A 144179-nucleotide genomic window follows, 5' to 3' on the forward strand; every position below is an offset into this window, starting at 1 on the left:
TGTTGGGTTATGTGGTGCACCCCTGCAGGGAAGTTAATCTATTCGAATAGCCGTGATCTTCGGTAACAGGACGACTTGGAGTTGTACCTTGACCTTATGACAACTAGAACCGGATACTTAATAAAACACACCCTTCCAAGTGCCAGATACAACCGGTGGTCGCTCTCTCACAGGGCGACGAGGGGAGGATCATCGGTTAGGATTATGCTATGCGATGCTACTTGGAGGACTTCAGTCTACTCTCTTCTACATGCTGCAAGACGGAGGCTGCCAGAAGCGTAGTCTTCGACAGGATTAGTTATCCCCCTCTTATTCTGGCATTCTGCAGTTCAGTCCACATATGATACCCTTATTCCATTTGATACCCATGCATATGTAGTGTAGCTTCTTGCTTGCGAGTACTTTGGATGAGTACTCACGGTTGCTTTCTCCCTCTTTTCCCCCTATCCCTTCTACCTGGTTGTCGCAACCAGATGTTGGAGCCCAGGAGCCAGACGCCACCTTCGACGACGACTCCTACTACACCGGAGGTGCCTACTACTACGTGTTGCCCGCTGACGACGACCATGAGTAGTTAGGAGGATCCCAGGCAGGAGGCCTGCGCCTCTTTCGATCTGTATCCCAGTTTGTGCTAGCCTTCTTAAGGCAAACTTGTTTAACTTATGTCTGTACTCAGATATTGTTGCTTCCGCTGACTCGTCTATGATCGAGCTCTTGTATTCGAGCCCTCGAGGCCCCTGGCTTGTAATATGATGCTTGTATGATTTTTTTATTTGTAGAGTTGTGTTGTGATATCTTCCCGTGAGTCCCTGATCTTGATCGTACACGTTTGCGTGTATGATTACTGTACGATTAAATCGGGGGCGTCACAAGTTGGTATCAGAGCCGACTGCCTGTAGGAATCCCCCTTCCATACTCCTCGGCCGAAGTCGAGTCTAGACATTGCAAAACTTTTACTAACATGGCTGTGCGGCCCATGGGCCCACGTCGCCATTGGGTGGTATTAGGATCTTTTACTCCTCGATCTTTACTCCGGGATTCTGAACTCTCTTCTATTCGGGTTAAACGATTTTTACTAAAATCTAACTTTAGGTTCTCGAAAATACTTTCTCCTGGAGAGCCCCTTCAGTCCAGATGATCGCTGGCTGCACCGGAAGATTTCGAGGATACTCTCCGATATTCTCTCGAGACCTTGTGCCCGTTGCTTTTGCAATTCCCTTCCACCGAAATATCCCTATGGAAAAATACTTACACCTGTCGTGCTTACTTTTATTCCCAGTCGATCTTGTTATTACAAGGTACCCCGAGAATATTTTGTGCCTACTGCCTTGCAGTTCTTGCCTAATGAATACCCCCCTACGGATAATTCCTCGCACTAATCGAGTATCCGCTCATCCCCAGTTGTTCAGTTGTTTCACAAAAGTCTTCGAAGTGCCATTCGACCTTCCGAAAACCCTGAGTAGCCTGTTGCTCTTGAAATTCTTGCTTGCTTGCATTCTGATTAATACCATAAGTCTAGTAATCTTATTGGCTTCTTTTGTCACTATCATTTTGCGTCCCTTGATTCAATATGTTGAGGATGCTCGCATCCCTCAATCGAATCCTAGAATTCATCCTTCCGGCTGAGTGTCAGTTTGAACATGAGCTGGTTCTCAACCAATCAGATTGCCATCGATTGTACCCCTAAGTCTATTCAACTTGTCCGTCCTTGATCAGAGCGTTTGCTACTGATCCCTTGATTTGAAAATCATAATTCCTTTGTTATTTAAACGTTGAATTATTCAGATGTTATGTAAAAAGATGCATTTGCATTCTTTCTTCCTCTGATTGGGTATCGATACTCACATCAGCTCCATTGTGGATCACCATATCCACTGTTGGATTATTATCCGACAATGTCCTTCATAATTAATCACCTTGTGAGTTCTTTCTCCGATACATAATGCCTTTGGTAATTTGTATCCTCTCCTTTTGCCAACCATGCTCTGCTTTCGAGCTGGTAATATTTACTCTCAAAGCTTGTGGTATATGTTTCCATGATACCCTGACAGGTTGAACCTATGCCTTCCTTAATTTGTGTGACCTTGAAATTTATGCGGGTTATACCCTGCTGACGCTTCGTCAGATAACTTTTCAACACTACAACTTCGAAAAGGGGAGGTAAATGTAAGGTTATGCATTGAAGAAGTGGGAGTCGACCTTGAACTTTGTGTTCATGCCCATGGACACGTTGTAGATCTTATCATTAAAGCTTCTCTTAAATTAATTACTCCCTTGGTATAAGTTCATATTATATCTGGGATCTGGCCTTTTGCAATCGTGGTTTCGACCATGTTCTCTTTTAGGTACCGTTTCTCGTGCAAGTTTAAGCACTTGTCTTCTGCAGAGAAATACCCCAGTCCAACCTCTACTTTGATTTGCCGTCGAGTATTACCCCCTGGTATCTCAAGATTATCACGGAACTGCATAACTTCTTATGAGTTCTTCATCAAGTGCTACATTCTCATTGATTCCAATTTTTCATGGGCTCTAAGTTATTAAACACTCAAAGACACCGATAACTGAACCGAGTCCACACTACGGTTCAACAACTCTTAGTAATCTTCTTTAAGTACGAGTTTGAACTCAATCACGTCATTCCGAGCCTACTCGACTATATCATTATCGTGCCAAATTTTAACTGTGCTACCTGGTCCTTTCCGGAGCACAATTTCGAAGATGGGCTAAGCTTACGTCGATCTTCCTTGTCTTATCGTTTCACCTCAAACAACAAACTTGATTTCAAGTTTGTGACGTACCCATGGTTCCAATAACCTTCGCTTCATCATTCGTTTGACTTGATGTCATCGCCGACCGATTACATCTCCATGAAACCTCTCGACAGAAATTGTCATGATCATCATAAACATTTCGAGCTCCTCAAGGATATCAATTGAATTCATGATGAGAAATACCATCCTTGCCCTCGATGATTTGTGTTATCATCGACCACTCGATTGCCTTCCGTTCAACACAAACTTGTTCGTGTTTTGTGTTATACCTTGAGATCCTTGCTATCCAGCATTTGTTCTCCTTTACCTTGGAGTATTGCCATCCTTTATGTCAAGAATGTTGTGAGAATTTCACCACCTCTTAAGAATTCTTGGTATCGTGATACTTCTCACCATCACCATTCTTTATTGGTCCTCGTGTTGATTCCAACCAGGGTACCAACAAGTGAACGGTGTTGTTTGGATTCTGCACTTCTAGCAACCCTATTGCTTTGAAGTTAATGGTCGGCCGTTCGTTCTTAGACTATTGATTATTGAATCACCATTCTGACATTGGTCGTGCAACCCAATCCATATTTTGGGCGCACCTTTCAACCAATGTTTAATTGTGTATGATTTCCGTGAGCATACTTCCTTATATCATTTGATCTGACAAATGTTATCTCCTTGTTCACTTAATTGTGGAAATCCATCTTTTGGAAATCTCGATGAATTGCCGTTGAGTTCACCAGACACCTCTTTGTCCTCTCCTTGGATTAATGATGAACTCTTGTTAACAGAAATCACTTCATAGTTCATTTCCCGAGAATCTTACATTGTCATCTCGTCAATTGTGTTGCACCTTTTCTTCTCAGGCTTACTAAGTCGGAGGTATCCTGACACTAATCAGATCTGAATCTTGGTCAGATATGATGGTTGGAACATTTTTCAAGAGACATATCATTGGTCCTTATATGACCCGGTAAGGTGATGTCATGCCTAGCCCACCTGACCGGAGGACCTAATGTTTTAGTTTCCTTTTTAGCAAGGTTAACCATTCTTCCATGAGGAAATGGAATGACTTTCTTTATAAATTGTCCCTGATGAATCCTTTGTATATCCAAAGCCCGACCTTTGTTTGAAGACCATGTCAGTGCTATCTCGAAGCATGTATGTGGTACTCCTATCATCGATAAGAACACTTGAAGCACAGAGCTAAATTTTCTTAATCAAATTATCCAAACATCGTTGTATGGATAATGTCATGAAATTTCTCTCCCCTACCTAAAAGGTTTTCTACATTATATCCTGTCATGGATATCATGCTCTGCTTGTCCTCGGGAAGGGTATACCCCTGGTATATGTGTCAAACACATTATCCTTTCCACTGTTCTGTTTGATTTGATGATCACATTTTCCTTCCATTGGTTTGTTTAAACCTCCTTGTGATCTATAATATATAAGCAGTAATATTTCCCTGCTTATGTAAACACCTCGTTGTACCACTCTGTCCACAAGACCCTATTGCGATTGTTGATGACATTCGGTAACCACCGATGGACGAGAACTTTGCCTATTGGTCCGCCTCGTTTCAACGAGCAGGAGAATGGTTCTCTTCGTCCCTCGCCCTTGGTACCGATGTTGTTACCGACTTAACCGACGGACTATCCTCTGACATGCCTTGCTCACATGATCGTGCAAGATGTCCTCGCCCTTCATACTTTTAACCATATGGTGGGCCCATAACCCACAGTTACACAGGATCGAAACCTGACTCTCCTGTATACCCTGTTGTCAAAGTTATTCCTCGCGCTTGACTTCTTATGTAATTCATGGGCCACCTGCCAAGTGATCTATTCTGGTATCAGACACAATACTTTTCACATTGCTCTAAACCCCTTCAACACTTCGTTTCAAGCATCGAACGATTGCCTGCCCGCTCGAAACTTCCCATGATACCTCCTTACTTTGCTCTCGGTATTTTCTTAAGTTTCGATTCGAGAGTTACTTTCCGCCACCTTCCTCAATGTTGTCGACCCGATAGTCAACCTTGACGAGGTTCGTTCTCCCAGAATGCCCGCCCTTTTATTCTTTCATAAATACGATGGAGTTCCTGAAGAAAGGACGTCGATTTCATCATGATGACCGAAGCCGAGAAATGAAGACATCAATGTATTGGACCGGCCTCTTCGAGAAGAGCACGCCAGGATGAGAAGACCCGCTAGATTCGTTACCAAACCTTCCCCCTTTCACTACCTCTTAAATCTCGGGACGAGATTTCTTATAGTGGAGGAGAATTGTGACGCCCGGATATTTGAACTACCGTAAACCTCTGTTAATGATGCCACGTCATGATGGTTACCATTGCTAATCTCGTGTTAATTCGAAACCGATTCAAATTCAAATTCAAAATCAAGTCAAACGGTAAATTCTTCAAACGTTAAAACTAAAATGTTCAAAATGGGACAAATAAATCCTAAGTCCAAATGGTGGAGGAACCACATTTTAGTAAAAAGATTTAAAGCACTAAAATGATTTAAACAGTAGCTAGACAACTATTTAAACGACTTTGGTATTTTTTAAAATACGAGTCTATTTTTATCAGGGTAAAACTTTTTATTGTAGTGGATTGTTCTGAAACATTATTTTAGGGGCTGTAGATATATTTGTCTAAAATTAAAATTTATGTGTAACTAAAATAAAACAAAAAAAAAGAAAAAATATGAAAAGGGAAAAAAAGGGAAAAGACAAATCTAACAAAAAAAAAGAGGCAGACCCTCCCCCCACTGGGCCATCTGTGGCCCAGCTAGCCAGCTCAACTGGGCAAAGGCCCAGCCGACTGGCCCAGCAGGCCGGCCCGCTACCTCCCCTCCATAACCCCCACCAGGGGGAAACCCTAACGGGCCACCACCCCCACTCCTCTCGATCCCCACTCCTCTCCCCCTCTCCCGATCCGATCTGGGGGCGGGATCGAACCCCCCCAGCGCCCGAGGCCGCTGCCCCTGACGCCGCCCCGACGGCCGCGCCCCGCCACCCGGTGCTGCCCGACGCCGCTTGCCGTTGCCCGCCGACGTCGTTGCTCGTCGCCTCCCCGACCCCGTCGCTGGTGCCGTCCCAGGCCGCTGTCGCCGCTCGCCGGAACCACCGCGCGCCACGACTCCGTCGCCGCCCGTCATCCCCGACTCCTCCTCGACCCCCACTGCCCCAGACCCTGCTCCGCGCCGTGAGCCCCCCCTTCTCCTTCCCTCCCTGCTCGACGCGCCACCGCGCGAGCTCGTGCGCCCAGCACCCACGCTCACCATGGCCCCCGCGCCCGCTGGCCGCGTCAGGCGCCCCCCCAGCGCCTCGCGCCCCGGTCCTCCTCCTCCCCGTGCACACGCGCCGCGCTCGCCCGCGGCCCTGCTGCATCTTCTCTGCCGCCGCATGAGCTCCCGCTCACGGCCACCATGGCCCTTGCCGCCCCCAGCCGCGCCTGTACCCCTCCTCGACGCCGTTCAAGCCGCCCCGGTCGCCGCCGTCAACCGCCCCGTCCGGCCGCGCCTGGCCCTAGGCCGCGCCGCGCCCGTGCCCCCTGCTGGCCTCTCCGAGGCCACGGCCTTGCACCACCGTGCCGGGCTACGGCCTCGCCGACACCCCATGTTGCCCCGTGCCCTCGCACGGGCACACGCCCGTTAACCGCGCCCGATAGGCCCCCTGGGCCTATGACAAGGGGGCCACCGCCCCAGAACGTTTTAATTAAAAAGAAGAAAAGAATTAAAAAATATAATAATAATAAAAATAATTAATTATTAATTAATTAAGGAATTAATTAAGTTAATTAATTATAATTAGATTAACCTAATCACTAATTAACCTAATTAACTGTTAGTTAATTAAAACAGAGTATGACGAACGGGACCCACCTGTCAGGTTGACCAAGTCAACTACTGACGTCATGCTGACGTCATGATGACGTCAGCAGACACTATTCTGGATAATGTTGATTAAATTAAATAAATAAATCCTAAAAATGATTTAAATCTTTTAAAATTAATATAAAATAAACCGTAGCTCGGATGGAAAAACTTTGTACATGAAAGTTGCTCAGAACGACGAGACGAATTTGAATACGCAGCCCGTTTATCCGCCACGCATCCCTAGCATAGCGAACACGCAACTTTCCCCCTCTGTTTCATCTGTCGAAAACGCGAAACACCGGGGATACTTTCCCGGATGTTATCCCCCTTCACCGGTATCACCTAATACCGCGTTAGGGCACCTCTAACGTCGTTACTTGTCATGTCATGCATCACTATGCATATGCTTGCTTATATATTTATTGTTTCTTCCCCCCTCTTCTCTCGATAGACACCGAGACCGACGCCGCTGCTACCCAGTACGACTACGTGACGATCCCTCTCTCTTGCCAGAGCAACCAGGCAGCCCCCCCTTGATCACCAGATATCGCCTACTCTCCTCTATACTGCTTGCATTAGAGTAGTGTAGCATGTTACTGTTTCCGTTATTCCTATCCTGATGCATAGCCTGTCCTTGTTACTACTGTTGCTACCATTACATGCTATCCTACTGCTTAGTATAGAATGCTAGTGTTCCATCAGTGGCCCTACATTCTTGTCCGTCTGCTGTGCTATACTATCGGGCCGTGATCACTCAGGAGGTGATCACGGGTATATACTATTTACTTTATACATGCTACATGTGGTGATTAAAGACGGGTCGGCTTGAGGAGCACCCGCGAGTGGATCTTTGAGGCGGAGCGACAGGGCAGGTTCCGACCACCTAGGAGAGAGGTGGGCCTGGCCCTGGTCGGCGTTCGCGGATACTTAACGCGCTTAACGAGATCTGGGTATTTGATCTGAGTTTGGCCATTTGGTCTATACGCACTAACCATCTACGCGGGAGTAGTTATGGGTATCCCGGCGTCGTGGTATCAGCCGAAGCCTTTGTGACGTCAGCGACGGAGCGGCGCGCGCTGGATTGGACTGGAACGCCACTAGGCTAGGTCTGCTTCCGGCCGCCCACGCAACGTGCAGGTGTGCTAAGGGCGATGGGCCCAGACCCCTGTGCGCTTAGGTTTAGACCGGCGTGCTGACCTCTCTGTTGGGCTAGGTGGGGCTGCGACGTGTTGATCTTCCGAGGCCGGGCATGACCCAGGAAAGTGTGTCCGGCCAAATGGGATCGAGCGTGTTGGGTATGTGGTGCACCCCTGCAGGGAAGTTAATCTATTCGAATAGCCGTGATCTTCGGTAACAGGACGACTTGGAGTTGTACCTTGACCTTATGACAACTAGAACCGGATAACTAATAAAACACAACCCTTCCAAGTGCCAGATACAACCGGTTTCGCTCTCTCACAGGCGACGAGGGGAGGATCATCGGTTAGGATTATGCTATGCGTGCTACTTTGGAGACTTCAAGTCTACTCTCTTCTACATGCTGCAAAGACGGAGGCTGCCAGAAGCGTAGTCTTCGAAAGATAGTTATCCCCCTCTTATTCTGGCTCTCCTGCAGTTCAGTCCACATATAACAGCCTTATTCTAGTTGATACCAATGTATACATATGTAGTGTAGCTCCTTGCTTGCGAGTACTTTGGATGAGTACTCACGGTTGCTTTCTCCCTCTTTCCCCCCTATCCCTTCTACCTGGTTGTCGCAACCAGATGTTGGAGCCCAGGAGCCAGACGCCACCTTCGACGACGACTCCTACTACACCGGAGGTGCCTACTACTACGTGCTGCCCGCTGACGACGACCAGGAGTAGTTAGGAGGATCCCAGGCAGGAGGCCTGCGCCTCTTTCGATCTGTATCCCAGTTTGTGCTAGCCTTCTTAAGGCAAACTTGTTTAACTTATGTCTGTACTCAGATATTGTTGCTTCCGCTGACTCGTCTATGATCGAGCTCTTGTATTCGAGCCCTCGAGGCCCCTGGCTTGTAATATGATGCTTGTATGATTTTTTTATTTGTAGAGTTGTGTTGTGATATCTTCCCGTGAGTCCCTGATCTTGATCGTACACGTTTGCGTGTATGATTAGTGTACGATTAAATCGGGGGCGTCACATAGGGGGCGGTGAGGCCTCTGCGGCATCACAGCCGGCCACGGGAAGCAGGAGCACGCGACACAACCGGCGCTGGTTTGGGCGGCTGGAGCAACAAGACCAAATGTTCTCGGAATGGGTTGAAAGTTGGCATACGATGTTTTTATATTGTCATTAGGCCGCCCGCCAAGTTTCATCGCATTCGGAGTTCGTTTGATGCCCAAACGGATAACTATAGCGGCATTATAGCCGGTCAAAACGTCGGACGTTTTCGGTCTCCGAAAACCTTGCCGGGTCGCATTCCGTCTCTCTCTTCTCAGCCAAGGCCTCTCTTCACAGCCCACCTGCAGCCCACCTAGTTCCTCTTCTGTCCGGAGCCGCATGATTGCGATCGTACGGTCCGAAAACCCCCCTAACCCTAGACCCCTACTCTATTTAAACAACCCCCTGCCATTTTGGGCATCCCTAACCTACCCCTAGCCTCCCCTGACCTCCAGCCGCCGCATCCTCCTCGAAATCGTGCTGCCAGCCACCTCCAGCCGCTGCCTCCTGATACGTCTCCAACGTATCTATAATTTTTGATTGTTCCATGCTATTATATTATCAACCTTGGATGTTTTATATGCATTTATATGCTATTTTATATAATTTTTGGGACTAACCTATTAACCCAGAGCCCAGTGCCAGTTTCTGTTTTCCCTTGTTTTAGAGTATCGCAGAAAAGGAAAATCAAATAGAGTCCAATTGACCTGAAACTTCACGGAACTTATTTCTGGAAGGAAAGCAACCTGGGAGACTTGGGGTCCACGTAAGGGAAGCAATGAGGAAGCCACGAGCCAGGGGCTGCGCCCACCCCCCTGGGCGCGCCCTCCACCCTCGTGGGCCCCTTGTGGCTCCCCTGACGTACTTCTTTCGCCTATATATCTCCATATACCCTAAAACGATCGGGGAGCACAATAGATCAGGAGTTCCGCCGCCAGAAGCCTCTGTAGCCACCAAAAACCAATCTAGACCCGTTCCGGCACCCTGCCGGAGGGGGCAATCCCTCTCCGGTGGCCATCTTCATCATTCCGGTGCTCTCCATGACGAGGAGGGATTAGTTCTCCCTCGGGGCTGAGGGTATGTACCAGTAGCTATGTGTTTGATCTCTCTCTCTCTTTCTCGTGTTCTTGAGGTGATACGATCTTGATGTATCGCGAGATTTGATATTATAGTTGGATCTTATGATGTTTTCTCCCCCCTCTACTCTCTTGTAATGGATTGAGTTTTCCCTTTGAAGTTATCTTATCGGGTTGAGTCTTTAAAGATTTGAGAACACTTGATGTATGTCTTGCCGTGCGTATCAGTGGTGACAATGGGATACCACGTGATTCACTTGATGTATGTTTTGGTTATCAACTTGCAGGTTCCGCCCATGAACCTATGCATAGGGGTTGTCACATGTTTTCGTAATGATTCTCCGGTAGAAACTTTGGGGCACTCTTTGAGGTTCTATGTGTTGGTTGAATAGATGAATCTGAGATTGTGTGATGCATATCGTATAATCATACCCACGGATACTTGAGGTGACATTGGAGTATTGATACGTCTCCGTCGTATCTACTTTTCCAAACACTTTTGCCCTTGTTTTGGACTCTAACTTGTATGATTTGAATGGAACTAACCCAGACTGACGCTGTTTTCAGCAGAATTGCCATGGTGTTGTTTTATGTGCAGAAAACAAATATTCTCGGAATGACCTGAAACTCCACGGAACATCTTAGAAAAAATAATAAAAAATCCTCGCCAAAGATGAAGACCAGGGGGCCCACACCCTGTCCATGAGGGTGGGGGGCACCCCCCCTAGGGCGCGCCCCCTACCTCGTGGGCCCCCTGGATGCCCTCCGACGCCAACTCCAACTCTATATATTTGCTTTCGGGGAGAAAAATAAAGGAGAAGAAATCATTGCGTTTTACGATACGGAGCCGCCGCCAAGCCCTAAAACCTCTCAGGAGGGCTGATCTGGAGTCCGTTCGGGGCTCCGGCGAGGGGGATTCGTCGACGTCATCATCAACCATCCTCCATCACCAATTTCATGATGCTCACCACCGTGCGTGAGTAATTCCATCGTAGGCTTGCTGAACGGTGATGGGTTGGATGAGATTTATCATGTAATCGAGTTAGTTTTGTTAGGGTTTGATCCCTAGTATCCACTATGTTCTGAGATTGATGTTGCTATGACTTTGCTATGCTTAATGCTTGTCACTAGGGCCCGAGTGCCATGATTTCAGATCTGAACCTACTATGTTTTCATGAATATATGTGAGTTCTTGATCCTATCTTGCAAGTCTATAGTCACCTACTATGTGTTATGATCCGGCAACCCCGAAGTGACAATAATCGGGACCACTCCCGGTGATGACCATATTTTGAGGAGTTCATGTATTCACTATGTGCTAATGTTTTGTTCTGGTTCTCTATTAAAAGGAGGCCTTAATATCCCTTAGTTTCCAATAGGACCTCACTACCACAAGAGGGTAGGACAAAAGATGTCATGCAAGTTCTTTTCCATAAGCACGTATGACTATATACGGAATACATGCCTACATTACATTGATGAATTGGAGCTAGTTCTGTGTCACCCTATGTTATGACTGTTACATGATGAACCACATCTGGCATAATTATCCATCACTGATCCGGTGCCTAGGAGTTTTCCATATACTGGTTCTCGCTTATTTACTTTCCCGCTGCTACTGTTACAATCACTACAAAATACCAAAAACATTACTTTTGTTGTCTTTACTTTTGTTGCCGCTACCACCACTATCATATTACTTTGCTACTAAACACTTTGCTGCAGATACTAAGTTTCCAGGTGTGGTTGAATTGACAACTCAGCTGCTAATACTTGAGAATATTCTTTGGCTCCCCTTGTATCGAATCAATAAATTTTGGTTGAATACTCTACCCTCGAAAGCTGTTGCGATCCCCTGTACTTGTGGGTTATCAAGACAAATTTCTGGCCCCGTTGCCGGGGAGCATAGCTCTATTCTTTGAGTCGCTTGGGATTTATATCTGCTAGATACTATGAAGAACTTGAGAGATCCAAAAACCAAGATCTATCCCCCAACTACGAGGGGAGGTAAGGAACTGCCATCTAGCTCTGCACTTGATTCACCTTCTGTTATGAGTAAGTTTGCGACACCTACACCTGCTTCAGTTATTCGTTCTGATATGTCGCATGTTATTGATGATGCCACTTCTGCTATGCATGATACTTATGATAGAACTGCTTCTATGCCTGATACTACTGTGCCCCTTGGTGAATTTATTGATGAACAAATTGCTAGGGCTAGAGAAAAAGACATTATTGAATCTGAGTACGATGATGATAGTGATGATGAAAATATGCCTGTTATTCCTGAGGGTTATCTTTTTGATATGGAATCTTCTGCCGCTATTTTAGCTTGCAGAGATAGATATGAGCTTAAGAGGTTATTAGTTAAATGGAACAAAGAATCACTTAGAGATAAAATGAAACCCGACCCTGCTTTTGCTACTTCACCTATTTGTGTTCCTGATAAGGATTATGAATTCTCTGTTGATCCTGATATAATTACTTTGGTTGAATCTGATCCGTTTTATGGCTATGAATCTGAAACTGTTGTGGCGCATCTTACTAAGTTAAATGATATAGTTGCCCTGTTCACTAATGATGAGAGATCGCGTTACTTTTATATACTCAAAATATTTCTGTTCTCATTAAAGGGTGATGCTAAGATATGGTTTAATTCTCTTGATCCTGGTTGTGTGCATAGTCCCCAGGATATGATTTATTACTTCTCTGCTAAATATTTGCCTGCTCATAAGAAACAAGCCGCTTTGAGGGAAACATACAACTTTGTGCAAATTAAAGAAGAGAGTCTCCCACAAGCTTGGGGGAGGCTTCTCAAGTTACTTAATGCTTTGCCTGATCATCCTCTTAAGAAACCTGAAATACTTGATATCTTTTATAATGGACTAATCGATGCTTCCAGAGATTACCTGGATAGTTGTGCTGGTTCTCTTTTCAGCGAAAGAACACCGGATGAAGCTGAAATTCTATTGAATAATATGTTGACAAATCAAAATAATTGGGCACCTCCTGAGCCAGCTCCTGCTCCAATTACTGAGTCTATTCCTAAACCAACTCCGAAGAAGAGAGGTGTTCTATTCCTTAGTCCCGAAGATATGCAAGAGGCAAAGAAATCTATGAAAGAAAAAGGTATTAAAGCTAAAGATGTTAAGAATTTACCTCCTATTGAAGAAATACATGGTCTTAATATACCGCCTGTTGAAGAAACATATGATCTCAATTCTTTATTTACTGAAGAACCTCCTGATCCCGATATCCCGACACAGGTAGTAAAGGTAAATTCTCTCTATAGATATGATAAAGCTGAAGTCCCTCCTACTAAAATTGCTAGTCAGTGCTTGGATGAGTTTGATAACTTTATGTTTAAGCAAGACGACTTCAATGCTTATTTTGGTAGACAATTAAAAGAAAATGCTTATATGATTAGACGCTTGGGTGATTATATGGCTAATATTAAAGGTGAACTTAAACTTTTTAGCAAACATGCTTCTATGGTTACCACTCAAATAGAACAAGTACTTAAGGCTCAAAAATAAGTGCTTGATGAAATGAATAGTAAGAAAAATGATTATGCTGTTAGAGTGGCTACTAGAACTGGTAGAATGACTCAGGAACCTTTGTATCCTGAAGGCCACCCTAAGAGAATCGAGCAAGATTCTCAAAGAAATAATATTGATGTTCCTAGTTCTAAAAAGAAGAAGAAAAAAATGATAGAACTGTGCAAACTTCTAGTGAACCTATTGCTGAACCACCTGATAATCCAAATGATATATCTATGTCTGATGCTGAAACACAATCTGGTAATGAACAACAACCTAGTGAAAATATTAATGATGATGTTCATGATGATGCTCAACCTAGTAATGACAATGATGTAGAAATTGAACCTGCTGTTGATCTTGATAACCCACAACCAAAGAATCAACGTTATGATAAAAGAGACTTTGTTGCTAGGAAACATGGTAAAGAGAGGGAACCTTGGGTTCAGAAACCCATGCCTTTTCCTCCAAAACCATCCAAGAAAAAGGATGATGAGGATTTTGAGCGCTTTGCTGAAATGATTAGGCCGATCTTTTTGCGTATGCGATTAACTAATGTGCTCAAAACAAATCCTTATGCTAAATATATGAAGGATATCATTACTAATAAAATAAAGATACCGGTAGCTGAGATTTCCACCATGCTTGCTAATTATACTTTTAAGGGTGGAATACCAAAGAAACTTGGAGACCCCGGAGTACCTACTATACCTTGCTCCATCAAAAGAAATTATATTAAAACTGCTTTATATGATCTTGGAGCCGGTGTTAGTGTTATGCCTCTCTCTTTATATCGTAGACTTGACTTGAATAAGCTGACACCTACTGAAATATCTTTGCAAATGGCTGATAAATCAACTGCTATACCTGTCGGTATTTGTGAGGATGTGCCTATTGTGGTTGCAAACGTTACTATTTTAACGGACTTTGTTATACTTGATATTCCCGAGGATGATAGTATGTCTATTATTCTTGGAAGACCTTTTCTTAATACTGCAGGGGCTGTTATTGATTGCAACAAAGGCAATGTCACTTTTCATGTTAATGGTAATGAGCATACGGTACACTTTTAGAGGAAATAACCTCAAGTTCATAGTATCAACTCCATTGGAAAAATTCCATCGATTATAATTGGAGGTTTTGAATTTCCTCTTCCTACTGTCAAAAAGAGATATGATATACTTATTATAGGGGATGTGCATATCCCCGTTGAGGTAACTTAGTGTTATTCGAAATTTCTCCGGTTTCATGATTGTCGGAATGAGTTTGTTAACAAGACTTGATCAACCTTGTTAGTGGATTCTTTTTGATGAGCATGAGATGGATGAAACTAGAAGCACAAACTTCTGTACCCTCTCTATACTTCCTGTTAATTAGTAGAAATAAAGTAAAATAGTATTTTTCTGTCTGTTCCTGACTTATCCGTGCAATATAAAAATATCCCAAAAATAAAAGTCCTTAGAATGCCATGCCAATTTAATATGATTTTTTCGGGAATATTTGAGGATTTACTGTGCAAAAATTACCGCGGGAGGAGCTGCCACCTGGCCACGAGGGTGGTGGGCGCGCCCCCCCTCTAGGGCGCGCCCCCTGCCTTGTGGGCCCACGGTGGCCCTCCTCCACTTATCCCAGCACCCATCTTCTTCCTCTGTCTCACACAAACCCGAAAAACCAACTCAAGCACGAGTTCCAGCCACTTTTGCTGTGATTTTCGATCTCCTTGCTCAAAGCACCTCTCGCAAAACTGCTTGGGGAGATTGTTCCTTGGTATGTGACTCCTCCATTGGTCCAATTAGTTTTTGTTCTAGTGCTTTATTCTTTGAAAATTTGTGCTGCATAGGTGACCATGTTCTTGAGCTTGCATGTCAAATTTATATGGTTCTAAGTAGTTCTAATGCTTGATATAGGCTCTAGGCACTTGTAGGAGTAGTTGCTATCAGTTTTATTGAAGTTGGTTCACTTTTGTTTGAAGTTACTAAAAATTTCAGAATTTTTCAGAGAAATACATTATGCTTAGGAAGATGTTCCAAGGTGGTTCCTTTAAGAAGCAAGGACCCAGGATTGCTATGCGCGATGCTGACGAGGATCCACCAAGAGACGCTCCAGTACGGCCTTGCGAATGGCCGTCGGAAAATTTTATGGACCGTGCGGGAATTAAAGAAGAATTCAAAGCATATTTGTGCAATGCCGGTCTTGAGGATTTTGAGGCTAACAAATGCCCCCAGTATCATGATCTCACAAGTTCATTTGTGAGGAGGTTTGAGTATTCATCTTCACGTAATTCTCCTTCAGTCATGTTTGATCTTTATGTCAAATCTTATACTATGGACCTAGAGGACTTCACTCTTGCATGCAAACTTCCATCATGGGGCAGTATTAGGGATCCCCCTAAATCTGAATTTAGAAACTTTCTTGCTAGTATAACTGTAGGGGAATCTAGAGATATAACGCAGGCTACCATAGGGAGCATTCACTTTCCTGCTATACATTATTTTGCTCTCTTCATCGGTAGATGCATAAATGCTAAGGATGAAGCATGTCACATGTGTGTCCCTGATCTTAGCATTCTTAGGAGTGTTGTGTTAGGAGACCAATCTTATCATATGGGAGCCATTGTAGCTCGTAGGTTGCATCATAATAGACATAATGGAGATTTCTTTGGAAGAATTTATGCAACCCGCTTAGCTCATTTTCTTGAGATAGACATTCGTGAGGGTGATACGGAGTTGCCTCCTGCATATTTAGATTATAACTCTATGGCTTCGCACCAGTTTGTCGAGAGGCCTGAATCACCTCTCTTATATCGTTTAATTTTTGATAAACGACGTGTTTTCCGTATTACTCTCCCTGCTCCTGCCTTCTTTGATTCACAGACAAAAAGAATATATGTTATTACCAGAGAGGAGGCAGAAGAGTACGAGAGGAGAGCGAAGGAAGCTTGACTCCATGCTGCAGCTCAGCAGGCAATAACCGCTGCACATCAGTATGATCCCAACTATTCTTCGTCGCAGTACAACCCCAGCTACACCTACGGGTACCCGCCAGGCTATCCCTGGCAATAGACCAACTTAGGCCAAAAGCCTAAGCTTGGGGGAGTACGTATTTCTCACTGACATTACATTTATGTTCACACACACTTATTGCTAGATGTCGGTGCTCATACTCTTTCACTGTAATATCCATGCTAGTTTATTTTCTTTTTCCTGCTTTCTTCTTGTGTGTTTGTTAAACCTTAAGAAAAACCAAAAAATTAGTAGTAGTTTATTTTTCTGCTGTAGTAGTAATAATTAAAAAGAAAACCCAAAAACATTTCCCGTTCTTCTTTTGCTTGTTGGGAGCTTTCCCGTGTAAATAATTTTATTTCTTTTCTTTTCTTTGGGGGTCAGTAGGAGAAGACCATAATTAAATTATTGAAGTGGCTCTTATATGCATTATTGTTGATTTAACCAAGAGCCCATATTGCCTTGTTTTCTCCTATTTATTGAATGCTCGCAGATTCCAGCTTAGTCCAATGCACGTGCACTCTTATTATTATTCACACCGTTCGGTCGTGCAAGTGAAAGGCAATTATGATAATATATGATGGACTAACTGAGATGAGAAAAGCTGGTATGAACTCGACCTCTTTTGTTTTTGTAAATATGATGAGTCCCTCGTTCTTGATTCAGCTTATTATGAATAAACATGTTTGCAATGACAATTAGAGATCGTAGTTGCTTGTGCCATGCTTGATTAGCTATGACTTATAATGGTTTACCTTGTGTGCCAACATGCTATTGAGATGATTATGATGTGGTATGATGGGGTGGTATCCTCCTTTGAATGATCTAAGTGACTTGACTTGGCACATGTTCACGCATGTAGTTGAAACAAAATCAACATAGCCTTCACGATATTTATGTTCATGGTGGATTATATCCTACTCATGCTTGCATCCGATGTTTATTAATTTTAATGCATGTACATGGTTGTTGTCGCTCTCTAGTTGGTCGCTTCCTAGTCTTTTGCTAGCCTTCACTTGTACTAAGCGGGAATACTGCTTGTGCATCCAATCCCTTAAACCCCAAAGTTATTCCAGATGAGTCCACCATACCTTCCTATATGCGGTATCTACCTGCCGTTCCAAGTAAATTTGTATGTGCCAAACTCTAAACCTTCAAATAAACATTCTATTTTGTATGCTCGAATAGCTCATGTATCAACCAAGGTTGTCCTTATCTTCCGTGTTAGGCGGGTTATTCTTAAGAGGAGTGGACTCCGCTCCTCACTCACGAGAAAATGGCTGGTCACCGGGATGCCCAGTCCCATGCTTTATGCAAACTAAATCAAAATTAATTGCAAACAAAACTCCCCCTGGGACCTGATGTATGTTGGAGGCACTCGTTGTTTCGAGCAAGCCATGGATTGATGTTTGTTGGTGGAGGGGGAGTATAAACTTTACCATTCTGTTTGGGAACCGCCTATAATGTGTGTAGCATGGAAGATATTGCCATCTCTTAGTTGTTACGTTGACAATGAAAGTATATCGCTCAAAATACAATTTATCTCTATTTCAAAACCGAGCTCTGGCACCTCTACAAATCCCTACTTCCCTCTGCGAAGGGCCTATCCATTTACTTTTATGTTGAGTCATCACCCTCTTATTAAAAAGCACTAGCTGGAGAGCACAACTGTCATTTGCATTCATCACTATTAATCTATGTTGGGTGTGACTATGATTGGATCTCTTTTACCATGAATTACAATGTCTAGTCAGTCCTTGATCTTTAAAGGTGCTCTGCATTTATGTTTTGCAGTCTCAGAAAGGGCTAGCGAGATACCATCTTGTTATATCATATTATGATTGTTTTGAGAAAGTGTTGTCATCCGAGATTTATTATTATGACTTGCTAGTTGATTATGCTATTGATATGAGTAATTATGAGACCTAATAATTATTGCAAATGTGGTTAGTTATGATCTATGCTGAAAACTTGAATGCTGGGCTTGACATAGTTACAACAGCAAGAGCAAACAGAGTTTGTAAATTTTTTTCTTTCTTTCAGTTTGTCAACTGAATTGCTTGAGGACAAGCAAGGGTTTAAGCTTGGGGGAGTTGATACGTCTCCGTCGTATCTACTTTTCCAAACACTTTTACCCTTGTTTTGGACTCTAACTTGTATGAATTGAATGGAACTAACCCGGACTGACGTTGTTTTCAGCAGAATTGCCATGGTGTTGTTTTATGTGCAGAAAACAAATATTCTCGGAATGACCTGAAACTCCACGGAACATCTTAGAAAAAATAATAAAAAATCCTCGCCAAAGATGAAGACCAGGGGGACCACACGCTGTCCATGAGGGTAGGGGGCGCCCCCCTAGGGCGCGCCCCCTACCTCGTGGGCCCCCTAGATGCCCTCCGACGCCAACTCCAACTCTATATATTTGCTTTCGGAGAGAAAAAATAAATGAGAAGAAATCATCGTGTTTTACGATACGGAGCCGCCGCCAAGCCCTAAAACCTCTTGGGAGGGCTGATCTTGAGTCCGTTCGGGGCTTCGGAGAGGGGGATTCGTCGTCGTCATCATCAACCATCCTCCATCACCAATTTCATGATGCTCACCGCCGTGCGTGAGTAATTCCATCGTAGGCTTGCTGGACGGTGATGGGTTGGATGAGATTTATCATGTAATCGAGTTAGTTTTGTTAGGGTTTGATCCCTAGTATCCACTATGTTCTGAGATTGATGTTGCTATGAAAAGCGTAGTCATCCCACCCTAAAATGTTGCGTCTGGCCCCGTTGATTAGTGGATTCCCGCGCAAGGTGGCTGTACGACGACGTAGACAAGCCCGACAATTCTTGCGGACACGCCGGTGGGTGCGGGAAGTCAGTGGCGCGGCTGCGACGGGCCATTGCGGCGGCAGCGGAGAGCGGGCTCGAGGAGGGCGATGCAGAACGAGGGGGTAGGGGGGAAAAGATCTGAGGGTGAGCTAGGGTTTGACCGGGGTCGTGGGGAGGCGATCTTATCCCTCAGGGAGGGCCATGGGATGGCCGACGTGTGGCCAATCCCCGCCATGGACAATGCTCGGGCGGCCAGCACGCCTCCTGTGATTAGGAGGATGAGGAGGGAGGGGAAGTTGGGCCTCAGGCACCATGCACTAGTGGCCCAAGTGCACAGTGGCCTTTTCTTATTCTTTTTTTGTCTCCGTTTTGCATTTTCTTTCTGTACCAAAAGAGTTTTGTTTGGAACAAAACTTGGCACATAAATGTAACACAAAACGTTGAGATGGGACAAAAAGTTTGGGGTCAAAAGGAGTTGTCTAACCAATTTTAGAAATTGAAAAGGCCAAATTTAAATGCTGCTAGACTAGTAAATGAATTTCCAGGTGCACCTGGGAATCCAAAAGAGGTTGGTTTCAAGATGAAAAATAACCAGAGATTATTTGCCACACTTTGAACATTTTAGATGTTATGTTCGAAAACTTTTATTTTTGTCTTTAATTTAAATTTGAATTTGGACCGGATTCGAACCAACACGAGTTTAACAACAGTAATCATGGTGACGTGGCGTTATTAGTGGAGGGTTACTATAGCTTAATTATCCGGGCGTCACAATTCTCCTCCACTAGAAGAAATCTCGTCCCGAGATTTAAGAGGCGTAAGCGGGGAGGTTCTAGTTACGAAATTCTAGTGAGTGTTTTCGATCTTAGTTGCTCTCCTCGAAGTGGTCGATCCATAACGTTGATGTTTTCATACTTCAGCCTAAGGTCATCATGATGAAGTCGACATCCTTTCTTTGGGAACTCCATTGTACTTACGAAAAGGATAAGGGGTAGCTTCAGAAGAATGAAACTCTACATGGTTGCTATCCGACGTATAACTCTGGGAATGTGGCAGAAAGTAACTCTTGAGTTGAAACTTAAGAAAATATCGAGAACAAGTAAGCAGGTACAATAAGAAGTTTCAAGTAGGTGGGCCATCGTTCGATGCCTAATCAGAAGGTGAAAGGGACTCAGACCAATGGGAATAAGTATTGCGTCTGATACCAGATTAGATCACTAGGCAGGTGGCCCGTGAACTACATACGAAGTCAAGCTCTAGGAATAACGTTGGCAACAGGGTGTACAGGAGAGTCAGGTTTCGATCCTAGGACCTGTGGGTTATGGGCCCACCATGTGGGTTGAAGGTAAAAGGGGTGTTGACATCTTGCACGATCATGTAAGCAAGGCAAGTCAGAGGTTAGCCTGTCAGTTATGTCGGCACAAACATCGGTACCAAGGGTGAGGGACGAAGAGAACCATTTCCTGCTCGTTGAACGAGGTGGACCAATAGGCAAAGTTCTTATCCATCGGTGGTTACTAGAATGTCATCAACAGTAGTAACAAGTTCTTACTGACAGAGTTGTACACCGAGGTGCTTACAAAAGCTGTGACTTATTACTGCTCAGATCATATAAACCTCAAGAAGGTTTAGACAAACCAATGGAAAGGAATATGTGATTATCAGATTAAATGGAACAATGGAAAGGAAAAATGTGTTTAAACACATAATTCAGGGGGTATATCCTTCCGAAGGACAAGCAAAGCATGATGTCCATGACATGATATAATGTAGAAAACTCTTTAGGTAAGGGGAGAGAAATTTCATGACATTACCCATACAACGGTGTTTGGGTAATAGAGCAGGAAACATTTAGTATTGGGCTTCAAATGTTCATATGGAAGATCAGAGTACCACAGACATGCTTCGAGATAGCATTGACATGGTCTTCAAGCAAAGGTCGGACTTTGGATACATAAAGGATCCATCAGGAACAATTTGTAGAATAAGTCTTACAATTTCTTCAGGGGAGAATGGATAACCTTGTTAAAAAGGAAACTATAACAATAGGTCCTCCGGCCAGGTGTGCTAGGAATGACACCACCTTACCATTCATATAAAGACCAATGTTATAACTCATGGAAATATATTCCAACCATCATATCTGACTGAGATTCAGATCTGATTGGTGCCGGGATACCTCAGGCTCAGGATGCCTGAGAAGAAAAGGTGCAAAACAAATTGACGAGACGACATTGTAAGATTCTCGAGAAATGTACTATGGAAGCGAGTTCCGAAACAAGAGCTCATCATTGAACCAATGAAGGGGTAAGGAGGTAGCTGATGAACTCAGCGACAATTCATCTAGACTTCCAAAAGATGGGTTTCCACAATTATGTGAACAAGGAGATAACATTAGTCACATCAAATGATATAATGATGTATGCTCGAGGAAATCATACACAATTAAACAATGGTTGAAAGGTGCACCCGACATATGGGCTTAGGTAGCACAATCAATGTTAGAATGGTGATTCATTATCCAATAGTCTAAGAATGAACTGTTGACCATTAAGTCCAAAGCAATATGCTAGGAGTATAGAATCCAAGCAACACCATTCACTTGTAGGTATTCCAGTTAGAATCAACATTGTGACCAAGAAAGAATGGTGATGGTGACAAGTATCACTTATATCAAGAAATGATGGGTGGAGCAATTCTCACAACATCCTTGACATCAAAGATGGTAATACTCCAAGGTAGAACACAACATAAGCTGGATAGGAAGGAACTCAAGGTACAACACAAAACAAGAACAAGTTTTGTGTTGGAGGGAATGTAAGAATGTTGTTGATATTAATACAAATCATCGAGGGGAAACGATGGTAATCCCCATAAAAATTTGATTGATATTCTGGAAGAGCTCAAATTGTTGATGATGATCACGACACAATTGTTGGGAGATTTCATGAAGATGTAATCTATCAGCGATGACATCAAGTCAAAGGAATGAAGAAGCCAAAGGTTATTGGAACCACAGATATGACACAAACTCAAAATCAAGCTTGTTGTTTGAGGTGAAATGATTAGACAAGGAAAATTGTCGTAAGCTTAGCTCATCATCGAAAGTTGTGCTCTGGGAATAAGGACCAGGTAGAACAGTTTAAGCTTTAACATGGCTATGATGATGTAGCCAATCGGCTGGGAATGACATCAGCGAGTACAACTCGCGGGTAATAAGGATTACAAAGAGTAGTTGATCTGTAGAGCGGACTCAATTCAGTTATCGGTGTTTCGGGGAACAAACAACTCAAAACTGGGAGAAAATTGGAATCAGCGAGCTGAGGGAGTCCCGGGTTAGGGGTCTCCAGACAGCCGGACTATATCCTTTGGCCGGACTATTGGACTATGAAGATACAAGATTGAAGACTTCGTCTGATGTCCGGATGGGACTCTACTTGGCATGGAAGGCAAGCTAGGCAGTACGGATATGGATATCTCCTCCTTTGTAACCAACCTTGTGTAACCCTAACCGTCTCCGGTGTCTATATAAACCGGAGGGTTTTAGTCCGTAGGACACAACAATCATACCATAGGCTAGCTTCTAGGGTTTAGCCTCTCCGATATCGTGGTAGATCAACTCTTGTAATACTCATATCATCAAGAATAAATCAAGCAGGACGTAGGGTTTTACCTCCATCAAGAGGGCCCGAACCTGGGTAAAACATCGTGTCCCCTGCCTCCTATTACCATCCGCCTTAGATGCACAGTTCGGGACCCCCTACCCGAGATCCGCCGGTTTTGACACCGACATTGGTGCCTTCATTGAGAGTTCCTCTGTGTCGTCGCCGTTAGGCTTGATGGCTCCTTCTATCATCGATAGCGATGCAGTTCAGGGTGAGGCTTTTCTTCCCAGACAGATCTTTGTGTTCGGCGGCTTCACACTGCGGGCCAACTCGCTTGGCCATCTGGAGCAGATTGAAAGTCACGCCCCTGGCCACCAGGTCAGGTTTGGAAGCTTAAACTACATGGCTGATATCCGCGGAGACTTGATCTCCGACGGATTCGAGCCTCTGCCTTGTGTGTCACACGGTCACGATGAGTATGATTTAGCTCTACCATCAGACAGTGTTCAGGAGATCGCACCGGCAGCCGCTCCGACCCTCAATTCGGAGCCAGTTGCGCCATCCATGGGCGGGTGGATGGACCCCGCCACGGAGGCCTTACCCTCTATGGCGATCGAGCCGAACATCGACCTTACCATGCACGGACTCCGAACCGCCTACGCCCGTTCCTGGCAAATCCGATTGGGCGCCGATCATGGAGTTTACCTCCGCGGATATTTTTCAGCACTCGCCCTTTGGCGACATACTGAACTCATTAAGGTCTCTCTCCTTGTCAGGAGGATCCTGGCCGAACTATGTCCGGCAGGATTGGGCTGCGGATGACGAAGAAATTCACTGCCCACCCACCACCCACTTAGTAGCCACTGTCGACGACTTAACCGACATGCTCGACTTTGACTCCGAAGACATCGACGGTATGGATGACGATGCGGGAGACGAAGAGGAACAACTGCCCACAGGTCACTAGACAGCCACCTCATCATACGATATATACATGGTGGACACACCCAAAGAAGGCAATGGCGACGAGACAGCGGAGGATGGCCCCTCCAAGAAGCAACCCAAGCGCCGACGTCAGCGGCGCCGCTCTAAGTCCCGCCAAAGCAAAAGTGGTGATACCAGAACATGAGATAATAACACTCCGGATAGTGCCGAAGATGGCAACAATCCCCTCCAACACAATTTAGGACAGGAGGATGGAGAGGCCAGCCCTCCAGAGAGAGCAGCAGATGGAGAGGCGAAGGATGATAATTACATGCCCCCCTCCGAAGACGAGGCAAGCCTCGACGATGACGAATTCGTCGTGCTAGAGGATCCCGTCGAACAAGAGCGCTTCAAGGGTCGGCTTATAGCCACAGCAAATAGCCTTAAGAAAAAGCAGCAGCAGCTTCAAGCTGATCAAGATCTGCTAGCTGACAGATGGACTGAAGTCCTCGTAGCTGAGGAATATAAACTCGAACGCCCCTCCAAGAGTTACCGAAAATGCAGGTTGCTACCCCAACTGGAGGAAGAAGCGTATGACGCGGCTGATCGGCCACCTCGTGGCCGCGATAGAGAGGCATTCCAGCCAAAAGCTCAGCCTGCACCCCGACGCCATTCAAATAAACAGGCATGGGGAAATATGCCAGACCTGCGAGACGTATTGGAGGACAAAGCAAAACATGCAAGATCGATCTACGGATCACGAGGGTGCGCTACTATGCGAGACGATAAACGTCACGCCGGATACAGTAAAAGTAAATCCGGCCGGGCCGAACACACTGGGCAAGACTCATTGGAGTTGCGTCGCGATATAGCCCAATACAGAGGTGCCGCACACCCCTTATGCTTGACAGATGAAGTAATGGATCATCAAATCCCAGAGGGTTTCAAACCCGTAAACATAGAATCATACGAAGGCACAACAGATCCTGCGGTATGGATCAAGGATTTCCTCCTGCACATCCACATGGCCCGCGGTGATGACCTACACGCAATCAAATACCTCCCACTCAAACTTAAAGGACCAGCTCGGCATTGGCTCAACAGCTTGCCAGCAGAGTCCATTGGCTGTTGGGAAGATCTGGAAGCCGCATTCCTCGACAACTTTCAAGGCACTTATGTACGACCACCAGACGCCAATGACCTGAGCCATATAATTCAGCAGCCAGAGGAATCGGCCAGGAAATTTTGGACACGGTTCCTAACAAAGAAAAATCAAATCGTCGACTGTCCGGATGCAGAGGCCCTAGCAGCTTTTAAACACAACATCCGTGACGAGTGGCTAGCCAGGCACCTTGGTTAGGAAAAGCCGAAATCTATGGCAGCCCTCACGACACTCATGACCTGCTTTTGTGCGGGAGAAGACAGCTGGCTGGCTCGCAGTAATAGCATATCAAAGAACCGTGGCACTTTGGATACCAAGGACGGCAATGGCAGGTCACGTCGCAACAAACATAAGCGCCGCATTAACAGCGACAATACCGAGGATACGGCAGTCAATGTCGGATTCAAATGCTCTAATCCTGGTCAGCGGAAAAAACCATTTAAAAGAAGCACTCCTGGCCCGCCCAGTTTGGGCCGCATACTCGATCGCTCGTGTCAAATACACGGCACCCCCGACAAGCCAGCCAACCACACCAATAGGGATTGTTGTGTATTCAAGCAGGCCGACAAGTTAAATGCCGAAAACAAAGACAAGGGGCCACATAGCAATGACGAGGAAGAGCCCCGGCAGCCGAACACCGGAGGACAGAAGAGCCCCCCCCCCCCACAAGTGCGGACGGTGAACATGATATACACAACCCACATCCCCAAGAGTGAGCGGAAGCGTGCACTCAGGGACGTATATGCATTGGAGCCAGTCGCCCCAAAGTTCAACCCATGGTCCTCCAGTCCGATCACCTTCGATCGCAGGGACCACCCCACTAGTATCCGTCATGGCGGATTCGCCGCACTGGTCCTAGACCCAATCATTGATGGATTTCAACTCACTCGAGTCCTTATGGACGGTGGCAGCAGCCTGAACCTGCTTTACCAGGACACAGTGCGCAAAATGGGTATAGACCCCTCAAGGATCAAACACACAAAAACGACCTTTAAAGGCGTCATACCAGGTGTAGAGGCCCACTGCACAGGCTCAGTCACACTAGAAGTGGTCTTCGGATCCCCAGATAACTTCCGAAGCAAAGAGTTAATCATCGATATAGTCCCATTCCGCAGTGGCTATCATGCACTGCTTGGGCGAACCGCATTTGCGAGATTCAATGCGGTATCGCATTATGCATACCTCAAGCTCAAGATGCCAGGACCTCGGGGGGTCATTACAGTTAACGAAAACACAGAGCACTCTTAGGTGGATTACAATAACGAGTGAAATACTTGCTTTAATATTATTCCTCAGCTTGCCCTTGGAGGGGACATAGCCCTACTTTTTGCTTATCGCACTAACTGTATCATTCTGCTCTAACACATGTTTTTTTAAAAATAATGCATTGCATTAAGGCTTTTATTGCATTCTTCCTTTTATATATATATATATGTTCATTGGTGACATCCATCACCCGTACACTCTGGTACGGCCAATACGCTAGGGGCTTCAACATACCCACAATACGGCGTGAGAAGTCCAAACACTTTCGACAGTGCGGCACCCCGAACTTATAGCATTATATGCATCAGCTCCGAATCATGTCTTGGGTCAATAGTTGGGTTTGCCCGGCTCCCATGTTTTGGTACCTTACGTTCCGCTATATCGGCTAAGGTAGCACTGGGAGAACTACTGCGATTGTGCCCCGGTTCTGCTGGGCTAAGCACCTCAGTAGATAAAGCTAAAACTGATTGTCATGATAAGGCGATAGACTGGTCGCTGTTTGAGAGGTTTTCGAGTCCTTAAAGACTTATGCCGCTTAGAGCGAGGAGTCGGCCCTGTCCGGCTTAAGGCGTGTATCGCGCCCCAGATTCGGCCTTTCGAATACTAGGGGCTTCGCCAAAATTTAAAATTATAGAATTCTATGGCTAAGTGAGAGTGATAACGCATTACAGTCCGATTGCCTTGTTCGTTGTGCTGAGCACCTCCCTCGAAGGACCCAAAAAGGGAACAGGAGTGCTCAGGTTTATCCCGAACACCCCAGCACTCGTGGCATGGGGGCAGAAGCCGATGACTAGCCATCTCTCAGATTTGATAAACAGCCGAACAGAAGGTAATATTTTAAATTCAAACAAGCGTTGCATAGCGCATATGAACAAGTTTTCATGAATACAGGATTACACGAGCGGGTTTACTCAAATATTGTATCTTTGGTACACTCGTCCGCTATGAGACGGGCACCCTTCAGGACACCCTCATAGTACATCTCGGGGTGGCGATGCTCCTTGCCCTCCAGCGGCCCTTCCTTGATCAGCTTCACGGGGTCTAGCTTGGCCCATTGCACCTTCACACGGGCGAAAGCCCGGCGTGCACCTTCGATGCAGATGGACCGCTTGACGACTTCCAGCCATGGGCGGGCATCCACAAGCCGCCTCACCAGGCCGGAGTAGCTGTTCAGAAGGGCGTCGCCATGCCATAGCCAGACTATAAAGCCCTTCATGTCCTGTTCGGCCGCCTTGTGTAGCTCGACCAGCTGCTTTAGCTGGTCGCTCATAGGCACCGGGTGTTCGGTCCCAGTATATTGGGCCCAGAACAACTTCTCTGTTGAGCTTCCCTCCTCGGCCTGGTAAAACGTTGCGGCATCCGACATGCTGCGAGGCAAATCTGCGAATGCTCCTGGAGAGCTCCAGATTCGGGTAAGTAACAAGTAATTTACTTTCACATGCTTGCTTTGCATATAGAATGCCTTACCCGCCGCTATCTTCTTCATCGCATCAATCTCCTGGAGGGCCTTTTGGGCTTCGGCCTTGGCATTCTTTGCGCTCTCAAGGGCCGCGGCAAGCTCGGACTCTCGCGTCTTCAAGTCAAGCTCCAACGTCTCGTGCTTTGTCACGAGAACGTGGAGCTCTTGCTGCACCTCGCCCACCCGAGCCTCATGCCTTTCCCGCTCGGTGCGCTCCTTGGCCGCTTTGTTTTCGGCCTCGGATAGTGCTTGCTTCAGGGTCGCCACCTCGGTCGTGGCCCCTGGCAAATTTACGATAATCCTGTCATTTTGCAATCGCTTTCCTTTTATATAGATCCATAGACTAGGTACTACTTACCTTTGTTCTCCTCGAGCTGCCTCTTGGCAAGGCCGAGCTCTTCCTTGGACCCTTTAAGGTCCTGCTTTAGTGCGGCGACCTCCGCAGTCAGTGCGGCAGAGGCCAGCAGCGAAGCCTGCATACGCATATAGACATACTTATATTAGACTCCTGCGATATTGTTTGATCCTCTGTTCGGCTTTTCTTTGTGAACACCGAACAGAGCATCAGGGGCTACTGTCTATGCGGTAATATTTCTCTTATATTTCAAAAACTTACCTCAAAGCCTATTAGAAGGCTGGCACATGCTTTAGTCAGTCCGCTCTTAGTGGACCGAACCTTCTGGACCACCGCACTCATAATAGTGCGGTGCTCTTCGTTAATGGAAGCGTTGTGAAGCGCTCCCAAAAGATTGTCCGGTGCCTCTGGATGGGCAGAGGTCACCGGCACAGGCGTCTTGCCCCTCTTGGAAGGAGGCCGCCTGCCTGAGTCTGGAACCACTAGAGGTTCCGGCGCGGTGTTCGGCTAAGGGCCGAACTCGGAGCCCTCGGGGGCTTTGCCCCCCTGCTCCCGGAGTCCGGAAGGTCGCTTTGAGGCGCCTCCGGGACTGTCTCCCCTCGACCTAGTGCCTCTTGAGGTAACACCTCGGCGTTGTCCATAGGGCAAGGGGAGGTGGTGGTCGGAAGTGGATCGCTATCCATATCCGATGAGCCCAGGGAGCCGTCCGACGAGGATACATCGATACGGGTTCGGGGCGGTCTGCACAATCATAATTCGACGTTAGGAGAAGCAGTGCGACAAAGGAATACTATGAGTTACTCTGGTATCCGAATACTTATGACTTCGCCAGGGGCTTGGCCCTGAGCAGCCACTCGCCTTCGCCTTCGGCGGTGGTGGTGGAGTAGTCCGGAAGGAGGGTCCTTCCCTTCTTGGACCCTTCGCCCCCCAGTAGGGGTGGCCTTCCTTTTCTTGTCTCCCCTGACTGGAGGGGGAACATATTCATCTTCCTCCTCGTCTTTGGGTGAGGAGTGCGTCGCGGAGTTATCGGACGATGAGTCCGATAACACCTGGCGCCGGGAGCTCTTTCGGGTTCCCTTGGCCTTCTTGGTCTTCTCCGACACCTTGTAAGGAGCCGAAGTCAGCATCTCCGTCAGGAGAGCGTCCGCAGTGTCTTCTGGCAGAGGGGCCGGATAGTTAATCTGCCCCGACGTCTTCACCCAGTCCTGTCAAAGGCATGGAGATCAGACCCCGCACATGGTTAATCTAGGCGAAATAAATATCCTACTGGATGTATAAAACTCATCGAATACGCTCGGCGCTTCGCGCTTAGCCCGCGGTCCTCGGTGAGAGAGGGAGGGACCTCGGTGCCCTTGAACATCACCTTCCAGACGTCCTTGTGCATCGTGTCGAAGAGCTCGCTCAGAGTCTGGTGCTGGGCCGGGCCAAACTCCCACAAGTTGAAGCCCGTTGTTGGCACGGGAGGATCCGGTGGATGAGCATGACCTGGACTATGTTGACAAGCTTGAAACTCGGGGGCCGCTGCCCATTTGGTGTCGCGCGGCTCGGTGATGTAGAACTAGGTCGATTGCCACCCCTTTATGGTCTCCACGAAGGAGCCCTCAAGACATGTGACATTGGGCATCTTGCCCACCATGGCTCCGCCGCATTCTGCTTGTTGGCCTCCCACCACCTTTGGCTTGATGTTAAAGGTCTTCAGCCACAGGCCGGAATGGGGCCGGATGCGTAGGAAAGCCTCACAGACGATGATGAACGCCGAAATGTTGAGGGTGAAGTTCGGGGCCAGATCATGAAAGTCCGGCCCGTAGTAGAACATGAGACCACGGACGAATGGATGAAGGGGAAACCCCAGTCCACGGAGGAAGTGGTGGAGGAAAACTACCCTCTCATGAGGTTCCAGGGTAGGAACGATCTGCCCCGCAGCGGGCAGCCAATGCGCGATATTCGCGGCTAAGTATCCGGTGCCGCGCAGCTTTTTGATGTGCCCCTCCGTAACGGAGGAAGCCATCCATTTGCCCCCCGCTCCAGACATGTTTGGAGAAGGTTTGAGGGGAAGGATGTGGACTTGGGCGTTGGAGCTCGAGTGCGCAAGAACAGATAGCCAAGGAGGAAGAAGGCGTGGGTAGAAAAAGGTTAAACCTTATCCCTTTATAAGGGCGGCTGAAGCCATGCGCCCCCACTAGCCTGGTAAAACTCGCTTATTCCCCAAGCGCCGTAATCAATGGCGCGGTTGGGTTACCCACGCCCGTATTGATGAGAATCCCGTAATAAGGGGGACACGATCCCTACTTTGACAAGACGTGTCAGGAAACTGCCTCGCGTTACGTGTGGAGTTAGTTAAAGGAAACGGTTCGAATAATCACCGGGCCATGACATAACGTCATGTTGCCGAAACGTGTCAGCAGATTAGATTTGCGGAAATATTATTCTCTCTACGGTGGTATGTGGAACTTATTTTGCAGGGTCGTACACTATCCTTGTATTCAAATTCTTCCGGGGTGTATTCGAAGGAGGAACCCGCCTTGCAATGCCGAAGACAATACTGCGCGCCGGACTCGACGTCATTGAAGCCTGGTTCAGGGGCTACTGAGGGAGTCCCGGATTAGGGGGTCTCCGGACGGCCGGACTATATCCTTTGGCCGGACTGTTGGACTATGAAGATACAAGATTGAAGACTTCGTCTCGTGTCCGGATGGAACTCTACTTGGCATGGAAGGCAAGCTAGGCAGTACGGATATGGATATCTCCTCCTTTGTAACCGACCTTGTGTGACCCTAACCCTCTCCGGTGTCTATATAAACCGGAGGGTTTTAGTCCGTAGGACACAACAATCATAGCATAGGCTAGCTTCTAGGGTTTAGCCTCTCCGACCTCGTGGTAGATCAACTCTTGTAATACTCATATCATCAAGAATAAATCAAGCAGGACGTAGGGTTTTACCTCCATCAAGAGGGCCCAAACCTAGGTAAAACATCATGTCCCCTGCCTCCTGTTACCATCCGCCTTAGATGCACAGTTCGGGACCCCCTACCCGAGATCCGCCGGTTTTGACACCAACAATGACTCTCAGGTCGGGCTCTCAAAAGATCCTGAAAAAAAAGGCTGGGCTCTCCAAAAAAGAATGAATAAGGGCTCTTAGGCCGACATGTGGGCGCCACCGGTGTTTTCGTGCGCTTGCACACCGAGAGCATATTGGCGTGTGCTCGAAATTTATGCTACCTTTTCATCCGCAGTCTCCCGCCCCTCCCCCACCTCTGGAATCTCAATTCCTACTCCAGTTCCCCCAAATCCCCCTCCTGTACTCCCTGTACTCAAGCGCACTATCATGTCGCCGGTCAACACGGATCTCCGAGCCGGAGATCCTGAGGTCCGTCCTACCTTCGGTCGCTGCGTGCTGTCGCTCAACAGTGGCATGGCGGCGCTTGACGACCAGTTTGCCGGCAAAGTGCTGATGGTAACCATCAACGGCGACCAGCCTCCCATCTCGCGGGATGACCTTGTCAAAGCTCTTGGCATTGCACAGGGCATCCAAATAAGTGACTTGCTCGTCGAAGTCTGTCTGCCACCGACTGATTTCTTCGTCAGGTTCCGGACAACTTTCGACTGCAGTCGTGTGTTCGAATCTTCCCAGCGTTTGTTCTGCGATGGCGCGCTGGTGAGCTTTGATTGGTGGCACCCAGGATGGGGCTCAGTGCCCTCTGAGCTTGAGTTTTTAACAAAGCTTACCTTCCACGGCATGCCTCGACGTGCTTGGAACAGCGAGTCCATGAACGAGCTTATCAACGACCTTGGAGGTGAGCTTGTAAGTATGTTTGTTCCTCCAGACAGCTGGGCTCTGACGGTTATGGCATGGATGAAGAAGCCATCCACCATACGAAGGTGATTGGTGTTGAGATGCCGGTGCAGGAACCGGGGTTGTACTATTCATCGCCACCAAGGCCGCCGCGGACCACGTTAGGGATGTACCTGTATCGAGTGTTCGTGCATGTTGAAGAAGTGGTCAATCCATCAATCGAAGTCCTGCCGCCGTCGCTGGTACCAGGGTCCGTCGACGACGTCCATTACAAGAGTCAACGTCAGACTTTCCCCGTGTTGCTCGGAACGATGGATGGCACAGGGCCTACTCCATCGTGCGGCGGATGCCACTGCTTCTTTGGGAGAAGAGGCAAGGCTGGCTGCCTGGATGTGCTCTAATTTGAGGTAACAACTGAATCTTGTGAGATACTAGTTAAATCCGAGCTATGTGTGTGAAGCACTGATATGCCAGTACATTTGATTGTGACATGTTCTAATTTTTTACCTGAACTTTTTTTAGAAAGGGTTGTACGTCAACTTAATGTGCTAGGAGAACTTATTGTGTTGTCTGTCTATTTTCTTTGCACAACATTCAAGATATTTCCCCGTCATTGATAAAGACTATGAACCGTTATGTACGACTTCGTTGGTTTCAACATAGACCTTCCCGTAGCGATCCACTGCTTCCATCCTGATTGTGCCGCCTGCGTGAAATTTTTGTATGCAAGTTCAGTGTGCTATGATGTTCTATATGATTGTGTCAACTATATAAGCTTTTACTGAGCATCAGCAATGCATATGGTTGAAAGATGTATTTACGAGTATCGGCCGATGGGTCTCTCTCTATCTCTATCTCTATCTCTCTCTCTCTCACACACACACACGCACGAGTGGGACCCGTTGAATTATTTATTTGCTCGTGACAACTTTTAATTAGGTTCCACTATAATCTAACTTTTTTCTTAAGTTATTAATTGAGCTCAGTGACTTCAAAAAGTTGTACAGAAGCCTTGTTTGGGCCTTTCCAGCGTCGCTGAATGTGGGCTGAGTAACCATGTTAAGTTGTACTGTACTACACAGGCCTTTTTCGCTATTTTTTCTTAAATAATACATCTTTTTATTAATTTTCATAAATATTACGCTGGGTAAATTTTTTTCAAAAATAATACACCGTCCGCCCGCTGCAGGCCGACTGGGCCTAGTCGGCCCACAGCAGGCCGATTGGATTCCAGTCGGCCTACAACTGGCCGACTAGCCCCTGTCGGCCCACTGTGGGCTGGCTGGAGCTAATTGGCTCGCTGTGGGCTAATTGTTTTTGCAAAAGTGTTAATCATGTATTTAAAAAATGTGTGTATTGTGGCCTCCTCCGCTCGCTGTGGGCCCACTGTTGACTAAAAAATATGTTTTAAAAGTGTTAATCATGTATTTAAAAATTGTTAAATGTGTGTATAAAAAATGTTCCTTATCTATACAATTTTTTTATTATGTGTATAAAAAAATAGCTTTTTTTCAACATCAGCAATGCAACTGGGCCGACGGTTGTACACAATATCCGGGTCAACTTGTTATTCTCCGGCCCGCTGGGCTGCAAACTTTCCTAGGAGGTATGCATTAGGCTTAACAAGAAAATGGACTTTAAGAAATAACAAATGGGATGTAATTATAATAACTGGACAGTTACTATGCACCAAACACGTAATTAGTTTGAAAAATATATTATTTTTGGAATTTAAAAATTTTAATTTCATTACTTGTTGAGCGCGCAATATTTCGTTGGATTTTAACGTAATACAACTTTATTTTGAAATTATATTTAACCTGGCTAGAAATTTCGGATACAAATATTTCGGATCCCATCAAAATGTGGGAATTTTTTTTGAATTCTGTTTTGAGCGGTTGTTTGAAATTATTAATCGTTGTCCTAGCTAGAAGTTGGGCTGTACTTTTAACAAACTGTAAATGGGCTGTAGTAAATTTCATTAGAATTAAAAAATGGGCTGTACATTCTTACAAATCGCAAATGGGCTATATGTTCTCTGCCAAATCCGAGTTGTGGGCCTACTAAGTTAACGCATACCAAGGGCTTTGTCAACTTAGTCAGTATAAACGATTCTAGCTGCAGTGATCGTACGATGTCCATCCAACGGCCGTAGTGCTTCTTCAACCTCTGGTCTTCTTGCTCCAGCCGCCCAAAGCAGCGCCGGTCGTGTCGCGTGCTCCTGCCTCCCATGGCCGACTGTGATGCCGCGGAGGCATCACCTCCCCGTACTACTCCCACCGCTGGCCAGGCCATCCCTCTACTCACCCACACCCCCTGTTATTCTGCGGCGACGGCAGCCTCACACCGCAGCCGAACCAGTGAACCCTCGTACTCCTCTCCACGTGGGCTTCCACTGTTGCGTCTTCCCCGGCTCCGCGCCGTCCCCTTCCTAGGCCTCGCCGTCGTCCAGACCACCGCCCTGGTGCTCTCGGCGCGGCGTGGTGAACGTGGTCAACGACCGACTTCCATCAGAGAGTACTGTGCGTGGAGAGGCTGATAGTTGGGTCCACGGTAGCCGCAAGGAAGTGCCACCTTATTACGCGCAAAATAATTATTCCTCCACCTGACAGCGGGGACCCACCGGACGGGCCACCGTATTTCGCAAAAAAATGATTCGCCCCCTGACTGCTGGGACCCACGAGCTACATCTTCGCACGCAAGGAAGTGCGTCTGAAAAAAAAAATGATTCGCCCCCTGACTGCTGGGACCCACCAGGACCCCGACTACTGGGACCCACCAGCTACATCTTTGCACGCAAGGAAGTGCGCCCAGGCAAAAAAAATGATTCACCCCTTGACTGCTGGGACCCACCAGCTACATCTTCGCAGGCAAGGAAGTGCCTGACAGTCGGGACCCACCTAGTCTAAGCGTACGTAGCGTTGTCATTCTGGTCGCGAACATGTACATACATACTGGTCGATGTAGAGGCGTGCACGTGTCGTAGTAGAGGCGTGCACGTGTCGTAGTAGAGGCGCGCACATAGCATGTACACATACGTACAGTGGCCAGGGTGCAAGAAAGAAAATACGGCCGCACATGTGTACATACGGGCGGGGTCTCGAACGCCTACTCGCGCATACGTACGGCCAGGGCTCGTGTACATGGCTGGGTCGGAACGGAGAAACAACGTCGTCGTCGTGTTCATGGGGAGGCAACGGAATGCGTCGTGTTCATGGGGAGGCAACGGAATGCATCGTGTTCATCGGGAGGGCTTGGACGGAACAGGCGATGGAAACGAGGCCTGGCGTACCGCAGAACGGAGGAAATGGCCTTGTGTTTGACCGGCCACGTTCGAAACGGGATCCTTTCATCGGGAGGGGTCTGGCGTACCGCAAAATGGAGGAAACGGACCTCCTACGGTCGAAACGGGGGTCCTGTTGATCGGGAGGGGTGTGGCGTGCCGCAAAACGGAGGAAACAGACTTGTGTTGGAGCGCTACGGTCGAAATGGGGGTCCTCTTCATCGGGAGGGGTGTGGCGTACTGCAAAACGGGACTCCACGGGATACTGTTCATCTCCACTGTCGACCTCCTCCAGCCTCCACGGGCTCCTGTTCATCCAGCCTCCACCGCGCGCTACTCCACCGGCTACTGTTCAACCACCCCTCCATCGTCTACTATTCATCCAGCCCTCCTCACCACGGGGTCCTGTTCAACTGCCCCTCCACGGGCACCCCTCCACCATCTACTGTTCATCCAGCCCTCCACACCACGGGGTCCTGTTCAACCACGCCTCCACCATCTATTGTTCATCCAGCCCTCCACACCACGGGGTCCTGTTCATCCACCCCTCCATGGGCACCCCTCCACCGTCTACTATTCATCCAGCCCTCCACCACACCACGGGGTCATGTTCATCTAGAGGCAATGCCACCGCTCACTGTTCATCCAAACCCCCCCCCCCACAATGCTCACTGTTCATCCCATCGATCGGCTTCAGTTAGCAGCAGTAGCGAAGGAATTGCTCGATCGGGTTCAGTTAACAGCCATCGATCGATCGCTCGGATTCAGTAACACGTAGCCTGCAGTGCAATCGCTTGGGTTCAGTTAGAGCCCAACGCCTCGCTCGGGTTCAGTTAGAGCCAACGCCTCGCACACACGCGCGCACGTGTACGAGAGAAACACGTATCGCTCGGCCCCCGACCTCCCACCGTAACCGGGAACTCCCCGAAATTTTCCTCCCCCTCGCTTCTACCACGGTTTTTTCCGTCATGGACGGCCCAAAGAATGTCATGCAGCTGCGTCTCCGGCCCGCCCAGGACAAAAAGCCCATTTTTCTGTCATGATTTTTTGTCATAGAAGTAGGAGCCCACCACATCTATGATGATACCGGGTTTTGTCACAATTATCGTCATAAAAGTGCCGTATGTATGACAGAATATTTTTTCGTTCGGCCCAAAATGTCACGGATGTGTCTTTTTTTTGTAGTGACTTTTTCTTGAAACTAGTGGGTTTGTTAACCATCAACAGTTGATGCTATTTCTTGAATTCTAGCTTCGATGATTTCAACATCGTGAAGAGCTTGGGAATTACTTTCCTTATCCCTTGCGTATTATAGTTCATCACTAAGTTCTATTAACTTGGTGATAGTGACTAGAGAACTTTGTCAACTACTATCTTATCTGGAATATTAACTCCCACTTGATTCAAGCAATTGTAGGATCCAGACAATCTGAGCACATGCTCACTAGGTGAGCTATTCTCCTCCATCTTGTAGGCAAAGTATTGTCAGAGGTCTTGTACCTCTCGACATGGGCATGAGTATGAAATACCAATTTCAACTCTTAGAACATCTTATATTCTCTGTGGCGTTCAAAACATTTTTTAAGTCCTGTTTCTAAGCCGTAAAGCATGATGCACTAAACTATCAAGTAGTCATCATACCGAGCTTTACCAAACGTTCATAACATCTGTATCTGCTCCTGCAATAGGTCTGTCACCTAGCGGTGCATCGAGGACATAATTCTTCTGTGCAGCAATGAGGATAATCCTCAGATCATGGACCTAGTCCGCATCATTGCTGTTATCATCTTTCAACATAGTTTTTCTATAGGAACATATCAAAAATTAATGGGGAGCTACATCGCGAGCTATTGATCTACAACATAGTTATGCAAATACTATAAGGACTAAGTTCATGATAAATTAAAGTTCAATTGATCATATTACTTAAGAACTCCCACTTAGGTAGACATCCCTCTAGTCATCTAAATGATCACGTGATCCAAATCAACTAAACCATGTCCGATCATCACGTGAGATGGAGTAGTTTTCAATGGTGAACATCACTATGTTGATCATATCTACTATATGATTCAAGCTCGACCTTTCGGTCTCTAGTATTCCAAGGCCATATCTGCATATGCTAGGCTCGTCAAGCCTAACCCGAGTATTCTGCGTGTGCAAAACTGGCTTGTACCCGTTGTATGTGAACGTAGAGCTTATCACACCCGATCATCACGTGGTGTCTCGGCACGACGAACTGTCGCAACGGTGCATACTCAGGCAGAACACTTATACCTTGAAATTTAGTGAGAGATCATCTTATAATGCTACCGTCGAACTAAGAAAAATAAGATACATAAAGGATAAACATCACATGAAATCAAAATATGTGACAAGATATGGCCATCATCATCTTGTGCCATTGATCTCCATCTCCAAAACACCGTCATGATCTCTATCGTTACCGGCATGACACCATGATCTCCATCATCTTGATCTCTATCAATGTGTCGTCACATGCTCGTCTCACCAACTATTGCTTTTGCAACTATTGTTATCACATAGCGATAAAGTAAAGAAATTATATGATACTTGCATCTTATGCAATAAAGAGACAACCATAAGGCTCCTGCCAGTTGCCGACAACTTTAACAAAACATGATCATCTCATACAACAATTTATATCTCATCACATCTTGACCATATCACATCACAACATGCCCTGCAAAAACAAGTTAGACGTCCTCTACTTTGTTGTTGCAAGTTTTACGTGGCTGCTACGGGCTGAGCAAGAACCGTTCTTACCTACGCAACAAAAAAAACATAACGCGGTATAGTGATTGCTTTTTGATCTTCAAAAAGAACGTTGTTCATTGAATCCGATTCAACTAAAGTTGGAGAAACAGACACCCACTAGCCACCTGTGTGCGAAGCACGTTGGTAGAACCGGTCTCGCGTAAGCGTACGCGTAATGTCGGTCTGGGCCGCTTCATCCAACAATGCCGCTGAATCAAGAATCAACTAGTGATGGCAAGCAATATGTATGTACCCACGCCCACAACTCCTTTGTGTACTACTCGTGCATATAACATCTACGCATAAACCCGGCTCGGATGCAACTATTGGGGAACACAGTAATTTCAAAAAAATTCCTATGCACACGCAAGATCATGGTGATGCATAGCAACGAGAGGGGAGAGCATCGTCTACGTACCCTCGTAGACCGTAAGCGGAAGTGTTATGACAACGCGGTTGATGTAGTCGTACGTCTTCACGATCGACCGATCTAGTACCGAAGATACGACACCTCCGCGATCTGCACACTTTCGGCTCGGTGACGTCCTGCAAACTCATGATCCAGTAGAGCTTCGAGAGAGAGCTTCGTCAGCATGACGGCGTGATGATGGTGATGATGTTGCTACCGGAATAGGGCTTCGCTTAAGCACCGCTACGATATTACCGAGGTGGATTATGGTGGAGGGGGGCAACGCACACGGCTAAAGATCAATGATCAACTTGTGTGTCTATGGGGTGCCCCTGAGGGAGTCCTGGACTAAGGGTGTTGGGGAACGTAGTAATTTCAAAAAAATCCTACACACACAGGATTATGGTGATGCATAGCAACGAGAGGGGAGAGTGTGTCTACGTACCCTCATAGACCGAATGCGGAAGCGTTAGCACAACGCGGTTGATGTAGTCGTACGTCTTCACGATCCGATCGATCCAAGTACCGAACGCACGTCACCTCCGAGTTCTGCACACATTCAACTCGATGACGTCCCGCGAGCTCCGATCCAGCAAAGCTTCACAGGAGAGTTTCATCAGCACGACAGCATGGTGATGGTGATGATGATGCTACTGTCGCAGGGCTTCGCCTAAGCACTACTACAATATGATCGAGGTGGATTATAGTGGAGGGGGGCACCGCACATGGCTAAGAGATCAATGATCAATTGTTGTTTATATGGGGTGCCCCTACCCCCATATATAAAGGAGCAAGGGGAGGAGGCGGCCGGCCAGGTAGGCGCGCTAAGAGGGGGAGTCCTACTCCCACTAGGAGTAGGACTCCTCCTTTTCCTAGTAGGAGTAGGAGAGGGGGAAGGAAAGGGAGAGGAGGAGAAGGAAAGAGGGGTCCGTCCCCCATTACCCTAAACCAATTCGGGGTGGGCCTTGGGGGCGCGCGCACCACACTCCCCTTGCTGCCCTCTATTTCCACTAAGGCCCATGTTGGCCCATTAAGCCCCCCGGGGGGTTCTGGTAACCCCCTGGTACTCCGGTATATGTCCGAAACCTTCCGGAACCTTTCCGATGTTCGAACATGGTCGTCCAATATATCGATCTTTACGTCTTGACCATTTTGAGACTCCTCGTCATGTCGGTGATCATATCCGGGACTCCGAACTACCTTCGGTACATCAAAAACACAAAAACTCATAATACCGATCGTCACCGAACTTTAAGCGTGCGGACCCTATGGGTTCGAGAACTATGTAGACATGACCGAGACACGTCTCCGGTCAATAACCAATAGCGGAACCTAGATGCTCATATTGGCTCCCACATATTCTACGAAGATCTTTATCGGTCAAACCGCATAACAACATACGTTGTTCCCTTTGTCATCGGTATGTTACTTGCCTGAGATTCGATCGTCGGTATCTGAATACCTAGTTAAATCTCGTTACTGGCAAGTCTCTTTACTCGTTCCATAATACATCATCCCGCAACTAACTCATTAGTTACAATGCTTGCAAGGCTTATAGTGATGTGCATTACCGAGTGGGCCCAGAGATACCTCTCCGACAATCGGAGTGACAAATCCTAATCTCGAAATACGCCAACTCAACAAGTACCTTCGGAGACACCTTTAGAGCACCTTTATAATCACCCAGTTACATTGTGACATTTGGTAGCACACAAAGTGTTCCTCCGGTAAACGGGAGTTGCATAATCTCATAGTCATATGAACATATATAAGTCATGAAGAAAGCAATAACAACAAACTAAAACGATCAAGTGCTAAGCTAACGGAATGGGTCAAGTCAATCACATCATTCTCCTAATGATGTGATCCCGTTTATGAAATGACAACTCATGTTCATGGTTAGGAAACATAACCATCTTTGATCAACGAGCTAGTCAAGTAGAGGCATACTAGTGACACTTTGTTTGTCTATGTGTTCACACATGTATTATGTTTCCGGTTAATACAATTCTAGCATGAATAATAAACATCTTCATGTGACTAACACCCAAATGGTTTACTAGTGTCAATAATCTAGTTCACATCGCTATGTGATTAACACCCAAAGAGTGATCGTGTTTTTCTTGTGAGAGAAATTTAGTCAATGGGTCTATCACATTCAGACACACATGTATTTCGCAAATTTCTATGTCTACAATGCTCTGCACGGAGCTACTCTAGCTAATTTCTCCCACTTTTAATATGTGTCCAGATCGAGACCTAGAGTCATCTAGATTGATGTAAAAGGCTTGCATCGACGTAACTCTTTACGACGAACTCTTTTATCACCTCCATAACCGAGAAATATTCCCTTAGTCCTCTAAGGATAATTTTGACCGCTGTCCAGTGATCTACTCCTAGATCACTATTGTACTCCTTTGTCAAACTCAGGGAAGGGTATACAATACGTCTGGTACATAGCATGGCATACATTATAGAACCTATGACTGAGATATAGGGAATGACTTTTCATTCTCTTTCTATTTACTGCCGTGGTTGGGTTTTGTGTCTTTACTCAACTTCACACCTTGCAACACAGGCAAGAACTCTTTCTCTGACTGTTCCATTTTGAACTACTTCAAAATCTTTTCAAGGTATGTACTCATTGAAAATATATCAAGCGTCTTGATCTATCTCTATAGATCTTGATGCTCAATATGTAAGCAGCTTCACCAAGGTCTTCCTTTGAAAAACTATTTTCAAACACTCTTTTATGCTTTCCAGAAAATTCTACATTATTTCCGATCAACAATATGTCATTCACATATCCTTATCAGAAATGTTGTAGTGCTCCCACTCACTTTCTTGTAAATACAGGCTTCACCGCAAGTTTGTATAAAACCATATGCTTTGATCAACTCATCAAAGCTTATATTCCAACTCCGAGATGCTTGCACGAGTCCATAGATGGATCGCTGGAGCTTGCACATTTTGTTAGCACCTTTAGGATCGACAAAACCTTCTGGTTGCATCATATACAACTCTTCTTTAAGAAATCCATTAAGGAATGCAGTTTTGACATCCATTTGCCGGATTTCATAAAATGCGGCAACTGCTAACATGATTCGGACAGACTTAAGCATCTCTACGAGTGAGAAAGTCTCATCGTAGTCAACCCCTTGAACTTGTCGAAAACCTTTTGAAACAAGTCGAGCTTTGTAGACAGCAACACTACTATCAGCGTCCGTCTTGAAGATCCATTTATTCTTAATGACTCACCGATCATCGGGCAAGTCAATCAAAGTCCACACTTTGTTCTCATACATGGATCCCATCTCGGATTTCATGGTCTCAAGCCATTTTGCAGAATCTGGGCTCATCATCGCTTCCTCATAGTTCGTAGGTTCGTCATGGTGAAGTAACATGACTTCCAGAAATGATTACCATACCACTGTGGTACGGACCATACTCTGGTTATCCTACGAGGTTCGGTAGTAACTTGATCTAAAGTTTCATGATCATCATCATTAGCTTCCTCACTAATTGGTGTAGAGATCACTAGAACTGATTTCTGTGATGAACAACTTTCCAATTCGGGAGAAGGTACAATTACCTCATCAAGTTCTACATTCCTCCCACTCACTTCTTTCGAGAGAAACTCCTTCTCTAGAATGGATCCACTTTTAGTAACAAAGATCTTGCCTTTGGATCTGTGATAGAAGGTGTACCCAATAGTTTCCTTTGGGTATTCTATGAAGAAACATTTCTCCGATTTGGGTTCGAGCTTATCAGGTTGAAACTTTTTCACATAATCATCACAGCCCCAAACTTTAAGAAACGACAACTTTGGTTTCTTGCCAAACCACAGTTCATACGGTGTCATCTCAACGGATTTAGATGGTGCCCTATTTAATGTGAATGCAGCTGTCTCTAATGCATAACCCCAAAACGATAGTGGTAAATCGGTAAGAAACATCATAGATTGCACTATATCCAATAAAGTACGGTTATGACGTTCGGACACACCATTATGTTGTGGTGTTCCAGGTGGCATGAATTTGTGAAACTATTCCACATTGTTTTAGTTGAAGACCAAACTCGTAACTCAAATATTCTCCTCCACGATCAGATCGCAGAAACTTTATTTTCTTGTTACGATGATTTTCCACTTCACTCTGAAATTCTTTGAACTTTTCAAATGTTTCAGACATATGTTTCATCAAGTAGATATACCCATATCTTCTCAAATCATCCGTGAAGGTCAGAAAATAACGATACCCGCCGCGAGCCTCAACACTCATCGGACTGCATACATCAGTATGTATTATTTCCAACAAGTCTGTTGATCGCTCCATTGTTCCGGGGAACGGAGTCTTAGTCATCTTGCTTATGGGGCATGGTTCGCAAGCATCAACTGATTCATAATAAAGTGATTCCAAATGCCCATCGGCATGGATTTTCTTCATGCGCTTTACACCAATATGACCTAAACGGCAGTGCCACAAATAAGATGCACTATCATTATTAACTTTGCATCTTTTGGCTTCAATATTATGAATATGTGTATCACTACGATCGAGAATCAACAAACCATTCATCTTGGGTGTATGACCATTGAAGGTTTTATTCATGCAGACAGAACAACAATTATTCTCTGACTTTAAATGAATAACCGTATTGCAATAAACATGATCAAATCATATTCATGCTTAACACAAACACCAAATAACATTTATTTAGGTTCAACACTAATCCCGAAAGTATAGGGAGTGTGCGATGATGATCATATCAATCTTGGAACCTCTTCCAACACACATCGTCACTTCACCCTTAACTAGTCTATGTTCATGCTGCAACTCCCGTTTCGAGTTACTACTCTTTAGTGACTGAACTAGTATCAAAATACAGAGGGGTTGCTATGAACACTAGTAAAGTACACATCAATAACATGTATATCAAATATACCTTTGTTCACTTTGCCATCCTTCTTATCCGCCAAGTATCTAGGGCAGTTCCACTTCCAGTGACCATTTCCTTTGCAGTAGAAGCACTCAGTTTCAGGATTAGGTCTAGACTTGGGCTTCTTCATTTGAGCAGCAACTTGCTTCCCGTTCTTCTTGAAGTTCCCCTTCTTCCCTTTGCCCTTTTCTTGAAACTAGTGGTCTTGTCAACCATCAACACTTGATGCTTTTATTGATTTCTACCTTCGTCAATTTTCGTATCACGAAGATCTTGGGAATCGTTTCCGTCATCCCTTGCATATTATAGTTCATCACGAAGTTCTAGTAACTTGGTGATAGTGACTAGAGAATTCTGCTAATCACTATCTTATCTGGAAGATTAACTCCCACTTGATTCAAGTGATTGTAGCACTCAGACATTCTGAGCACATGCTCACTAGCTGAGCTATTCTCCTCCATTTTTGTAGGCAAAGTACTGTCAGAGGTCTCCTACCTCTCGACATGGGCGTGAGTATGAAATACCAATTTCAACTCTTAGAACATCTTATATGTTCCATGACATTTCAAAACATTTTTGAAGTCCCGGTTCTAAGCCGTAAAGCATGGTGCACTAAACTATCAAGTAGTCATCATACCGAGCTATGCCAAACATTCATAACATCTACATCTGCTCCTGCAATAGGTCTGTCACCTAGCAGTGCATCAAGGACATAATTCTTCTGTGCAGCAATGAGGATAATCCTCAGATCACGGATCCAATCCGCATCATTGCTACTAACATCATTCAACTTAGTTTTTCTCTAGGAACATATCAAAATAAATGGGGAGCTACATCGCGAGCTATTGATCTATAACATAGTTATGCAAATACTATCAGGACTAAGTTCATGATAAACTAAAGTTCAATTAATAATATTACTTAAGAACTCCCACTTAGATAGACATCCCTCTAGTCATCTAAATGATCACGTGATCCAAATCAACTAAACCATGTCCGATCATCACGTGAGATGGAGTAGTTTACAATGGTGAACATCACTATGTTGATCATATCTACTATATGATTCAAGCTCGACCTTACGGTCTCAGTGTTCCGAGGCCATATCTGCATATGCTAGGCTCGTCAAGTTTAACCCGAGTATTCTGTGTGTGCAAAACTGTTTTACACCCGTTGTAGATGAACGTTGAGCTTATCACACCCGATCATCACGTGGTGTCTCGGCACAATGAACTTTGGCAATGGTACATACTCAGGGAGAACACTTGTACCTTGAAATTTAGTGAGAGATCATCTTATAATGCTACCGCTGAACTAAGCAAAAATAAGATGTATAAAAGATAAACATCACATGCAATCCAAATATGTGACATGATATGGCCATCATTATCTTGTGTTTTTTATCTCCATCTGCAAAGTACTGTCATGATCTCCATTGTTTACCGGCATGACACCATGGTCTCCATCATCTTGATCTTTTATCAACATGGCATTACATGGTCGTCTCACCAGCTATTGCTTTTGCAACTATTGCTATTGCATAGCGATAAAGTACATCAATTACATGGCACTTGCATCTTATGCAATAAAGAGACAACCATAAGGCTTATGCCAGTTGCCGATAACTTCAACAAAACATGATCATCTCATACAACAACTTATATTATGTTTTGACCATATCACATCACAACAAGCCCTGTAAAAACAAGTTAGACGTCCTCTACTTTGTTGTTGCAAGTTTTACGTGGCTGCTACGGGCTGATCAAGAAACGTTCTTACCTACGCATCAAAACCACAACGATAGTTCATCAAGTTAGTGATGTTTTAACCTTCGCAAGGACCGGGCGTAGCCACACTTGGTTCAACTAAAGTTGGAGAAACTGACACCCGCCAGCCGCCCGTGTGCAAAGCACGTCGGCAGAACCAGTATCGCGTAAGCGTACGCGTAATGTCGGTCCAGGCCGCTTCATCCAACAATACCGCCGAACCAAAGTATGACATGCCGGTAAGCAGTATGACTTGTATCGCCCACAACTCACTTGTGTTCTACTCGTGCATATAACATCTACGCAATAACCTGGCTCGGATGCCACTGTTGGGGAACGTAGTAATTTCAAAAAAATTCCTACGCACACACAGGATTATGGTGATGCATAGCAAAGAGAGGGGAGAGTGTGTCCACGTACCCTCATAGACCGAATGCGGAAGCGTTAGCACAACGCGGTTGATGTAGTCGTATGTCTTCACGATCCGACCGATCCAAGTACCGAACGCACGGCACCTTCGAGTTCTGCACACGTTCAACTCGATGATGTCCCACAAGCTCCGATCCAGCAAAGCTTCACAGGAGAGTTTCATCAGCATGACGGCGTGGTAACGGTGATGATGATGCTACCGACGTAGGGCTTAGCCTAAGCACCGCTACGATATGATCGAGGTGGATTATGGTGGAGGGGGCACCGCACACGGCTAAGAGATCAATGATCAATTGTTGTGTATATGGGGTGCTCCCTGCCCCATATATAAAGGAGCAAGGGGAGGAGGTGGCCGGCCAGGGAGAGGCGCGCCAAGAGGGGGAGTCCTACTCCCACTAGGATTAGGACTCCTCCTTTTCCTAGTAGGAGTAGGAGAAGGGGAAGGAAAGGGAGAGGAGGAGAAGGAAAGAGGGGGTCGGCCCCCATTACCCTAAACCAATTCGTTTGGGCCTTGGGGGGGCGCGCCCCACACTCCCCTTGCTGCCCTCTATTTCCACTAAGGCCCATGTAGGCCCATTAAGCCCCCCGGGGGGTTCCGGTAACCCCCCGGTACTCCGGTATATGTCTGAAACCTTATGGAACCTTTCCGGTGTCCGAACACAGTCATCCAATATATCGATCTTTACATCTCGACCATTTCGAGACTCCTTGTCATGTCCGTGATCATATCCGGGACTCCGAACTACCTTCGGTACATCAAAAACACAAAAACTCGTAATACCGATCGTCACCGAACTTTAAGTGTGCGGACCCTACGAGTTCGAGAACTATGTAGACATGACTGAGACACGTCTCCGGTCAATAACCAATAGCGGAACCTAGATGCTCATATTGGCTCCCACGTATTCTACGAAGATCTTTATCGGTCAAACCGCATAACAACATACGTTGTTCCCTTTGTCATCGGTATGTTACTTGCCCGAGATTCGATCGTCGGTATCTGAATACCTAGTTCAATCTCGTTACCGACAAGTCTCTTTACTCGTTCTGTAATACATCATCCTGCAATTAACTCATTAGTTACAATGCTTGCAAGGCTTCTAGTGATGTACATTACCGAGTGGACCCAGAGATACCTCTCCGACAATCGGAGTGACAAATCCTAATCTTGAAATACGCCAACTCAACAAGTACCTTCGGAGACACCTGTAGAGCACCTTTATAATCACCCAGTTACATTGTGATGTTTGGTAGCACACAAAGTGTTCCTCCGTTAAACAGGAGTTGCATAATCTCATAGTCATAGGAACATATATAAGTCATGAAGAAAGCAATAGCAACAAACTAAAATGATCAAGTGCTAAGCTAACGGAATGGGTCAAGTCAATCACATCATTCTCCTAATGATGTGATCCCATTTATCAAATGACAACTGATGTCCATGGTTAGGAAACATAACCATCTTTGATCAACGAGCTAGTCAAGTAAAGGCATACTAGTGACACTTTGTTTATCTATCTATTCACACATGTATTATGTTTCCGGTTAATACATTTCTAGCATGAATAATAAACATTTATCATGATATAAGGAAAAACAATAAATTTATTATTGCCTCTAGGGCATATTTCCTTCAAGGGGTCGTCGGGCGTCCGACCTATTGGACATGGGCCGGACTGATGGGCTGTAAAGATACAAAGACCGAAGACTCTACCCGTGTCCGGAATGGACTCTCCTTGGCGTGGAAGGCAAGCTTGGCGACCAAATATGAAGATTCCTTTCTCTGTAACCGACCTTATGTAACCCTAGATCCCTCTTGTGTCTATATAAACTGGAGGGCTAGGTCCGTAGATATATCCTCATAATCATAGTCAGACAGGCTAGACTCTTAGGGTTTAGCCATTACGATCTCGTGGTAGATCAACTCTTGTAATACTCATATTCATCAAGATCAATCAAGAAGGAAGTATGGTATTACCTCCATAGAGAGGGCCTGAACCTGGGTAAACATTGTGTCCCCGTCTCCTGTTACCATCGACCTTAGACGCATAGTTCGAGACTCCCTACCCGAGATACACCCGTTTTGACACCGACATTGGTGCTTTCGTTGAGAGTCCCACTGTGCCATCGTCAAAAGGTTTGATGGATCCTTCAATCATCTACAACGACGCTGTCCAAGGGGAAGTCTTCCTCCCCGGACAGATCTTCATGTTCGGCAGCTTCACACTGCGGGCCAACTCGCTTGGCCACCTGGAGCAGATCGAAAGCTACGCCCCTGGCCACCAGGTCAGATTTGGAAGCTTGAACTACGTCGCGGATATCCGTGAAGACTTGATCTTTGATGGATTCGAGACCACGGCAGCCGCTCCCTGCCACCACGATGAATATGACGTAAATATGTCATCAGAACATACCTAGGAGATAGTACCTATAGCTGCTCCGGCTTTTGATCCGGAGCAGATCGCGCCATCCGAGGACGGGAAGCTCAAACCTGTGGCGAAAGCCGCAGACTCAGCGGCGTTGGAGCCGCACACAGACTTAATTTCAAGGGACATCTGTGTCACCGGAACCATGGAATCGTCTCCGGCTACAGGTTCCGAACCTTGCGTATCCACATACGTTGAGCTTGATCGATCATCAATCGTCGAATTTAGCTCTGCGGATATCTTCCGGCACTCGCCCTTGGGGCGACGTGTTAAAGTCGTTATGAGCTCTATCCTTTGCAGGGGGCTCACAGACGAATTGTATCCGGTTCGAACTGGAGGCTGACGACGAAGAATTTTTCTTCCCACCCACCGCCCACTTCATACACACTGTCGAAGACTTAACCGACACGCTTGATTATGGCTCCGAAGACATCGACAGTATGGACGACGATGCCGGTGAGGGGCCGGGCCAAGACCCACCGTTTATCGGACTCTGGACGGCCACCTCTCCTTACGACGTGTACATGGTGGATACACCTAAAAGAACTAACGACGATGATAAAGAAGATCCAGTTGAGGACGAACCTCCTGTGATACAACCAAAACACCAGCGTCAACGGCGCCGCTCTAAGTTGCGTCATGGAAAAGACGGTGATACTGGCAAAGGGGAAAATAATATTCCGGACGATGCCAAAGATAACGAAGACCCCGTTGAGATAACCTCCGAACAGGAGGAACAGGAATACGGGCAAGTTGGCCCTGACAAACAGGTCATAAACGACGACTCGGAGGATAGTAATTATCTGCCACTCTCCGAGGATGAGGTGAGCCTCGGCAATGAGGATTTTAACGTGCCTGAGGAACCTCAGGAGCAGGAGCGCTTTAAGCGACGGCTAATAGCCACTGCAAGGAACCTGAAAAAGAAGCAGCAGCGGCTTCAAGCTGACCAAGATCTGCTCAACGACAGATGGACTGATGTCCTAGTAGCCAAAGAACACGGCCTCAAACGCCCAGCCAAAAGCTACACGAAGCACAAATTGCTACCTCAGTTCGACGACGAGGCGTCGGAGCACATACTATCATCGTGCAATGCGGCTGACCGACCACCACGTGGTCGGGATAAAGCGACAACTCAAGCCGAACACCATCCCGCCCCGCCTCATCGTAAAAGCAGAGGTAAAATAGCTCGCGGTCATACATATGACCTTCAGCAGGACCTGGACAATAGAGCAGGACATACCAGATCGATCTACGGATCGCAAGGGCGTGCCCCGACACATGACGACGACTATCTATTCGGACGTGACAAGCCTAGTCACACCCGGGCCGAAAACCGTAGACTGACTCCATCGGAGCTACATCGCAATGTGGCCCAACATAGAGCCGCCGCACACCCTCTTTGCTTCACAGACGAAGTAATGGAGCACGAATTCCCTAAAGGGTTTAAACCCGTAAATATCGAATCATATGATGGAACAATTGATCCCATGGTATGGATCGAGGATTTCCTTCTCCATATCCACATAGCCTGCGGAGATGACCTTCATGCCATCAAATACCTCTCGTTAAAACTCAAAGGTCTAGCTCGACACTGGTTAAACAGTCTGCTCGAAAACTCTATTGGCAGCTGGGAGGATTTGGAGGACGCCTTCCATGACAACTTCCAAGGTACATATGTCCAGCCACCAGACGCCGATGACTTAAGTCATATAGTTCAACATCCCGGAGAATCGGCCAGGAAGCTCTGGACTAGATTCTTAGTTCAAAAGAACCAAATCGTCGACTGTCCGGACGCGGAAGCCCTTGCGGCCTTCAAACATAGCATACGGGACGAGTGGCTCGCCCGCCACATCGGTCAAGAAAAACCAAAATCCATGCCAGCCCTTACCGCTCTAATGACCCGCTTTTGCACGGGAGAAGACAGCTGGCTCGCTCATAGAAGCAACAACACCAACGATTCGGGCACTTCTGAAGTCCGAAACAGCAATGGCAAACCTCGATGTAGCAAACACAAACGTCGCAATGATAATGAAAGAACGCGCGACACAGCGGTCTACGCCGGATTCAGCAGCCCCAAACCCGGTCAACGGAAAAAGCCATTCAAGGCAAACAGAGACGAACCATCCAATTTAGACAAGATATTGGATCGACCCTGCCAGATTCATGGCAACCCCGATAAACCAGCTAATCACACCAACAGAAGCTGTTGGGTCTTCAAGCATGCCGGCAAGCTCAACGCCGAACACAAGGGGAAAAAGCCGCCCAGTGATAACGATGACGAAGAGACTCACCAACCAAATACCGGGGGTGAGAAGCAATTTCCCCCTGAGGTAAGAACAGTGAACATGGTATACGTGACACACGCCCCTACAGAGGAGCATGATACACACTCCCTCTGGACTGAGGATCATACTATGTTCCCTCCAGCCGGAGTACAAATCGGTCTTATTAAACCGCACACCTTGTCGGCCATTAAGCCGCCGGTCTCCTTTCAGCAAGATCGACCAATTATGGAGCTAAACTAGCAGTTCGGCTTCCGCCGTCCGCCTCATACACCCGAGAAATCTGTACCGCGCATACATAACTATGCACTTAAAATATCATGGGCATCGGCGGAGGCACAATACGGACGGACCTACAAGTACCCCCAGAACCTCCTTCTTTTCTTTGCTAACCACTCTTTCTTTTTCATTGTTCTTTACCACAGGTGACTCGCAGGCTGGTCATCTCACCGACTCCATCGGAGTTCTGGTTTGTACATTCATCCAAAAGCTACTCCCTTTAAGGGGCCCCTTCATCGAGGAAAGGCGGCGCAGACGTGCGACAGGAGGTCCAAAACAACTTTTTGTAGACCGCACTCTCTATTTTGTGAGACTGTACAATGCCTTCTACCTCAGCCGTCGACCCTTAGCATGTCAAATAGCTGGGGTCGTGGCGTTATTATATACAAAACAACGATTGGCATATCACTCAAGTTCTAGTGAATATAATCTGTATCAGGTATTCAGTTTTCTCTAAAAAACTGTATTTTGCTCCTTGTGTTATTCCACACGCCCCGACATAACTCGCCAGGAGCTCGATATGGGAACAAAATAAATTGCCAACAAGTCCGAACAGCTTTATAGCATACTTCGGCTTCGCGAGTTTGGCCTTATATGCATCAGCTCCGAATCATGTCTTGGGTCAATAGTTGGGTTGCCCGGCTCCTGTGCTTGCTACCTTATGTTCCGCTCTATCGGCTTAGGTAGTAAAGGGAGAAATACTGCGATTGTGTTTCCGGTTCATCTGGTCAAACACCTTGGTAGAGAAAGCCGAAAACTAACTGTCATGATGCGGTGAGAGCTGGTCAACCACTCGACGACTTATCAGAATCTTTCGCGATTCCCCCCATATTACACGAAGGACCTTTCTTTAGGTCATACATGTAAACGCGCCACATTGGGATAACCGCATACATACCATGGTTTATATCGTAGACCCACCATAAGACTCCTATGGCTAAGTGAAAGTGTTAACGCCCTATAGTCCGATTGCCTCGTTCACTGCATTAACACCTCCTTCATGGACCAAGACATTGGGTTAAGAGTGATCAAGTGCTTTTGCGAACACCCCCGTCTTTTCTACGAGGAGGCTGAAGTCGACGACTGGAAAACTTTCAGATTATATAGAAACGGACGCACAGGAGGAACCAAAAGCTTTTAAGCAAATATCATAATATTGTGTTTTACAAATTCAATACATTTCATCCAAATATCATATCTTTTGAGCACTGACCCTCTATCAAGCAGGCAACCTCTAAGACGTCCTCGAAATAATGTTTGGGTGCGTGATGGTCTTTACCCTTGGGGGGACTCCTCGCTGCAATATCGGTGGCCTTCATCTTCGCCCAGTATGTTTTGACACGGGCAAAGGCCATCCGCGCACCTTCAATGCACGTTGAACGCTTAACGGCGTCGATACGCGGCACCTCATGCACAAGCCGCTGCACCAAACCGAAGTAACTATTCGGAATTGGCTCAGTAGGCCATAGCCGGACTATGACGTCCTTCATGGCAGAACCGGATATCCTTTGGAGCTCGGCCCACTGGGCCATCTGTTCATTTAGTAACAACGGGCGCTTTGGCGCGCCGAACTGTGACCAAAAAAGCTTCTCTGTGGCACACCCTTCCTGCGCTTGGTAAAATCACGCTGCATCGGAGGTACTCTTCGGCAGGTCCAAGAATGCATCTGGCAAGCTCCACATCTGATTAAGCGAGGAATACTTCGGATCGCCGAATTTAGTATGTAACAAGAAAGGCTTATCAGCCGCTATCTCCCCAGCTTTCCGGATCTCCTCCCGAGCCGCTCTAGACTCGGACCGCGCTTCTCTTGCCTCTTGTAAGGCCTTGTCGAGATCGGTCGCTTTGGCTTTATTATCCTTCTCGAGGAATTCGCACTGGACAGTGGTTTCCTCTAGCTCGCGCGCCATGACAGAAATTCTCACCTCACACTGGCGTCGAGTAGCCTGCTCGGTTTTTAATTCATCAACTACCTTATTGGCAGCCAAATTGCTCATCCGGGCTTGCTCCTTGGCTAGAGCAAGTTCAGCCCGAAGGGCCTCCACCGCGGCAGCACCATCTGCAGTTATGCGTGTCTTAGTATACAATTCTAGCTTCATGCATATATTATCATACATACATATACTGACTACCCCAAAAACATACCTTGCGCCTCGTCAAGCCGCCTGTTGATAAGCGTGATGTCATCATCCGCCTCGTCAATCTTCCGCTGCAGATCTGCCACCTCTGTGGATCGGACAGTAGCTGGGGAGGTAACAGCCTGTGTTCCAAGTATTTAGATTATTTCTTGGACATATCTTTTTGATCCTCTGATCGCCTCCCTTGGAAATCCAATCAGAGTCTTAGGGGCTACTATATATACACAGGAGTACTTTGTGAATAAAACACAATTGAAAGCATTACAACACAAACCTCGAAGTCTCTTAGCAGGCTCGTGAAGGCCTCATTCAATCCGCTTTTTGCGGACAGGACCTTTTCAACCACCATACCCATCAAGGTATGATGGTCCTCGGAGATGGACGCCTGTCGCAACATGCTCGTCAATATATCCGGCGCTTCTGGATCTCTAGAAGCTGCTGTAGTAGCACGGCCTCCCTTCGAAGGGACATGTTCATTCGCCCCTAGAGTTGTCTCCGGCTGAAAGCCGGACAGTCCGGGGCCTTTATTGTTGGCCCCTGGACCTTGGGCTACCGAAGTATCACCTTCGGTTAGTGTTTTCATCATCCCTCGCTTCACTTGTGGATCAGGAGAGACCCTCCGGGACGACACCTCGAAGTCGTCCACCCTATTGGGCGAGGATACTGGTGGAGGCGACTTGCTTTCCATCATCTCCGGGAGAAGATCCCCCGAGGAAGAGGATTGTTGAGGAAGACTGTGCGCCGAGCTGCAAAAACATATATTCTAGATGTTACCCTGGTCACAGGAGAGGAACGGGGTATGTGTAAAACACCCTTGTTTGCTTACGACTTAGGCTTGTCCTCGCCGAGGGACTGCGTGATAACGTCGTCCTCCAAGCCCGAGCCGCCCGACAGGGGCATCTTGCCTCGCTTGGGAGCCTTTTCCTCCCAATCTTTGGAGATGGCCCTTTTCTTACCATGGGGAGAATGAATGTTGGCCTCTCCTTTACTTTTGTCTTTGGGCGATGGGATTTCTGTCTCCCCGGACACAGTATCTAATATATCTTCAGGATGGAGGCCACCTTCGGTCCTCCTGCTCTCCATCTTGTCCTCCTTCACAGGCATCTGGTACGGTGTCGGGGCCAGCATCCTTGTTAATACGGAATCAGCTGAGTCTTCGGGAAGGAGGGCCGAACACCTGATCTGCTCTACTTGCTTTGTCCAGCCCTAGAAGCGGATAGCGTGATCAGTGTCACGCTACGACATACATTGCTGAAAAATTGTTCGGAAATAGAGCGCTTACCGAGGTATCCGGACATCGATCACGAAGGGCTTCTACATCAACACCATAGCCCCTCCGATGAAGTGTGAGTAGTTTACCTCAGACCTACGGGTCCATAGTTAGTAGCTAGATGGCTTCTTCTCTCTTTTTGGATCTCAATACAATGTTCTCCCCCTCTCTTGTGGAGAACTATTCGATGTAATCTTCTTTTTGCGGTGTGTTTGTTGAGACCGATGAATTGTGGGTTTATGATCAAGTCTATCTATGAACAATATTTGAATCTTCTCTGAATTCTTTTATGTATGATTGGTTATCTTTGCAAGTCTCTTCGAATTATCAGTTTGGTTTGGCCTACTAGATTGATCTTTCTTGCAATGGGAGAAGTGCTTAGCTTTGGGTTTGCGGTGTCCTTTCCCAGTGACAGTAGGGGCAGCAAGGCACGTATTGTATTGTTGCCATCGAGGATAACAAGATGGGGTTTTCTTCATATTGCATGAGTCTATCCCTCTACATCATGTCATCTTGCTTAAGGCGTTACTCTATTTTTAACTTAATACTCTAGATGCATGCTGGATAGCAGTCGATGAGTGGAGTAATAGTAGTAGATGCAGGTAGGAGTCAGTCTACTTGTCTCGGACGTGATGCCTATATACATGATCATACCTAGATATTCTCATAACTATGCTCAATTCTGTCAATTGCTCAACAGTAGTTTGTTCACCCACCGTAGAATACTTATGCTCTCGAGAGAAGCCACTAGTGAAACCTATGGCTCCCGGGTCTATCTTTATCATATTGATCTCCTACTACTTAGTTATTTCCTTTTCCTTTATTTTACTTTGCATCTTTTATCATAAAAATACCAAAAATATTATCTTATCATATCTATCAGATATCACTCTCGTAAGTGGCCTTATAGGGATTGACAACCCCTATTTGCGTTGGTTGTGAGGATTTATTTGTTTTGTGCAGGTACGGGGTACTCGCGCGTAGCCTCCTACTGGATTGATACCTTGGTTCTCAAAAACTGAGGGAAATACCTACGCTACTTTGCTGCATCATCCCTTCCTCTTCGGAGAAAACCAACTCAGTGATCAAGAGGTAGCAAGAAGGATTTCTGGCGCCGTTGCCGGGGAGGTCTATGCAAAAGTCAACATACCAAGTACCCATCACATACCCTTATCTCCCGCATTACATTATTTGCCATTTGCCTCTCGTTTTCCTCTCCCCCACTTCACCCTTGCCGTTTTATTCGCCCTCTCTCTCTATCCTCCCTCTCTTTCTCTATTTGCCTATTTTTGCCCGCTTGCTTTCTGTTTGCTTGTGTGTTAGTTTGCTTGCTTGTCACGATGGTTCAAGATAATACTAAATTGTGTGACTTCACCAATACCAACAATAATGATTTCATTAGCACTCCGATTTCTCCTCTTATCGATGTTGAATCTTGTGAAATTAATACTGCTTTGCTGAATCTTGCCATGAAAGATCCGTTTTCCGGCCTTCCTAGTGAATATGCCGCTACCCATCTAAATAGCTTTGTTGATTTGTGTGACATGCAAAATAAGAAAGATGTGGATAATGATATTGTTAAATTGAAGCTATTTCCTTTTTCGCTTAGAGATCATGCTAAAGCTTGGTTTTCGACTTTGACTAAAAATAGTATTGATTCATGGAATAAGTGCAAAGATTCTTTTATCTCTAAGTATTTTCCTCCCACTAAGATCATCTGTCTTAGAAACGATATTATGAATTTTAAGCAACTTGATCATGAACATGTTGCAGAAGCTTGGGAGATAATGAAATTAATGATACGTAATTGCCCTACTCATGGTTTAAATTTGTGGATGATTATACAAAATTTTAATGCCGGATTGAATTTTGCTTCTAGAAATCTTTTAGATTCGGCCGCGGGAGGCACTTTTATGGAAATCACTTTAGGAGAAGCTACTAAGCTCCTAGATAATATTATGGTTAATTATTCTCAATGGCATACTGAAAGATCTACTAATAAAAAGGTGCATGCGATAGAAGAAATTAATGTTTTGAGTGGAAATATGGATGAACTTATGAAATTATTTGCTAGTAAGAGTGTTTCTTCTGATCCTAATGATATGCCCTTGTCTACTTTGATTGAGAATAATAATGAATCTATGGATGTGAATTTTGTTGGTAGGAACAATTTTGGTAACAACGCGTATAGAGGAAATTTTAATCCTAGGCCTTATCCTAGTAATCCCTCTAATAATTATGGTAATTCCTACAACAATTCTTATGGAAATTATAATAAGATGCCCTCTGATTTTGAATCTAATATTAAAGAATTTATTACTTCGCAAAAGAATTTTAATGCTATGATTGAGGAAAAATTTCTTAAGATTGATGATTTGGCTAGGAACGTTGATAGAATTTCTCTTGATGTTGATTCTTTGAAACTTAGATCTATTCCACCTAAGAATGATATCAATGAGTCTCTCAAAGCCACGAGAATTTCCATTGATGAGTGCAAAGAAAGAACCGCTAGGATGTGTGCTAAGAAAGATGCATTTATAAGAGCGTGTTCTTCTAGTTCCTATGAAAATAAAGATGAAGATCTAAAAGTTATTGATGTGTCCCCTATTAAATATTTGTTTTGCAATATGAATCTTGATAATGATGGGACTGAATATGATCCACCTTTACCTAGAAGGCGTTCCAAGAATTCGGAATTTGTTGATCTTGATGCTAAAATTGATAAAAGTGGGATTGAAGAAATTAAAACCCTAGATGTTGCTAAACCCACTATTATGGATTTCAAGGAATTTAACTATGAAAATTGCTCTTTGATTGATTGTATTTCCTTTTTGCAATCCGTGCTAAATTCTCCTCACGCTTATAGTCAAAATAAAGCGTTTACTAAACATATCGTTGATGCCTTGATGCAATCTTATGAAGAAAAACTTGACTTGGAAGTTTCTATCCCTAGAAAACTTTATGATGAGTGGGAACCAACTATTAAAATTAAAATTAAATATCATGAATGCTATGCTTTATGTGATTTGGGTGCTAGTGTTTCCACGATTCCAAAGACTTTGTGTGATTTGTTAGGTTTCCGTGATTTTGATGATTGCTCTCTAAACTTGCACCTTGCGAATTCCACTATTAAGAAACCTATGGGAAGAATTAATGGTGTTCTTATTGTTGCAAATAGGAATTATGTGCCTGTAGATTTTATTGTTCTTGACATAGATTGCAATCCTTCATGTCCTATTATTCTTGGTAGACCTTTCCTTAAAACGATTGGTGCAATTATTGATATGAAGGAAGGAAATATTAGATTCCAATTTACATTAAGGAAAGGCATGGAACACTTTCCTAGAAATAAAATTAAATTACCTTATGAATATATTGTGAGAGCCACTTATGGATTGCCTACCAAAGATGGCAATACCTAGATCTATTCTTGCTTGTTATGCCTAGCTAGGGGCGTTAAACGATAGCGCTTGTTGGGAGGCAACCAAATTTTATTTTTATTCCTTGCTTTTTGCTCCTGTTTAGTAATAAATAATTTATCTAGCCTCTGTTTTTATTGTGTTTTTTTGTGTTTAATTAGTGTTTGTGCCAAGTAGAACCGTTGGGAAGACTTGGGGAAAGTCTTGTTGAACTTGCTGTAAAAAACAGAAACTTTAGCGCTCGCGAGAACTGCTGTAATGTTTATTTGGAAAGTGATATTTAGTTAATTATTTTTGCAGATGATTAATAGATAAATTCCTCACGTCCAGAAATTTATTTTAGAATTTTTGGGGCTCCAGATCTTGCGCTAGCTACAGATTACTACAGACTGTTCTGTTTTTGACAGATTCTGTTTTTCGTGTGTTGTTTGCTTATTTTGATGAATCTATGGCTAGTAAAATAGTTTATAAACCATAGAGAAGTTGGAATACAGTAGGTATAACACCAATATAAATAAAGACTGAGTTCATTACAGTACCTTGAAGTGGTCTTTTATTTTCTTTCGCTAACGGAGCTCACGAGATTTTCTACTTTAAGTTTTGTGTTGTGAAGTTTTCAAGTTTTGGGTAAAGATTTGATGGATTATGGAACAAGGAGTGGAAGGAGCCTAAGCTTGGGGATGCCCATGGCACCCCCAAGATAATCTAAGGACACCTAAAAGCCAAATCTTGGGGATGCCCTGGAAGGCATCCCCTCTTTCGTCTACTTCTATCGGTAACATTACTTGGAGCTATATTTTTATTCGCCACATGATATGTGTTTTTCTTGGAGTGTCTTGTATTATTTGAGTCTTTGCTTTTTAGTTTACCACAATTATCCTTGATGTACAAACCTTTTGAGAGAGCCATACATGATTTAGAATTTGTTAGAATACTTTATGTGCTTCGCTTATATCTTTTGAGTTATATAGTTTTGCTCTAGTACTTCACTTATATATTTTAGAGCACGGTGGTGGATTTATTTTATAGAAACAATTGATCTCTCATGCTTCACTTAGATTATTTTTAGAGTCTTAATAGCATGGTAATTTTCTTAAAATCCTAATATGCTAGGTATTCAAAGTTAGTAAAATTTCCTTAAGAGTGGTTTGAATACTAAGAGAAGTTTGATGCTTGATGATTGTTTTGAGATATGGAGGTAATAATATCAAAGTCGTGCTAGTTGAGTAGTTGTGAAATTGAGAAATACTTGTGTTGAAGTTTGCAAGTCCCGTAGCATGCACGTATGGTAAACGTTATGCTACAAATTTGAAACATGAGGTGTTATTTGATTATCTTCCTTATGAGTGGCGGTCGGGGACGAGCGATGGTCTTTTCCTACCAATCTATCCCCCTAGGAGCATGTGCGTAGTACCGAGGTTTTTGATGACTTGTAGATTTTTGCAATAAGTATGTGAGTTCTTTATGACTAATGTTGAGTCCATGGATTATACGCACTCTCACCCTTCCATCCTTGCTAGCCTCTTCGGTGCCGTGCATTGCCCTTTCTCACATTGAGAGTTGGCACAAACTTCGCCGGTGCATCCAAACCCCGTGATATGATACACTCTTTCACACATAAACCTCCATATCTTCCTCAAAAAGCCACCATACCTACCTATTATGGCATTTCCATAGCCATTCCGAGATATATTGCCATGCAACTTTCCATCATTCCGTTCATCATGACACATTCATCATTGTCATATTGCTTACCATGATCATGTAGTTGACATAGTATTCGTGGCAAAGCCACCATTCATAATTCTTTCATACATGTCACTCTTGGTCCATTGCATATCCCGGTACACAGCCGGAGGCATTCATATAGAGTCATCTTTTGGTCTAGTATCGAGTTGTAATCATTGAGTTGTAAATAAATAGAAGTGTGATGATCATAATTTTCTAGAGCATTGTCCCAAGTGAGGAATTAAAAAAAAAAGAGAAAGGCCATAAAAAAGAGAAAGGCCATAAAAAGAGAAAGGCCATAAAAAAGAGAAGGCCCAAAAAAATGAGAGAAAAAGAGAGAAGGGAGAATGTTACTGTCCTTTGCCACACTTGTGCTTTAAAGTAGCACCGTAATCTTCATGATAGAGAGTCTCTTGTTTTGTCACTTTCATATACTAGTGGGAATTTTTCATTATAGAACTTGGCTTGTATATTCCAACAATGGGCCTCCTCGAGTGCCCTAGGTCTTCATGAGCAAGCAAGTTGGATGCACACCCACTAGTTTCTTTTGTTGAGCTTTCATACATTTATAGCTCTAGTGCATCCGTTGCATGGCAATCCCTACTCCTTGCATTAACATCAATTTGTGGGCATCTCCATAGCCCATTAATTAGCCTCATTGATGTGAGACTTTCTCCTTTTTTGTCTTCTCCACATAACCCCCCTCATTATATTCTATTCCACCCATAGTGCTATGTCCATGGCTCACGCTCATATATTGCGTGAAAGTTTATAGGTTTGAGATTACTAAAGTATGAAATAATTGCTTGGCTTGTCATCGGGGTTGTGCATGATGAGAGCATTCTTGTGTCACGAAAATGAAACATGACTAAACTATAAGATTTTGTAGGGATGAACATTCTTTGGCCATGTTATTTTGAGAAGACATAATTGCTTAGTTAGTATGCTTGAAGTATTATTATTTTTATATCAATATGAACTTTTGTCTTGAATCTTTCGGATCTGAATATTCATACCACAATTAAGAAGAATTACATTAAAATTATGCCAAGTAGCACTCCGCATCAAAAATTCTGTTTTTATCATTTACCTACTCGAGGACGAGCAGGAATTAAGCTTGGGGATGCTTGATACGTCTCCAACGTATCTATAATTTTTGATTGCTCCATGCTATATTATCTACTGTTTTGGACATTATTGCGCTTTATTATCCACTTTTATATTATTTTTGGGACTAACCTATTAACCGGAGGCCCAACCCAGAATTGCTGCTTTTTTTGCCTATTTTAGGGTTTTGAAGAAAAGGAATATCAAAACGGAATGAAACCTTCGGGGACGTGATTTTCTCAACGAACAAGACCCGGGAGACTTGGACCCTATGCCAAGAAAGGAAACAGGAGGCCACGAGGTAGGGGGCGCGCCCACCCCCACCAGGCGCGCCCTCCACCCTCGTGGGCCCCCTGTTGCTCCACCGACGTACTCCTTCCTCCTATATATATCCACGTACCCCCAAACAATCAGATACATACTCCTTCCTCCTGTATGATTGGTTATCTTTGCAAGTCTCTTCGAATTATCAGTTTGGTTTGGCCTACTAGATTGATCTTTCTTGCAATGGGAGAAGTGCTTAGCTTTGGGTTCAATCTTGCGGTGTCCTTTCCCAGTGACAGTAGGGGCAGCAAGGCACATATTGTATTGTTGCCATCGAGGATAACAAGATGGGGTTTTCTTCATATTGCATGAGTCTATCCCTCTACATCATGTCATCTTGCTTAAGGCGTTACTCTATTTTTAACTTAATACTCTAGATGCATGCTGGATAGCAGTCGATGAGTGGAGTAATAGTAGTAGATGCAGGTAGGAGTCGGTCTACTTGTCTCGGACGTGATGCCTATATACATGATCATACCTAGATATTCTCATAACTATGCTCAATTCTGTCAATTGCTCAACAGTAATTTGTTCACCCACCGTAGAATACTTATGCTCTCGAGAGAAGCCACTAGTGAAACCTATGGCCCCCGGGTCTATGTTTATCATATTGATATCCTACTACTTAGTTATTTCCTTTGCTATTTACTTTGCCTTTATTTTACTTTGCATCTTTTATCATAAAAATACCAAAAATATTATCTTATCATATCTATTAGATCTCACTCTCGTAAGTGGCCTTATAGGGATTGACAACCCCTATTTGCGTTGGTTGCGAGGGTTTATTTGTTTTGTGCAGGTACGAGGGACTCGCCCATAGCCTCCTACTGGATTGATACCTTGGTTCTCAAAAACTGAGGGAAATACTTACGCTACTTTGCTGCATCATCCCTTCCTCTTGGGGGAAAACCAACGCAGTGCTCAAGAGGTAGCAACATGACCGAGAAATGTCTCCGGTCAATAACCAATAGCGGAACCTGGATGCTCATATTGGTTCCTACATATTATATGAAGATCTTTATCGGTCAAACCGCATAACAATATACGTTGTTCCCTTTGTCATCAGTATGTTACTTGCCCGAGATTTGATCGTCGGTATCTCAATTCCTAGTTCAATCTCGTTACTGGCAAGTCTCTTTACTCGTTCTGTAATGCTACATCCCATAACTAACTCATTAGCTACATTGCTTGCAAGGCTTATAGTGATGTACATTACCGAGAGGGCCCAGAGCTACCTCTCCGATACACTGAGTGACAAATCCTAATCTCGATCTATGCCAACTCAACAAACACCATCAGAGACACCTGTAGAGCATCTTTATAGTCACCCAGTTACGTTGCGATGTTCGATAGCACACTAAGTGTTCCTCCGGTATTCGGGAGTTGCATAATCTCATAGTCATAGGAACATGTATAAGTTATGGAGAAAGCGATAGCAGTAAACTAAACGATCAAAGTGCTAAGCTAATGGATGGGTCAAGTCAATCACATCATTATCTAATGATGTGATCCCGTTCATCAAATGACAACTCTTTGTCCATGGCTAGGAAACTTAACCATCTTTGATTCACAAGCTAATCAAATAGAGGCATACTAGTGACACTCTGTTTGTCTATGTATTCACACATGTACTAAGTTTCCGGTTAATACAATTCTAGCATGAATAATAAACATTTATCATGATATAAGGAAATATAAATAACAACTTTATTATTGCCTCTAGGGCATATTTCCTTCATTTATATGGGTGTTTTTTTCTAAGTTACAACTCTTGTTCTTTTGAAGATTTATTGAATCGAGTTGTAAACTTAAACCCAATGGTGGTCTGATACTTTTGCTATGGTCTTCTGCATGCTATTTCCTCATATATGTTAATGCATGCATGCTGAATTACATCAGTCACCATATTTCATCATGCATTTCAAATTCTTCATATCATATGTTAAATGCGTGTATGAAGTACAAGATATAGGGGGAGATCTCCATGATTCTACTCTTCAAATGTGCATTGCTTCAAAAGCAAATTCCTCACTGTGCACATCTTCAGGGGGGTTCTTCTATATCTTGCAATCAAATTCCTCAATATCAATATTTACACTTCGTATGTTTATCCCCGTTGAAAACTTAACCTATATTATCATCAGTCACCAAAAAGGGGGAGATTGTAAGTGCATCTAGTGCCCCTTAGTGATTTTGGTGTATTGAAGACTTATAGGTTAAGGGACTAATGCGTTTGTGAGTGTACACAGGTATATAAGTCTATGAGGAGTTTGATATTTACAGAGAAAGTCGACCCCTAAAAATGAATGTCTTCAACTGAAGAGTTTGGATTTCTAAAGACTTTCTGAAGACTTTGAAAGTGAAGAAATTGGTGTGACCGTGAAGACTTGTTATTCATATGAGGAACATGAAGCGTGAAGACTTTTGTTTTCCACTACTAGAATTAGCTTATTTGCCATCTGCCAGTTCTTTGCCGTCCGCTGGCGGACGGCAAAGAAGGTATTTGCCGTCAGCTTAAGGAAAACGGACGGCAAAGAACTGGCAGACGGCAAAGAAGGTCTTTTCCATCAGCCTGTTCTTTGCCGTCCGCTGGCTGTAGGTAGAGCTGGCCCCACTAAACGAGTTAATTAAGGAAAACTTAACGGCGCCCTCTTTGCCGTCTGCTAGCAAACGACAAAGAGGAAACAAAGCGGATGAAAAAGGGTGGGCGGACGGCAAAGATTCTTCCTAACTAACGGCCGAGCCCCACCCTGCCCCTTCTCTCTGTTTCTCTCCCTCTCTCCTCTCCGCCACCCGCCGCCGCTTGCCCCGTCGACCCACCATCCCGCCGCCCCCCACGCGCCGACGCCTCGTCGCCCCACCACCCCGCCGCCCCACCACGTTGCCGCCCCACCGCCCCACCGCCCCGGCGCCCCCTCCACCCGCCCACCACCCGTCGCCCCCGGCGCCACCGTGGCTCCATCTCCCTCGCCTCCCTACCGGCTCGGCGCCGCCGCTCACTGCCCCGGCGCCACCGTCGCCCCCGTCACCACCGCTCGATCCGGTGAGTTATTTTTTTCTTTTTTCTTTTTCTTTTTTGCTGTTAGATTTAGTGTTAGATTCAGTTTAGTTTTAGTGTTAGATTTAGTGTTAGATTTAGTTTAGTTTTAGTGCTAGAATATGTAGAAGGGGGAGAAGAAGAAGAAGAATAAGAAGAAGAAGAAGAAGAAGAGGGGAGAAGGGAGGAAGAGGAGGAGCAAGAAGAAGAAAGAAAAGAAGAGGAAGAGGAAACCCTAAACCCTAGTTTTAGTTATAGTTTTACTTTAGTTTTAGTTTCAGTTTAGTTTTAGTTTTTATTTTTAGTTTAGTTTATTTTAGATTAGTTTTAGTTTGAAGAAGAGGGGAGGAGGGAGAAGAAGAAAGGAAAGAAGAAGAAGAAGAAAGAAGAAGAAGAAGAAGAAGAAGAAGAAGAAGAAAGAAGAAGAAGAAGAAGAAGAAGAAGAAGAAGAAAAGGCTGTCACGTGCCCCGACCATGACCCACACCCCGACCTGACCCCGACACCCCGACCCTGACACGGCACCCCGACCCCGACACGCCACCCCGACACCCCGGCACGACACCCCGACCCCCGACACCCTGACACCACACCCCGACCCCGACACCCCACCCCGACACCATATATATTTTTTGATTTTGTTATGAAAAACATCATATATTATTATTCATGTCGGTATTTTTTATGTTGTATTAATTTCATTTACTCTTTGTCATGGCAGGTGTTGAAAGATGGTGGGCGCTGGTCCGGAGCGCTCCGAGGCCCCTTCTTCGTCGGCGCGTGGTGGGAGGTCTTCCATTCCACCCGCACAAATCCGACGGGCGTTGCTGGACAGTATGGCGACACCACCGGGCCCTTCTTCATCAACCGCGGTGCCCAGCAGGGGACGAGGAAAGGGAGGGAAGAAGAGAGGAGCTGGAGCACGTGGTCGCGGGAGAGGAGGTAGGGTGACTGCTAAGGTGCCTTCCTCGCCACCACCCCCAGCTATTTCACCCGAGCACGTGACTTCTAGGGTGCCTTCCTCGCCGCCACCCCCAGCTGTTTCACCCGAGCACATGAGGAGGAGGTTACACGGACTCCGGTCCACGAGCCTTGGGTCCACGGGCCTTCGGCCCACGATAGTTGGGCCCACGAGACCCCGGACGAGCACACGTCTGGATGGGGTACCTGGCCGGATCAGCCTGAGGGGGCGAGTGGCCATGCTGATGATGGCGGGGAGCCGACTGATATTGAGGAGGAGGGGGCACTGTCTACCAGCGTGGTTGTACACGGCTCCCGTCCGTGCCGGTGACCCGTGAGCAGAGGTGGTTGATTTTCCCTGATGGGAGAGGTAAGTGCATTTAATATTTGTGTACCTTCTACATTCACGTTTCTTCAAATATCTAATGCGTTGGCCTTGTCATGCTGCAGGGGTTGGGACCACCATGAGAAGGTCCGCCGGCCCAACTCCATCCTTGGAGTGCTTTGCTGGCAAAACTTCCCAGGGTTTGTCACGTTGCCTGGTGAGGGTCGGCTTCCAGAGCTTGGATTGAGCTGGGAGCACTACTTGGCTGCCCCGGCCCCGCCGGGTGAGATTATCGACGGTGTCTTGTGCAACACGAGGGCAGACATGGTGATCAGAAAGTTCTGGGTAATTTCTCCTTTACACAATTAAAAATCTTCAACTAGCTAGTTATTAATTGTACTAGTCAATATTGTCTCATTTGATTGCAGACATTCTAGAGGTGTGAGGAGGGATACGAGGAGGAGGCGGCAAATGTTATCGAGAACGTCTGCAAGCGCCTACTACAGAACTTACGGCACGAGGCTCGGGTGCAGGCTGTTCGAGACTACTACGCCTTGCGTGGTATCAAGAAGCCCAAGCCGGCGTGCCACGAGAAGTTCCTGAGTAAGGAGCAATACATGAAGGTAATTCTTAATGCCTTGTACTTACTTCCTTCATTTATTAATTCATAGCTGTAGCGCTCAAGTTTCTATTTGCTAACTTAGGCGCCTCCGAGATGGTGTGCGGATCGGATGGATTGATGGGAGGTGTTGGTCAATGAGTGGTGCTCAAAAGAATGGCTAGCCATCCACAACACGGCCAAGGACAAACATGCCCAAATGGAAGGTGTGCCACACCATCAAGGCAGCTCCAACTTATATCAGTACGGGCAGAACTGGGTATGTGGTTTGCTTCATGATTCATGCAATTCATTCATCATGCTAGCTTGAGCCCTTTAATTACTAATTTACGTTCTTTCTCTCTTTCAGGCACACTACAATAAGGTGGATAAGGTGCCAGAGGTGTACGACCTCTATGCCATGGCCCATACTGCCTCTTACAAGAAAGTCAAGGCATTCTCTCTGTCTGACCTCGATGATGCAAACAACTTCACCAACATCTCCTCCCACGACAAGCTCGTGAAATATAGAGATGAAGGGAAGGCGAGGAAAGGGGAGGACTTTAACCCGAGCCAGGGTCCCATTGATCCAGAGCTGGTGATGATAGCTGGTGGCGGGAGGTCCCATGGCTCGATAGCCATTGGAGATGGACCGATCCGTTGTCCTAGCACTCTCCCGGAGATCAAGGTGCGCCAGTCGAGATCCGCTCCTGAGATAAGGCCTCGTGAACGGCCAGTCCAACTCGCCTTCAAGGTTAGTTATACGTACTCAACTACCTTTCTACATTACATTGTGTGTGCTTCCATCAATGATTACAAATGCTAACAAGGAGCGGTGTTGCAGGCTGCTATACAGAGTGAGAGAGATAGAACGGAGAAACTTCTGTCGGAGGCGGCGGAGAGGCAGCGGGAGTTGGAGGAGAGGACAACAAAGATGTTGGAGGAGGAGAGGGCACGGAATGACATGCAGGCAAGGGAAATGTACGAGCTCCTTGTGGTAAGTTTCTTCTGCTGATTAGCAAAAACATTCATGTACTATTTGTCTCATTACTAACTAGTATGACTGAGTCATCAAAACTAAATGTGCAGTCTGTGTGTGAGAAGTCCGGTCAGACCGCTCCGCCGATGCCAGTGATTGCTCCTGGGACGACGGTGAGTTTAATTTGAATGGACACTACTTGCTAGTCTGAACATTTGAGTGTCATCATGCTAATGAGACATTGGAAATGATCTTTGGTGCAGCGTAACTCCAGACAAGCATCGCACGATCCTTCTCCAGGTACCGGCACGAGCCAGCCCGCTCCCACACCTCCATGATCACGGTAAGTTTCTCTAGTGTTTTGCTTAACAAATGCATAAAGACCTAGACTTAGCTTTATTTCCTCCAAAATGACTTAATAAGCTTACTGACCTCCAAAACCATCCATTTTACCTAAGTTAGATCTAAAACGATCTATACTTAGCTTTGTTTCCTCCAAAATGACCAAAGTTAGCTCTAATATGCTTAGTTAACTAGGTTTGCTCAATAATGACATGTACTTAGCTTACTTATGTCAAAAATGGCATAATTAGCTTAGTTAGCTCATAAACGATCCATTTTACCTAAGTTAGTTCTAAAATGATTCATTTTACCTTAGTTAGCTCATAACCGATCCATTTTACCTAAGTTAGTTCTAAAATGATCCATTTTACCTAAGTTAGCTCATAAACGATTTATTTTACCTAAGTTAGCTCTAAAACGATCCATTTTACCTTACTTAGCTCATAAATGATCCATTTTACCCAAGTTATCTCTAAAATGACCCATCTTACCTAGGTTAACTCCAAAATGATCCATCTTACCTAGGTTAGCTCTAAAATGATGCATTTTACCTAAGTTAGCTCATAAGCAATCCATTTCACCTATGTTAGCTCATAAACGATCCATTTCACCTATGTTAGCTCACAAACAATCGATTTCACCTAAATTAGCTCATAAATGTCATATATTCTTCTTCTTCTTCATTTTCTTCACCATCATCATCTTCTTCTTCTAATCTTCTTCTTCTAACTTTCTTATTTCCCATTTTGCAGAATTCATTCGCTTCACGGAAGCTTGCATATGTGGAGTGCTTGTTTGGATGAACTATGTTTCTTTTGTATCAATGAACTATGCATGTATGCTTTGATGACACTATTGTAATATGTATGGTTGGATGGATGTATGTGGAACTTTCTATGTATGGTTGATGGAACTATACATTTATGATGAAATTATATGTGTTGGATATCTCATATGTTTGCTATGAACTTGCCATGTGAAAAATATATATGTATCATCTATTTTTTGTAAAAATGGTTGAGTATAAGAAAAAACAGAAAAAAGAGGCAATGCAGACTCTTTGCCGTCTGCCACCGACGGCAACGGGCTCTTTGCCGTCCGCCGCAGACGGCAAAGAAGCCATGTGGCAACCACCTGTGTTTTCTGGTAGCTGACCATTTGGTCAATTTGCCTACAGTGGCAGACGGCAAAGGCCTGATGCTCTTTGCCGTCAGCCACGGACGGCAAAGACTGTCGTTAGCCACCTAACGGACTAACAACGAGTTTATTGCCGTCTGCTTTCTTTGCCATTCGCCGCTGATGGCAAAGGCTCCTTTGCTGTCCGCGTCAGGAAGCAGACAGCAAAGAAGGTCTTTGCCGATCCTTTCTTTGCCAGCGCCTTTTGCCGTCTGCGGCAGACGACAAAGGCCTTTTCCATCCGCCTTCCATGCCTTTGCCGTAGTAGTTGATTCTTGTAGTGTTCGTAGTTTCATTTTCTCTTTCTTGAGTCATAGGAAACACCGTACTGTTAATGGGGGTCGAGGTAAAACTAAGGAAAAGTTTCCAACTGATGCTCATCTCAAAATCCTACACCTACCAATCCCTTCGAGTGAAGCCATTGGAAATCTCATACAGTTCGATCAATTTCTTCAGTGACAAAGACGAAGTTTTTCTGGTCTCTGAGGAATTTGTTCTGACTGAGGAGTTAGGAATTCGCCAGTGTGGATTACCTACAAGTGAGGAACATGATAACCCTGAGGAATTTGATAGTCAAATTTCCGACTGTTGTTGTGCTACGCGTCAGCTGTCCCAAAATATCTACCCACCTAACGGTCATATCATTGAAGGGCATTAATGTCTTATCATGTCGGGCTGCTCCCTAGGCTATAAATAGCCGCCCCCTACAACCACTAACTGGTTGGCTGCTCCACGAGAAACTGACACTTGTCATTGGGAGCATCCCATCCTCCGAGGACTTTGAGAGAAAATCATCAAGTGAGGAAAAACCCAAAACCCCAAACCAAACACCTACAAACCAAAGTGAGTGTGCATCACTGAAGAGATTGTTCCTGTGTGGAACCGACGCTTGTTACCTTTGAGAACTGTGCATCCTCCAGATGGTTAGGCGTCATGGTCTAGAGCATCCAAGAGGAATTGTGGATCGCCGAGTGGCCGAGTCTGTGAAGTTTTGGAAGTCACCTGAAGACTTACCACGAGTGATTGGACGAGGTCTGTGTGACCTTAGTTCAAGGATAATACGGTGATGACTATGTGTCCGGGACTGTGTGTCCTCAGATTTAAATACCTAGCCGCTCTAACCAGATGTACAAATGTTACAGCAGTTGGAACTGCTCTATCAAATCATTGTCTTCACCAAGCTTACTGGTTCTATTTTCTCAACTCCTTCATTTCCTCATTACTATGTTATGTGCTTGTTCATATCTGTTTGAAGGCTTTGACTGAAGACTTTCTCAACCTCCTCAGTTCAATTTCTTCAGTCAGTTTATCTTCATCCTGTTTTATCATGTGCTTACGCTTTTTGTACTCTGTGTCCGTTTTCATTTCATCATGATATCCATGTTTATGTTATGTCATGTATGCATCTGAGTACTTATTCCGCTGCAAGTAGTTCTTCGCTCAGGAATTTCCTCACCCTGAAATTCCTCATCGAAGAATTCAAAAAAATCGTCTATTCACCCCCCTCTAGTCGAGTTAACGCACTTTCAATCTTTTCAGCCTTGTCATGTCGATACTTATGTAACTTGTACTTTGATCTTCATGATACAAGTGAGACACGTATTATCATGAAAAAAATATACACAAACCATTGCAATGTGTTTGTTAGAGCATCTACAACCGGACCTCTCAAAACCCGCCTCATACGCCCGATCGGGCTGCCCGGTCACTGCATTGTCATGATTTTTTGACCTAGACGGGCGCCTCAAACACCTGGTCTAGCACACGTCATATCCAGCCCAAATACGAGGCGAACGGGGGGGGGGGGGGGGGGGGGGGGGGGGGGGGGGCGTATGGGTGCCCCCGCAGACCCCGTTGCAGGTCGTAGCGGTTCCACCTGCAGCGACAGAAGCTCCTCCATCTTTCATCAGTGCAACAAAATTTTAGTCCCACATCACCTGCCGAGGCGGACGCCGCCCGGCTTAAAATGCTATGCTAGCGGATGGCGGCAAGCTTGGTTGTTGTGTAGGTCTATCAATTCTAGCATGTGTAATCGAGATATATTTGACACTAGATTGCATGTCATTGACTGATGATTGTTCATCGAGTGTCAAGTTTGTTTCGATCATATACGTTGATACCTCTACTACAATGACATTAGATTTTTATTTTGGTTTCATGCATGGACGTTGATTCAAAAAAAGACAAGCCCACACCAATTTTTTCTTTGTTAAGGATACAATCGACTAGCTCATTAGTCGGCGATGTGGGACTAATACAAGTGTGAAAATGTTAAATATGAGCAATTTCCGGTGCCTAGCCGGCTCAAGAGGGACAAGATGAGTGACGTTCATGGGCGTGCATGTAATAGATGTTTTGAAAATAGGATACGTGATTGTAAATTGTAAAATTTAAGGCATCGTCCGGTCACTGTCCAAATTTGCAACCTCCGGCTGCATATACTCTTAAGCCCGGGAGGCGGCTGCAGATACTCTTAAGCCCGGCAGTAGCGCGGAAGTGGAACATCACAGACCCAATTTTGTGCAGCGTAATGTTTGGCTCTAAAGGTTGCCCACGACTTCTAGTTGAGATGATCTAAAAGGCAAAATTGTTCGTCCCGACGAGTCACACAATTTTCATGGTGAACATCTTTTTCCGTTGGAAGCCATCTTAAGGATGAATCTTGCAAGCCAAAATCTTGTGTCAGCAATCTTGTTCTTTCTCTCTCTCCAAAATGTTAGCTTTAGGAACTTCTTGTGAAAAGTGGCCAACTTTATCGCCCAAAGTTGTTTAAATGATTTTCTCAGAAAATAAAGTTTTAAAAATCAACTTCATTGCTCAAAGTTTTACGATCGGCCCCCCATAGCTCTCTGAAACATTCAGTCAACGGGAACTCTCGTGGTTTGATCAAAGCTCTAATTAGCACGGCGATGCAACAATACATTGTACTACTACATAGACAGCTAAAACACCTCGGCACTCCACTAAAAGCTAAAAAAAACAAAAAAAACGAGACAGTGGCAACTGGCAAGCCGCAAGCAAGATCCATGGAACCTGATGTATCAGCGGCATCAATCTGTCAATCAGTGAGTGAAAGTGTAGAAGACGGTGCTGATGTACACGACGAGGGCGGTGGAGACGAGCCCGACGAGCCCCGCGGCGGCCTTGGCAGCCGCCCGGTTGCTGGCGCATCCCAGGGTGCCCAGCCGGATCTGCACGACCATCACCATGGACGCCATCAAGAAGACGCAGCCGACGACGGAGCCCACGGCGGAGGCCAGCATCCCGAGCCGGAGCAGGCGGGCGTCGATGTGGGCGTGCGTGTCGTCGGGGTCCTTGGAGTTGATGAGGTTGATCGCGAGCTTGAGGCCCTGCGCGACGAGGCTGGAGAAGAGGAAGGAGGAGAAGGCGACCACCTCGAGGACCAGCAGGGACCGCGCCACGTCGGGCCCGGCGTCGCAGGACGGGTCGCCGGCGAGGCTGCGCAGCTCGCCGGGGGTCGCGAGGGAGAGGCCCACGAAGACGGCCACCGTGAAGAGCGAGTTCACGTTGACCACCCCGTCCAGCGCCGTCACGTGCACGCTCGTCGTGTTCGCCGACAGCGCCGCCGGCAGCTTCCACTCGTAGCCGTGGTGCTGCCCGCCGCCGTTGCCGCGCTCGTCAGATCTGGGGCAAGCACGACCAAAAGGAAAACAGCATCTTCAGGCGCTTCCCTTCCAAAAAATGGAGTTCTTGGTCGGTGCAACCAATGCAAGAACATCTGGTTCGGATTCGAGGAGGTGAATCTGAGAGCGCGGGAGGTACAGAAGACTTACTCATCCATGGGGCGCCGGGAGGAGGCTGGATCGGATGCTTTGCTTCCTCAGATGCTGCTGTCTTGCAGATCGAGTTGCTTTTGCTTGTTGGGAATGTGGGGATCAATCAGAAGAATGAAGCGGAGAGCGTTTGGGGAACTGAGGGGCCAATCGCAAAACGACCGTGGCGACCGACCGACCGTCCGGGTGACATGGGTAGGTACGTGCCTTCACGCGGAGCTAGCAAGAATACCGTGCCTTGTCATCGAAATACGAGGCAGAAGCGAGATCAGGCTGGTTGTAACGAAAGTATCATAAGTCTAGCCATAGTGGGGTAATTTAGGTAGGAACTTAACATACTCCGAAATGTGGCAAGTATTTAATGAGGAGAGAGGTGTTTGAAGTAACATAATATGTTAATGTAGCATAGCGTTTTTTGAAGTAAAATGAGTCTATGAGGCAATAAATGAAACTATCTATGACACTACTACTAAGATACTTTGCACTATGGAGGTAGTAATTTAGACTAGTATCATATGCATGACACTAGTATAAGTTACTCCCCACTATGACCAGCCTAAGCGCTATCATACATGTCAATTAAATTTTTTGAATGAAGTGGCATATAATTAAATGAGGAAAAAAAGATGATATCATATCATGATACTTTATCATATTAAATGTTCTACTATTTTATGTCATACATGACAATTAATAAAACAACCTAACTTATGATATTATGCATTACGAAGGTAGTACTTCATCCGTATTTAAACAAATTTAGGATAATAATTTTAGGACGGAGGGAGTATCATATACTAGTATCATGTGCATGATACCAATATATGATACTCTTCATTACAACCAGCCTTAGGGTTGTATGTGACTTTTTTTAATAATAACTCTCTTTTTATGGGTGATTTAATGATAGCCCGGGAACTTCCTCTGGTTAGAAGGTCAATTGAGGGACCTAGATCTTGACCACAAGAGGTGCCAATCTTCTCATTTACAACAAAAATGTCAGGTATAATCATTATAAAATGTCAGTTTATCATTCTACACTAATAATGCACATAGGATTAGACTAAGAGTACTAGATAAAAAAAAGATTTGCACTTTCCGAGGGGGTACAAGGCGCACTGGGCACCCATGGAACCTCCATTAATAATGCTTTAGGCTCCCGAGAGGACTGTGTGAGAGTGTCACATCAATAATCCGACAGTTCTGGGACGGAACCTCCATTGGATCCGCCACTATAGGAGGTCCTAGGAAACGTTCTCATAGCCATTGAATCCAGATCATGCAGGTCACAATTTTTTAGAAAAACGGCAGGCATTTTTTTGCACTACATGGCATTTCACTTTCGATCATAGCAGAAAAACCGCAGGCATTTTTTTGCACTACATGGCATTTCACTTTCGATCATAGCAAATATGGTGAAGTTGCCGTGGCAACTTTATCTGAAATTGCATGGCAATTTGAGCACTCGCTAGGTAAACACTCCGAGGGAACTCCACAAATATTATTATTATTGCACCATGACGTTCCACAAATATTATGGTCCATTTCTATTCAAGACCTTTAAAAATGTCATAACAGAAATTAAAATATACAACCGAGTTCACACAAATAGGAAGGACACTAGAATATTTTCTTAGTTCCATTAGTATACATATTGTAGATGAGTTTTACTTGACTTTATGTCTAGTTTGCAAGCAAGAAGGAAGGAAAGAACCTCTCGATTGAGAATGAAACAAGCTGAAAAATCACAAACATGACGCAACAAGTTGGTTGAACATTGATTTTCGGGTCACTTGCCTACTCTTCTATCTTTCTTGGCATTTTCCGTCATGTAGTCCAGGATCCTTAATAATATTCACAGACGGAAAAAGCTCACGAGTCCTTTTGAAGATTGTTTGCTAGAAAGTCTTCGACAATGTCAAATGGCCTTTCCACTTGTAAGTCTTTGAAATTAAGGGATTCTGTGAAAAGTGAAATGACTAGATTATGAAAATTGTAACTAGTGATAAAGTTGGGTTTAAGGTTAACAATGAAATTGTCCCTTGTCCTAACTCTCACTAGGGACTTAGGCAGGGAGACCCCATGTCACCCTTGATGTTCAACTTATTGTGGATGCTCTATCGGTTTTCATTAAGAGAGCTCTAGGGTAGGACCTCATTTGTTACTTAGCTACTCACTCTTCGGAAGACACCGAGAGGGATACCATCTTGTAATATGCAAATGACATAACTCTAATGATTTGGAACAACTTAGTACATCCAGGACCATTCAATCAAGAATTGATGGCCCTGATAGAATACGCTTAAACTCTGAGTCGGTTCGCAACAGGAGTTGTTGATCCCAAATCCAATAGCTAACATTTGAATGTCGATCTGTCGTCCTAGTCGAGCCACGTGACATGTTCCCACCGATTGTTGTTATTTTTGCAAAAAATCCCATACACTTTCAAACACTTGTAACCTTTTTCATATAGATCCAAATTCAATGAAACTTTTTTGCATATCATTTTGTATTTGCCTTAAATATTGGTAACTGTTTTTTTAACTGCAAGTGTGAACGACTCTTAAATCGGTATCCCCCTTCCTTTTAGTGGCATAATAAAATATTGTGGCTTTTATGCTAGATCCGTGTGTAGGTAAACTTTAGGTTCGAACAACATTATTATCCAAAGATCCCTTTTATCTACATATCTCTATGGGGAATTGTCCTTTAATTTTTCAAAGAATTAAACTAAATATCTTGAATAAAAAAGGAAATTTGCGCTGATATGACTATATTGGCATACCCAAGTGATGGTGCAAAATACCGCCAGATCCCTCGGTAGGGGTCCAAGCACAGCTGAAAGTCTTAGATCAGAGGTCACAGAAAGGTTTACCCAGGTTTGAGCCTTCGTAGAGTAATACTCGACATCCTGCTTGCTTTGATATTTCACGATAGAGAGATACCTCGTGTGAGGGGTTTACAATGGTGTTTGTGATTGCTACCGGGAGTTGCTATCTAAGATTAGGTCGGAATGAGAATCCTAGCCCTCGCTTTATATCGGCAACAAAGGACTAGGGTTTACATGGAGATGGATTCGATCGACCCTGTTGTCGCCCTTGCCTTGGCCCCCAAGAAGGCCTCCGATGCCCTTAGGGTTCTGAATTCGCCTTGGGCGTGCAGGCTCTAGCAAGGCCTAGGAGGAACCCTTACGGGTGATCCACTCTTGGTATGCGGCATCGTCACCAAGTCCATCTGCAACCATAATAGCAACACAATCAGGTTGTTGGTTCAACCCAAAAAAATTCTTCTTCTTTCTTGAATGGTCTATCGATTGACGAAGGTTTCTCTTAAATTTCCATAGTTGATGCCTGGAATCACTAAGGTACTGATCCCTTAGCTTCTTCTCTTGGAACCTCTATCTTATAGAGGGAAAGTATGTTAAGTTTGCTCGCCACATTGCTCTTGTCCCACTAGAAAAGGAATCTCATACCCATGGGTATAACAAACTTCCAAAGGGGGAGGGCCTTTAGTTTCCCCCGCGAGTAGAAAAATCATGATCGGGATAGTGATGTAAAGCTATTGAACTCTGGTATCCTCTTTCTTTTTGCCAAGTGGAGTCATAGAATAGAATGTGATATGGTGAGATAGAATGCAATAGAAATTTAAACAAGGATAGAGAAAGAAATACCACTCAAAAACAAGGGAAACTCCAAAGGAAAAGTACGACTAAAGCTAGTTGATCACCCTTGCATTGTTTCTGTATCATGTCAGGAAACCTTCAAACTAGTAGGTTCAGGCTGAAGTAGTGCACCTCTTGTAAACACGAAATGCTTAGTAATAGTTGGTTGTATTCACCCTTTTTTGGAATAATATCCTCCTTGACTGCCGGATTAACTGCCTTTTTATATGTCTGGATGTATTTACTTTTGCTGGGTATTTTTTAGAGAGAAAATTGATAGGTATTTGCGTGTTAAATTTCAAAATTACCAGCTTGTGTGGTTCACTAGTTCCACCAATGTCGCCCTTAGATAGAATTATTCGGTGGATACACAGATGCGCTTAAAGTGGAGGGTGATGTCCCGATTGGGCTGGGCATGCATAAATTGAGGATAAATGGCAAAGGAATTGTTAGTTTGCCTCACCTTCCCGAAGTGTGGGTTTGTTTGCTTTTGAATTTAAGTCCTCTCTGTGTCAATCCCACCTATTTCTCATAAGATTAAGGTATAGTTAGGGCTAAGAAAACAAAAGGAGAGAGTCATATTACACCATATTTGTAAAGTTAAATGCCTTTTTTCCTTCTCAGGCTATCGGAATTATTCATAATAAAATATTGGGTACAATTGAGGAGGTCTTATCAGTGAAATTTCCACTAAATTCTAATTGATTGGACATCCCACATAAGGACTCAAAGGAAGAACCGACATTTTATTCCAGGGAAACCCCAACGAAAAATGCACAAGATTCCCCTTTTTCTATCAAATCAGTTATAACCACTACATACATTCCAAAAACTAGTACATCACAAGTAGGAGCTAATGAATAGGCCTACGATTCTGTAGGAAGACATCCTAGAACAAATGATCTTATTTGTTATTTCCTATCAATTGAGTTAGTTAAGTCCACTATTTTGTATACATGAAGAAGGTATGATAGGACAAGTGTAGGGCCGATTCCACATAATAGGTTAGATCACACCAATATCAATTCTTTTTATTCCAAGATAAAGATTGAAGCCAACATCAATATGCTATTGGTGCCTAGTTGAATCAAAATAAAAAAATACAACTCTTTGATGATTTTGTTGGCATTCAACTGTTCTTGAATTGGTCCATTCAAGAATCCAAAACATTCCAATGTGATAAAAGAATGGAATATTAGAATTCCTATTTGAGATTTTTTTTGGGGCCCTTAGGCACTGTTGTAGCTAGTATATCACATTTTTCTTCATCTTACTATTTACTGCACATAGTAAAATCTTGTTAAAAAATCTTTGCTCCTTGACAATTTGAAACGAAACCTTCCAATTACTTTAGAAACTTTAAATAATCTTTAATCTATACCAATATAAAAAGAGCCAAAGGGGTAGATCCAACTGATCTCGGCCATCGAACTAAGTCAATCCGACGACCTAGACTGCTCTAATGGCGAGCGTTAAACGTATTTAATGTGCAATTAATATCATACCAAATATTACACTAATCACAGAATTAACACACAAATAATAGCATATCTAATATCCGTGTGCAATTAATATATTGCCTAAGTATTAACATGCACTAGAAGAATGCCTGTGCGTTGCAACGGGGCCACATCTATACCAATATAAAAAGACCCAAAGGGGCAGATCCAATCAATCTCGGCCATCAAATCATGTCAATCCAACGACCTAGGCTGCTTCAATGTCGAGCGCTCAACACGTTTAGCGTGCAGTTAATTTCATTCCAAATACAACGTTAATCACATAATAACACGCAAATAATATCCTACTTAATATCCGCATGCACTTAATATACTTCTAAATTAACGTGCATTGCACGTACACATTAACTAGTAGAAGAAAACAAAAGGATTTCTAATTTGGATAGTAACATAATCACTACAATAAAAGACACATCCGTGACATTTTGGGCTGAACGAATTTTTTTCTGTCATACTTATGACACTTCTATGACGATAATTGTGACAAAACCCGGTATCATCATAGATGTGGTGGGCTCCTACTTCTATGACAAAAAATCATGACAAAAATGGGTTTTTCGTCCTGGGTGGGCCGGAGACGCAGCTGCATGACATTTTTTGGGCCATCCATGACGAAGAAAACCGTGGTAGAAGCGAGGGCGGGGAAAATATCGAGGGAGTTCCCGGTTACGGTGGGTGGTCGGGGGCCGAGCGATGCGCGTTTCTCTCATACATATGCGCGCGTGTGCAAGGAGTTGCGCTCTAACTGAAACCGAGCGAGGCATTAGGCTCTAACTGAACCCGAGCGATTGCACTGCAGGCTACGCGTTACTGAACCCAAGCGATCGATCGATCCCTTGCTGTTAACTGAAGCCGAGTGATTCCTTCGCTACTGCTGCTAACTGAAGCCGATCGAACATGTTGCATCCTTCCCTTGATGAACAGTGAGCATTGTTGGCGGGTTTGGATGAACAGTTACCAGTGGGGGTTGGATGAACAGGACCCCGTGGTAGTAGAGGCAGTTGTCGCTGGATGAACAGTACCCCGATCGATCGAGCCGGTGGATGAACAGGACCCCGTGGAGGGTTGGTTGAACAGTAGCCGGTGGAGGGCTGGTTGAATAGTAGCCGGTGGAGGGCTAGATGAACAGTAGCCCGTGGAGGGGTGGTTGAACAGGACCCCGTGGAGAGCGCTGGTTGAACAGTAGCCGGTGGAGGAGCGCGCGGTGGAGGTTGGATGAACAGGAGCCCGTGGATGAATAGTCGCAGGTGGAGGCTGGAGGAGGTCGACGGTGGATGAACAGTAGCCCGTGGAGGCAGTCGACGGTGGAGATGAACGGTATCCCATGGAGTCCTATTTTGCGGTACGCCACACCCGTCTCGATGAACAGGACCCCCGTTTCGACCGTCGCGCTCCAACACAAGTCTGTTTCCTCCGTTTTGCGGTACGCCACACCCCTCACAATTAACAGGACCCCGTTTTGACTGTAGGAGGTCCGTTTCCTCCGTTTTGCGGTACGCCAGACCCCTCCCGATGAACAGAATCCCGTTTCCATCGTGGCCGGTCGAACACAAGGCCGTTTCCTCCATTCCGCGGTACGCCAGGCCTCATTTCCATCGCCTATTTCGTCCAAGCCGGTTGGCTCCCGATGAACAGCATGCGTTCCGTTGCCTCCCGATGAACACGACACATTCCGTTGCCTCCCCATGAACACGACAACGACGCAGTTTCTCCGTTCCGACCTAGCCACAGCCATGTACACGAGCCCTGGCCGTACATATGCGCGAGTAGTCGTTCGAGACCCCGTCCATATGTACGTACGTGACCGTATTTACTTTCTTGCACCCTGTCCGTTGTACGTACGTGTACATGCTACGTGCGCGCCTCTACTACCAGACGTGCGCGCCTCAACTACCACACGTGCGCGCCTCTACATCGACCAGTATGTACGTACACGTTCGCGACCAGAATGACATCGCTACGTGCGCTTCGACCAGGTGGGTCCCGACTGTCAGGCAGTTCCTTGCGTGCGAAGATGTAGCTGCTGGGTCCCGGCAGTCAGGGGGAAACATTTTTTTGTGAAATACGATGGCCCGTCCGGTGGATCCCTGCTGTCAGGTGGAGGACTCATTATTTTCCGTGAAATAAGGAGGCACTTCCTTGCTGCGGCCATGGACCCAGCTGTCAGCCTCTCCACATACAGTACTCTTCCGATGGAAGTCATTCCTTGACCACGTTGACCACACCGCGACGAGAGCACCAGGGCGGTGGACGACGGCGAGGCCTACGAAGGGGAAGACGTGGCAGTGGATGCCCACGTGGAGAGGAGTGTGAGGGTTCACTAGTTCGGCTATGGTGTGAGGCTACCGTCGTCGCAGGGCCTGGCCAGCGGTGCGAGTAGTAGGGTGTGACGCCCGGATATTTGAGCTACAGTAAACCTCTGTTAATGATGCCACGTCATGATGGTTACCATTGCTAATCTCGTGTTAATTCGAAACCGATTCAAATTCAAATTCAAAATCAAGTCAAACAGTAAATTCTTTAAACGTTAAAACTAAAATGTTCAAAATGGGACAAATAAATCCTAAGTCCAAATGGTGGAGGAACCACATTTTAGTAAAAAGATTTAAAGCACTAAAATGATTTAAACAGTAGCTAGACAACTATTTAAACGACTTTGGTATTTTTTAAAATACTAGTCTATTTTTATCAGGGTAAAACTTTTTATTGTAGTGGATTATTCTGAAACATTATTTTAGGGGCTGTAGATATATTTATCTAAAATTAAAATTTATTTGTAACTAAAATAAAACAAAAAAAAGAAAAAAAAATGAAAAGGTAAAAAAAAGGGAAAAGACAAATCTAACAAAAAAAAGAGGCAGACCCTCCCCCCACTGGGCCATCTGTGGCCCAGCTAGCCAGCCCAACTGGGCAAAGGCCCAGCCGACTGGCCCAGCAGCGGGCCCGCTACCTCCCCTCCATAACCCCCACCAGGGGGAAACCCTAACGGCCACCACCCCCACTCCTCTCGATCCCCACTCCTCTCCCCCTCTCCCGATCCGATCTGGGGGCGGGATCGAACCCCCCCAGCGCCCGAGGCCGCTGCCCCTGACGCCGCCCCGACGGCCGCCGCCCCGCCACCCGGTGCTGCCCGACGCCGCTTGCCGTTGCCCGCCGACGTCGTTGCTCGTCGCCTCCCCGACCCCGTCGCTGGTGCCGTCCCAGGCCGCCGTCGCCGCTCGCCGGAACCACCGCGCGCCACGACTCCGTCGCCGCCCGTCATCCCCGACTCCTCCTCGACCCCCACTGCCCCAGACCCTGCTCCGCGCGTGAGCCTCCCTTCTCCTTCCCTCCCTTGCTCGACGCGCCACCGCGCGAGCTCGTGCGCCCCAGCACCCACGCTCACCATGGCCCCCGCGCCCGCTGGCCGCGTCAGGCGCCCCCCCAGCGCCTCGCGCCCCGGTCCTCCTCCTCCCCGTGCACACGCGCCGCGCTCGCCCGCGGCCCCTGCTGCATCTGCTCTGCCACCGCATGAGCTCCCGCTCACGGCCACCATGGCCCTTGCCGCCCCCAGCCGCGCCTGTACCCCTCCTCGACGCCGTTCAAGCCGCCCCGGTCGCCGCCGTCAACCGCCGTCGCGCGCCTGGCCCTAGGCCGCGCCGCGCCCGTGCCCCCTGCTGGCCTCTCCGAGGCCACGGCCTTGCACCACCGTGCCGGGCTACGGCCTCGCCGACGCCCATGTTGCCCCGTGCCCTCGCATGGGCACACGCCCGTTAACCGCGCCCGATAGGCCCCCTGGGCCTATGACAAAGGGGGCCCACCCCCCAGAACGTTTTAATTAAAAAAAAGAAGAAAAGAATTAAAAAAATATAATAATAATAAAATTAATTAATTAATTAAGGAATTAATTAAGTTAATTAATTATAATTAGATTAACCTAATCACTAATTAACCTAATTAACTGTTAGTTAATTAAAACAGAGTATGACGAACGGGACCCACCTGTCAGGTTGACCAAGTCAACTACTGACGTCATGCTGACGTCATGATGACGTCAGCAGACACTATTCTGGATAATGTTGATTAAATTAAATAAATAAATCCTAAAAATGATTTGAATCTTTTAAAATTAATATAAAATAAACCGTAGCTCGGATGGAAAAACTTTGTACATGAAAGTTGCTCAGAACGACAAGACGAATTTGAATACGCAACCCGTTTATCCGCCACGCATCCCTAGCATAGCGAACACGCAACTTTCCCCCTCTGTTTCATCTGTCCGAAAACGCGAGACACCGGGGATACTTTCCCGGATGTTTCCCCCCTTCACCGGTATCACCTACTACCGCGTTAGGGCACCTCTAACGTCGTTACTTGTCATGTCATGCATCACTATGCATATGCTTGCTTATATATTTATTGTTTCTTCCCCCTCTTCTCTCGATAGACACTGAGACCGACGCCGCTGCTACCCAGTACGACTACGGTGTTGACGACCCCTCTCTCTTGCCAGAGCAACCAGGCAAGCCCCCCCCTTGATCACCAGATATCGCCTACTCTCCTCTATACTGCTTGCATTAGAGTAGTGTAGCATGTTACTGCTTTCCGTTATTCCTATCCTGATGCATAGCCTGTCCTTGTTACTACTGTTGCTACCATTACCTGCTATCCTACTGCTTAGTATAGAATGCTAGTGTTCCATCAGTGGCCCTACACTCTTGTCCGTCTGCCATGCTATACTACTGGGCCGTGATCACTCGGGAGGTGATCACGGGTATATACTATATACTTTCTACAGGATACATGTGGTGACTAAAGACGGGTCGGCTTGTGTAGCACCCGCGAGTGATTCACGGATTGGGGGCTGAAAGGACCTTTGTCCCAACGGCCCTCTGTGTGGATCTTTGTGGCGAAGCGACAGGGCAGGTTGAGACCACCTAGGAGAGAGGTGGGCCTGGCCCTGGACGGCGTTCGCGGTTATTTCAAAATAACGCGCTTAACGAGATCTTGGTATTTGATCTGAGCCTGGCTACTGGCCTATACGCACTAACCATCTATGCGGGGACAGTTATGGGCACTCGACGTCGTGGTATCAGCCGAAGCCTTCGTGACGTCAGCAACGGAGCGGCGCGCGCTGGATTGGACTGGAACGCCACTAGGCTAGGTCTGCTTCTGGCCGCCCACGCAACGTGCAGGTGTGCTAAGGGCGATGGGCCCAGACCCCTGGGCGCTTAGGTTTAGACCGGCGTGCTGACCTCTCTGTTGGTCTAGGTGGGGCTGCGACGTGTTAATCTTCCGAGGCCGGGCATGACCCAGGAAAGTGTGTCCGGCCAAATGGGATCGAGCGTGTTGGGTTATGTGGTGCACCCCTGCAGGGAAGTTAATCTATTCGAATAGCCGTGATCTTCGGTAACAGGACGACTTGGAGTTGTACCTTGACCTTATGACAACTAGAACCGGATACTTAATAAAACACACCCTTCCAAGTGCCAGATACAACCGGTGGTCGCTCTCTCACAGGGCGACGAGGGGAGGATCATCGGTTAGGATTATGCTATGCGATGCTACTTGGAGGACTTCAGTCTACTCTCTTCTACATGCTGCAAGACGGAGGCTGCCAGAAGCGTAGTCTTCGAAAGGATTAGCTATCCCCCTCTTATTCTGGCTTTCTGCAGTTCAGTCCACCGATATGGCCCTTTACACATTTACCCATGCATATGTAGTGTAGCTTCTTGCTTGCGAGTACTTTGGATGAGTACTCACGGTTGCTTTCTCCCTCTTTTCCCCCTATCCCTTCTACCTGGTTGTCGCAACCAGATGTTGGAGCCCAGGAGCCAGACGCCACCTTCGACGACGACTCCTACTACACCGGAGGTGCCTACTACTACGTGCTGCCCGCTGACGACGACCAGGAGTAGTTAGGAGGATCCCAGGCAGGAGGCCTGCGCCTCTTTCGATCTGTATCCCAGTTTGTGCTAGCCTTCTTAAGGCAAACTTGTTTAACTTATGTCTGTACTCAGATATTGTTGCTTCCGCTGACTCGTCTATGATCGAGCTCTTGTATTCGAGCCCTCGAGGCCCCTGGCTTGTAATATGATGCTTGTATGATTTTTTTATTTGTAGAGTTGTGTTGTGATATCTTCCCGTGAGTCCCTGATCTTGATCGTACACGTTTGCGTGTATGATTACTGTACGATTAAATCGGGGGCGTCACAAGTTGGTATCAGAGCCGACTGCCTGTAGGAATCCCCCTTCCATACTCCTCGGCCGAAGTCGAGTCTAGACATTGCAAAACTTTTACTAACATGGCTGTGCGGCCCATGGGCCCACGTCGCCATTGGGTGGTATTAGGATCTTTTACTCCTCGATCTTTACTCCGGGATTCTGAACTCTCTTCTATTCGGGTTAAACGATTTTTACTAAAATCTAACTTTAGGTTCTCGAAAATACTTTCTCCTGGAGAGCCCCTTCAGTCCAGATGATCGCTGGCTGCACCGGAAGATTTCGAGGATACTCTCCGATATTCTCTCGAGACCTTGTGCCCGTTGCTTTTGCAATTCCCTTCCACCGAAATATCCCTATGGAAAAATACTTACACCTGTCGTGCTTACTTTTATTCCCAGTCGATCTTGTTATTACAAGGTACCCCGAGAATATTTTGTGCCTACTGCCTTGCAGTTCTTGCCTAATGAATACCCCCCTACGGATAATTCCTCGCACTAATCGAGTATCCGCTCATCCCCAGTTGTTCAGTTGTTTCACAAAAGTCTTCGAAGTGCCATTCGACCTTCCGAAAACCCTGAGTAGCCTGTTGCTCTTGAAATTCTTGCTTGCTTGCATTCTGATTAATACCATAAGTCTAGTAATCTTATTGGCTTCTTTTGTCACTATCATTTTGCGTCCCTTGATTCAATATGTTGAGGATGCTCGCATCCCTCAATCGAATCCTAGAATTCATCCTTCCGGCTGAGTGTCAGTTTGAACATGAGCTGGTTCTCAACCAATCAGATTGCCATCGATTGTACCCCTAAGTCTATTCAACTTGTCCGTCCTTGATCAGAGCGTTTGCTACTGATCCCTTGATTTGAAAATCATAATTCCTTTGTTATTTAAACGTTGAATTATTCAGATGTTATGTAAAAAGATGCATTTGCATTCTTTCTTCCTCTGATTGGGTATCGATACTCACATCAGCTCCATTGTGGATCACCATATCCACTGTTGGATTATTATCCGACAATGTCCTTCATAATTAATCACCTTGTGAGTTCTTTCTCCGATACATAATGCCTTTGGTAATTTGTATCCTCTCCTTTTGCCAACCATGCTCTGCTTTCGAGCTGGTAATATTTACTCTCAAAGCTTGTGGTATATGTTTCCATGATACCCTGACAGGTTGAACCTATGCCTTCCTTAATTTGTGTGACCTTGAAATTTATGCGGGTTATACCCTGCTGACGCTTCGTCAGATAACTTTTCAACACTACAACTTCGAAAAGGGGAGGTAAATGTAAGGTTATGCATTGAAGAAGTGGGAGTCGACCTTGAACTTTGTGTTCATGCCCATGGACACGTTGTAGATCTTATCATTAAAGCTTCTCTTAAATTAATTACTCCCTTGGTATAAGTTCATATTATATCTGGGATCTGGCCTTTTGCAATCGTGGTTTCGACCATGTTCTCTTTTAGGTACCGTTTCTCGTGCAAGTTTAAGCACTTGTCTTCTGCAGAGAAATACCCCAGTCCAACCTCTACTTTGATTTGCCGTCGAGTATTACCCCCTGGTATCTCAAGATTATCACGGAACTGCATAACTTCTTATGAGTTCTTCATCAAGTGCTACATTCTCATTGATTCCAATTTTTCATGGGCTCTAAGTTATTAAACACTCAAAGACACCGATAACTGAACCGAGTCCACACTACGGTTCAACAACTCTTAGTAATCTTCTTTAAGTACGAGTTTGAACTCAATCACGTCATTCCGAGCCTACTCGACTATATCATTATCGTGCCAAATTTTAACTGTGCTACCTGGTCCTTTCCGGAGCACAATTTCGAAGATGGGCTAAGCTTACGTCGATCTTCCTTGTCTTATCGTTTCACCTCAAACAACAAACTTGATTTCAAGTTTGTGACGTACCCATGGTTCCAATAACCTTCGCTTCATCATTCGTTTGACTTGATGTCATCGCCGACCGATTACATCTCCATGAAACCTCTCGACAGAAATTGTCATGATCATCATAAACATTTCGAGCTCCTCAAGGATATCAATTGAATTCATGATGAGAAATACCATCCTTGCCCTCGATGATTTGTGTTATCATCGACCACTCGATTGCCTTCCGTTCAACACAAACTTGTTCGTGTTTTGTGTTATACCTTGAGATCCTTGCTATCCAGCATTTGTTCTCCTTTACCTTGGAGTATTGCCATCCTTTATGTCAAGAATGTTGTGAGAATTTCACCACCTCTTAAGAATTCTTGGTATCGTGATACTTCTCACCATCACCATTCTTTATTGGTCCTCGTGTTGATTCCAACCAGGGTACCAACAAGTGAACGGTGTTGTTTGGATTCTGCACTTCTAGCAACCCTATTGCTTTGAAGTTAATGGTCGGCCGTTCGTTCTTAGACTATTGATTATTGAATCACCATTCTGACATTGGTCGTGCAACCCAATCCATATTTTGGGCGCACCTTTCAACCAATGTTTAATTGTGTATGATTTCCGTGAGCATACTTCCTTATATCATTTGATCTGACAAATGTTATCTCCTTGTTCACTTAATTGTGGAAATCCATCTTTTGGAAATCTCGATGAATTGCCGTTGAGTTCACCAGACACCTCTTTGTCCTCTCCTTGGATTAATGATGAACTCTTGTTAACAGAAATCACTTCATAGTTCATTTCCCGAGAATCTTACATTGTCATCTCGTCAATTGTGTTGCACCTTTTCTTCTCAGGCTTACTAAGTCGGAGGTATCCTGACACTAATCAGATCTGAATCTTGGTCAGATATGATGGTTGGAACATTTTTCAAGAGACATATCATTGGTCCTTATATGACCCGGTAAGGTGATGTCATGCCTAGCCCACCTGACCGGAGGACCTAATGTTTTAGTTTCCTTTTTAGCAAGGTTAACCATTCTTCCATGAGGAAATGGAATGACTTTCTTTATAAATTGTCCCTGATGAATCCTTTGTATATCCAAAGCCCGACCTTTGTTTGAAGACCATGTCAGTGCTATCTCGAAGCATGTATGTGGTACTCCTATCATCGATAAGAACACTTGAAGCACAGAGCTAAATTTTCTTAATCAAATTATCCAAACATCGTTGTATGGATAATGTCATGAAATTTCTCTCCCCTACCTAAAAGGTTTTCTACATTATATCCTGTCATGGATATCATGCTCTGCTTGTCCTCGGGAAGGGTATACCCCTGGTATATGTGTCAAACACATTATCCTTTCCACTGTTCTGTTTGATTTGATGATCACATTTTCCTTCCATTGGTTTGTTTAAACCTCCTTGTGATCTATAATATATAAGCAGTAATATTTCCCTGCTTATGTAAACACCTCGTTGTACCACTCTGTCCACAAGACCCTATTGCGATTGTTGATGACATTCGGTAACCACCGATGGACGAGAACTTTGCCTATTGGTCCGCCTCGTTTCAACGAGCAGGAGAATGGTTCTCTTCGTCCCTCGCCCTTGGTACCGATGTTGTTACCGACTTAACCGACGGACTATCCTCTGACATGCCTTGCTCACATGATCGTGCAAGATGTCCTCGCCCTTCATACTTTTAACCATATGGTGGGCCCATAACCCACAGTTACACAGGATCGAAACCTGACTCTCCTGTATACCCTGTTGTCAAAGTTATTCCTCGCGCTTGACTTCTTATGTAATTCATGGGCCACCTGCCAAGTGATCTATTCTGGTATCAGACACAATACTTTTCACATTGCTCTAAACCCCTTCAACACTTCGTTTCAAGCATCGAACGATTGCCTGCCCGCTCGAAACTTCCCATGATACCTCCTTACTTTGCTCTCGGTATTTTCTTAAGTTTCGATTCGAGAGTTACTTTCCGCCACCTTCCTCAATGTTGTCGACCCGATAGTCAACCTTGACGAGGTTCGTTCTCCCAGAATGCCCGCCCTTTTATTCTTTCATAAATACGATGGAGTTCCTGAAGAAAGGACGTCGATTTCATCATGATGACCGAAGCCGAGAAATGAAGACATCAATGTATTGGACCGGCCTCTTCGAGAAGAGCACGCCAGGATGAGAAGACCCGCTAGATTCGTTACCAAACCTTCCCCCTTTCACTACCTCTTAAATCTCGGGACGAGATTTCTTATAGTGGAGGAGAATTGTGACGCCCGGATATTTGAACTACCGTAAACCTCTGTTAATGATGCCACGTCATGATGGTTACCATTGCTAATCTCGTGTTAATTCGAAACCGATTCAAATTCAAATTCAAAATCAAGTCAAACGGTAAATTCTTCAAACGTTAAAACTAAAATGTTCAAAATGGGACAAATAAATCCTAAGTCCAAATGGTGGAGGAACCACATTTTAGTAAAAAGATTTAAAGCACTAAAATGATTTAAACAGTAGCTAGACAACTATTTAAACGACTTTGGTATTTTTTAAAATACTAGTCTATTTTTATCAGGGTAAAACTTTTTATTGTAGTGGATTGTTCTGAAACATTATTTTAGGGGCTGTAGATATATTTGTCTAAAATTAAAATTTATGTGTAACTAAAATAAAACAAAAAAAAAGAAAAAATATGAAAAGGGAAAAAAAGGGAAAAGACAAATCTAACAAAAAAAAAGAGGCAGACCCTCCCCCCACTGGGCCATCTGTGGCCCAGCTAGCCAGCCCAACTGGGCAAAGGCCCAGCCGACTGGCCCAGCAGGCCGGCCCGCTACCTCCCCTCCATAACCCCCACCAGGGGGAAACCCTAACGGCCACCACCCCCACTCCTCTCGATCCCCACTCCTCTCCCCCTCTCCCGATCCGATCTGGGGGCGGGATCGAACCCCCCCAGCGCCCGAGGCCGCTGCCCCTGACGCCGCCCCGACGGCCGCGCCCCGCCACCCGGTGCTGCCCGACGCCGCTTGCCGTTGCCCGCCGACGTCGTTGCTCGTCGCCTCCCCGACCCCGTCGCTGGTGCCGTCCCAGGCCGCTGTCGCCGCTCGCCGGAACCACCGCGCGCCACGACTCCGTCGCCGCCCATCATCCCCGACTCCTCCTCGACCCCCACTGCCCCAGACCCTGCTTCGTGCCGTGAGCCCCCCCTTCTCCTTCCCTCCCTTGCTCGACGCGCCACCGCGCGAGCTCGTGCGCCCCAGCACCCACGCTCACCATGGCCCCTGCGCCCGCTGGCCGCGTCAGGCGCCCCCCCAGCGCCTCGCGCCCCGGTCCTCCTCCTCCCCGTGCACACGCGCCGCGCTCGCCCGCGGCCCTGCTGCATCTTCTCTGCCGCCGCATGAGCTCCCGCTCACGGCCACCATGGCCCTTGCCGCCCCCAGCCGCGCCTGTACCCCTCCTCGACGCCATTCAAGCCGCCCCGGTCGCCGCCGTCAACCGCCGTCGCGCGCCTGGCCCTAGGCCGCGCCGCGCCTGGCCCTAGGCCGCGCCGCGCCCGTGCCCCCTGCTGGCCTCTCCGAGGCCACGGCCTTGCACCACCGTGCCGGGCTACGGCCTCGCCGACACCCATGTTGCCCCGTGCCCTCGCACGGGCACACGCCCGTTAACCGCGCCCGATAGGCCCCCTGGGCCTATGACAAAGGGGGCCCACCCCCCAGAACGTTTTAATTAAAAAGAAGAAAAGAATTAAAAAATATAATAATAATAAAAATAATTAATTATTAATTAATTAAGGAATTAATTAAGTTAATTAATTATAATTAGATTAACCTAATCACTAATTAACCTAATTAACTGTTAGTTAATTAAAACAGAGTATGACGAACGGGACCCACCTGTCAGGTTGACCAAGTCAACTACTGACGTCATGCTGACGTCATGATGACGTCAGCAGACACTATTCTGGATAATGTTGATTAAATTAAATAAATAAATCCTAAAAATGATTTAAATCTTTTAAAATTAATATAAAATAAACCGTAGCTCGGATGGAAAAACTTTGTACATGAAAGTTGCTCAGAACGACGAGACGAATTTGAATACGCAGCCCGTTTATCCGCCACGCATCCCTAGCATAGCGAACACGCAACTTTCCCCCTCTGTTTCATCTGTCGAAAACGCGAAACACCGGGGATACTTTCCCGGATGTTATCCCCCTTCACCGGTATCACCTAATACCGCGTTAGGGCACCTCTAACGTCGTTACTTGTCATGTCATGCATCACTATGCATATGCTTGCTTATATATTTATTGTTTCTTCCCCCCTCTTCTCTCGATAGACACCGAGACCGACGCCGCTGCTACCCAGTACGACTACGTGACGATCCCTCTCTCTTGCCAGAGCAACCAGGCAGCCCCCCCTTGATCACCAGATATCGCCTACTCTCCTCTATACTGCTTGCATTAGAGTAGTGTAGCATGTTACTGTTTCCGTTATTCCTATCCTGATGCATAGCCTGTCCTTGTTACTACTGTTGCTACCATTACATGCTATCCTACTGCTTAGTATAGAATGCTAGTGTTCCATCAGTGGCCCTACATTCTTGTCCGTCTGCTGTGCTATACTATCGGGCCGTGATCACTCAGGAGGTGATCACGGGTATATACTATTTACTTTATACATGCTACATGTGGTGATTAAAGACGGGTCGGCTTGAGGAGCACCCGCGAGTGGATCTTTGAGGCGGAGCGACAGGGCAGGTTCCGACCACCTAGGAGAGAGGTGGGCCTGGCCCTGGTCGGCGTTCGCGGATACTTAACGCGCTTAACGAGATCTGGGTATTTGATCTGAGTTTGGCCATTTGGTCTATACGCACTAACCATCTACGCGGGAGTAGTTATGGGTATCCCGGCGTCGTGGTATCAGCCGAAGCCTTTGTGACGTCAGCGACGGAGCGGCGCGCGCTGGATTGGACTGGAACGCCACTAGGCTAGGTCTGCTTCCGGCCGCCCACGCAACGTGCAGGTGTGCTAAGGGCGATGGGCCCAGACCCCTGTGCGCTTAGGTTTAGACCGGCGTGCTGACCTCTCTGTTGGGCTAGGTGGGGCTGCGACGTGTTGATCTTCCGAGGCCGGGCATGACCCAGGAAAGTGTGTCCGGCCAAATGGGATCGAGCGTGTTGGGTATGTGGTGCACCCCTGCAGGGAAGTTAATCTATTCGAATAGCCGTGATCTTCGGTAACAGGACGACTTGGAGTTGTACCTTGACCTTATGACAACTAGAACCGGATAACTAATAAAACACAACCCTTCCAAGTGCCAGATACAACCGGTTTCGCTCTCTCACAGGCGACGAGGGGAGGATCATCGGTTAGGATTATGCTATGCGTGCTACTTTGGAGACTTCAAGTCTACTCTCTTCTACATGCTGCAAAGACGGAGGCTGCCAGAAGCGTAGTCTTCGAAAGATAGTTATCCCCCTCTTATTCTGGCTCTCCTGCAGTTCAGTCCACATATAACAGCCTTATTCTAGTTGATACCAATGTATACATATGTAGTGTAGCTCCCTTGCTTGCGAGTACTTTGGATGAGTACTCACGGTTGCTTTCTCCCTCTTTTCCCCCTATCCCTTCTACCTGGTTGTCGCAACCAGATGTTGGAGCCCAGGAGCCAGACGCCACCTTCGACGACGACTCCTACTACACCGGAGGTGCCTACTACTACGTGCTGCCCGCTGACGACGACCAGGAGTAGTTAGGAGGATCCCAGGCAGGAGGCCTGCGCCTCTTTCGATCTGTATCCCAGTTTGTGCTAGCCTTCTTAAGGCAAACTTGTTTAACTTATGTCTGTACTCAGATATTGTTGCTTCCGCTGACTCGTCTATGATCGAGCTCTTGTATTCGAGCCCTCGAGGCCCCTGGCTTGTAATATGATGCTTGTATGATTTTTTTATTTGTAGAGTTGTGTTGTGATATCTTCCCGTGAGTCCCTGATCTTGATCGTACACGTTTGCGTGTATGATTAGTGTACGATTAAATCGGGGGCGTCACATAGGGGGCGGTGAGGCCTCTGCGGCATCACAGCCGGCCACGGGAAGCAGGAGCACGCGACACAACCGGCGCTGGTTTGGGCGGCTGGAGCAACAAGACCAAATGTTCTCGGAATGGGTTGAAAGTTGGCATACGATGTTTTTATATTGTCATTAGGCCGCCCGCCAAGTTTCATCGCATTCGGAGTTCGTTTGATGCCCAAACGGATAACTATAGCGGCATTATAGCCGGTCAAAACGTCGGACGTTTTCGGTCTCCGAAAACCTTGCCGGGTCGCATTCCGTCTCTCTCTTCTCAGCCAAGGCCTCTCTTCACAGCCCACCTGCAGCCCACCTAGTTCCTCTTCTGTCCGGAGCCGCATGATTGCGATCGTACGGTCCGAAAACCCCCCTAACCCTAGACCCCTACTCTATTTAAACAACCCCCTGCCATTTTGGGCATCCCTAACCTACCCCTAGCCTCCCCTGACCTCCAGCCGCCGCATCCTCCTCGAAATCGTGCTGCCAGCCACCTCCAGCCGCTGCCTCCTGATACGTCTCCAACGTATCTATAATTTTTGATTGTTCCATGCTATTATATTATCAACCTTGGATGTTTTATATGCATTTATATGCTATTTTATATAATTTTTGGGACTAACCTATTAACCCAGAGCCCAGTGCCAGTTTCTGTTTTCCCTTGTTTTAGAGTATCGCAGAAAAGGAAAATCAAATAGAGTCCAATTGACCTGAAACTTCACGGAACTTATTTCTGGAAGGAAAGCAACCTGGGAGACTTGGGGTCCACGTAAGGGAAGCAATGAGGAAGCCACGAGCCAGGGGCTGCGCCCACCCCCCTGGGCGCGCCCTCCACCCTCGTGGGCCCCTTGTGGCTCCCCTGACGTACTTCTTTCGCCTATATATCTCCATATACCCTAAAACGATCGGGGAGCACAATAGATCAGGAGTTCCGCCGCCAGAAGCCTCTGTAGCCACCAAAAACCAATCTAGACCCGTTCCGGCACCCTGCCGGAGGGGGCAATCCCTCTCCGGTGGCCATCTTCATCATTCCGGTGCTCTCCATGACGAGGAGGGATTAGTTCTCCCTCGGGGCTGAGGGTATGTACCAGTAGCTATGTGTTTGATCTCTCTCTCTCTTTCTCGTGTTCTTGAGGTGATACGATCTTGATGTATCGCGAGATTTGATATTATAGTTGGATCTTATGATGTTTTCTCCCCCCTCTACTCTCTTGTAATGGATTGAGTTTTCCCTTTGAAGTTATCTTATCGGGTTGAGTCTTTAAAGATTTGAGAACACTTGATGTATGTCTTGCCGTGCGTATCAGTGGTGACAATGGGATACCACGTGATTCACTTGATGTATGTTTTGGTTATCAACTTGCAGGTTCCGCCCATGAACCTATGCATAGGGGTTGTCACATGTTTTCGTAATGATTCTCCGGTAGAAACTTTGGGGCACTCTTTGAGGTTCTATGTGTTGGTTGAATAGATGAATCTGAGATTGTGTGATGCATATCGTATAATCATACCCACGGATACTTGAGGTGACATTGGAGTATTGATACGTCTCCGTCGTATCTACTTTTCCAAACACTTTTGCCCTTGTTTTGGACTCTAACTTGTATGATTTGAATGGAACTAACCCAGACTGACGCTGTTTTCAGCAGAATTGCCATGGTGTTGTTTTATGTGCAGAAAACAAATATTCTCGGAATGACCTGAAACTCCACGGAACATCTTAGAAAAAATAATAAAAAATCCTCGCCAAAGATGAAGACCAGGGGGCCCACACCCTGTCCATGAGGGTGGGGGGCACCCCCCCTAGGGCGCGCCCCCTACCTCGTGGGCCCCCTGGATGCCCTCCGACGCCAACTCCAACTCTATATATTTGCTTTCGGGGAGAAAAATAAAGGAGAAGAAATCATTGCGTTTTACGATACGGAGCCGCCGCCAAGCCCTAAAACCTCTCAGGAGGGCTGATCTGGAGTCCGTTCGGGGCTCCGGCGAGGGGGATTCGTCGACGTCATCATCAACCATCCTCCATCACCAATTTCATGATGCTCACCACCGTGCGTGAGTAATTCCATCGTAGGCTTGCTGAACGGTGATGGGTTGGATGAGATTTATCATGTAATCGAGTTAGTTTTGTTAGGGTTTGATCCCTAGTATCCACTATGTTCTGAGATTGATGTTGCTATGACTTTGCTATGCTTAATGCTTGTCACTAGGGCCCGAGTGCCATGATTTCAGATCTGAACCTACTATGTTTTCATGAATATATGTGAGTTCTTGATCCTATCTTGCAAGTCTATAGTCACCTACTATGTGTTATGATCCGGCAACCCCGAAGTGACAATAATCGGGACCACTCCCGGTGATGACCATATTTTGAGGAGTTCATGTATTCACTATGTGCTAATGTTTTGTTCTGGTTCTCTATTAAAAGGAGGCCTTAATATCCCTTAGTTTCCAATAGGACCTCACTACCACAAGAGGGTAGGACAAAAGATGTCATGCAAGTTCTTTTCCATAAGCACGTATGACTATATACGGAATACATGCCTACATTACATTGATGAATTGGAGCTAGTTCTGTGTCACCCTATGTTATGACTGTTACATGATGAACCACATCTGGCATAATTATCCATCACTGATCCGGTGCCTAGGAGTTTTCCATATACTGGTTCTCGCTTATTTACTTTCCCGCTGCTACTGTTACAATCACTACAAAATACCAAAAACATTACTTTTGTTGTCTTTACTTTTGTTGCCGCTACCACCACTATCATATTACTTTGCTACTAAACACTTTGCTGCAGATACTAAGTTTCCAGGTGTGGTTGAATTGACAACTCAGCTGCTAATACTTGAGAATATTCTTTGGCTCCCCTTGTATCGAATCAATAAATTTTGGTTGAATACTCTACCCTCGAAAGCTGTTGCGATCCCCTGTACTTGTGGGTTATCAAGACAAATTTCTGGCCCCGTTGCCGGGGAGCATAGCTCTATTCTTTGAGTCGCTTGGGATTTATATCTGCTAGATACTATGAAGAACTTGAGAGATCCAAAAACCAAGATCTATCCCCCAACTACGAGGGGAGGTAAGGAACTGCCATCTAGCTCTGCACTTGATTCACCTTCTGTTATGAGTAAGTTTGCGACACCTACACCTGCTTCAGTTATTCGTTCTGATATGTCGCATGTTATTGATGATGCCACTTCTGCTATGCATGATACTTATGATAGAACTGCTTCTATGCCTGATACTACTGTGCCCCTTGGTGAATTTATTGATGAACAAATTGCTAGGGCTAGAGAAAAAGACATTATTGAATCTGAGTACGATGATGATAGTGATGATGAAAATATGCCTGTTATTCCTGAGGGTTATCTTTTTGATATGGAATCTTCTGCCGCTATTTTAGCTTGCAGAGATAGATATGAGCTTAAGAGGTTATTAGTTAAATGGAACAAAGAATCACTTAGAGATAAAATGAAACCCGACCCTGCTTTTGCTACTTCACCTATTTGTGTTCCTGATAAGGATTATGAATTCTCTGTTGATCCTGATATAATTACTTTGGTTGAATCTGATCCGTTTTATGGCTATGAATCTGAAACTGTTGTGGCGCATCTTACTAAGTTAAATGATATAGTTGCCCTGTTCACTAATGATGAGAGATCGCGTTACTTTTATATACTCAAAATATTTCTGTTCTCATTAAAGGGTGATGCTAAGATATGGTTTAATTCTCTTGATCCTGGTTGTGTGCATAGTCCCCAGGATATGATTTATTACTTCTCTGCTAAATATTTGCCTGCTCATAAGAAACAAGCCGCTTTGAGGGAAACATACAACTTTGTGCAAATTAAAGAAGAGAGTCTCCCACAAGCTTGGGGGAGGCTTCTCAAGTTACTTAATGCTTTGCCTGATCATCCTCTTAAGAAACCTGAAATACTTGATATCTTTTATAATGGACTAATCGATGCTTCCAGAGATTACCTGGATAGTTGTGCTGGTTCTCTTTTCAGCGAAAGAACACCGGATGAAGCTGAAATTCTATTGAATAATATGTTGACAAATCAAAATAATTGGGCACCTCCTGAGCCAGCTCCTGCTCCAATTACTGAGTCTATTCCTAAACCAACTCCGAAGAAGAGAGGTGTTCTATTCCTTAGTCCCGAAGATATGCAAGAGGCAAAGAAATCTATGAAAGAAAAAGGTATTAAAGCTAAAGATGTTAAGAATTTACCTCCTATTGAAGAAATACATGGTCTTAATATACCGCCTGTTGAAGAAACATATGATCTCAATTCTTTATTTACTGAAGAACCTCCTGATCCCGATATCCCGACACAGGTAGTAAAGGTAAATTCTCTCTATAGATATGATAAAGCTGAAGTCCCTCCTACTAAAATTGCTAGTCAGTGCTTGGATGAGTTTGATAACTTTATGTTTAAGCAAGACGACTTCAATGCTTATTTTGGTAGACAATTAAAAGAAAATGCTTATATGATTAGACGCTTGGGTGATTATATGGCTAATATTAAAGGTGAACTTAAACTTTTTAGCAAACATGCTTCTATGGTTACCACTCAAATAGAACAAGTACTTAAGGCTCAAAAATAAGTGCTTGATGAAATGAATAGTAAGAAAAATGATTATGCTGTTAGAGTGGCTACTAGAACTGGTAGAATGACTCAGGAACCTTTGTATCCTGAAGGCCACCCTAAGAGAATCGAGCAAGATTCTCAAAGAAATAATATTGATGTTCCTAGTTCTAAAAAGAAGAAGAAAAAAATGATAGAACTGTGCAAACTTCTAGTGAACCTATTGCTGAACCACCTGATAATCCAAATGATATATCTATGTCTGATGCTGAAACACAATCTGGTAATGAACAACAACCTAGTGAAAATATTAATGATGATGTTCATGATGATGCTCAACCTAGTAATGACAATGATGTAGAAATTGAACCTGCTGTTGATCTTGATAACCCACAACCAAAGAATCAACGTTATGATAAAAGAGACTTTGTTGCTAGGAAACATGGTAAAGAGAGGGAACCTTGGGTTCAGAAACCCATGCCTTTTCCTCCAAAACCATCCAAGAAAAAGGATGATGAGGATTTTGAGCGCTTTGCTGAAATGATTAGGCCGATCTTTTTGCGTATGCGATTAACTAATGTGCTCAAAACAAATCCTTATGCTAAATATATGAAGGATATCATTACTAATAAAATAAAGATACCGGTAGCTGAGATTTCCACCATGCTTGCTAATTATACTTTTAAGGGTGGAATACCAAAGAAACTTGGAGACCCCGGAGTACCTACTATACCTTGCTCCATCAAAAGAAATTATATTAAAACTGCTTTATATGATCTTGGAGCCGGTGTTAGTGTTATGCCTCTCTCTTTATATCGTAGACTTGACTTGAATAAGCTGACACCTACTGAAATATCTTTGCAAATGGCTGATAAATCAACTGCTATACCTGTCGGTATTTGTGAGGATGTGCCTATTGTGGTTGCAAACGTTACTATTTTAACGGACTTTGTTATACTTGATATTCCCGAGGATGATAGTATGTCTATTATTCTTGGAAGACCTTTTCTTAATACTGCAGGGGCTGTTATTGATTGCAACAAAGGCAATGTCACTTTTCATGTTAATGGTAATGAGCATACGGTACACTTTTAGAGGAAATAACCTCAAGTTCATAGTATCAACTCCATTGGAAAAATTCCATCGATTATAATTGGAGGTTTTGAATTTCCTCTTCCTACTGTCAAAAAGAGATATGATATACTTATTATAGGGGATGTGCATATCCCCGTTGAGGTAACTTAGTGTTATTCGAAATTTCTCCGGTTTCATGATTGTCGGAATGAGTTTGTTAACAAGACTTGATCAACCTTGTTAGTGGATTCTTTTTGATGAGCATGAGATGGATGAAACTAGAAGCACAAACTTCTGTACCCTCTCTATACTTCCTGTTAATTAGTAGAAATAAAGTAAAATAGTATTTTTCTGTCTGTTCCTGACTTATCCGTGCAATATAAAAATATCCCAAAAATAAAAGTCCTTAGAATGCCATGCCAATTTAATATGATTTTTTCGGGAATATTTGAGGATTTACTGTGCAAAAATTACCGCGGGAGGAGCTGCCACCTGGCCACGAGGGTGGTGGGCGCGCCCCCCCTCTAGGGCGCGCCCCCTGCCTTGTGGGCCCACGGTGGCCCTCCTCCACTTATCCCAGCACCCATCTTCTTCCTCTGTCTCACACAAACCCGAAAAACCAACTCAAGCACGAGTTCCAGCCACTTTTGCTGTGATTTTCGATCTCCTTGCTCAAAGCACCTCTCGCAAAACTGCTTGGGGAGATTGTTCCTTGGTATGTGACTCCTCCATTGGTCCAATTAGTTTTTGTTCTAGTGCTTTATTCTTTGAAAATTTGTGCTGCATAGGTGACCATGTTCTTGAGCTTGCATGTCAAATTTATATGGTTCTAAGTAGTTCTAATGCTTGATATAGGCTCTAGGCACTTGTAGGAGTAGTTGCTATCAGTTTTATTGAAGTTGGTTCACTTTTGTTTGAAGTTACTAAAAATTTCAGAATTTTTCAGAGAAATACATTATGCTTAGGAAGATGTTCCAAGGTGGTTCCTTTAAGAAGCAAGGACCCAGGATTGCTATGCGCGATGCTGACGAGGATCCACCAAGAGACGCTCCAGTACGGCCTTGCGAATGGCCGTCGGAAAATTTTATGGACCGTGCGGGAATTAAAGAAGAATTCAAAGCATATTTGTGCAATGCCGGTCTTGAGGATTTTGAGGCTAACAAATGCCCCCAGTATCATGATCTCACAAGTTCATTTGTGAGGAGGTTTGAGTATTCATCTTCACGTAATTCTCCTTCAGTCATGTTTGATCTTTATGTCAAATCTTATACTATGGACCTAGAGGACTTCACTCTTGCATGCAAACTTCCATCATGGGGCAGTATTAGGGATCCCCCTAAATCTGAATTTAGAAACTTTCTTGCTAGTATAACTGTAGGGGAATCTAGAGATATAACGCAGGCTACCATAGGGAGCATTCACTTTCCTGCTATACATTATTTTGCTCTCTTCATCGGTAGATGCATAAATGCTAAGGATGAAGCATGTCACATGTGTGTCCCTGATCTTAGCATTCTTAGGAGTGTTGTGTTAGGAGACCAATCTTATCATATGGGAGCCATTGTAGCTCGTAGGTTGCATCATAATAGACATAATGGAGATTTCTTTGGAAGAATTTATGCAACCCGCTTAGCTCATTTTCTTGAGATAGACATTCGTGAGGGTGATACGGAGTTGCCTCCTGCATATTTAGATTATAACTCTATGGCTTCGCACCAGTTTGTCGAGAGGCCTGAATCACCTCTCTTATATCGTTTAATTTTTGATAAACGACGTGTTTTCCGTATTACTCTCCCTGCTCCTGCCTTCTTTGATTCACAGACAAAAAGAATATATGTTATTACCAGAGAGGAGGCAGAAGAGTACGAGAGGAGAGCGAAGGAAGCTTGACTCCATGCTGCAGCTCAGCAGGCAATAACCGCTGCACATCAGTATGATCCCAACTATTCTTCGTCGCAGTACAACCCCAGCTACACCTACGGGTACCCGCCAGGCTATCCCTGGCAATAGACCAACTTAGGCCAAAAGCCTAAGCTTGGGGGAGTACGTATTTCTCACTGACATTACATTTATGTTCACACACACTTATTGCTAGATGTCGGTGCTCATACTCTTTCACTGTAATATCCATGCTAGTTTATTTTCTTTTTCCTGCTTTCTTCTTGTGTGTTTGTTAAACCTTAAGAAAAACCAAAAAATTAGTAGTAGTTTATTTTTCTGCTGTAGTAGTAATAATTAAAAAGAAAACCCAAAAACATTTCCCGTTCTTCTTTTGCTTGTTGGGAGCTTTCCCGTGTAAATAATTTTATTTCTTTTCTTTTCTTTGGGGGTCAGTAGGAGAAGACCATAATTAAATTATTGAAGTGGCTCTTATATGCATTATTGTTGATTTAACCAAGAGCCCATATTGCCTTGTTTTCTCCTATTTATTGAATGCTCGCAGATTCCAGCTTAGTCCAATGCACGTGCACTCTTATTATTATTCACACCGTTCGGTCGTGCAAGTGAAAGGCAATTATGATAATATATGATGGACTAACTGAGATGAGAAAAGCTGGTATGAACTCGACCTCTTTTGTTTTTGTAAATATGATGAGTCCCTCGTTCTTGATTCAGCTTATTATGAATAAACATGTTTGCAATGACAATTAGAGATCGTAGTTGCTTGTGCCATGCTTGATTAGCTATGACTTATAATGGTTTACCTTGTGTGCCAACATGCTATTGAGATGATTATGATGTGGTATGATGGGGTGGTATCCTCCTTTGAATGATCTAAGTGACTTGACTTGGCACATGTTCACGCATGTAGTTGAAACAAAATCAACATAGCCTTCACGATATTTATGTTCATGGTGGATTATATCCTACTCATGCTTGCATCCGATGTTTATTAATTTTAATGCATGTACATGGTTGTTGTCGCTCTCTAGTTGGTCGCTTCCTAGTCTTTTGCTAGCCTTCACTTGTACTAAGCGGGAATACTGCTTGTGCATCCAATCCCTTAAACCCCAAAGTTATTCCAGATGAGTCCACCATACCTTCCTATATGCGGTATCTACCTGCCGTTCCAAGTAAATTTGTATGTGCCAAACTCTAAACCTTCAAATAAACATTCTATTTTGTATGCTCGAATAGCTCATGTATCAACCAAGGTTGTCCTTATCTTCCGTGTTAGGCGGGTTATTCTTAAGAGGAGTGGACTCCGCTCCTCACTCACGAGAAAATGGCTGGTCACCGGGATGCCCAGTCCCATGCTTTATGCAAACTAAATCAAAATTAATTGCAAACAAAACTCCCCCTGGGACCTGATGTATGTTGGAGGCACTCGTTGTTTCGAGCAAGCCATGGATTGATGTTTGTTGGTGGAGGGGGAGTATAAACTTTACCATTCTGTTTGGGAACCGCCTATAATGTGTGTAGCATGGAAGATATTGCCATCTCTTAGTTGTTACGTTGACAATGAAAGTATATCGCTCAAAATACAATTTATCTCTATTTCAAAACCGAGCTCTGGCACCTCTACAAATCCCTGCTTCCCTCTGCGAAGGGCCTATCCATTTACTTTTATGTTGAGTCATCACCCTCTTATTAAAAAGCACTAGCTGGAGAGCACAACTGTCATTTGCATTCATCACTATTAATCTATGTTGGGTGTGACTATGATTGGATCTCTTTTACCATGAATTACAATGTCTAGTCAGTCCTTGATCTTTAAAGGTGCTCTGCATTTATGTTTTGCAGTCTCAGAAAGGGCTAGCGAGATACCATCTTGTTATATCATATTATGATTGTTTTGAGAAAGTGTTGTCATCCGAGATTTATTATTATGACTTGCTAGTTGATTATGCTATTGATATGAGTAATTATGAGACCTAATAATTATTGCAAATGTGGTTAGTTATGATCTATGCTGAAAACTTGAATGCTGGGCTTGACATAGTTACAACAGCAAGAGCAAACAGAGTTTGTAAATTTTTTTCTTTCTTTCAGTTTGTCAACTGAATTGCTTGAGGACAAGCAAGGGTTTAAGCTTGGGGGAGTTGATACGTCTCCGTCGTATCTACTTTTCCAAACACTTTTACCCTTGTTTTGGACTCTAACTTGTATGAATTGAATGGAACTAACCCGGACTGACGTTGTTTTCAGCAGAATTGCCATGGTGTTGTTTTATGTGCAGAAAACAAATATTCTCGGAATGACCTGAAACTCCACGGAACATCTTAGAAAAAATAATAAAAAATCCTCGCCAAAGATGAAGACCAGGGGGACCACACGCTGTCCATGAGGGTAGGGGGCGCCCCCCTAGGGCGCGCCCCCTACCTCGTGGGCCCCCTAGATGCCCTCCGACGCCAACTCCAACTCTATATATTTGCTTTCGGAGAGAAAAAATAAATGAGAAGAAATCATCGTGTTTTACGATACGGAGCCGCCGCCAAGCCCTAAAACCTCTTGGGAGGGCTGATCTTGAGTCCGTTCGGGGCTTCGGAGAGGGGGATTCGTCGTCGTCATCATCAACCATCCTCCATCACCAATTTCATGATGCTCACCGCCGTGCGTGAGTAATTCCATCGTAGGCTTGCTGGACGGTGATGGGTTGGATGAGATTTATCATGTAATCGAGTTAGTTTTGTTAGGGTTTGATCCCTAGTATCCACTATGTTCTGAGATTGATGTTGCTATGACTTTGCTATGCTTAATGCTTGTCACTAGGGCCCGAGTGCCATGATTTCAGATCTGAACCTATTATGTTTTCATGAATATATGTGAGTTCTTGATCCTATCTTGCAAGTCTATATATACAGAATACATGCCTACATTACATTGATGAATTGGAGTTAGTTCTGTGTCACCCTATGTTATGACTGTTACATGATGAACCGCATCCGGCATAACTATCCATCACTGATCCGGTGCCTAGGAGTTTTCCATATACTGGTTCTCGCTTATTTACTTTCCCGCTGCTACTGTTGCAATCACTACAAAATACCAAAAACATTACTTTTGCTGTCTTTACTTTTGTTGCTGCTACCACCACTATCATATTACTTTGCTACTAAACACTTTGCTGCAGATACTAAGTTTCCAGGTGTGGTTGAATTGAAAACTCAGCTGCTAATTCTTGAGAATATTCTTTGACTCTCCTTGTGTCGAATCAATAAATTTGGATTGAATACTCTACCCTCGAAAGCTATTGTGATCCCCTATACTTGTGGGTTATCAAGTATCTAGGTGACATTAGGGTTTTGGTTGATTTGTGTCTTAAGATGTTATTCTAGTACGAACTCTAGGGCTGTTTGTGACACTTGTAGGAATAGCCCAACGGATTGATTGGAAAGAATAACTTTGAGGTGGTTTCGTACCCTACCATAATCTCTTCGTTTGTTCTCCGCTATTAGTGACTTTGGAGTGACTCTTTGTTGCATGGTGAGGGATAGTTATATCATCCAATTATGTTCTTATTGTTGAGGGAACTTGCACTAGTGAAAGTATGAACCCTAGTCCTTGTTTCAACGCATTGCAATACCATTTGTGCTCACTTTTATCATTAGTTAACTTGCTGTTTTTATATTTTCAGATTACAAATACTCATATCTACTATCCATATACCACTTGTATCACCATCTTCACCGAACTAGTGCACATATACAATTTACCATTGTATTGGGTGTGTTGGGGACACAAGAGACTCTTTGTTATTTGGTTGCAGGGTTGCTTGAGAGAGACCATCTTCATCCTACACCTCCTATGGATTGATAAACCTTAGGTAATCCACTTGAGGGAAATTTGCTACTGTCCTACAAATCTCTGCACTTGGAGGCCCAACAACATCTACAAGAAGAAGGTTGTGTAGTAGACATCAAGCTCTTTTCTGGCGCCGTTGCCGGGGAGGTGAGTGCTTGAAGGTATATCTTTAGATCTTGCAATCGAGTCTTTTAGTTTCTTGTTTTATCACTAGTTTAGTTTATAAAAGAAAACTATAAAAAATGGAATTGAGTTTGTCTCATATGCTTCATCTTTTTAATATCTTTCATGAGTATGATGGAAAGGAGAATTGTTCTCAAATGCTAGAAGAAGAATTACATAGAATGTTTGGCACTAAATATTTGAATGATGAGCATGATTGCAATGTTTTTAGTATGAATTCCTTGAATATCTATGATGCTAATGATATGCAAAGCCACAAGTTGGGGAATCTATGTTTGATGAAGATGATATTTTTTGCCCCCAAGTTTTGATGAGCAAATTTATTATGATGAAAGCATGCCTCCTATCTATGATGATTATTGTGATGACACATATGCTTTAAAGAACAATAATAACCATGAAACTTGTCATCTTGATCTTAATTTTCAATCACATGATAGTTATTTTGTTGAGTTTGCTCCCACTATTATTCATGAGAAGAATTTTGCTTGTGTGGAGAGTAGTAAATTTTCTATGCTTGTAGATCATGAAAAGAATGATTTAGGAGCTGGTTATATTGTTGAATTCATTCATGGTGCTACTGAAAATTATTATGAGGGAGGAATATATGCTTGTAGGAATTGCAATAATATCAAGTTTCCTCTCTATGTGCTTAAAATCTTGAAGTTATGCTTGTTTTACCTTCCTATGCAAGTTGATTCTTGTTACACAAAATCCCTATGCATAGGAAGTATGTTAGACTTAAATGTGCTATTCATATTCTTCATGATGCTCTCTTTATGTCTCAATTCTTACCTTTTATGTGAGCATCGTTGAAATCATCATGCCTAGCTAGGGCGTTAAACGATAGCGCTTGTTGGGAGGGAACCCAATTTTATTTTAGTTCTTTGCTTTTTGTTCCTATTTAGTAATAAATAATTCATATAGCCTCTGTTTAGATGTGGTTTTATGCTTTTAATTAGTGTTTGTGCCAAGTAGAACCTTTGGGAAGACTTGGGGAAAGTCTTGTTGATCATGCTGTAAAAAAACAGAAACTTTAGCGCTCACGAGAATTGCTGCCATTTTTATTTGGAGAGTGCTATTTTGTTAATTATTTTTGCAGATGATTAATAGATAAATTTCTCAGGTCCAGCAATTTATTTGAGAATTTTATGAGTTCCAGAAGTATACGTTTGATCCAGATTACTACAGACTGTTCTGTTTTTGACTGATTCTGTTTTCCATGTGTTGTTTACTTATTTTGATGAATCTATGGCTAGTAAACGAGTTTATAAACCATAGTGAAAGGATCGATATGGTTGACTAGAGGGGGGGGGGTGAATAGGCAACTACCAATTTTTAACTTTTCTTTATCAAATTAAACTTTGCATCAAAGTAGGTTGTCTAGATGTGCAACTAGGTGATCAAACTATATGATGCAATAACAACAAGCATACAAGCAAGCAAGAGAAGTAACACTAAAGAGCTTGCACAAGTAAAGGTAAGAGATAAGCAAGAGTGGATACGGTGAAGACGAGGATGCGTTACCGAAGTTCCTTCCTTTTGAGGGGAAGTACGTCTCCGTTAGAGCGGTGCGGAGGCACAATGCTCCCCAAGAAGCCACTAGGGCCACCGTATTCTCCTCACGCCCTCACACAATGCGAGATGCCATGATTCCACTATTGGTGCCCTTGAAGGCGGTGACTGAACCTTTACAAACAAGGTTGGGGCAATCTCCACAACTTAATCGGAGGCTCCCAACAAAACCACGAAGCTTCACCACAATGGACTATGGCTCCGTGGTGACCTCAACCGTCTAGGGTGCTCAAACACCCAAGAGTAACAAGATCCGTTAGGGATGAGTGGGGGAATCGAAAATCCCTTGGTGTAAGTGTAGATCGGGGCCTTCTCAACCACTCCCGAGCAAATCAACAAGTTTGATTGGCTAGAGAGATAGATCGGGCGAAAATGGAGCTTGGAGCATTTAATGGAGCTTGAGCATTAATGGAGCTTGAGGGAGAAGAGGTGGGTCAAAGGGAAGAAGGGGACCCCCTTTTATAGTGGGGGCAACAATCCAACCGTTGCCCCCACCAACCAGCCCCTGCACAGAGCGGTACTACCGCTAAGAGGGGGCGGTACTACCGCTAGGTCAGCGGTACTGCCGCTCCAGCCAGCGGTACTGCCGCGCAGAGAAGACTAGTAGGGAATAGGACCCAACGCGGTACTACCACGATGGTAAGGGCGGTACTACCGCTCCTGAAACGGTACTACTGCCTCTACAGCTGCAACTAGTGCCGCAAAATCCGACACGAGAAAAAGAGCCCTCGAGTCGAGGCGGTAGGAGCTAGACAGCCCAGCGGTACTACGGCAGCAGGATCACGGGCGGTACTACCGCTGCGGAACGGAACTGCCGCTTGTGACCCTTCGGTCGTACTACCGCTGGTAGTGCGGTACTACCACTGGGACACAGAAGAGAGAGAGGATCTCTCCAAAGAGGCTGAGGACAAGGCGGTGGTGCCAGGAACCCCAGCGGTACTACTGCTGTGGAGTCACGGGCGGTACTACCGCTGCGGAGCGGTACTGCCACTTGTGGCTCCTCAGCGGTACTACCGCTGGGTTGCGCGGTACTACCGCTGGGACCCAGACAGGACAAAGAAAAGAGGAGAGATCTCTTCAAGGAATGGAAGAGCTCGGAGGGTGAGAAGCTGATGTGTACGTGTTGATTCCACCCATGCAATACCCCAGCGGACCCCCTCTTGATAGTACGGTGCCCTCTACGCAACTAGTCCACCGAGAGAGAAACGAAAGAGCTACACCGTCTTGAAAAACACTCCGAAGGGAAGAAAACGTCTCGTGCCAGGGATGAATTTGTGAACTACTCAAAGCACATGATTAGTCCGCAAACATGTTGTCATCAATCACCAAAACTACCTTGAGAGATATATGCCGTAACAATCTCCCCCTTTTTGGTGGATTGATGACAACTAGGGATTTTCACAAGAAAAGATATAAACGTAAGAAAAATAAGAACTACAAAATATAGACGGGCTCCCCCAGAATGTGTGCGCCTAGAAAGAGGAGCAAAAGGAAAGCAAGACACACACATCCGGATCAACACGCCTCCTATATTTTATAGTCCAACAAACCTAAGCACAAGATATATGAGAGAAGAGTATATAACAGGACAAGCATGCAGCTCATAATATACTACAGTACTGAATAGACATAAGTAATAAGGTAGCGATAGGGAGCATATGTCTCACACCATATGTCTAGAACTTAGGTCTCACGGGCACCAAACCAAACCAAACAAAGACACCGAGAGAACACACAAGAAAACACAAGACGACAAGATGACAAACTCAAAGCTCGGCAACACAAATCCCTACACTCTCCCCCCCTTTGGCAGCGAGACACCAAAAAGGGAAAAGAGTGACGCAATGACTCCAGGTGATGGCAAGCTGAGGATCTCGAACATCATATCTCAACGTGATCGTCTGCATCTCCGTCGTTGGTCGAAAACTGCTCGGCGTCAGAGTCGGTCCAAGGGCAATGCTGATGAATCCACTCCTCCTCTTCAGTGATCTGACCCTCAGATCCACTGGCAACTGTCGCTCCCATCTGACGCATGAGCTCCTTGTGGTGCACCCTGGCATGCTTCTCCGCCACATGAGTCATGTACTGACCATGAGACTCCATGCAGAAAAGCTTCTTCAACTTGTGTTTAAGCTTCTTCGCCCACGAGGGTTCAGCACTAGAGGGCCCAATATCCTCCTCGTGATCATCAGTGGCTGCCCCACCCTCGATCTCCATGGCAGCAGCAGCAGACGGACCCCCGGATTGAGGTGCTGGGGTGACCCAATTGTCCTTCTTCCTCGGACGCTTGATCTCATGGGAAACCAAGTCTCCAGTTTCCAGCAACACTCTGGGATAGATCTGTGCCCAGGCCCTCTCAATGAGCCTCATGATGAATGGACCATATATCGGGCACTTGCTCTCAGACACGGCAGAGAGAAGTTCAGACCACATGACATGAGAAATATCCAGGCTCTCTCCAGTGTTTGCTTCCTTCTCATGCTGACAGAAAAGGAGCATGTCCACGAGGTAAGAGTGGACCATATCCAGATTCCTGATCCGAGGGAAGAGAGTCTCACGGAAGATGCGATGAAGAATGTCCAGATACGGAGACACCTCATAGGTTTTCTTCTCAGTCACTGGGTGAACTTTCATAGTGCAGTAGGGCCAAAGGGCTTGCTTGTGGGTGGACGTAGCATTGCGGTGAGGGCGGAAACCGACTGGAGTCTCAAGCCCGTGATCCACCACATCAAGTAACTCCATGAAAGCCTTCCACTTGATGGAAAGCAGCTTGCCATTGGTCATCCATGTCAGAGTTCTGTCGACATCCGTCCCAAGATGAACGGTAGCAAAGAATTGAGCCACCAAATCTGCATCGAAATCCTTGTTGAATTGCATGATCCTGAGGATGTTCAGCTGAGTGCACATCTGAAGGGCTTCGCCAAAGTACTCCGGGTCCTCCATAGCATCAGTGTCAATGGAGCAAACATCAACAAAGAGATTCTTCTTGGCCTTGATCACATCAAAATAGATGGCAAACTGAAATCGGTTCCAGAATGGGCGGTTGACCAAAGTGGGTTCTTGGTCCACCTCATAGGGATTGCGGCGACGCCTTTCCCAAAACTCCTTGTTGGTCATCTCAGTCATAGTCTTCCCCTTTGGCTTGGTGGCAGATCTCTTCGAGTGCTGAGGAGGTGGAGGAACACTTGCGGATACACTTGCTGGAGGCGGTTGGGTGCTAGAGGAACCACCGGCTGGCTTAGAGGTGCGGTAGCGTTTTGATGTTGCACGCCCGGGGTTGATACGGCGAGCTTGATGCCCAGGATGTTCATCACCTGGAGCCAAACACAAGAACACGCAAAACAACCAGAAAGAACGAGCATAAGCCAACAAACACAACAAAAGGATCAAAGAAAAGGCAGGAATATGATGGAGCTTGGCAGGCAGCGGTAGTACCGTGACATGCTCGCGGTAGTACCGCTCCAAAGAGAGAGGTAGTACCGCTCGAGACGGGGAAACAACAGTTTCTTGCTACCGTGGTCAGATTCGGCACTACCGGCCTGCCAAATTCAAAAATATTCCTACCAAACTCTAATCAAGATAGTCTAGTTGCCTTCTCCAACCTACTCAAGCCTAGATTTAGCCAAAAATCTAGAGATGCAACCACCATTTCCCCTAAGAACAAGATCTGAAAAACGAGACAAAAGGAGATAAGGAACGGGGGCAATACCGGCATCCATGGCAAGAGAACGAGGTGGGGATCGACTCCACCGAAGGAAATGGAGAGAGATACCCCGGAGACAGAGATCCGTCGGAGCCCTCCCGTGGCGAGAGGAGGCTGGAGAGAGGAAGAGGAAAGAGGGGGCGAAGCGAATGGGTATGGGGGAGAAGAAACCTCCCCCTGCCCTGATATAACCCCCTGGTCCTGTCCCTCAACGGTAGTACCGCACTAGGGGCGGTAGTACCGCTTATAAGCGGTAGTACCACGCACCACCAGTGGTAGTACCGCCCAGTACGCCACGGCGACCAAACAACATGGCTTAGCTCGAGGAAAAAACGGCAAGAAAAGAGAGCACACCAGCAAACGGCCAAGACACACCTCTTCAAGAGAGGGCGGTGGCCGAGGCCACCTATGTTTGAGTCAAGAGGTATGGCACCGCGAAGATTTTAACCTTGAGCCCATGACCAAAACTCGTCTTTGAAACACAACTACCATCAATCAATGGCTAAAGAGAAAGACTTGATCAATTTATGCATAATGGGGGGAGGGAGAGTTCATTGAGAGAACAACACTCCCCCTATGTCCATGCCTACACCTAAACTAGACAGCAAATTGAGCGTGGTGGGGTGTGCAAGGGTTCAAGCCACATTGCTCGAATCAATGATATTTAGCTCATGCCTTAACTCGCGAAATCTTGCTTCATCCAAGGGCTTCGTGAAAATATCTGCAAGGTTGTCATGAGTGTTGACATAGTTGAGCTCGATCTCTCCTCGCCTAATGTGATCCCGGATGAAGTGATACCGAATCTCAATATGCTTCATCTTGAAGTGTTGCACCGAGTTGAGAGAGATCTTGATGGCACTTTCATTGTCACACCAAAGAGGCACTTTGTCACAAGTGACACCGTAATCCTTTAAAGTTTGCCTCATCCATAGGAGTTGTGCACAACAACTACCGGCTGCAACATACTCCGCCTCGATGGACGAGAGAGAGACACAACTTTGCTTTTTGGAAGACCAACTTACTAAAGAGCAACCAAGGAATTGGCACCCTCCGGAAGTGGAATTCCTATCCACTTTGTCTCCCGCCCAATCGGAATCCGAGTAACCTACAAGCTTGAAGTTTGATCCTCTTGGGTACCATAAGCCAAAGTTTGGGGTATGAGCCAAATATCGAAAGATTCTTTTAACTGCCACATAGTGACTTTCCTTAGGTGCGGCTTGAAACCGTGCACAAATTCCCACACTCAACATGATGTCCGGTCTAGATGCACAAAGGTAAAGCAAGGATCCAATCATGGAGCGATATACCTTTTGATCCACCACTTTACCATTGGGATCTAAGTCAAGTTGGCACTTGGTGGGCATTGGAGTGGAAGCCGGCTTGACGTCACTTAGCTTGAATCTCTTGAGCATGTCTTGAGTGTATTTGGATTGATTGATGAAGTTTCCTTCTCTTCTTTGCTTCACTTCGAACCCTAGAAAGAACTTCAACTCTCCCATGGAGGACATCTCGAACTTTGAGGTCATGAGAGCGGCGAATTCCTCATTGAAAGCTTTGTTAGGAGAACCAAAGATAATATCATCAACATATAATTGGCACACAAACAACTCCCCTTTGACCTTCTTAGTAAAAAGAGTGGGGTCGATTAGCCCAACTTCAAAACCACGGTCTTGTAACAACTTGGTAAGGTGGTCATACCACGGACGTGGGGCTTGTTTAAGGCCATAGAGTGCCTTATCGAGTTGATACACATGATCGGGAAAGTAGGGATCCTCGAACCCGGGGGGTTGCTTGACATAAACCAATTCATTAATAGGACCATTAAGAAAAGCACTCTTCACATCCATTTGTTGTAACTTAAAGTTATGATGAGAAGCATATGCAATCAACATGCGAATGGATTCAAGATGAGCAACGGGAGCAAAGGTTTCACCATAGTCGATACCCTCGACTTGGGAGTAGCCTTGTGCTACCAAACGAGCCTTGTTGCGAATGATAATCCCATGGGAATCTTGCTTGTTCTTAAATATCCACTTGGTTCCTATGACATTGTGATTCCCGGTCGGTCTTGGCACCAATCTCCACACTTTGTTGCGCTCGAAGTTGTTGAGTTCTTCATGCATGGCATTGAGCCAATTCGGATCTTCTAGCGCCTCATAGACCTTGTGGGGTTCCACACAAGAGATAAACGCGTGATGCTCACAATAATTTGCTAATTGTCTACGAGTGCTTACCCCCTTTCTTAAGCTTCCAAGCACATTCGTCATGAGATGATCCTTGGTGGAGAGCTTGGAAGCAACCTTGGTGGCACGACGCTCTAATTCCTCCTCGGGGGTGAGACGAGGAGTGGTCACTTGATCATCTTGAGCGTCGTCTTGGGCTTGTTCTTGTTCTTGAACTTGCTCGGAGGAGAGAACTTGACCTTGGGCATCACTTGATGTGTCAACACCGTCTTGAGCGTGATCTTTCCCTTAGTCATGTTCTTGAGGATTAGGGCCTTCATGTTGTTCTTCGGAAGCATGTGGGCCTTGGGTTGGTGATGGCTCCACTTGAGTGGAGCTTTGTCCTTCTCCTTCGGCCACAAGGGGTTCCTCAATGGGTAGGATAAAGCCAACACCCATTCTTCTTATGGCTTGGGGAGGAATTTCATCACCTACATCACAAGTGCCACTTTGCTCCACTTGGGAGCTGTTATTCTCATCAAACTCCACGTTACATGTCTCCTCAATAAGTCCCGTGGATTTATTGAGGACACGGTAAGCATGAGAGTTTGTAGCATAACCAACAAATATGCCCTCATAAGCTCTAGCCTCAAATTTAGACAACCGAACACCTTTCTTGAGAATGAAACACTTACACCCGAATACCCGGAAGTACTTGAGGTTGGGCTTGTTACCGATGAGTATCTCATATGGAGTCTTGTTCAAGCCCTTGCGGAGGTAGAGCCGATTAGATGCATGACACGCGGTGTTGATGGCTTCGGCCCAAAAGTTGTACAGAGACTTGAACTCCGCCATCATGGTCCTTGCCGCATCCATCAACGTCCGGTTCTTCCTCTCCTCAACACCATTTTGTTGAGGGGTGTAGGGTGCGGAATATTGATGCTTGATTCCCTCATCACTAAGAAACTCATCCAAGGTGTAGTTCTTGAACTCGGTGCCGTTGTCACTTCTTATTGTCAAGATCTTTGCATTGTGTTGACGTTGTGCTTCATTTGCAAAGTCAATGACGGTTTGTTGGGTCTCGCTCTTCCTCTTGAAGAAAGACACCCACGTGTACCTTGAGTAGTCATCCACAATCACCAAGCAATACTTCCTACCTCCAAGACTATCGAAGGATGGAGGCCCAAAGAGATCCATGTGAAGGAGCTCCAAAGGCCTCTTTGAATAAATGATAGTCGTGGGAGGGTGAGCCTTCTCATGTAGCTTTCCTTCGATACAAGCACTGCAAGCATGATCTTTAGCAAAACTAACATTCGTTAGTCCACGGACATGGTCCCCTTGAGGAGACTTTGCAAAGATCTCATATTGACGTGGGCTAAACGGCGATGCCAAAGCCATCCCACATCAACTTTAGCCATTAGGCACGTCGTGGTCTTACTAGGTCGCTCCAAAAAGTTAATCACATATAGACCGTTCTCGACATGCCCAACAAAGGCTACTTTAAGAGTCTTGCTCCACAAGAGGGCCACGGTATCGATATCAAAGAAAGTGGCAAAGCCCATGATTGCAAGTTGACGAACGGAAAGTAAATTGTATGCAAGGGACTCAACAAGCATGACCTTCTCTATCGTGAGATCATGAGAGATGACCACTTGCCAAGTCCCAATACCTTAGAAGATGAGGCGTCACCCCACTCGACATTGGTGGGCATAGATGGAACCTTGTGCACGTCCACCACCAAGTCCTTGCTTCCGGTCATAAGATTTGTAGCTCCGCTATCGAGCAACCATGATCCCCCACCGAAAGCAAACACCTACAAGAGATCAATGCTTGGTTTTAGGTACCCATTTTGTAATGGGTCCTTTGATGTTAATAGCAAGGGTCTTTGGAACCCAAATAGACCATTCAATGTATTCATGAAGAGAACCAACAAATTTGGCATAAACATGCCCATCATTAGCACGACATAACACATAAGAAGGATTAAAATCGCTGGCTTTGTTGGGAGGGGTGACATTGCCCTTCTTGACATTGTTCTTCTTCTTATCCTCGGAGGCACTCTCTCCCTCCTTCACAAAGGTTTGCATGAGAGGAGGAGGTCGTTTGGTCTTGTCATTCTTCTTCTTGTTCTTGGAGTCGGGCACATACCCAACCCCTTCCTTGGCCACAACTCCCTTTTGGTTGATCAAGAGATCGTTGAGGTTCTTATTTCCTTGTATGCAAGTCGCAAGACCTCTCTCAAGTTGCCCCTTTAGCTTAGCGTTCTCCTCAACGAGATGCACATGCTCACAACAAGGGTTAGTAGCATTTGCATTATCAATTAACATCATACGAGGGAAAGTGGCTTTTTCCTTGGTTAGCTTTACTTGAAGTTGATCATGAGACTCTTTGAGGGTAGTATGAGCACCCTTCAAGACCTTGTGAGCCTTGTCAAGTAGATCAAACTCCTCTTTGAGTCTAGCAAGATCAACCTCAAGTTCGGCCTTCTTGGAGTTTAGCACATGAGAAACTATGAGGACATGATCATAATCTTTATTTAACTTAGCATGATCAACGTTGTGTGACTCCTCAAGAGCCAAACGAAGACCACGCTCTTCCTCAAGAGCATTGGAAAGATCCGAAATCTCATCGACATAGTCACGACTATGCCCTTCCATCTTAGTGATGGTGTCTTCGTGAGCCTCGATCATGTCATTGGCTTCACCAAGTTGTTCCAAGAGAGCAACAAAGTGCTTCTTGGATTTTCCCTTGAGTTTGCCCATAAAGGCCTCAAACTCATTAGCCTCCACATTAGCTCCCTCAAGTTCATTAATGCTATCCGTTGGAGAAGGATGATTAACGATGGTAGTTTTGATGTTGGGGGTTACCTTGTTGGTGGCTTTAGCCATGAGGCACTTGGCGGTGATGCTCTCATTGGGTGAGTCGAAGAGAGACACCCGTGAAGTCATTTCAATGGCAACGGAGGCCATGGCAACCGACTCATCACCTTCATCATCATCATCATCCTCATTGTACTCTTCTTGTACCACAAATGCCTTGGGAGGAGTCTTCTTGGTGAAGTTGCTCTTGTTGGGGAACGACTTGGCCTTGTCCTTTTGGATGAGCTTGCCACCATTGTCTTCCCTCTTCTCATACGGGCACTCCGCAACAAAATGACTCATGTTGCCACAGTTGTAGCAAGTCATTACACGTTGCTTGCTCTTCGTGCCACTTGAGTTGTTTTTGCTAAAGTTTGGCCTCGAGTTTTTCTTGCTCCAAAATTGCCTTGAAGCAAGTGCCATGTGTTCATGATACGCATACTTCGTATCTTCGGGGTTGCTCTCCTCTTCTTCCTCTTCTTCTTCTTCAACGGTGAGCTTGGCCTTTAATGCAAGGTTAGGCTTCTTTGCCCATTGAGAACGGAGCACCGCATTGTCGGCGGTCTTGTCTAAGATGTTCATGGCCACAAACTCATCCAACACTTCGCTTGAGGTCAAAGTGTGGAAGTCCGGTCTTTGATGAATGACGGAGGACATGGCCTTGTGGTAGGGCATCATTGCCTTGAGGAATTTGCGCTTGATCCAATTGTCATCCGTGTCCTTGCTCCCATGATCTCGTAGTGAGACCGCGAGTTTGGTTACTCTCCGATAAAGCTCACGAGGTTCTTCATCTTCTTTCATAGCAAACTCATCGGCCTCATCTTACACCACTTCATAGTTGGAGCGTTGAATGCTTGCACTTCCCCGATAGAGAGAGACAACACAATGCCATGCATCTTTGGCCAAGGCGAAGGGACGAAGATGAGGTAGGTCTTCGGGTGGAATTGCATCTTGAATGATGAAGAGAGCATTCTCATTGAATTGATTATCCGCGGCTTCTCGAGGAGTGAAGTTTCTTGGATCATGCGGATAGAAACCTTCTTCAATGATTCTCCAAAGGTTAGTGTTCACATGATTTAAATGACGTTTAAAGCGGTAAACCCAGGAATCAAAGTCCTCATTTTTCACAATCTTAGGGGAGGACTGGCATGATTCAAATGAGTAGAAGGAACCGGTCCACCAAAACAAGTGGTGGTTCCACACGAGCAAAGATGCCGGTGCCATTTTTACCACTAGAAGAAGGAGCCTTTTCACTACTAGCTTCCCCCTTGTCGGGGATAGCATCCGTCACCTTTTCGGTGGGGTCACCCACTTTGAATGGTGCGGTGGATAGTTTAAGCCCCTCAAGAAATTTAGTAAACATGCTTTCAACCTCGGTCGTCATGGAGGTCTTCTATTTCTCTAAGGCCACATTGAACTCCTCACGAGAGACCGAGGTTCCCCCATCGCCCGTAGACGAGATCGGATTCACACCGGAGTGTTCCTCCACACCGTCTACGGTATCAACCATACTCTTTGGACGGTAAAGTCCTTAATAAAGAGACGAGGCTCTGATACCAATTGAAAGGATCGATATGGTTGACTAGAGGGGGGTGAATAGGCAACTACCAATTTTTAACTTTTCTTTATCAAATTAAACTTTGCATCAAAGTAGGCTGTCTAGATGTGCAACTAGGTGAGCAACCTATATGATGCAATAACAACAAGCATACAAGCAAGCAAGAGAAGTGACACTAAAGAGCTTGCACAAGTAAAGGTAAGAGATAACCAAGAGTGGATCCGGTGAAGACGAGGATGTGTTACTGAAGTTCCTTCCTTTTAAGGGGAAGTACGCCTCCGTTAGAGCGGTGTGGAGGCACAATGCTCCCCAAGAAGCCACTAGGGCCACCGTATTCTCCTCACGCCCTCACACAATGCGAGATGTCGTGATTCCACTATTGGTGCCCTTGAAGGCGGCGACCGAACCTTTACAAACAAGGTTGGGGCAATCTCCACAACTTAATCGGAGGCTCCCAACAAAACCACGAAGCTTCACCATAATGGACTATGGCTCCATGGTGACCTCAACCGTCTAGGGGTGCTCAAACACCCAAGAGTAACAAGATCCGCTAGGGATGAGTGGGGGAATCGAAAATCCCTTGGTGGAAGTGTAGATAGGGGCCTTATCAACCACTCCCGAGCAAATCAACAAGTTTGATTGGCTAGAGAGATAGATCGGGCGAAAATGAAGATTGGAGCATTTAATGGAGCTTGAGCATTAATGGAGCTTGAGGGAGAAGAGGTGGGTCAAAGGGAAGAAGGGGACCCCCTTTTATAGTGGGGGCAACAATCCAAACGTTGCCCCCACCAACCAGCCCCCGCACAGGGTGGTACTACCGCTAAGAGGGGGCGGTACTACCGATAGGTCAGCGGTACTGCCGCTCCAGCCAGTTGTACTGCCGCGCAGAGAAGACTAGTAGGGAATAGGACCCAACGCGGTACTACCGCGGTGGTAAGGGCAGTACTACCGCTCCTGAAACGGTACTACCGCCTCTACAACCGCAACTAGTGCCGCAAAACCTGGCACGAGAAAAAGAGCCCTCGAGTCAAGGTGGTAGGAGCCAGACAGCCCAGCGGTACTACGGCAGCAGGGTCACGGGCGGTACTACCGCTGCGGAGCGGAACTGCCACTGGTGACCCTTCGGCCGTACTACCGCTGGTAGTGCGGTACTACCGCTGGGACATAGAAGAGAGAGAGGATCTCTCCAAAGAGGCTGAGGACAAGGCGGTGGTGCCAGGCACCCCAGCGGTACTACTGCTGTGGAGTCACAGGCGGTACTACCGCTGCGGAGCGGTACTGCCGCTTGTGGCTCCTCAGCGGTACTACCGCTGGGTTGCGCGGTACTACCGCTGGGACCCAGACAGGACAAAGAAAAGAGGAGAGATCTCTTCAGGGAATGGAAGAGCTCGGAGGGTGAGAATCTGATGTGTACGTGTTGATTCCACCCATGCAATACCCCAGCGGACCCCCTCTTGATAGTACGGTGCCCTCTACGCAACTAGTCCACCGAGAGAGAAACGAAAGAGCTACACCGTCTTGAAAGACACTCCTAAGGGAAGAAAATGTCTCGTGCCAGGGATGAATCTGTGAACTACTCAAAGCACATGATTAGTCCGCAAACATGTTGTCATCAATCACCAAAACTACCTTGAGAGAGATATGCCGTAACACATAGAGAAGTTGGAATACAGTAGTTTTAACACCAATATGAATAAAGAATGAGTTAATTATAGTACCTTGAAGTGGTGATTTATTTTCTTATACTAACGGAGCTTACGAGTTTTCTGTTAAGTTTGTGTTGTGAAGTTTTCAATTTTTGGGTAAGGATTCGATGGACTATGGAATAAGGAGTGGCAAGAGCCTAAGCTTGGGGATGCCCAAGGCACCCCAAGGTAATATTCAAGGATAGCCAAGATCCTAAGCTTGGGGATGCCCCGGAAGGCATCCCCTCTTTCGTCTTCGTTCATCGGTAACTTTACTTGGAGCTATATTTTTATTCACCACATGATATGTGTTTTGCTTGGAGCGTCAATTTATTTTGTTAATATTTGCTTGCTGTTATTTAGAACAATGTTTTGCATTTTTTATTTCAATAATAGTGGCATTGATAGCCTTTACTGTGCCTATTTTAGAAGTCCACATGTTGCTGTTTGAAAACAGAAAGTTTACCGCTGTTGCAATAATTCCCTAGAAAATTCAGAATGTGATAAAATGTTGAAACCTTTTGCATATTAAGCTATGATAAATTTACTACAGTGGGAATTTTCTTTCATAATTTTTGGAGCTAGGGAAGTATGGATCTTGCTGCACTCTTTACAGACTATCCTGTTTAGGCAGATTGCTGTTATGTTTGCATTGTTTGCATATGTTTGCTTCTTTAATGATTCTATTTGAGGATAGGACTATTAAATATTCAGAGGAATTTAGTATGCAATGTTGAACAATAATTTTAGTGATTTTCAACAGTAGAGTATGATAAGGTTTTTGCAATGATTTATACTAACTTATCTCACGAGTCCTTGTTGAGTTTTGTGTGGATGAAGCTTTTGAGATTTAGGGAGACCGTGATGTGATAGGAATTAAGGAGACACAAAAGCTCAAGCTTGGGGATGCCCAAGGCATCCCAAGTTAATATTTCAAGAGGTATCAAGCGTCTAAGCTTGGGGATGCCTCGGTTGGCATCCCACCTTTCTTCTTCAACAACTATCGATTAGTTTCAGTTGATCCTAAGTTTTTGCTTCTTCACATGATGTTTGCCATTCTTAGAATGTCATTTTCTTTAGTTTTTCTTGCTGTTTGAATAAAATACCAAGATCTGAAATTATTAAATGTTAGAGAATCTTCACATAGTTGCATAATTATTCGACTACTCATTGATCTTCATTTATATCTTTTGGAGTAGTTTGTCATTTGCTCTAGTGCTTCACTTATATATTTTAGAGCATGGTGGTAGTTTTATTTTGAAGAAATAGATGAACTCTCATGCTTCACTTAGATTATTTTGAGAGTCTTAAATAGCATGGTAATTTGCTTAAATGATCCTAATATGCTAGGTATTCAAGATTAGTAAAAACTTTCATATAAGTGCATTGAATACTAAGAGAAGTTTGATACTTGATGATTGTTTTGAGATATGGAGATAGTGATATCAAAGTTGGGCTAGTTGATTGGTTGTGAATTTGAGGAATACTTGTGTTAAAGTTTGCAAGTCCCGTAGCATGCACGTACGGTAAACGTTGTGTAACAAATTTGAAACATGAGGTGTTATTAGATTGTGTTCCTTACGAGTGGCGGTCGGGGACGAGCGCTGGTCTTTTCCTACCAATCCATCCCCCCTAGGAGCATGCGCATAGTGCCGAGGTTTTTGATGACTTGTAGATTTTTGCAATAAGTATGTGAGTTCTTTATGACTAATGTTGAGTCCATGGATTATACGCACTCTCACCCTTTCATCCTTACTAGCCTCTTCGGTACCGTGCATTGCCCTTTCTCACATTGAGAGTTGGTGCAAACTTCGCCGGTGCATCCAAACCCCGTGATATGATACGCTCTATCACACATAAACCTCCTTATATCTTCCTTTAAACAGCCACCATACCTACCTATTATGGCATTTCCATAGCCATTCCAAGATATATTGCCATGCAACTTTCCACCGTTCCATTTATTATGACATGCATCATCATTGTCATATTGATTTGCATGATCATGTTGTTGACATCGTATTTGTGGCAAAGCCACCATTCATGATTTTTCATACATGTCACACTTGATTCATCGCAATCCCGGTACACCGCCGGAGGCATTCATATAGAGTCATATCTTGTTCTAAGTATCGAGTTGTAATTCTTGAGTTGTAAGTAAATAGAAGTGTGATGATCATCATTAATAGAGCATTGTCCCCCCCCCCCAAAAGGAGAAAGGCCGAAAAAAGAAAAAAAGAAAGGCCAAATAATAATAATAATAATAAAATATAAAAGGGACAATGCTACTATCCTTTTTCCACACTTGTGCTTCAAAGTAGCACCATGATCTTCATGATAGAGAGTCTCTTATTTTGTCACTTTCATATACTAGTGGGAAATTTTCATTATATAACTTGGCTTGTATATTCCAACAATGGGCCTCCTCAAGTGCCCTAGGTCTTCGTGAGCAAGCAAGTTGGATGCCCACCCACTTAGTTTCTTTTGTTGAGCTTCCATACATTTATAGCTCTAGTGCATCCGTTGCATGGCAATCCCTACTCCTTGCATTAACATCAATCGATGGGCATCTCCATAGCCTATTGATTAGCCTCGTTGATGTGAGACTTTCTCCTTTTTTTGTCTTCTCCACATACCCCCCATCATCATATTCTATTCCACCCATAGTGCTATGTCCATGGCTCGCGCTCATGTATTGCGTGAAGGTTTATGAGTTTGAGATTACTAAAGTATGAAACAATTGCTTGGCTTGTCATCGGGGTTGTGCACGATGAGAGCATTCTTGTGTGACGAAAATGGAGCATGACCAAACTATATGATTTTGTAGGGATGAAGTTTCTTTGGCCATGTTATTTTGAGAAGACATGATTGCTTAGTTAGTATGCTTGAAGTATTATTATTTTTATGTCAATATTAAACTTTTGTATTGAATATTATGGATCTGAATATTCTTGCCACAATAAAGAGAAATACTTAGAGAAATATGTTAGGTAGCATTCCACATCAAAAATTCTGTTTTTATCATTTACCTACTCGAGGACGAGCAGGAATTAAGCTTGGGGATGCTGATACGTCTCCAATGTATCTATAATTTTTGATTGTTCCATGCTATTATATTATCAACCTTGGATGTTTTATATGAATTTATATTCTATTTTATATATTTTTTGGGACTAACCTATTACCCCAGAGCCCAGTGCCAGTTTCTGTTTTTTTCCCTTGTTTTAGAGTATCGCAGAAAAGGAAAATCAAACGGAGTCCAATTGCCTTAAACTTCACGGAACTTATTTTTGGAAGGAAAGCAACCCGAGAGACTTGGAGTCCACGTAAGCGAAGCAACGAGGAAGCCACGAGGCAGGGGGCGCGCCCACCCCCTGGGCGCGCCCACCCCCTGGGCGCGCCCTCCACCCTCGTGGGCCCCTTGTGGCTCCCCTGACGTACTTCTTCCGCCTATATATCTGCATATACCCTAAAACGATCGGGGAGCACAATAGATCGGGGGTTCCGCCGCCAGAAGCCTTCGTAGCCACCGAAAACCAATCTAGACCTGTTTCGGCACCCTGCCGGAGGGGGCAATCCCTCTCCGGTGGCCATCTTCATCATCCCGGTGCTCTCCATGACAAGGAGGGAGTAGTTCTCCCTCGGGGCTGAGGGTATGTACCAGTAGCTATGTGTTTGATCTCTCTTTCTCTCTCTCTCTCTCTCGTGTTCTTGAGGTGATACGATCTTGATGTATCATGAGATTTGCTATTATAGTTGGATCTTATGATGTTTTCTCCCCCTCTACTCTCTTGTAATGGATTGAGTTTTCCCTTTGAAGTTATCTTATTGGATTGAGTCTTTAAATATTTGAGAACACTTGATGTATGTCTTGCCGTGCGTATCTGTGGTGACAATGGGATTCCACGCGATTCACTTGATGTATGTTTTGGTGATCAACTTGCGGGTTCCACCCATGAACCTATGCATAGGGGTTGGCACACGTTTTCGTCGTGATTCTCTGGTAGAAACTTTGGGGCACTCTTTGAGGTTCTATGTGCTGGTTGAATAGATGATCTGAGATTGTGTGATGCATATCGTATAATCATACCCACGGATACTTGAGGTAACATTGGAGTATCTAGGTGACATTAGAGTTTTGGTTGATTTGTGTCTTAAGGTGTTATTCTAGTACGAACTCTAGGGCTGTTTGTGACACTTATAGGAATAGCCCAACGGATTGATTGGAAAGAATAACTTTGAGGTGGTTTCGTACCCTACCATAATCTCTTCGTTTGTTCTCCGCTATTAGTGACTTTGGAGTGACTCTTTGTTGCATGTTGAGGGATAGTTATATGATCCAATTATGTTATTATTGTTGAGGAAATTTGCACTAGTGAAAGTATGAACCCTAGGCCTTGTTTCAACGCATTGCAATACCGTTTGTGCTCACTTTTATCATTAGTTACCTTGCTATTTTTATATTTTCAGATTACAAATACTCATATCTACTATCCATATACCACTTGTATCACCATCTCTTCGCCGAACTAGTGCACCTATACAATTTACCATTATATTGGGTGTGTTGGGGACACAAGAGACTCTTTGTTATTTGGTTGCAGGGTTGCTTGAGAGAGACCATCTTCATCCTACGCCTCCTACGGATTGATAAACCTTAGGTCATCCACTTGAGGGAAATTTGCTACTGTCCTATAAACCTCTGCATTTGGAGGCCCAACAACGTCTACAAGAAGAAGGTTGTGCAGTAGACATCACCTCCTCGTTTTCCGACGAGCCCCAGCCCCCTCACGCCATGTAGCAAGCTCTTAGTGGCAAACCGCAACCACGTCGCCGCCCTCGCCCAACCACTGCTTGCCACGCGCCCCTCCTGCCTCCACCTCCCGCAGAGCCCGGCGAAGCCCATCACAGACCCGCTGCGGGCCGATCTGGGCCCGAGGCCGCCCGCCGCGAGCCCGCGCGCACACGAGCCCCGCAGCTCCCCGCAACCTCCCGCTGGCGACCCCGATCCCCACCACTGGACTTCGCCGGCGCTGTCCCTGTCGTCCCTCGTCACTCCACTGCCGGCGAGCACCGACCCAGGTCGCCGCGCTCGTTGCCTCCTCGCTTCTCTGCTTCGATCTCTCTCTCTCGCTCGCGCCCTCACCGGACTCCCTCTCGCTGCAGGTCGCCGACCCGATCACCGGACCTCGGTTGCCGCCTCGGATCAGATCGGGATCAACCCAATCTGGCCTGTGCTGACCAGATCTGTCCTTCCCCGCCGCCAGCCGGTCGACCCCAGCACCGAAGCGCCACCCCACCGCCGTACAGAGTTCGCCGCTGCTGCTCCCTGAACGTGAGGAGGACGAGCGCCCAACTCGCCAACCTCCTCTGCAGCTCGCACGCACATGGGCTGCGTGGGCCTCGCTAACTGGTCTAGCTGCCCAAGCCCAGCGCCGACCCGTCTGCCTCGTCTCTCCTTCGACTGGGCCAAGCCCATGGTGAGGACAACCTCCCTATTCCCTGACTAGTGCACAGTTTAGTTATTCGGCCCCCAGTGGACTGTTTCAGATTCGGCCAGCGTATGTTTTTTTTAGAGTCTGCGAATTTGTCTATTATCCAGAGAACAACAGTTTTGCAGATTAGCACCTCTAGTTCATGCATATCGTAACTCACAAACCGTGCATCATATGTAAAAACTTTATATATGAAAAATGACTAGAATTTCATCTAGTTTCATAATATGCCACTTTCATCTATGTTAAAAATGTTTAAACATGGTGTTTGATTAAATTTGCTCATATGCCATGCTAAAATGATTTATTTCATAACTAAATAACCGTAGTTCAGAATCTAATAAACTTTATATGTAAACGGGGTGGAAAAATGCATAGTTTGTCATGGTGGAATTACTTTGCATGTTTAACAACTCTAAAATATGATTTAGGGAAGAATAGTACCAACTCTAAAATTTGTGTATGAGGATTTTTCGGATTTGTTGTTTGTTGTTCCAGCCTCATTTAAATTTGCCTAGATAGGTAGTATTCACTAGCACACATGCCCGTGCGTTGCAACGGGATAATAAAATTATATGCATCTGACTCGATATAAGAATAGATCAAGACCCCCACATATCCGTATTCTCTAGGTCAACACGACACCCTTTAATTAGAGCCAAACAACTATATTCTCTTTTATTGGAATATGCCAAAAAATTCCTTCAATTATAGTTAACCAGCACATTTTGTTTTATTTGCACATGGAAGCTACCACCGTCAATAATTTATGGTGTCCCTTATTCTGAACAAACCGACTTAGCTCGATATGTCAGATGCAGAGCAGGCCAAGTATGGGAGTGATCGAACTCACGACCTCAAAGACCCGACCACATGTTGCTAGCCACTCAAACAAACGTGTCCTCCAATGGTTAGCGTGAATATTTAAGAATATACTGCAATGTCAGATTCGAAACATTTTTTTCATTTTCTGACCTTTTCAAAAAATGATAACTATGAATTGCTTAATATACTTGGCAACATGAACAATTTTTTTAAAAACCCCATATAATTAAAAAAACACGAACAAAAAATTTGAATGGAACATTTTTTGAAATTCATAAACATTTCCTAAAAACATGAAGTTGTTTATAAAAATACGAAGATTTTTTCATTTGTGAACAAGTTTTGGAAATGGGAACATGTTTTGAACGTTCAGAAGTAAAATTTAGAAAATGTGCTTTCAATGCAAAAAATATTTTCAATTTTTGAACATTTCACTAAAACAATAATATTTTTCAAATTTGTAACATTTTCTAAATGCAGTTTTTAAATCTTGAACAAAATTAGAAAAACCCAAACATTTTTTTAATTGTAACGATCAAAATTTTAAAATTGCATACATTTTTTGAAATAGGAACACAACTTTGAAATTCATAACATGAACTTCGGAATATACTTGGCAGCATGAATGATTTTCTAAATTACGAATAGTTTTTTTAAACTTCCATACATTTTTGAAAAAACAAGAATAAAAAGATTAAATGGAGTATTTATTGAAATTCACATACATTACTTTAAAACATGAACCTTTTTTAAAAATATGAACATTTTTGATGTTTTGAACAAATTTTGAAAACAGGAACATATTTTGAACATTCCAAAGAATTTTAGAAAAAATTCTTTAATGTAAACATTATTTTCAATTTATGCACATATCGGTAAACCATGAATATTTTTCGAATGTGGAACATTTTTCAAATGCATTTTCTTAAATATTGAGCAATTCTAAAAAATACACACATTTGAAAAAAATGAGATTAATTTTTAAAATCCTGAAAATTTTGAACGACAAAGAAATCCCAAACATTTTCCAAAATATGAACACATTTTTGGAATTCGAAACTTTTGCCGAAAAATTGAATAAGAAGTGAAACTCTGACATTTTTGAAAATTTCGAATTTCAGAAAAAAGGAAAAATAAAATTGAAATGGGAAAAAATAAAAAATAAACGGAAAATAAAAAGAGAGAAACAGAAGAAGAAAAATAGAAACAAAACATAGAGAAAATGGGAGGCCCGATCTTGACGCCCTGTGCGTACATTAAACTATCTATCGCTTTGTGCGGGAAATAGGTTTACTTATTGCTGCCTGTGCAGGAGAAAATGGGCTGACCTTACTGGGTCGTAGCGCAGGCGGCCCATGTACGTTATTCTAGACAAATCTTTCTCTTTTGCTAACATACGGACGTACAAAAGTTTAGTACCACCTCGGATAGAAAAAAGAAATGTTTTGGCGGTGAAAGGATGAATTTTGGAATTCATAACATGAACTTCGGAATATACTTGGCAGCATGAACGATTTTCTAAATTACGAATAGTTTTTTTAACTTCCATACATTTTTGAAAAAAACAAGAACAAAAAGATTAAACTGAGTATTTCTTAAATTCACATACATTACTTTAAAACATGAACCTTTTTTAAAAATACGAACATTTTTGAAGTTTTGACCAAATTTTGAAAACAGGAACATATTTTGAACATTCAGAAGAATTTTAGAAAATTTGTTTCTTTAATGTAAACATTATTTTCAGTTTATGAACATATCGGTAAACCACGGATATTTTTCGAATGTGGAACATTTGTCAAATGCATTTTCTTAAATATTGAGCACTTCTAAAAAATACACATATTTGAAAAAAATGGGATTAATTTTTAAAATCCTGAAAATTTTAAACGACAAAGAAATCCCAAACATTTTCTAAAATATGAACACATTTTTGGAATTCAATTTTTTTGCCGAAAAATTGAATAAGAAGTGAAATTCCGAAATTTTTGAAAATTTCGAATTTTGAAAAAAAGGAAAAATAAAATTGAAATGGGAAAAATAAAAAAGAAGCGAAAAATAAAAAGAGAGAAAAGAAGAAGAAAAATAGAAACAAAACATAGAGAAAATGGGCGGCCCAGTCTTGACGCCCCGTGCATACGTTAAACTATCTACCGCCCTGTGCGGGAAATAGGTTTACTTATTGCTGCCTGTGCAGGAGAAAATGGGCTGACCTTACTGGGTTGTAGCGCGGGCGGCCCATGTACGTTATTCTAGACAAATCTTTTTCTTTTTCTAACATACGGACGTACAAAAGTTTAGTACCACCTCGGATAGAAAAAAGAAATCTTTTGGCGGTGAACGGCTGAAATAATTGGAGAAACGCACCTTGCTTTATTAGTAGGTATAGATATGCTTCATCCCTTGTCATGTTTAATAACATTTAATATTGTTGGGTACATAAACAATAGCGAACTAAATAATTGTTGTGAAGTTCCATCAATATGCAACTCGTTGCATATTGAGCTCCACTTAACTTGTAGTATCGTTTGTTGCACTTTGCCATGCCATGCATATTTAAACCGAACATGCATCATACTTGGTTGTGCATCATGCCATGTTTATGTGATGGTTGTTTACTATGTTGCTTGCTTCTTTCCGGGTTGCGTCTCTTGTTAGCTTCGGTTTCGTTCCGGAGTTGGGAGGATTCGTTCGACTACGTCCGTTTGTCTTCTTCATGGACTCGTTCTTCTTCCTTGTGGGATCTCAGGCAAGATGCCATACCCTCGAAATCACTTCTATCTTTGCTTGCTAGTTGTTCGTTCTATCGCTATGTCGCGCTACCTACCACTTGTTATATCATGCCTCCCATGTTGCCATGTCAAGCCTCTAACCCACCTTCCTAGCAAACCGTTGTTTGGCTATGTTACTGCTTTTGCTCAGCCCCTCTTATAGCGTTGCTAGTTGCAGGTGAAGTTGAAGTTTATTCCATGTTGGAACATGGATATGTTGTGATATCACAATATCTCTTATTTAATTAATGCATCTATATACTTGGTAAAGGATGGAAGGCTCGGCCTTATGCCTAGTGTTTTGTTCCACTCCTGCCGCCCTAGTTTCCGTCATACCGGTGTTATGTTCCTTGATTTTGCGTTGCTTACGCGGTTGGGTGTTATGGGAACCCCTTGACAGTTCGCTTTGAGTAAAACTCCTCCAGCAAGGCCCAACCTTGGTTTTACATTTGCCTAAAAACCTATTACCTTGCCCTTGGGTCGGCCAACCCGAGGGTCATCTTTATTTTAACCCCCCCGGGCCAGTGCTTCAATAAGTGTTGGTCCGAACCGGGCAACCTACACGGCCGCCTCAGGGAAACTTGAGGGCTAGTTTTACTCATAGCTTGACCTATCCGGTGTGCCCTGAGAACGAGATATGTGCAGCTCCTATCGGGATTGTCGGCACATCGGGCGGCTTTGCTAGTCTTGTTTTACCATTGTTGAAATGTCTTGTAACCGGGATTCCGAGACTAATCGGGTCTATCCGGGAGAAGGAATATCCTTCGTTGACCGTGAGAGCTTGTGATGGGCTAAGTTGGGACACCCATGCAGGGTATAAACTTTCGAGAGCCGTGCCCGCGGTTATGTGGCATATGGCAATTTGTTAATGTCCGGTTGTAGATAACTTGACACTTGACTTAATTAAAATGCATCAACCGCGTGTGTAGCCATTATGGTCTCTTTTCGGCGGAGTCCAGGAAGTGAACACGGTTCTTGTGTTATGGTTGTGCGTAACTAGTTTCAGGATCACTTCGTGATCATTTCTAGCTTCACGACCGTTGCGTTGCTTCTCTTCTCGCTCTTATTTGCATAAGTTAGCCACCATATTTGCTTAGTGCTTGCTGCAGCTGATGAAGCTATGTACCTAGGGTAGGGTCATGAACCTGTCCGACATACCCCCCCAAGGACATCTCTGCAAATAATCAGAAGCAGTCGAAGAGAAACCATCGTCCACTTGACCATGAAGATGCGCTCACTCGACCACCTTGAAGACACTCGACCACCAGAAGATGAGAAACTCTCCACTCTGCAACGGTCAAGACTTAAACCATAGCTTTATGGGCATTTATAACACTTTACTGCAGGCGTTACCAGTAACGCCCCTCCTTTATGAACATTGAACCCTGTGTAACGGAGGGGAGTTGGGGTCCTGGCGCACTCTATATAAGCCACCCTCCTCCTTTGGGACAGGGGTTCGCACTTTTGTAAACACACACTCATATAATCCAGTCGACCGCCTCAGGGCACCGAGACGTAGGGCTGTTACTTCCTCCGAGAAGGGCCTAAACTCGTAAAACTTGTGCGTATAACTCCTCCATAGCTAGGATCTTGCCTCCTCATACTTACCCCCCATTCTACTGTCAGTCTTAGATCCACGACAGTTGGCGCCCACCGTGGGGCAGGTGTCTTAGCGACTTATTGGAGAAGTTGCAATTTTTCCGACCCCCTTCATCATGGTTCCAGGCAGAGGTTTGGCTGAGGGCCGCGAGATCCATCTCGGCGCGCTCGTGTTTGTCGCCGACGACTCCGCTTGGCTCCAGGAGGCACCACTCGACGCCGATGCGCTCCCTGCCCGCGGGGCGGAGCACTTTCGCACATGCGTCCGCGGCGTCCTCCTGCGGCAACCGTCCACCCAGTACCAGTCGACTCCAGCAGCTTTCCCCCTCCCTGCAACCCGCCGGAGCAAGCGCACCGGTCGGTCGAGGCTTCAGTGGTGGGTGAAGAATGCGGTGGCCCGCCAATGGGCCACCCCTCAAGTCGCGACGATCGAGCCCGACTAATCTCTTTACAGCCTGTTCGATCTGTCGACTGGCTCCGTCGAGACCGCATCTGAGTGCAGCAGCAGTGACTCGGCGACGGAAGTCCTGATGGTCAATGGACCACGCAGTCCTCCTGGCTCCAATCGTGAAGATGGAGGTGACGGGAACGGCAATCCGTCGCGCGTTCACGAGGAGTACCGCCCCGAACCTCTCTCCTCGCGGCAGAGGGAAGAACTTCGTCGCCGGAACATGGATGCCCTGCACACTCCTATAGTTGGCGAAACCCCCGAGGCCCAGGCCTTGGAGCAGGCGTGCTTGGCCAATCTGGCTGAGTGCACTCGACTGGAGAACCTCCAGAGCGCACTTGACGATTGCGCTCGACAACGTGCTCCTGAATCCAGTCAACGCCAACTTTTTCCACCTCCAACTCAGGTATGTCGAACCCCGATCCAGAATCTAGCTGCTGCTGCCCGGATAGCGGAGTCGATCCAACCCTCCCAGTCAGAAGCTGGTCGAGGTCTCGTGCAGATCCGAGCCTCGCTTCGGGCAGTGGGAGAGCAGAATACAGTTGTATCTTAGTCGCGGGATAGGATCCACAGCAGATCCGTGATGGCAGACACAGTTCAGTCGGCCCATAGCCTAAGATCGCCTCCGAGGCGTGAGGGACATGGGAATCGACGAGATTAGTACAGAAACCGAGAGCAGTATGATCGCCGAGTCGATCGTGATGATCGCCATCGAGTGCCCACGCCTCCCCCGAGGAGCGGGTCGTACGTGTCTCGGCAGCATGAAGACAGACGTCCTCACAGTGTTGGGTGAGGTATTCCAATCGACCCCAGGGAGCCAGGCTTTGATGCGAGATCTATTCTCGTGCAGGGCTTGGTCGACAGAAACAGAGCTCATCGGGAGGGCCATGATGGAGGTCCACAAACCAGCAACAGGGTGCATGTCTCTGGTCTAGAGTGCTTCAACAGAGCTATCAGAGCTGCGGTGATTCCCCCCAACTTCAGGTTGGCGTCTGGAGTTAGTAAGTTCACCGGGGAGTCCAAGCCTGACACTTGGCTTGAAGACTACCGAGTGGCTGTCCAGATTGGTGGCGGTAATGATGAAGTGGCCATGAAACACCTTCCTCTGATGTTAGAGGGCTCGGCTAGAGCATGGCTGAATCAGTTAGCACCTGGCAGCATCTATACTTGCGAAGATCTCGCTCGAGTGTTTGTCAGAACATTCGAGGGCATGTGCAAACGGCCGGCAGGTTTGACAGAGTTGCAGTGTTGTGTTCAGAAACCGAATGAAACTTTGAGGGATTATATCCAGAGATGGATCACCCTTCACCACACAGTAGAAGATGTGTCAGATCATCAGGCAATTTGTGCCTTTAAGGAAGGCATCAGGTATCGAGAGTTGAATATGAAATTTGGCCGGACAGGGAATATGACTCTGGATCGGATGATGGAAATTGCCACCAAGTATGCCAATGGTGAAGAAGAAGAGCGGCTCCGGAGCGGCAAGTACAAAGCAGTCGCCCACGAAGCCGGAGGAGGAAACTCCGGTCAGAAAAAGAAGCGCAAAGTTCAAGGGGAAGCCCAAAGGGCCGTGGAACCCCAAGAAAGTAAAAGATCAAGATGGAAATGACGTGTTGGATCTGCTGTGCCATATCCACACCAAAAAATATGAAGAAGGTAATTTCATTTACCCGAAGCACACCACTCGGCAGTGTCGGCTCCTAATCCAGCAGTTCCGAGAGAAACAGCCCAAGGAAAAAGAGAAGGAGACAGACAAGGCTGAGGTTGAGGAAGAGGATGACGATGGTTATCCCCACGTGAATTCCACACTGATGATTTTTGCTGATGTCGAGAGCAAAAGTCGATTGAAAGTTATCAACAGGGAAGTGAACATGGTTGCTCCAGCGACACCCAGTTACTTGAAGTGGTCACAGACTGCCATTACATTCGACCAGTCTGATCATCCAGCGCACATCGCCACCCCTGGGAGGCAAGCACTGGTGGTTGACCTGGTGGTCGAAGGCACTCGACTAACAAAGGTCCTGATGGACGGTGGCAGTGGTCTGAACATACTGTATGCAGAAACGTTGAAAGGAATGGGCATTCCGATGTCCAGGCTCAGTGAAAGCCATATGAGTTTCCATGGGGTCATTCCAGGCAAGAAGGCCGCATCCCTCGGTCAGATTGCACTCGACGTGGTTTTCGATGATTCCAAAAATTACCGCAAAGAAAAGTTCACGTTTGAAGTTGTGGATTTCCAGAGTGCTTATCATGCAATTCTAGGCAGGCCAGCTTATGCATGATTTATGGCTCGACCATGTTACGTGTACCTCAAACTGAAGATGCCAGGTCCCAGAGGAGTAATTACTATCTCTGGTAATCGAAAGAAGGCAGAAGAGTGCTTCCAGAAGGGCTCAAAGATCGCCGATGCCCAGATGGCCGTAGTAGAATTGCAAGAATACCAGAAAAATGCAGATCCGAGTGACTTGCTGCGAGCCAAGAAGCCAGCCACAGATTCAGCATTCCAGTTGTCTGGTGAAACGAAGTCAATTCATATTCACCCGACAGATCCCAGTGCTGCTCCGACTCACATTTCAACCTCACTCGACTCCAAATAGGAAGAAGCGCTCATCCAGTTCCTCCATGAGAACTGGGACATCTTTGCATGGAAGCCTTCTGACATGCCGGGTGTTCCCAGGGAACTGGCTGAGCATCGTTTGCGAGTCGACCCGAAGGTGAAACTAGTCAAAGAACATCTTCGACAGTCCGCCGTCCAGAAAAGAAAGGCAGTCGGGGAAGAGGTGGCTCGGCTTTTGGCAGCTGAGTTTATCTGAGAGATTTACCACTCCGAGTGGTTAGCCAATGTTGTCATGGTCCCAAAGAAAGACGACTCACTTCGCATGTGCATCGATTTCAAGCATATCAATCGGGCCTGCCCGAAAGATCACTTTCCTCTCCCTCGCATCGACCAGATAGTCGACTCGACTGCAGGGTGCGAGCGTTTGTCCTTTTTGGACGCCTACTCCGGGTACCACCAGATCCGTCTGTATGGACCCGACGAAATAAAGACAGCGTTTATCACCCCGTTTGGGTGCTTCTGTTATGTCACAATGCCATTCGGTTTGAAAAACACCGGAGCCACATTCATGCGGATGATTCAGAAGTGCCTGCTCACTCAGATCAGTTGGAATGTGGAAGCATACATGGATGACATTGTGGTCAAGTCACGTAAAGGTTTCGACCTACTGACTGACCTTGCTGAAACCTTTGCCAACCTCAGAAGGTATGATATCAAGATCAATCCATCAAAGTGCACGTTTGGAGTTCCAAGAGGAAAGTTACTCGGTTTTCTTGTTTCCGAACGAGGAATCGATGCTAACCCAGAGAAAGTAGGCGCTATACTCCGAATGAAGCGCCCTGGGCGTGTGCACGATGTCCAGAAGCTTACTGGTTGCTTGGCCGCCCTAAGTCGATTCATTTCTCGCCTCGGTGAAAAGGCGCTACCTCTTTACCGACTGATGAAGAAATCAGACAAGTTCGAGTGGACCCCAGAAGCTGATGCAGCGTTTGTAGAGCTAAAAGCCCTGCTTTCCACCCAGCCGGTGCTTGCTGCTCCAATCAGCAAAGAGCCTCTACTGCTTTATATAGCAGCCACTGGACAAGTCGTCAGTACAGTACTTACGGTCGAGCGGGAAGAAGAAGGAAAAGCTTATAAGGTTCAACGCCCAGTTTATTATATTTCTGAAGTCCTGACCCCGTTAAAGCAGAGATATCCTCATTATCAGAAGCTTGTCTATGGGATTTACATGACCACGAAGAAGGTTGCACACTATTTCTCAGATCACTCTGTTACAGTCGTCAGCGACGCTCCATTGTCAGAGATTCTGCACAACAGAGATGCAACTGGTCGAGTGGCCAAATGGGCGATTGAACTCCTTCCCCTGGATATCAAGTTTGAGGCAAAGAAAGCTATCAAGTCCCAGGCAATAGCAGATTTCCTCGCCGAGTGGATCGAACAGCAACTGCCGACTCAAGTTCACTCTGAACACTGGACCATGTTCTTTGATGGATCCAAGATGCTGAACGGTTCTGGTGCTGGAGTAGTTCTGGTATCCCCCGAGGAGACAGGCTCAGATATGTCCTCCAGATTCACTTTGATTCCTCCAACAACGAAGCAGAACATGAAGCACTCCTGTATGGGTTGCGCATGGCCATTTCACTCAGCGTCCGTCGCCTCATGGTCTATGGCGACTCAGATTTGGTAGTTAACCAAGTGATGAAGGAGTGGGACGTCAGAATCCCAGCCATGACTGGTCACTACAACATAGTGAGAAAGCTCGAGAAGAAGTTTGAGGGATTAGAACTCCGCTACATACCCCGACTGAAAAATCAAGTAGCTGACGATTTGGCAAAGATAGGTTTCAAGAGAGAAGCCATTCCCAGCAATGTATTTTTGGAGCATATCCACTCGCCGACAGTTCAGGAAGATCCTTTTACTGAAGAGCCCCCGCAACCTAAGAGCGCCACAGATCCGATTGAAGTCGAGGTCCCAGCCATGGTCGACCTGATCATGGAGGTTATAGCCATTACTCCCGACTGGACGGTGCCCTACATTGCGTACATCCTCAGGAAAGAACTCCTAGAGGATGAAGAAGAGGCTCGACAGATCATCCGTCGATCCAAGGCCTTTACTGTGATAAGAGGGCAGCTGTTCAGGGAAAGCGTGACTGGAGTCGGTCAGAAATGCATAACACCAGAAGAAGGTCGAATGATCCTCAATGACATCCACTCGGGGACCTGTGGTCATCATGCGTCCTCCCGGGCCATTGTGGCTAAAGCATACCGAGCTGGATTCTATTGGCCACGAGAAAATGAAATGGCGAAAGATATAGTCGACAGATGTGAAGGCTGCCAGTTTTACTCCGACATGTCCCACAAGCCGGCGTCTGCTCTGAAGACCACCCCCCTCATCTGGCCCTTTGTTGTTTGGGGACTGGATATGGTTGGACCACTGAGAACTGGCAGGAGCAGCTTCACTCATGTGCTCGTTGCAGTCGACAAGTTTACCAAATGGATCGAAGCTAAACCTATCAAGAACCTTGATGCTAGCACCGCTGTTAGTTTTATCAGAGAATTGACGTTCAGATATGGAGTCCCACACAGCATCATCACATACAACGGGTTGAACTTTGACTCTGATGAATTTAGAGCTTTTTGCACCTCTCAGGGCACTCGAGTCGACTATGCTTCGGTCGCTCACCCGCAGCCAAACGGACAAGCAGAAAGAGCCAGTGGCCTAATTATCAAAGGATTGAAACCCCGACTGATGCGTGATCTCAAACACGCAGCAGGCGCTTGGGTTGATGAACTTCCGTCAGTTCTGTGGGGCTTGAGGACAATTCCTAATCGGTCGACCGGACGAACTCCTTTCTTTTTGGTTTACGGAGCCGAAGCAGTTTTGCCACAACGCACCCCGAGTCGAGCTCTTCTCCGAAGAGGAAGCACAGTAGGCCCGGCAAGATTCAGTCGATCTCTTGGAGAAGGAAAGAGAGATGGCCTTGATCTGGCCGACCATCTACCAGCAAGACTTGCGTCGATTCCACACCAGAAATGTGAGGGGTCGAGCCTTTCAAGAAGGAGACCTGGTTCTTCGAGTGGATCAACAGAAACCACACAAGCTTGCCCCGACTTGGGAGGGCCCCTTCATCATCACCAAAGTTCTCCACAACAGAGCATACCATCTTTACAGTATTGAGCATCAGAAAGACGAGCCACGGGCTTGGAACGCGGAGCTGCTCCGCCCCTTTTATACTTAAGCACTCGTTCGAATAAAATGTAATGAGAAACACCTTTTGTAATTCGTTTATCAAAGACAAGAGCTTACAGTTCTCTCATTAGATTGTGTTGTTCTTATTTACTTCTGAAATCCCCCAGTGGGTGGGCTTAGTTGCGAATCCGTTTCGCCTAAGTTCAAAAAAATCCTACCGACTGGAGAGCAATCCTCCCACTCGGGGGCTTAGCTGCAGTCCAGCACTCGCCTAAGTTCTCTCACTAGGAGGCTTAGCTGCAGTCCGGTACTAGCCTAAGTTTGAAAAAAATCCTACCGAGTGGACAGCAACCCTCCCACTTGGGGGCTTAGCTGCAGTCCAGCACTCGCCTAAGTTCTCTCACTAGGAGGCTTAGCTGCAGTCCGGTACTAGCCTAAGTTTGAAAAAATCCTACCGAGTGGAGAGCAACCCTCCCACTCGGGGGCTTAGCTGCAGTCGAACACTCGCCTAAGTTCTCTCACTAGGAGGCTTGGCTGCAGTCCAGTACTAGGCTAAGTTTAAAAAAAATCCTACCGAGTGGAGAGCAACCCTCCCACTCGGGGGCTTAGCTGCAGTCCAGCACTCGCCTAAGTTCTCTCACTAGGAGGCTTAGCTGCAGTCCGGTACTAGCCTAAGTTTGAAAAAATCCTACCGAGTGGAGAGCAACCCTCCCACTCGGGGGCTTAGCTGCAGTCCAGCACTCGCCTAAGTTCTCTCACTAGGAGGCTTAGCTGCAGTCCGGTACTAGACTAAGTTTGAAAAAATCCTACCGAGTGGAGAGCAACCCTCCCACTCAGGGGCTTAGCTACAGTCCAGCACTCGCCTAAGTTCTCTCACTAGGAGGCTTAGCTGCAGTCCGGTACTAGCCTAAGTTTGAAAAAATCCTACCGAGTGGAGAGCAATCCTCCCACTCGGGGGCTTAGCTGCAGTCCAACACTCACCTAAGTTCTCTCACTAGGAGGCTTAGCTGCAGTCCGGTACTAGCCTAAGTTTGAAAAAATCCTACCGAGTGGAGAGCAACCCTCCCACTCGGGGGCTTAGCTGCAGTCCAGCACTCGCCTAAGTTCTCTCACTAGGAGGCTTAGCTGCAGTCCGGTACTAGCCTAAGTTTGAAAAAATCCTACCGAGTGGAGAGCAATCCTCCCACTCGGGGGCTTAGCTGCAGTCCAACACTCACCTAAGTTCTCTCACTAGGAGGCTTAGCTGCAGTCCGGTACTAGCCTAAGTTTGAAAAAATCCTACCGAGTGGAGAGCAACCCTCCCACTCGAGGGCTGAGCTGCAGTCCAGCACTCGCCTAAGTTCTCTCACTAGGAGGCTTAGCTGCAGTCCGGTACTAGCCTAAGTTTGAAAAAATCCTACCGAGTGGAGAGCAACCCTCCCACTCGGGGGCTTAGCTGCAGTCCAGCACTCGCCTAAGTTCTCTCACTAGGAGGCTTAGCTGCAGTCCGGTACTAGACTAAGTTTGAAAAAATCCTACCGAGTGGAGAGCAACCCTCCCACTCAGGGGCTTAGCTGCAGTCCAGCACTCGCCTAAGTTCTCTCACTAGGAGGCTTAGCTGCAGTCCGGTACTAGCCTAAGTTTGAAAAAATCCTACCGAGTGGAGAGCAACCCTCCCACTCGGGGGCTTAGCTGCAGTCCAGCACTCGCCTAAGTTCTCTCACTAGGAGGCTTAGCTGCAGTCCGGTACTAGACTAAGTTTGAAAAAATCCTACCGAGTGGAGAGCAACCCTCCCACTCAGGGGCTTAGCTGCAGTCCAGCACTCGCCTAAGTTCTCTCACTAGGAGGCTTAGCTGCAGTCCGGTACTAGCCTAAGTTTGAAAAAATCCTACCGAGTGGAGAGCAATCCTCCCACTCGGGGGCTTAGCTGCAGTCCAACACTCACCTAAGTTCTCTCACTAGGAGGCTTAGCTGCAGTCCGGTACTAGCCTAAGTTTGAAAAAATCCTACCGAGTGGAGAGCAACCCTCCCACTCGGGGGCTGAGCTGCAGTCCAGCACTCGCCTAAGTTCTCTCACTAGGAGGCTTAGCTGCAGTCCGGTACTAGCCTAAGTTTGAAAAAATCCTACCGAGTGGAGAGCAACCCTCCCACTCGGGGACTTAGCTGCAGTCCAGCACTCACCTAAGTTCTCTCACTAGGAGGCTTAGCTGCAGTCCGGTACTAGCCTAAGTTTGAAAAAATCCTACCGAGTGGAGAGCAACCCTCCCACTCGGGGGCTTAGCTGCAGTCTAGCACTCGCCTAAGTTCTCTCACTAGGAGGCTTAGCTGCAGTCCGGTACTAGCCTAAGTTTGAAAAAATCCTACTGAGTGGAGAGCAACCCTCCCGCTCGGGGGCTTAGCTGCAGTCCAGCACTCGCCTAAGTTCTCTCACTAGTAGGCTTAGCTGTAGTCCGGTACTAGCCTAAGTTTGAAAAAATCCTACCGAGTGGAGAGCAACCCTCCCATTCAGGGGCTTAGCTGCAGTCCAACACTCGCCTAAGTTCTCTAACTAGGAGGCTTAGCTGCAGTCGTATACTATCCTAAGTTTGAAAAAATCCTACCGAGTGGAGAGCAATCCTCCCACTCGGGGGCTTAGCTGCAGTCCAGCACTCGCCTAAGTTCTCTCACTAGGAGCCTTAGCTGCAGTCCAGTACTCGCCTAAGTTTGAAAAAATCCTACCGAGTGGAGAGAAACCCTCCCACTCGGGGGCTTAGATGCAGTCCAGCACTCGCCTAAGTCCTCCCACTAGGAGACTTAGATGCAGTCTAGTACTCGCCTAAGTTTGAAAAAATCCTACCGAGTGGAGAGCAACCCTCCCACTCGAGGACTTAGCTGCAGTCTAGCAGTCGCCTAAGTTCTCTCACTAGGAGGCTTAGCTGCAGTCCATCGCTCGCCTAAGTTTGAAAAAATCCTACCGAGTGGAGAGCGACCCTCCCACTCGGGGGCTTAGCTGCAGTCCAGCACTCGCCTAAGTCCACCCACTAGGAGACTTAGTTGCAGTCCAGTACTCGCCTAAGTTTGAAACATATCCCTATCCGCAAGGATGACGAGGTGCAGGTCGACTGCAACCTTCTCCTTCGGAGCTGCGGCACAAGTACAACGTCCGGTCCATCCCTACCCGCAAGGACGACGGGGTGCAAGTCGGCGGCAACCTTCTCCTTTGGAGCTGCGGCACAAATACAACGTCCGGTCCATCCCTATCCGCAAGAATGACAAGGTTGGGCATTGCTGGAGGAGTTTTATTCAAGGCGAACTGTCAAGGGGTTCCCATTATAACCCAACCGCGTAAGGAACGCAAAATCCGGGAACATAACACCGATATGACGGAAAACTAGGGCGACAAGAGTGGAACAAAACACTAGGCAAAAGGCCGAGCCTTCCACCCTTTACCAAGTATATAGGTGCATTAAGATAACAAGATAATATAGTGATATCCCAACAATAAACAATGTTCCAACAAGGAACGATCTCCAATCTTCACCTGCAACTAGCAACGCTATAAGAGGGGCTGAGCAAAGCGGTAACATAGCCAATCAATGGTTTGCTAGGACATGGTGGGTTAGAGGTTTGACATGGCAATTTTGGAGGCATGATAAGCAAGTGGTAGGCATTGTAGCATAGGCATAACAAAAGAGCGAGCATCTAGCAAGCAAAGATAGAAGTGATTTCGAGGGTATGATCATCTTGCCTGCAAAGTTGTTAGAGTTGACTTGATCCTCGTAAGAAAACTCAACGGGCTCCTTGTTCACGAACTCGTCTCCCGGCTCTACCCAAACAAGACAAACAAGCAAAAGGAACACAATCAACCACGTGCAATGCTCAAACAACATGAAGCAAACATGGTATGCTATGCGGGATGCCATATGTGATGCATATGCAAGATTTGACAAGGAATGATTGAACCTGGAATCACCTTGGAAATCCAAGAGTGCCACTGGAAAGGTGAGGTGATTTCGGTTGAAATTGATATAAAGATCACCGCATTCGGATGCACGGTTTGGAAATGGCAAGAAAAACAAATATGGCACCGGTCTGCGATAATCAGCAAGTGACCAACTAAATGCATTAAGATAAATATGCTACAACACTCAAACATGACAACAAAATACATGGCAGGGATCCACGCATGATGCTTGACAAAAGATGAACACTGAGCTACGGCTAATCCATCCATTAACAGGTTCAAACAAGCATGGCAAAAGTGCAAACGGTAACAGGTTTCAGACTTAGTGAAATTAACACAAGTCTGGAATTTAACATCAGGAAGCACACTTTAGAGCATGAAAACTACATGCTATAGGAACTTAACATGGCAAAGCAAGGCATGGCATGAAGCTACTCAAAGCACTTAACAAAAGTCCCTTAGTGACCTTGAGCCAAAAGGGATCAGAAAATACAACTGCAAGCATGTGATCATGGCAAAAACATAAACATATCTCAGACTTAGCGAAAAAACTGGAGCATGCAAATCAGTTAGCGAGTAGGCATGTTTACGAGCTCGATGCACTCACTACAGAGCATGGCATGACAAACTAAGTATACATCCATCAAGAATACATGGCATAGAAGCTAGATATGGCAAGAACAACAACATAGCATGCACGGATCAATAGCAACATCATTGGCAAAATCGCTAATAAGTCAACAATCTGCCAGGATTCACGAAATAGCAAAAGTAGAGCTCGATTGACTCACGCTAGGGTGCTCCATAAATGCAAAAAAAGACACGGATGGATAGAGCACCACAATGTTAACAAAACATCCTTACTGATCATCCTCAAAAGAGGCACGGATCACTAGGAAACAACATGAACATATGGCATAACGACAAAAACAGAACAAGGACTTTGTGAAATTCTAAGTCCCTGAAATCAGCATTACCGATTACGCTACTTTGCAAGCTTGTGCTAGTCACCACACATATCACAAAAATACATGGTAAGCACCTCTGTAAAGATGGTATGACATATAACAAAACTCATGTAGAGCTCAGAAGCATATCATGCACACATTAAACATGGAAAAAATGACAAATAGCTATTTGATGCAGCAGATCTGACAAATTTATCACATAGCCCTCTTCCAACAGCATTTTGGGCATCAAGATGAGCTCAAATTAAAATGATGCAGTGAGATGAAATGATGTACTCTTTGAGACGAACATTTGGATATGCTACACGCGCAAATCGGAGCTACGGATGTAGAGTTACGGCATGCCAAAGTTTGCAAAAAGATTAGGGTTCGGGGAAGAAGTCAACCGCTAGGGTTTTAGATCTGAGATCCAGATCCGAGCGCACTGTAGCTGCACGGCCGCCGAGGTTCGCCGGGGAAGTAGAACGCGGTGGCCGGAGTTGGCAAGGTCATCGGAGGAAGATGGCGTCGCCGGCGACGAGGTTGTGCCAGGCGGTGGAGGTGGCCGGCGTGGAGCACGGCGGACGGCGCGGGAGGAGGCGGCGGTGCGCGGGCGGAGCACGGCGTCAGCGGGGCAGCGTGGTTGGCGAGGAGGCTCACCGCGGGGAGCTCGCCGGCGGCGAGGTCGAGCGGCGGCGCGACGGTGTACTCGGGTGGCACGGAGAGGATGGAGGGCGGCGGCAGGCGCGGGCTCTCGGGGGCCCTCCCTGGGCCGGGCGGGCCGGCGCGGCGGGAGCCCCGGCGGGATACGTGGCGAGCCCTCAGTGGCACGGGGCGGCGTCCGGTGCGAGAACGGACATGTCTGGCGCGCTGCGGGGAAAATGGCTAGGGTTAGGAAAGAGGGGATCCGGGAATTTTTGGGGAGAGACCTTTTTATAGGTAGGAGGAGCTAGGAGGCTCCAAATTGAGCACGGTTTTCGGCCACGCGATCGTGATCGAACACTCTAGATGATGGAGAGGGTTTAGGTGAGTTTTGGTCCAAATTGGAAGGGTGTTGGGCTGCAACACAAACGAGGCCTTCTCGGTCCCTCGGGTAACCGTTGGAGTATCGAACGAAGTCCAAATGGCACGAAACTTGACAGGCAGTCTACCGGTAGTAAACTAAGGCCGCATGGCAAGTCTCGGTCCAATCCAGAAATGTCTAACCCCCACACACGAAAGGAGGTAGAAAGGACCACCGGAGGAGATAGGAGCGCCGGAATGCAAAACGGACAACAGGGAAAATGCTCAGATGCATGAGACGAACACGTATGCAAATGCAATGCACATGATGACATGATATGAGATGCATGACAAAGGCAACAACACATGGAGACAAAAACCCGAATCCAAGGAAAATAAAATAACTTAGTGCTGGAAACGGCAAGAGTTGGGATACATATAAGGTAAATTACATCCGGGGTGTTACACCTTTCTTCCTCAGCATCTTGGTCCTGCACTCCGTTGGGCATTGAGTACATGTCGATGAGGGCCTGAAAGGACAATGATCAAAGGAAATTCAATCGACCATAAACAAGATGTCACTCGGTGAATCAAAAAGATACTCGATAAGATAGAATTATACCTGCTCCGGCTGGTGTGAGTTGTCGAATGGAATCACCCTCCTAGACCCCCGAGGGTTTTCTTTGTTGCTGGTGATCCCCATCAACCACTTCTCCAAGGTGTCCTCACTGACATCCTCCGGGTGGATTTGAGTGGAACCCTCGAGCCCAGAATACATCCACATCGGATGATCGCGCGCCTGAAGAGGTTGGATGCGTCGACCGAGAAAGACCTCCAGCAGGTACATCCCGGTCACCCCATCGCGGACAAGCTGGACGACCCGCTCGACCAGCACCTTGACCTGCGCCTTCTCTTCTGGAACTACCTTCAGGGGAGAGGGCTTCTCCAATCAAGACAAAGAAAAAGGAGGAAGTCCAGTCGACTGGCCGGGGGTCGGCTGATCCTTGCAGTAGAACCAAGTCGACTGCCAGCCTCGGACCGAGTCGGGAAGAATCATGGCTGGGAAAGTACTCTTGCTCCTCATATGGATACCAGACCCCCGCACATCTGGATCACTTGTTTCCTCTCGTCACTCGACTTGGCCTTTTTGACCGACTAGGATCGGCAGGTGAAGATGTGTTTGAAAAGGCCCCAGTGCGGTCGACAACCCAAGAAGTTTTCGCACATCGACACAAAAGCGGTCAGATATACTATAGTGTTTGGGGTGAAATGGTGGAGTTGGGCCCCAAAGAAGTTCAAAAAACCCCGGAAGAAAGGATGGGGGGCAATGAGAATCCGCGATCTACGTGAGTGGCGAGGAGAACACACTCACCCTCCCTCGGCTGCGGCTCGGTTTCATCCCCGGGAGCCGTGCTGACTTGTGGGGGATTAGTCCCCCTCCACCAGGTCGTCGAGGTCGTCCTGGGTGATTGTCGAGCGGATCCAGTCACCCTGGATCCAGCCCGCCGGCAGGCCAGATCTCGACGAGGATCCGCCCCGGCTGGTCCGCTTGCCCTTCGCCTTCGTTGTCGCCTTCTTCGCGCGTTCCAGCGCCACCGTCCTCTCCTTCCCCATGGCGGTGGGTCGAGCTCGAGTAAAGGCCCGACGATGAGGGTGGAAGCGAGCGTGGGAAGAGATTGAGAGAAGAAGAGAGAATGGGAGCGCACGGGGTAGAGGCTTGGTCCGAGGCCTTTTATAAGGTCGTCATCCGAGTGACTGACGGGTGGACCCAGGCGATCTAAACAAATCCCGCAACAGTCACGCGCGCAATATGTGGTGAAAAAGGTGGTGCGGGGATTGAGGAGACTTGCCTAATCCATCCCGATAACCTCGTTTCCGTCCGTCTGGCGCGCTTCCCAAAATTCGAATCCCGCAAGATCCGCGGAGAGCAGAACAACCTGTCAGACTGAAGACAAACATCCTCTGCATCATCATTCGGAATTCTACCGTGAAAATTCACTCGACAAAAACCAAGAATGGACCACGGCGACTGAGAAAGGAGTCGACGTCATCACCTCAACTCATTGTTCCAGAACAGGATATACTCATAACACAAAGAATGGGTCGGAAGTGTTCCCAACTCCTTCCCCACTCAAACCCTAATCCATTCGGGGGCTAATGATGAAGCTATGTACCTAGGGTAGGGTCATGGACCTGTCCGACATACCGCCCCCAAGGACATCTCTGCAAAGAATCAGAAGTAGTCGAAGAGAAACCATCGTCCACTCGACCATCAAGATGCGCTCACTCGACCACCTTGAAGACGCTCGACCACCAGAAGATGAGAAACTCTCCACTCTGCAACGGTCAAGATTAAACCATAGCTTTATGGGCATTTATAACACTTTACTGCAGGCGTTACCAGTAACGCCCCTCCTTTATGAACATTGAACCCTGTGTAACGGAGGGGAGTTGGGGTCCTGGCGCACTCTATATAAGCCACCCTCCTCCTCTGGGACAGGGGTTCGCACTTTTGTAAACACACACTCATATAATCCAGTCGATTGCCTCAGGGCACCGAGACGTAGGGCTGTTACTTCCTCTGAGAAGGGCCTGAACTCGTAAAACTCGTGCGTACAACTCCTCCATAGCTAGGATCTTGCATCCTCATACTTACCCCCCATTCTACTGTCAGTCTTAGATCCACGACAACAGCTCCACCACATTACCCTATCCTACCCATAAGCTTAAATAGTCTTGATCTCACGGGTGTGAGATTGCTGAGTCCTCGTGACTCACAGATACTTCCAAACAGTTGCAGGTGCCGACGATACCAGTGCAGGTGATGCAACCTAGCTCAAGTGAGAGCTCGATGAGGACCTTGGTCGTTGTTATGTGTCTTTCCGGGTGATCAGTAGTGGAGCCCAGTTGGGACGATCGGGGATCTAGCATTTTGGGGTTGTCTTATTTTATTTTGGTTTCGTAGTCGGACCTTGATTGTACTCTGGATGATATATGTTTAACTTGTTATTTGTGTGAAGTGGCGATTGTAAGCCAACTCTTTATCCCTTTCTTATTCAGTACATGGGATTCTGTGAAGATTACCCCTCTTGCGACAAAACCACCATGCGGTTATGCCTCTAAGTTGTGCCTCGACACGTGGGAGATATAGCCACATCGTGGGCGTTACAAGTTGGTAATCAGAGCCATCCCCGACTTAGGAGCCCCCTGCTTGATCGAGTCGTTGACGTTGTTGAGTCTAGAACAAAATGTTTTGAGTCTTAGATTATATATATCGGAGAGTAGGATTCTTTTTACTCCTCAGTCACTTCGTCGCTCTGGTGAGGCCTACTGATGTAGAAGTTTTGACTTTCCTCTCCTCAAATTTCACTAAAAATTTAGGATCACACGGGTATCTTGGAATCGTTCCAATAGTCTTGTGACGAGAACATTGTTCTTGGTGCCTCCTGACATTTAGGGGTTGTGGCAGTGTCCCAGGGAGTTGAGCTCCGAGGTGTTGTCATCACAATTTTATCGTTGTAGTTCTGGAATACCTGAGTTCGCCGACATTGAAAATCTCTTTTATGCAGTTTTTGGTGAGATAACCTTGGCACCACCCAGTACTGGGGCAGGAGTTCGGGAGTATTGCCATAACTCGTATAACAGATTGAGGTACACGATTTCTGAAGGTTTCTTGGTCATGTGTTGAAGGATGGATACAACTGGATGTAGGGATTGTTAGTTTGGGTGAGATATTGTGCTTCCCCTGTATCCCCAACACCTAATTGCATAACCAGAAAGTTTCGGGAGTTTTATAGGTGGGAATTCAAGTAGCTCCTAGAATATCTTTCCGACAAATGCATGATATGGGATTGGGTAAATCTCTATCACATGTATTTGTTCCGGCTTATTCTGCAAGCCAAACCTTTGTTTTGTTTTGAGTTGTGGTATTCGAGTTGCTTCAATGTCAAGTGTTGATTCCATACCTTTTTCAAGTGGTGTTCTCATATTTCTATGTGGATGCTAATCCTTTCTAGATCATCAAGGTTGTCTTTTCAATTCTTTCCAACCGGTGTGTGTTTCATCCGTCCCCAAGTTGCCTTTGTTTTTCCCCCCCCCCCCCCCCCCTTTTTTTTTTCAAGGACTCGGATTTCTTAATCAAGTATCCATTTTATGGATGGGAAGTCTCTCCATTCTTTTCCGTCAATGTTCTTATCCGATGATTCTCAGGAAGATGCTAAGGAAGCTTCAAGTTCGTCACTCTTCACTCATTTTCTTCTCCGGTGGATTCAATTCAAGCTTTCGGTGTTGATCATGTCCCTTTTCCTCTTTTCAAATGCTTTCTCATGCCGGTGTATCTCCTAATCTTTCACTTCTCGCTATTCAAGGGTTCTGGAGTGTTGAAGAGCTCTCAGAAGATTCACGTTTCCATTCTCAACCCCTTCAAGGTATTTTGAGGTTGTTATCTCATTCAAGCCATTTAATTCAACCGGTGCAATCCCCCTTTCAAGTAATCGTTCAACGGTGTTTCTCTTGAGTGGGCCCTAACCCACAGGTCTTTTCCCAGGATCTTACTTGACTCTTCTATTTTCCCGGAGTTACTCTAAATTCTTCTCCAAGTTTGACGTAAGAATGAATTATCACTAGTCAAATGCTTTCTCCAAGATCTTTCAAATTCTTTTCATCGTTGGATCAACCTTTCTATTTTTCATTCTAGAGTGCCTCAACAATTCATGGTGGTGTTTCTCATCGTCATTCTCGGAGTTTGAAGACCAAAGAAGAGTTTTCCTCCAAATCTTATCCGTTCTCTCAAAGATTCGTGATTCTAGCTTGATGCCATCCTCTCATAATTGTTTTCGATTGTGAGAATTCTTTTCACCCATCCGGAGCATTTCATGAGTTGTTTCCATTTCTTTCCTCTGAAGGCCATCTTTTCAAATATTACTCATTCTCAGCTTTCAGCTCTCGTTCTCCAAATCTTACTGGTGCATCATTCAAGTATCCTCTAATCAGTTCATGATCTCTTCATTCCCATGTATCTAAATTCCCTCAAGTATCTTCATTCGCTTTCATATTTTCCCGGTGAATTGTGCCTTTGCTACTTTCATTTTCAATTATTATGGCGGTTTGTTCAAGATTCCTCTTCCTTTGTTACCGTATCAATTCATTCGTTCTTCCCAAATCCTACCAGTGGTTCATCGAAGACCTTCCCAAGTTGAGCAATATCTCTCTTCAATCCTTTTTCAACGATAATAAGTAGTATGCCATATCCGTTGCTTGTCATCAATTTAAATTGGTGAAGGATACACATAACGTAATTCTTATTATTGTTTCATCCAAGGGATCTAA

At 45.6% G+C, this 144179-nt stretch overlaps 1 protein-coding gene across 1 annotated transcript; it reads right to left on the reverse strand.

Annotated features, from left to right (window-relative positions):
- Positions 1–70696: 70696 nt before the first annotated feature.
- Positions 70697–71842, reverse strand: LOC125520556. Its single transcript, XM_048685509.1, has 2 exons — positions 71610–71842; positions 70697–71460 (listed from the first exon to the last, which is right to left on the reverse strand). The coding sequence occupies exons 1-2, from the start codon at positions 71615–71617 to the stop codon at positions 70878–70880; spliced, it is 591 nt and encodes a 196-aa protein (XP_048541466.1). The 5' UTR covers positions 71618–71842; the 3' UTR covers positions 70697–70877.
- Between the last annotated feature and the right edge of the window lie 72337 nt (positions 71843–144179).

Source organism: Triticum urartu, chromosome 7 (genome assembly GCF_003073215.2).
Source record: "Triticum urartu cultivar G1812 chromosome 7, Tu2.1, whole genome shotgun sequence".
NCBI lineage: Eukaryota > Viridiplantae > Streptophyta > Magnoliopsida > Poales > Poaceae > Triticum > Triticum urartu.